Genomic DNA, 121,896 nt, shown 5'->3' with positions numbered 1-121,896 from the left:
TAAAATGGGGATAATTATGATAAATGACTCTGAAAATAAAGGGATGTGGTGGTGAGTTTGTAGAGGTGTATGGGAGGAGATGGAGTTTGTCTGCTGTGCAAGGGTGCAGAGTCCAGGGTTGTGGAGGGAGGTGGGTTAAGGGAGTCCTTTGCCCTGTTCCTGGAGAGTTTTGAACCAAATTACTCTCCTTCGAACCAAATTATTCTCCTTGTCTTTGGTCTGATTTTTGGTGAAAATCTGCAATTTCCTGTTTTTCATTTGTTTGTTTATTTTTCCACCCAGACCTACACAGCTACATTTGGCACAGACCTACACAGCTACATTTGGCACAGCGCGAGAGGGATCAGTGAAGCCTTAGCAGTGTGAGTTTTTTCTCCCTAGGTATGCTGGTGGGCATACCCAGCCCTGTAAAAAAGTCTGAATTTCCAGGATCAAAAATGTGGAGTAAGTGCAAGTGACTGTTCTTATGAGCAGAGATAGGCATGTACTGAAAAGAGGACTAGAAAAGGGGTTCATGAGGGAGAGGGGGGAGATGACATGGACAAGACTAAGGGCCTGAAGGCAGACCTTCTTGCTGCTATTGAGTCATTTCAGCTCCTTATCTAAACCCCTTTGTTGGTGAAGGGGAGCCTTTTTTGGGAGCTGACTCAAAAGTATGTGAACTTAGATGCCCGGACAGCATCTGTTTCTGCTTGCCGGGGAGGAGGGAGCTCAAGGTTTCCCTCCTCCCCTCTCTTCTTAGTTTCCCAACTTTCTGCCCCCTTCTTGCACTTCAGTAGCTCCAGCCTGCACCTTTGTAGGGGAAGGCAAATCCTGAAGTCACAGAGTCGTGTTTGAGGGGAGGAAGCCGCCTTGTGACTAAGAACAAGATGAACAGAGGCAGAGATTTACTGGACAGGCTCCTGTACTCTTTCCTCCTCTCTGGACCCTCCTCGGGCCTTTGCAGAGCTGAGCGTTGGTAGAGCAGGAAGCGTCTGACCGCTCCACAGGCTGCGTCCCGGCTCACAGTGATTTCCTCTCAGGCAGTCCGTTATCTGCCGACTGTCAGGACGAATTTTCCCCTCTTCCTCCTGCTATCCTCATCCCTGTCCCCCAACTCCTTTCCCTGCTTTCCCTCAGCCTCTCACGCACGCACACACACACACACACACACACACACATTTTACTGCCAAAAATCGTCCTCCGCCCCCCTCCTCAGCTAACTTCCTTTCAGCATTTTTTTGAGCTGGATAATCCTAGGATTTGTAAAACGGGGGAAAGGAGAGAGAGAGAGTGAGCGGGAGTCAGGACAGGAAGCTGGTTTCTCATTCCTCTAACTGTCCAAAGGCAGGAGGAGGGGAAGGGGGGGGAGCCAAAGAGGAGCCTTGTGCAGACTCTTCCCCAGTCCCTTTTCATTAGTCGGTTTGAACTTCCAGTCTCCTCCGAAAGCCAAGAGGAGGACGACCAGACTGAGACGCTTTCTGCTGGAAGTGGCGACAGCGCAACTGACGAAACCCAGAAGGTGGCCGTGGATGGTCCCGGGACTGCGCTGAGGGCAAGACATCCCCCCTCCATCTCCTGCCCCCAACTTGCCAGCTCTGATGCGGGCACCCATCCACCACCCACTTCCCTCTGATGAGAACCCTTCCGGGCTCAGGCTATGATCGCTGCTGCTGCTGGCTGTGGAGCCTCTTCTCACCCTGACCTTCCTCTGCCACAGGAGCAGCCCAACATCTGGTGGGGATTAATGTTTACTTCTCTGGCTGGACGCTGTACAGGACCCCCGATGTTGCTCCCCGGGAGCGGGACACGGGCGGTGGTCTGAGGAGAAGAGCAAGATTTTTGTCACTCAGCGTGAGGTTGGGGGGAGGGGGGCAAGGCAGGAGGGGAGGCGAACCTCTTTTGGGACTAACCTCATGAAGAACAAGGGAGCCAAACAGAAACTCAAGAGGAAGGGAGCTGCGAGCGCATTCGGCTGTGACCTGACGGAGTATCTCGAGAGCTCTGGGCAGGATGGTAAATGCTTCTTTATTCTCACTATGGTTGCAGAGAAGCAGAGCGCATGTCCCCCTTTTTTAACTGGTAGGACTGCAAACCAGACCTTTCCCAAAGCTAAGGGTTAGACAACCTGGAGCTGGTTTATCTCTGGAAGTGGAGTCACTGTCCCATTACTCACAATGAATGAATGATCGCAAGATTGCTTTGGTGACGCGTCTGCATGACCCTTGCATGAGTAGCACTGTGTGTGGGGAAAGGACTGGGCTAGGGCTCTTGAGCTGTCTAAGTGTGTACAGAGGTAGCCAGACATATGTTGTGATGCCCTCTCCCATCTGCCTGGCTGTGGAAAGGAGTAGCAGGCTTTTAGAGAGTCAGGTTTGAGAATCTGAGCTGTGCTTAGTGTTGTCTCCTCCATGACTTCAAAATCCTGCCGAAGTCCATGAGACTAGAATTTTGTAGGATTGTAGGGGGTTCCCATGTTGTCCTTTCACTGCTGGATGAAGACAGGACAGAGATTGGGGTATGGGGTGGAGTAGGGTGTTTGTAGGGGGCAGCTGAGCTAACATGTTCACTACCCTGCCTGTTATCTTTCCTCCTCCTCTTGACCTCAATGCCTCCAGGTATCTGATAAGAACACAGTAGCTCAGACAAAAGGTAACTCCAATAAAATCAGAGGGTCCTGAGTTTGAAATGGTTGGTCATGAGGGAAGGAGCAGAACGATTTTTAAAGTGGGTTGGATGATGAGAGAAGCCGTTGTGAGTTTGGAAGGCAGAAAGACCTGCAGTTCAGCAAGAGGAAAAAATAAATACGTACCTGTTACCATCCCTGATATTAGCATTATGATCCAGGTTTAGCATTATGTTCCAGTTTGAGTTAATTAACTTTTACCAATGTCAGGTTACTCTGAGCAAAAGAAAAAAAAAGACTTCTATCGGGAATGTCAGCTTTGTACAGGCAGGGCTGTACAATCAGGTCTTTCATTTGCTGATGAACATGGCTGATGAAGTGCAGTGTGGAACCACATTGGCAGAGGGATGGACTACATAACAGTAGTCCTTTCCATTGCACAGTGAAGAGGGCAGTAAATGTAACACTAAGATAAAATGTTATATTGTGCATTTACTTATAAATGGGGGAAAATCAGTCATTCTATTTCACTGTGGATTGTCCATAACAGGTACTGTATCTTCTAAGTTATATGGCCCCTAATGATTATTTAATTGAGATAGGAAAAAATAACACATCTAGTGAACTGCTGTCCCTTTGCCAATGTGAGGTGCAGATAGGTGAATTCCATCCACTGCTAACATGAACTGCCGTGGTGGAGGAACTATTCACAGCTGTTTACAGGACCATTGGAAAACAACTCAAGGAAAGCAGGCAGAGGCAGTATATTCACTTGAAGCAGCAAGGGGAATTTTAAAGGGAGAAACATAGTTACTGCAGTAGAAATTAGGCTAGAAGAGCAAAATCTATGTTTGTGGGGAGGAGGGATCTCAATGACTCACTCCTCCTCCCTCTCCTTAGTTTCCCAAGTTTCTACCCCCTTCTTGCATTTCAGTGGCTCTCATAGTTTTTTTTAAATAGTTGTTTTGAGCACAAGAAAGAAGGACTTTGTCTCAAATCTCATTTGTGGGATGGTTCACAGTTCCAACCTACTTATGTCTCTGTGATGAGGAGCAGTGCGGGAGAATATGGAGTTCCTTTCCCTTTATGCAGTACTGCAATTTGTTAAATAGCACATCCCATTGCCCAGTGTGGTGGGACCCAGAAATGAAGGACTCACTTGTTATTGGTTTACTGGGAAAGGTGTAAGTTAGACTGGTACTATTCATCAGGACAGGGAGAGAAGAAATGAAAGTATTAGAGATATTAATTTCGTTGCTAGTAGGGCTCTCAGGATCAATAGGAATGTGTCCAAGTATGCCAAAATGATGTCTTGGGAAAAAATGAAGGTTCAGATATCATAAGACATCACAAACATGTAATCTGTAACTATACAAAATTAGAGGAGCACTTAGGGTATGAGATATGGTTGATTTGGGGACAGCTGAATTTTCCTGCTAAGAATTATTTCCAGTGACAAGTAAGTGCTCCTGCAAACAGGGGACTTTGGCAGAGACATAAAGCAATAGTTTTCTGTCTGCTTTACTTAGTACTATGTGTTTAACTGGTGGGATACAGGCTGAAGTTGTTCCCTGCTGGGAAGCAACGAAGTTATAAGACTGTTCACGGTATCTGGAAGTGATGAGGAGCAGAAGGGCACTTTGGCTGCTGTCCAGAAAACAATTTTTGTGGAGTTTTCTGAAAGCAGGTTTTAAAATGCACCCAGAAGGGTTAACTGGAAAAGAAGATGCTGTAGGGTAGGCAGGACACGAGTCATGTTAGTTGTGGTTTCGTGCATGCTTTATGGCATCCGGCAGTGCTATTTTGTGTGACTTGTCCTGCACAGGCAAAGGGATGCATAGACCTGCTTTGCTGGTGCTGGCAAAGGGAGCACAGGGGATGGCCAAAGCTAGCGTAGACAATTCAGTCTGACTTTTTTCCCTCTGGATGAGCACATGGCCTTTACAGTTAGGGGGTGCTGCACTACTTGCGTGTTGCTTTGTGCAGAAGAGGCACAACTTGAGTCTCTACATGCTTGTGGTTGTTGAAGAGCAGCTTGTGCTTTCTGCAAGGACCTTAGTCCCTGTGTTGTTGCCAAATTCCAGTGGAGCGAATTATGTTCTACTTAAGGTATCAGCATTTCCTCTCCTCTCATTTAACTGTTTAATAACTTGCTATGGTCCACTTCAGAGACGGCTGAAGATCCTGCTGTCTCCCCTACCAGACACATGTACCTAAGCCTCTATTAGAAAGAACTTTATGATAATGTAATAAAAGCTGCTGCAGAACTACAAAGTATTTAAAAGCAGCCAAATGGAAAGACTTTAGCAGGTACAGTGGGGTAGTTCAGGAGACACAAAGCCTTTAGCTAGAAGTCGATTCTTCAGATCTGACACAGGTCAGTGGTGATGGACAGATGTTGCTGTCTGGTGGTTGGTTAGAATCTCAGATGTGTTAAATTTATTGTGTTTCAAGCCAGTTCCTGTCACTACCGCGTTTGACCCTACTTGGCCTTTTCCTGATGACGGTCTCTACACAGACACTGGTCATGCTCCTTATGGGGACAGCCTGCTATCAGTGCTCACAAGCATTTGAAATCATGACTAAGGCCACAAACGCTATGACATTAAATAAAAATCAGTGCTGGGTTCTTTGTCTGCTTTCTGTTTTCTGAAACTTCAGTGTGCATCTGAGTTATTTTTTCAAATCTTTCTCCTGGTAAGAGGGCTAGAAACTTGGGGAAAAATCAACTTTATTTCCTCCCCACTACAATTATCAAACAATGACTTGAATAGGAGTGTGTTTGAGGCCAAGCTCACATAGGACATAAAGATATGATGGCTGGCAATACCAGTGAGTAAAAGTTGTCTGATTTCACATAGTCCCTCTTGTGTTGCTGTCAGCACTGAATCCACACACAAAGTCAAGTGATTTTTTGGAATATCAGCTTCACTAGAAAGCAGTGTCTACACCCAGGCTTTGGACATGGATAGGCACCAATGCAGGATGAAGTTAATACCCTCTTCTAAAACATTTTCCGGTGTCAAACTTTATTGAATTGTACAGGTGCAATGGGGCTGACAGATATAAGCCTCAAAGGATTAACATTAGAATCATGTTTTGGCCTCTTGATAACCAGCTTGATTTCCAGAGGAGAAAAATGCATTGTGCCTCTACTGAAGTCAATGGGAGCTGCACGTCACACCTTCAGGTCCTGTAATAACAACAGTATAATTTTCTAGTGATGGATGGGCTAGCAGAGAAGACAAGACACATAGTTGTGCACCATCTTTAGTTGGAGCAGGACAGTCTGAACTGCTTAAGAAAACAGTCACAGAGAGCAGTCTTGCTTCTGGTTGTATAGAGAAGTGTTGTAAGAGGAGGCTGTTGTAAGAGTCAAAGCTGTTAAAGTGAGAGGGACTAAGTCAAAATGAAGTTTAATATTCCCAGACATTCAGATTGGAATTTCAGATACACAAGCAGGTACAACTTCCCTTTTTAGAATGGAAATATACACAGCATCTACAAAAATTGGATTGTGCTGGTAAAAGATAACCCAGTCTTTCGCACAGGAACTTCTTCAAATCCGCACCTACTTTTGCTTCATTTGCTTAGAGCCAGCTAGAAAAAGGCTAAATTGTTTCCTTCATTTTTTAGTATGGTGGTGTCCCAATGCTGTGCTAGCAGATGCTGCCAGGACTGCAGAAAGTCTCAGATTCAATGCCTTGTTTAGATTGGTGCAGATCAGCTCTATATGTCTGAGATTCCCCTATTTGCTGGAGAGTTAGTTCTGCTGTTGCTGTACCCCTCTGTGGTTTCTTCCACATCTGTTTCCTGCCTGATGTTGTCTGGTTGGGATGCAATGAGCTCAGCTTTTCCTCTCAACCCCCTCCCACACTCCCCACAGCTCCCTCAATGACTCTCATCCTGAGCCTGTAGCACCCAAAGCACTTTCTAGCCCTTTGTCTAATGCTGCTTATTGCCTTTGTTTGTTTTTTTGCTTTAGAAAAAGGGGCGCTTCATTTGAGAAGCTTTGAAGCTACCAACTCCCTTGTGCTCCCCACTTGAGGGTCCTTCTTGCCATGGCAGAGAGCAAGGCCAGGCAGCAGCAGTCCCTGAGGCTGGGGAGGGAAAGGGAGTTGTTGTCTGCAAGTGTGAGAAAACCCTTGCAAGTCCCTGGATTGTAGTATGGGAAAGGAGATAGCAATATGGCTAGCCCATGTGATACTCTTCTATGCTGTGCAATGACTGCTTCTGCCTTGTCACAACTGCATTTGAATCAAAGAATAAGGAAAGTTTTGATTTAGTGGTAGTGATCTCAGAAACATGGTAGCACTGGCTCCACAAGTAGGATCTTAAATGTTGTTGAGAGCTGCAGTAGGTACTTTTCTGTGGGATAGGCAGGTAGTTCCAAGAGAAAATTGTAACAATAATTTCAGCAATAATGCGCTATGTACGAAGGAAAGATGGTATTGGATACTCTTTGGCTGTGTTGGTGCAGCTCCTTAAGCACGCTATCTTCTGCCTGGTTTTGACATTTTGTATTGCATAGAGAAGCTGCCTTGTCCATACTTGAATGGATGAAAAGACCTGTCACTCAGGAAAAAAGTAGTTTGCTTTGAGAACAGAGTCCCTTTGGAGCCAATCATTAAACCTGCTACCCAGATGTGAAGCAGCTTTTCTGGGTCGTGTGGCTTTCCTTCCTCACACTTGCATGTGCAGCTGCGTGTGTTTGTGGGATAAGAGCATGCAGATACGAACAGGAGGGTGCTTGCAAGTCCATAGCACAAGTAAGTGTGTACCACACAAAGGTGCATTTCTATTCACTTAGTACATTCTTTTAAGCTGCCTGTCTTGTGGTGATATTTCAAAGTAAATGCCCATACTTTTGGATAGGTGCTTTTGGTTAGTGATGCATGCAGAAAATCCCGGGAAAACTGCTGAAGGACCATTAATGGCAAAGTGGAGGAAAAAGATGGTTTTTTTTTTTTTTTTAAAGTCCCCTTGGAAAAATGAAAATGCCATACGCTCATTTAATCTGCTGCAGAAGAATGAAGGGCTACATTCATCCTGCTCTCAAAATTAGAAACTGTGGCACTGGGGATTTCTGTCTCAAAAACTGATCAAGCTGAAAAGAAACCTTTTTCTGTAGCCAAATTGCTTTCAACCTAGATCTCTTCCCTGACCTACCTTACGCTGTGGCTATGCAAACACTTGTCTCCATTCAAGGAAGGAAGTGGCAGGGGCTGGGATGAGAACAGGACAAGAATGGCCTCTTGGGCTGGCTTGGAAATGCATTAGTCCTTTTTTATTGTGTGCTGTTCTGCTGTGGTCTGTTCTACATTTTCACAGTGCTGATACGCTGAGAAGCCCCATGACCTGCCCTCTGTGGGGTCTATTCCTGGCTATAGTCATGCAGGCTGTGTGGATATTTAAGGATGCATCCCTCGTCTTTGTGATAGGAGTAAAAGGGACAGCTCTGAAGTTTGGGGGCAAAAGAAGTGGGATTGTACTATTATACAGTATAGGAGAGCTGTGGCAGAGGGCCACTGAGAGGTGAGTACATGTGGTGAGTACATGTATTGGCAGTGAATAAGCTGGGCTGGGCTTGGAGGGAAGACAGCTCCTTGCTCTTTCAGAGACTGCCAAGGCATGTCCAGCAGACAGGAGAGTGAGAAACTCTGCTGCCAAAATGGACAGTGTGGGGGAAATTATTAATAATGTAAATCTTGCTTTTTCTCTACCCGCTCCCACAAGCAGAACGTCACATTTTGAGTCCCAGATACCAGCCTCTATGGCAACAAGTGAGAGCAAAAAGACACTGGGAACAACGGGAGCAGAAGCCATCTGTTTGCCTCTGTTGCTTTGTTGTTCCTCCTTGTTTTGGATGATGTTTTTGTTACTTGCTCAATCTGTTTCTGGTTCCTGGGAGCTGGATTTTTTGTGTCTCTGTAGCACAGTGTTACTGCCATTTAACATTCATGTTGTGAGCTCAGCTCCTTGTTCTGTATTGACTTTGCATTGCTAGCACTGTGTGATTAGCAGAGAGCTCTTCCATGTTGCCTCCTGCTTTACGTTTCCCTCACTGAGAACCACAGGAGGCAGACGTGTCGTTTGCATGCACTGAGCCCCACTTTGATCCTGCCTTCTCCCCCACCCCCTGTGAACAGCATGAATCACACGTCTTGCCTGCACATATGAGATTAGAAAATATATTTTGATTTAGCAAATGTTTTCTCTTTGTTGGTAACGGCTGATTTCATCTGAACATGGAAACCAAGGAGTGAACCAAACTTCACTGCTTGTGGTATCACAGCTCTCAAAGGTGGATGAAATGCTGGCACTGCACAGGGTGGATGTACAACACAGGCTGATTTAGATGTGATGAAAAGGTCTGGGAGATCCCCATTGGCGTGGGTGCTTGGATCTAAAGTTTTGGTTTTGGAGTGCTCATGACACACAAAAAAATACTCGAAAGCTCACATCTGTAACTTGGGCTTTGCATACATGACGCAGTGCTACAGCAGCAACATTTGCTGTCAGTCAGGGTTGTGCCAAAAATTTATGTTCCAGTGTTTCTCCTTTAACGGTAATGAGGGAAATGAAAACAGCCTGTCAGTAATGGCGTACCCAGCCCTGCTTTGAAGGGCCTGGGTTGGGGCGGCTGGCAGATGGACTGCCCACATCATGGCTTGGACTGGATCTCTCATCTGGAGAGTGATTAAAGGATGGAGAGCTACCAGCATCTGCCTCCAGTCCTGAACCACCACCAAGGCACCAGGCACACTTAAAACTTTGACATGGAAACCTGCAGATACCTTATTAAAATGCAAAGGCTGCTAAATGGCTGCAGTGCTGGTTGCTTTAAGGGCAAGCAGTGTTGCTAGCTGCCTACTTGTGGCTCCTCTCCATACATTCCCAGAGCCTCAAGACCCAGCTGTCTTTTGTTCGTATGCCAGAGCCTTCAGCTTCTCTGCTGATAACTTCAGTTAATGTGTTTTGCATTGTCAACAAAAAAAAAAAAAGAAGAAGAATCTGCAGCATGTTTACAATGGCCACAGACAGAGAACAGTGTAGCATAAATTGAATTTAATGTTAAATGAAATAACGTTGTGCAACCGTGCTGACTGTATTATTAACTTTCATACTTAATTCAATAATGTAGTCCTCTGTTTTCTATATTTATCTGAAACCACATCAGTCTGTCTAATCTTCTGCACCACTGTGATTGCAGATATGAAAGTACTTACCATGGGCTTAAAATGTAGCTTATTGTCAGATGTTGTGGCCTGTGCATATAATGAAGTTAAAGACACTAATACTAAAGTTCACCCTCACTCAAGTACCAGATCAATGCTATCCTTGTGTGTGAGGGCGAGGAGTTCAGCCCCTAATGCTACAAGTCTTTTGGCACATAAGAAGACAGGAAAGTCCCAGTCCTCTTCTGTTTCATCCTCCTGCCTCAAACATGATGTTGCCAGCTAGATTAGATTCCCCATTTTCACCCCAGCGGAGGCCCTTTTGATTTTAACAATGCACCAAAAGGCGTAGAACAAAATTCATGCTTTTTGCATTTGCCTTCAGTTCCTCTACCTCAGCTGCTGTGTTTTCATTTGGGAGCAGCAGCCTGGCCTAGACTCAAACCAGCCTTCCTCCATTCTGCTGTCAGCAGCTGATAATGTGCGTGACAGAGCGAGTTCCAAGTCATGTTGAGTTGGCTGGGTGGCTGCCTTGACTTAGGTTAGTTAATGTCCATGTAGGAAGAGTTACCTTAACAGCAGCAAAAAGTGTTACAGAATCACATGACTACTGAGGTGAGCAGGGACTTCTTGAGTCTATGTACACCAAAACCTCTGCTCAAGTAGAGTCATCTTGAGCCAGTTGCCCAGGACTGTGTCCAGCTGCATTTTGAATATCTCCACAGATGAAGACTCCACAACCTCTGTGATTACTGTAACAGTAAAAAAGTATTGTGTTCAGATGGAGTCTCATGGTTTTTAATTTGTGTGTTTTGTACTGTCAGTAGGCACCACTGAGAAGAGATAGGCTTCCTTTTCTTCATTCCCTCCCATCAGGTATTCATTCACATTGACAGATCCTTCCTGATCCATCTCGTACCCAGGCTGAACAATTCCAGCCTCTCCTCATATGAGAGATGCTCCAGCCCCTTAGTCATCTCTGTGGCCCTCATCTGAGCTTGCTCCAGTAATTCCTTGTACTATGGGGCCCAGAGCTGGACACAGGACTCCAGGTGTGGGCTCAGTGGTGCAGAGGGGAAGGATCTTCCCCCCTCAACCCCCCTCCTCCTAATTCTTCTGATGTTCTTAAGTAATTGATACAGTTACTTATCAGAAATTTGCCTTGCTATCCCAGCTTAGGCTGTAAAATTCAGTCAATAGCTAATGTGCAATTGGGACAATGTAAAGGATCCTTTCTGCCCTGGTTAATGCTTGAAATGAATTGTCTTTTCATAAAGAGCCCCTGTTCTTTAATGGTTTCTGCAGTTTTGCTGTGGGCCAGCTTAAATGAATTAATGTATGCTTTATATAATACATTGATATGCTGCATCTTCTGAAAGCTGAGTAGAGCCTTGGTTTAATAGAAAGTCTACAAATAATGCTTTGAAGCAGCACACTTTTCTCAAGTGGTGATTGTAACAACTTCATTCTCCCTCCCCAAAAAGCCACTGTGCACTGAACCAGGACATTGTGGCCAGGCTTCTTTCTTTTGTGGTGGCTGTGTTACAAGCCCTTCTCCAGCACAGGGATTGAGCAAGGGGAGGGGAAACGTGCATCACTCTGCAGGATTCTCAGCTGTGGCTGCTGCTCTTAGAAATATGCCCTGAGCAGCTGAGTTGGTTTCATAGCCATTTATCTCTAGCTCCTCTCACTGCCCTCTTCTACACTCAAGGCTCAGCTAACTAAATGCCTTTGGAAATGCTATTATCTCCTGTGCTCTCTGGGGCCAGGAGCAGCGTGAAGATTTATCATCTGAAACAGGAGGCTTTGTTTAGTTCTATAAAGCACAGAACAGTTAAAGAAAGAACAAAACATAAATGCCAACCCAAATGCAAAGGTCTCTTTAAATCTCATGTCCTCTCTTTGCTCTCTGCAATCTGGGAACGTACACGTATTTGGTTTTATAATGTCATTAAATACTGGCACACGAGGAAATGGTTAGCGGAGATATACCTCCATCTCTAAAATAGTGATGGAACATTCAAATGGCCAGAAGACGTTCCTGATGTAACTAAGTCGTTTAACTTATTTCCTAAAGAGCATTAGACAGGAGACCAGGTCAGATTCTCCAGTACAACCTTCATTTAAAGGATACCACTGCTGGTTTTCACTAAATACAGCAGCATTGGTACTGCCTTTTTATCTGAAAGGTGCTGAACATGCTCACAAATTTTCTCTACATGTGGGATCCAGGGCTGAGAAGCTAGGCTAGATCTGTACCTGAGCTCATCATCTATAGTCACTGGCTCATAGAAAAATGCTGATTTAGCAGACACAGAACATTGGTAGAGAAGGGTGTGTGTGGGGGTGTGTGTGTGTGTGTGTGTGTATGTGTCTGTGTGTGTATCTGGTTGGGAATATTTAAGATGGGATATTTTTCATACTATTGTTATTCTGCATTTTACCATCTCAGCAGCAAATGTGACTGTCAGTACTATTGCAGACAGTAATCTTGGCAGCACAACAGGGCCATCCAGCATGTGGAAAACCCTTTGCTCCATGTGCAACTAGTGCTTGTATTTCTATTCATCTCTCATTATGGTGCCACTGCTAGTGGTGGCAGTCACACTTCAGGAGGTTCAGAGGTGTGATCAGGCAGGGTAAGACTCCTTCTGGAGCCCTTGCATCTGTGCTGCAATTTGTGTGAAATAAATAAGCTGTCGGTGGGACTGAATTGTTTTCTTTCCTTGTGCAAAATCAGAGAGGGAAACAGTTTCAATACTTTGCTCTTTCTATCTTCTCAGTGTGCTCCACTTGGTACTGCATTTTCCTTACCCTTGCCCTGGTCTAGTAGTTTCAGATACACAAGAGGCTAAATGAGAACAAACTCTCTTGTGAGATTTATTGCATCTTCTGCTTCTAATCAAGCCAGAAAAATAGAGCAACAGACTTCCTTCTATAATCCTGTTCTCTCCATTCCAATCCCAACTGGAAACCAGAAGTACAACAAGGAGGAATGCAGGGAAAAAAAAAAGAAGTTAAAACAAATGTCCTGGAATCTCTAAAAAGAGCGTGGAGGCCTGAGGCGATGGCTCAGGGTTACAGTGGGACTGTGGAGGATTCTCCCTTCTCTCAAGTGTTTTCAGTTCCCCCTGTTTAGTTGAAGATTTTTTTTTATCCCCTCCTGTCCCCCTCCATTTCAATAACTTTACTGCCAGGATGGCAGTATGCACATGTTGCCAAAGTCAATACATCAAGCGTCTGTGCCTAAGGCAGGCTTAGGAGGAGAAATGAGAAGAGCTGGTTTTGATCCATTGAGTCCATCATTCTTCCCTCCTGGCTCAATAGTGGGTTACATACTGCTGCCCAAGGTTTGCTGTGTAAAGCCACAAATGGGGTCCGAGTCAGGAAATTCAATTCTGTATCCCAATAACTTTAGTTTGGGCTCACCCTCCAGACTTGCCAGAACATAGATGAGGAATGAGATACTCCTGCAGCCTAGATCAGGTGGGTGCAGGTGACCCAGTGCCTGCTGTCCTCGGGGTGGCAGACAGAGCACAGTGATAGAGGCAGCCTGCCATCACTGCTCACAAACCTGCTTGAGGCAGGGAAGAACTGATGAGATAAATACAAAGAAGGGCTAGGAGTCCTAATTAGGCCTCATTTCTAGCCTGCTAAAATACCCATCTGTCACTCTGCTGCAATAATGAGATTTGAGAAGATTAACTGGATGCTGCTTAGGCTCCTCAGCACGGCAGCTCAGTAAGTGTGCTGCTGTTCAGCTTTAAGCCACACTTGCAGCAATTACACCCTAAGCAGGTTTATGTCTGGTTAGTGCTTGTATGGGAGTGGCCAAAAAAAATCTGCTACAGGAATGGAGTGAGTGATTCAGAAGATGGCAAGTGTAGTATCGATTCAGTCAACTTGCTGCTTTGGCATCATTTGGAGAGATGTTGCCATTTGAGCACAGGGTAAAACAAGGACCTCAATGCTTTTAAAAAATCCCTGGCTTATCTTTTTTTTTTTTCCTAGGGGATAGGGCTTTTTTATACATGTACATGCTGTACTGTGTCTTTTCCTTCACAGAAGCAGTTTCTTCTGGAGGTAGGATATGTTTTTTCATCCAGTGTCCTAAACTGTCACGTAGCATTGCTCTGCCTGGCTCAAGAGCTGCCACCTCCCAGCCTAGAGTTGGGTGGAGTGAGTCTTGTTTTTGCCGTTTGTGAAATATTTCAGGATGTAAGGCACTCATTAAATTATTGATGTTAGCTCTTGGGCATTAAAGGCAGACGTGAACTGCGGCTCTGCATCCTAAGTGCTTTGGAGGCTTATCCCTGCCCTAATAATGGTTCCCTACAAGGCTTTTTCATGCATATCTTACTATAGATTTGAACTGATTGCAGGGTGGTGGCAGGATTTAACAGGTGGACAAAGGGTGACAGCAAGTCTTTTATTTCCAACATTATATACCTATGAAGCCAATCTAACTGAGCATTGGTAGAAAAAGGGGAGAGACACATGCATGTTTTCTTTAGGAGAATGAGAAAAAACAGAAAAATCCATTCCTGCCTCTTGACAGAAAATGTTTGCAGGATATGAAAAGATTTTGTATAGTTTTGATTAAGAAATAGTGCAGGTGCACTTGACATCAGTCTTGTGCTCAAGGAAAGATCTTTTATCTTGTAAAGTGCCTCGTTTCTATCCTCTCCCCGACTCCTGCCTCCTTGAAAAGAGGCTGACAGCAGTAAGGCTACTTGCTTTACCTCATGGCGATGCCAGTGTGGAGATTGGGACATTCAATGCAGTCCTGTCTCTGCAGTGTTTTCAGCTCTTTGGTTGGACTGTGGTGGGGAAAAGCAGGACCTTGGCTGATGTGAGACAAGGAAGAGAAGGCAGCAAGCACGGCACTGTGTGCTGCTGAGATCTCTAGGTGGCTTTGTGGGCTGTTGTGTCAGGAAAATCCTTTCCCATGTTTGACATGGGTTCCTGTATTTGTGTTTGAATGGGATGCGTTCAAGAGGCTTCTCCCTTCACCTCCCCATCCCCACCCATTCTCCCCTCTCTACTTCGGGGTGTTGTGGTGGCACCAAATCCTCCTGTTTATATGGGAGAGAAGAAGGGGTGGGGGCCATCTCTGACCCTCTCCTTCCCCTGGCAGTTTGCATGTTAATTAGCTCGCCCCTACAAGACAAGCCCGCAGCCCAACAGAGCAGCGATTCAGTGTCTGAACAATGTCCAATTATCCCAGCCTGGGGAGCAAGAGGCCACTCCCTGACACGTGGGCTCCATGTCCCTGGCCAGATGGCTCCTCATACTCACTTGGCCAGGCCAGTAATGCTGCCTGGGGAATTTGACACGTGTCAGCAGTTTTGGCTGAGTGCTTTTGCGAGCTACCAGCAACACAGTTGTCTGAAATATTGGGAAGAGCTCCACGTGTGCCCTGAGCAGTGCTGTCCTCTCCACGCCCTGTGCTGAGGCAGTACTGGAACAGGGATGTTCACATGTGAAATGAGGTTTTGCACCCTCAGATTGGCTTCCCGTCTCCCGCATACAAGTTGGTGACCTGATGGATATGTAAGCAGCTTAAAAGCACACATTTTGCTTTTCTCTTTGGATTCCAGTGCTTGTACACAAATGAAGGCCAAGTTTCTCAAATTGGAGTTTGAATTGCATAAAGGAGGTGGTAGGAGTCACATAGATAGCATGCCACAGGCTATGGCAAGCCCTGCTGCTGACACTGCCTGACTCAGTGAGAGACCTTAGGGCACTCCTTTATTTTCCACATCCTATCCCTCTCAGTGATTAAATGATGCTGGTATCGTCTTCTTTTCAGTTCAAAGTTCTCAGTACTATTGTTGCTTATTATTATTAAATGTGAAGAGTCATAGATGTTTTCATCACTCAGTACTGAAAAGTGGGCTCTTGCAGCTGTGGAGCGCCACACTGGATGCCAGTGAGAGGAGAAAAGCATAGTACTTGCCCAGCTTGCCTGTCTCAGGCAGGCCTCATACCACAAACCTCAGAGGGAGGTGTGAGTATCACCAGAGTGGCATTAACTACCCAGAGTGGAAGGTTGCTAGTGCTTCCTTCTGAGCTGGTAAAGCCTCTGTCCCAATATGCGACATTTTAGATTTTAAGAGAACATGACAGCCATTTACCACCTAACCTCTGGGGCTAGGAAATGGAAAAAAACAATGTAGCATGTATCTGAAATAGCAGAAGAGATTACCCTAAATAGAAATTTGGCCAGGATGCTGTCCTTAGTTCTGCTAATCTTGCAAAAAAAAAAAAAAAAGAAAGAAACCAAGCAGAAAAAAAAGTGCTACAAAGAATTTCTGCAAGACTGCAGTCTTCATTTTATAGTCTCTGATTTAGAAAGAAGCGTATGCAATAACACAGCTTTCTCTTTGCATGCTACGGGACATGGTTTATTACTGGCTTGTGGATAGGACTGCCCCTTACAACTCCAATTGATTCTGGTTTTGGGACCAGGCCCAACCTTAATTTATGGATAGAAGCTAATGATAACGCATTCAAAGAAACAGCTAGGTGGGAAAAAGTGTGTCATAGAAATGGAAAAGGACACCGGAGGGAATGGATGGAGAATAAGGGCAAAGGTGGAGTGGAGAAAAGTATGTAAGAAAATTCCAATATGCTTGAAATGGAAGAGGGGGAGGTTGGAAAAACTAATCTGAGAGCAAAACTCGCTGTATTGGAACAAACAGAGACTGCCAATGAATGGTAGGAGAGAGAGGGCTGTAAGTGGGAACAAAATACAAAATCCTGGCAGCTTTAGTAGTAGGGGTAGAGCAGATGAAGAGATACTTTTCTGGGTACAGTCAGCTGGAGGATAGGCAGGAGTAAAGGAATGTGCTCACAGAGCCAACAACTCTTGTTATCCAAAACTCATCTTCCAGATTCTTACCTAAAACTGAGACAAGGCAAGAGGTAAAATAATAGTTTCTGACTCCTTTCAGCCCTTGAAGCAAGCTTGGCTTTGTGAAGGGCATGGAGAGGCCATTGAGTTACTACATTGTGAGCAATGCATTTTTTCATAACCTAACTACATGTTTTCATTCCCCTTTTGGTACCTAACTGATGTTATAATGAGCTTCAATCTCAGATCAGTTCCAAAGTCTATGGATGTGAGCAAGAGCAGCTTTGTCTCATTTGGTTAAGTTTTCAATATTTATGTTAGAATATGCTCAGCCACATCACCTGCTGAAGGATGTAGTGTCTCATCTTCCTTTGCTTTGGAAGCCTATGTTATGAATCAAAACTTCTCTGATTTTAGTCTCCAGCAAGGTCCTGCTTTTAGATCATTTAGTTAATCCCCCTTTGAGATAGACCTGTGCAAGGGAATGAACTTAGCCTGGCACTTTTTTCCTTCTGAAACACATCAGCCATGTACTAAAATCATGATACAGGTCATGGACTGAAGTGCGTGGCTCCACTGTGTTGGCTGTAGAGAACTGCAAAGGCAAAGAGATGATTGACTTGTATAGCAGTACTGTAGCTATCAAAATGTAAGGAAGTTTGATTAAGTCTGATCTCAACGCCCTTTTCCTGCAACACCCCTTCTTGTGTTTGCAATGTGTTTGTTAGTGTCTCAAAGCCCTTAGTACAGCAAGATCCAGGAGTAAGAAAGACAAAAGAAACACAGTTGAGAAACACAACTCCTGGGCATATGCCTTTGAAGGAATGTAATGCGTTAAAGGATTTTTTCTTTTGTTACTTCCTCTTTCCTTGCTTCCTCCAATCTTTGTTATTCCCAGCAATGACTGTATTTACTTATTTGCTTCTTCCCAAACCACTGGACAGACAGGGGCTTCATCAGGGAGTGGTTTAGCCAGAGTGGGCAAAACAATGGGGCTTTAATCAGGGTGCCTCCAGCAGCCACTACTGGCCAGAGGTTTCTCTGAATTCCCAACATGGAACAGTTGTCTCTTTCATGAAGTGCCTGTGGGATGAGCACAGGATTGCTACACCCAAAGCATTTTTATGCAGCAACAGCTCTCTGAAAGGAAACGCTACTGAGGACATTGCCTGCAACGCCCCAAGCTACTGGGGTGACCAGTATGAGAGAGTATTTCTTCCAGGCCTGGGCTGTGTTTGCCTTCCACATGCAATCTGTGAATAGCTCAAGTCTGGAAAGTGTTTAGGAAAGCATTTAGCTTTTCCCTTGAAGGGGAAAAAAAAAGGAGGAAAAAAAGAGAAGATGTCAGGGATAATGAAATAGTTTCCAGTGACTTGATGCAGTGTGGCCAAACTATTTGTAATTATTTCCTTTAAATTTCTTTTATATAGAAATAATTAAATATGAAATCATGAATCAGGAAGCAGTCATCCTGCCAGCCAGTGACATGTACAGAGAGATCAGAGCAAAGTGAGAAAGACACAGAACAGCATGAGGCTTGCAAAACCCTTTTTTAGCTCTCTCTTTTTCTTCCTTTTTTTGTTAAGTGTACACATCCATGTAGAACTAACATTTCGTACCCAAAAGAAGGTGTGGGAATCTCCTGCTGTTCCTTGTCTCACCAGTGGCAGCCCTGAACCTTCCTGTCTCGATGTACCTCATCTGTCTGTGTTTCCTGATAGATTTTGCAGTCCCCAGATGTTTGCATACCTGATTCATCTCAAAGGGGCCTGTAAAACATTAGGTATTTTTAAATGCCTAGCCTTATAATTGCTTTGTTTAACTTTGCAACATTCTGAACTCATATAAGGCAATAATTAAAATCGCTGCTGTTTTCCTTCAAAGTTTTTTGCTGTTGCTGCTTCTAAATTTGTGTGTGCACAATTGGTTTTGCCTTTGTGTTAGCAAGGTTATAACATTCCTGTTTCCTGAATTCATATTCTTCCAATGCTTTTTTTTCAAACCCTCTGTAAAGATTCCAATGAGGAGTGCTCAGGCAGTTGTGTAAAAGAAGACTGAGGTTACCCAAGGGCTACCAAATTGATGTTAAGAAATTTCCCCAACAAAACCTGAAATCAGAAGAAACAGACCTTACTTGTGTTGTCTATAAAGGTCTACAGGCCTACAAAGCTGACTTGATTTGCACTTGAGTTTTGCGTATCTCAAAAGCCCACTTGAATTACACTCTGAAGCTCTCGCACTGGCCTCTGCTCTCTTGTCCAAAGTGGGAGTTGAAGGTGCCTGTCTGGAGCCCAGTTCATTTTGAACTGATTTCTCTCAGACTGCTCTGATCAGGGTTGAATATGAAGTACATATGCCTGAGTTCAATTTCCCTGAAATACAGGGTGTTCAGCTGCAGGATTTTTATCTCAATCTGCCTCTAGCTTGGCTCCAAGGGAAAGGAGAAAAAATACTACAGGCCAGGAAACTACAGATGCAAAAAATTATAGGCTTTAAAATGTCATTAGCTGAGCGCATAATAGATATTCTTCACATTTTATGATTAGCTGTTGTGTTCTTTTGGCCAGTGCTGTCTTCCTGATGCAATTTATAAAGGAGTCTCGGGTCATGGTCAGACAAGCCAAACTCAAATGTGGGTTCCCTGGGAACATCATTATCTTTCACTGCTTTTCCTTTGTTTCTCTAAGCTTGCCTATGTACACCTGACTGTGACTCCCAGCCTCTTTGCCATCTCCCCTTACAGCCCTAGTCCAACAAGACATCATCCACCCGAATATCTGCTTACATACTGCAAAACCAAGGGGTTTATGTTCCAGGCTATGCAGCTGAATCTGCCCTCATGCCCAGCATTTCAGATCAAGGGACAGGCATTATGTATAGGATTCATACAACTGACTTCAATCTCTGCCCAGAGCTGTCCTAGAAACTGGGATGGCCTGAATGCTGCATGTGAAACCAGTCTCTAAGTTTACAAGGGACCATCTATGCCCAGGAGACCAGGGCATTGGTCTGTAGACCTTGACAGCTGTGTCTGCACTTCATGCATTTTTATTGATGTGTCTCCCTGTAGACCCTTCCCTACTCTGCTCAGATAGGTCAGAGGCAGAGTTGGCCTCACTGAATGTCTCCTGCCCAGCTATATTTTGCCATATGAAGCTATGGAGTAGAGGATAATGCTCAGAGCAGTGTGGCAAAGCTGGATGGGGCAGGGCTGTACAAGCCAAGGGATCCAGTTAGGAACACACTTCTTGGCTGTACATTGTACCACAAGTCTTCCGTAGCATGTGGCTCTTGTCACCCCATGTGTCCTTTCAAGTGCTCCAACACACAGGTCTCTCACAGTGGGACATAAGAAGTATAAGAGGTTTGCATGCTGCCAGAGAAAGAGTGTCTTCATTTTGTTGCTGGGGATCTGAAGGGGTTTTCTAGCACCTTGCAGCACTCTGATGCCTTGCCTCCATTTCAGCACACTGCCTTTTACCACTGAGCTCCTCCGGAAGCACAGCATGCGTGGCATCGGGCCAGCTTCTGACCTCAGTGATACTAGTATAAATCTGGGATGCTGCAGCCAACTGGTATGGAAGTACTTCAACTCTGCATATACAGAAAGTATTCCCAGCCATAAGGGGGCTTAAGATTTAGGTTAGTGAAACAGCAGATCAAAAGCAACTTCTATGTGATGTGAGTACTTGCAAATCTCCCCTGTGACAAAGTGCTTCCACAACATCCACGCTTTCCCTGTTACCACCAGAGTGAGCCATGAATTAGTCCCAGGAAAGCCCAAGGAATTAACCAGAACAAAACTGGTGTCAAGAGGGAAAAAAATAACCAAATTTTAGGTGGATTTGTCAACAGTAGGTAGCACTGTTGTTATTTTCTGCAGTTGACACTCAGAGGCTGGTACCATCAATTCCAAGGGAAGTAGGTTGTGTTGGCCTAAAACTGTTCTCAGACTGCTGAGAAATTATTGGTGAGGCTGGATATGGATCAGAGGAGCACTCAAGTTGAAAGCTTCGATGACAGTGTCTGGATGGGAGGTTCTGGAGATCTGGAGACAAGGCATTGTCTGTTTTGAGAGCTCTTGACCAAGGAATGATCTTCCTTAAATGAAACCAAGCTGCAGACAAATATGATCTTTTGTGAGACTTGCTGCAAAATTCCTCTTTGGACAGGGCCCTTTTTTTCCTGCAGTTGAAGAAAATTGGGAAAGATCATTGCGATAGGAAAAGACCTACTGAACCTGAGAGATGCAGAGCAGAGAGCAAGAAATACCTCTGCTCATTCCTAAATAGGATCACATCCTTACCATAGTGGCTCCCAGGGAAGTGCAGTAGAGCAGTGCTGCTCGGGCTCTTCAGGCTGAAGCCAAACATGTAATTTCAGAACAGCTGAGAGGCCATGACTTAAATTTTGCAGCATATTTGTAGGCAAAGCAGAGAGAGATAGAGCAGGATAAATGTCCTGGAATATCCCCCTTGGTACAAACATTTGGGGTGGGCTGAGGAGTAACGTTAAGGCAATCCTTACTGGGCAGTGCACGCTAAAGTGTTTCCTGTGATGGGATGGAGAAATATGGCCTGTTGTTGGTAGTTGACTCAGCTGATTTTCCCATTCCTCCCATGAACTGCCCTGGGATGCTGTGACAGCAAGCAGATATGTTTTGCGGGTAGTTCCCAGAGCTCAGGTAGAGTCTGCTGGGCTCTACACGGACTCTCCTGCAACCTTACAGGGAGCAACGTGGGTCAGGATGGTCAGCAGTGCTGTCTGCCCCTACCCACAGGGCATCCAGTGCTCACCAAGAAACAACCAGTAGCCAGGAAGGTCTCAGGTCATCACAGAGCGGTCCAGGGGCATCTGAGGAGGTAACAGGAGGTGTTTGGTGCAGGACATGCCTGTCCATCCCATCCCTACCCTGCTACACACACACACACATGCAGGCACACACACTTGGATGTGAGAGAAACCATTTCCACATGGAAGTCAGCAGAGAGCTAGAACAGACGTGAGGTTTGGGCGCTCTGACAGCCCTGCAGTCTGTTGGCTCAGGAGGCAGCAGTAATGCACGTATTTGGAGACTTACTCCAGACAAAGCAGGGAATGTCTGAAGGGGTGTATATCCATCCCAATATTCAGGGAGAGCCCCGAGTTCCCAGCATGGTTTCCTGTCCTCCTGGCAGCATCAGCAGCTGCTAGTTTGGAACAAACAGTCTGCATGTCCCTGTGTGAGCCAGGGCAGCTGGAGGCGGGTTTGTTTTCTGTTGATTTCATGGCAGTGTTGCTGCTTCAGGCCACTGCCTTGGTGTGAGGAACAACAACATCCTAGAGGAGACACCCAGTGAATTGCTGAGTGCTCCACGGCTACCCAGTCCGCATGCCCAGCGTGGGAAGCGGTCAGACCACCCTCACGGCATCAACAAAGCCATCATGTTTGCTGACATTTCAAGGGAACAGAGAAGGGAACAAAAGCTGGGAACAAAAGCTAGGAACAAAAGTCTTTGATGCAGTTTAGAGCTGCAGTTGGAAGATATGGGCCTGAATCATAAATGCCCGATCCAAGTGTCTTTTTGCTGAGGAGGGATTTCAAACCTCTATCCACGTCCCAATGGTGGGGTTTGTGTGATTTCCATGGAAAGAAAATTCTGCTGAAAACTGAGTGCCCTGTGAAATTAAAATGAAAGGTAAAGAAAGGAAACCAATGGATGTTGAGGAGATGGAGGAAGTCAGTAGACAAGGAATGTAAGAAGTTTTGTATAACTGATCTGTGATCAGACAGGACATCTTTTTCAGGGAATTTGGACCACTCTTGCCACCCCCCACCAACCTCCCTTCCCTGAAATGGTCAGAAGTATTGCACTTTTCCCCCAGATGACCTCTTGGTAGCTTCTTGCTATTATTGTGGTATTTAGTTACGAGACGACCATTCAAGAGGAAAGAAAAAGAAAAGAATTACAGAAGTGACACCAAGCCACAAAGTGTGGGTCCAGTTCCAAACATTCCCAGGCACGGGGCTACTGAAGTCTGGTCTTTTGGCAAACTAAGGACACACAGCCCAAAAGGTTACTCCGCAATCTGATCAGTGGTCTCTGACTCAAATCTCCTGAGGTTTTAGCCTGTGTGTCTAGGTTTTGGCTAGAAGTTTGTGTAGAGAGGCTCTTTATGGCTTGGTAGAAGCTTGGGGGAAATTGAGTCTCTCCCAGAAAAACACATTTATGTGAGATTTTCAACTCAGCTCTCTGGGTCAGTGATTCTGACAAATCAGTTGCAATCTCTGCATGCTTTACCAACTTCTGAATTTTTGAAGGTAAGTTTCTATTTACCTGGAGTTCAGATACAAGAAAACTAGCCATTTTGATTAGTTACAGACTGGAAATCAAAGCCATGGGCTCTAACCTTAGGTCTTCCACTATCTCAGTGCATGACCTCAGGCTGCCAAATAATTTCTGTTTCTCATTGTTTGTACCTATGGAATGAGAATGATACTTATCCTCTCTTAATTCATGACTCCTTGCCAAGGGCTTAGATTTTTGCTAACAGAAGCAAAGCACATTCTGTGAGACTGTTCTGGGGTTTCATCCTCACAATGGGGGACGTGAGATACAAGCAGGATTTCAAATGAGGGTCAAAAGCAAACCATAGGGCACTAGCATCCTTTTTCTCTGATTCATTGACAAGAAATACAGACAATATTCTGGGCTTCAGCTTGCAAGGGAGAGTGCTGCTGTCCTCAGAAGTGTATAGAGAGCAGCAAACATTAGCCAGTCATTGATGGTATCACTCGATATCCATTAGAGCTGGTTCCTGTTTTGCACTGTACTCCACTTCCCCTACCACAAGACTTGCTTTCACCCAGAATTGGAATAAAAAAGTAGAAACTCCCCTGAAACAAAAATTCTCCAGAAGGTTATATTACACTGAAAATAATGATATGGGAGTGAACACATTTTGCCTTCTAGAAACAATAGATTTGAGTGTTTCTTTGGTTGAAAAATTGAACAGAATCCCTGTGTCCTGGTGAAACAGTTTGATTCTGTGAAATGTGAAACTTTCCCACTGGAAAATTATTCTGTTGGATAATTTTCAAGTAGCCCTTCTTCCCGCATGCTATAGTACCCAATTTAAACTCCAGCTGCTGGTTGTGGTTGTCCCTTGCTGTAGTGAGTGCTGGCACTATATGCTTTCCTTTATAATTAACTCAGCAAGCTCTTCCAAGGGATCTTGCTGCGGCTTAAAAGGCATCACCTGATAACAGCATGGGAAAGCTGGCAAGATTGTTTTGTCTTTGTCTCCAGCCTGAGCAGGACTGTTCCCTTCAGAGTAATCTTCTGACTGAATTTAAATATCCAGACAGTATGCCTCCCTCCTCCTCCCTTAAGAAGGCAATTCTACATGATACTATGCCTCAATCTTAAGAGGTTTTTCCTACCTTTTTACCTAAATATCCCCTCATAATTTCATTCACTCACTCGTAGTTACAACCCCTTGATCACCTAGAACAAGCCATTTCCCTTGGCGGTATTCATACCCTTTGCAGACCACTATTGTGTGCCTTCATTTCTTTCCTGGTCATTCAGGCCATCTGTGCCTATTTACCACCACCACATGTTCTTCCTTGCTAGTTAGTCTCTGTAGATCATTAGAGTTTCTACTCCTTTTCTCTTCCTCCTCCCCACATGCAGCATAGTATCCTGTTTTTCTTGTAACTGTAGCCATGCTGCAGGGCTGAAAGACTCAAGGATTTTTCCGTTAATAATCCCCACGCCCTTTTCCTGGTCAGTACACTGCTTAACAGGGACTGAGGTAATTCATTCACAAATAACAAGGCGTACTAAAAGAGAGGGAGAGGGCAATGGGAAAATTTGGGCTCAGTGGAGCCTATTTCTCTTGCACAATCCTTCATCAAAGTGCGGCTTTGCTCCCAGAGCAGCTTTGAAAATGGGGTCCCATCCTGCAAAGTACTCACAGGTTTTAGCTAGCACTGCCAGCTGCTCAGCACCTTCCAGAACTGCTGGCATTGTGTAGGCTGGAGCTCCCTAAAAAGCACAGGGAGGTCTCCTCTCCCAGTCCTCCATCCCACTGCCATGCGAGAACAGTGGCGCAGCTCCAGCTGAGTTTGGCTGTGCTTGTCACACCTTCCATGTCCGGGAATGCTTGCTTCAATGTCAGCAATGTAAACTTCAGCAGCCCTGGCCAACTCTGCTGTGAGAATGTAGGTGGGCTTTTCTCCTTTGCTTCTTATACCCACACCAGCCATTAAGACTTTGCAGTTGCACCTTGAAGAGGAATTTCTTCTTAGGAGGAAAAATAAGTCCCAGTTCACTCTCTTGCATCTCTGCTGTCTCTGCCAGACTTGGGGCCACATCTGCTGCTGGCTACAGTTGCACACAGCTGGAATAATTTTGTCAGCCTCTGTGGCAATTTACTGCCAGAAATTGGAAGTGTAACCCTTTGCTTAGTTCCTACAGTGACACGGGAAGGTAACCAGGCCACACATAGGAAAAGAAGGAAAAAATCGTATTATAACAGTAAATTTTATTGAAATATACCTGAAACTCAACCCAGACGACCATTCGAAGCAGTGGTTGGCAGGTCTGCTAAGGGACAGGTCCTGTTCTGTTATCGATAGGGGTCTCTTAGTAAACCCCCTTCCCACCCCACCTTTTTTTGGCCATGGTGGTACAGATGTGGCATAGAAAATGCTGGGGGTCTCTGTTTCCTCAGTCATGGGAAACCTCTGCTTGCAGGGGAAGATGTCCTAAGGCAACCTGACTCCTTGCCCTATGCAGGAGGCCATGGGACCCTCGTGGCTGAAACACTGTAAAGAGCAGGCAGCACTGCTGTGCTTCTCATCCTCTGCCCTGTTTTGTGTCCCCACCAAGATGATGGAGCCTGTAGTCACACGTTCCATGACTGTTTCTTACACTGTGCAGCAAACTGTCAACCTCTGTTTTCCTCTAACAGGAAAAGTGCAAACCTTAAATGCCATGGAGTGAGGGAAATGGTGAATATGTGAAATGGTGTCTGGTTAGGTTTTCCCTTCTCTGCTGTGGCAGTGGCTAACACAATGGCAGTCTGTAGGGCTCAGGTGATTCAGCTTGGTGTGAGTTGTGTTCTGCAATTGTCGCCCAGCTTCTCCGCTGTTGATGAAACAGTGCTGGCAGTGGTAGTGATCTCTCCATTTGAGAGAATAAAAACGAAGGCAATAGTCTGGTGTAAAGGTCTTGGCATTTCCCACAGCTTATGACAGCGCTGCTGGAACGAGGGGCTGTGGCTGTAGCTTTTCTTTTGTGAGCTTACATTCCTTAGCAGTGGGAAATTGGCAGCTGTAATTAGTCTCTGATGTTCTCTGCTAATAAGTGATTTTCTAGTACTCGCAAATACCAGCATCCCTGAGACATAGCTGGATTGTTTCGACCTCTTATCTCTTCTCTCTCCTCCTCATTGTGAGGGGTCCCAGATGGTCTCCAAAACTGCTAGGAAAAAAACAAATCCACCCTGGCTCCTCCCTATTACATCCCTTTCTCCACTACCATTTTTTTTTTTTTAATTGCCCGGCCACTGTGTATGAAAATGGCTCCTGTTAATCCTCATGGAAAAGGACACAGATGCCATCAGGAAGCCCATTTGCTTTAGGAGGAAGAGGGGCCTGACATCAACAGGAAGCGCTGTGCAGCAGAGCTGCTTCTGCCTCCAAGAGAGGGGGGCCTTGAAAACAATGTCAGCTCATGGTTTAGGACTCATTGGCAGGAAACGCATGCACGCTGGTGTTTGCTGTGCAGAGGAAATGATAAGCACTACCTGGCCTGACTTAGAGCAGAGATAGCATGGTGAAAAAAAAAGTCGGGGGGGGGGGGGGGGGGGGGCAGTGGGAAGGTTGTTTTTCTTCATACTGGTTCAGAGCCTGTCCTTTGCCAAATGGAAAACAAAATAAAGAGTGAAATATGGAATATATCAGGAATCTGTTGGGGGGCTTGGAAACTGAGGAGCACGATTGTGAAGTGATTAGATTTACTACTTTAGTAACAGCTTGGTATTGCTTTTTTTTCCACTGTTAGCACTGAGAATGACCCTCAGCTTGATAACCCCTGAGATTCACCCTTATTGAAAGGTGAAGGGAAGCTTGTATCCCATGTGGAACTGAAGGGATTTTCTGTGGAGGAGGAAAGACATGGGGACAACTGCTACCACTGGGGGGTAGGAGGGTCTTGGGAATATAAAGAAGAGTATTGTGTAGATGGATATCTCTCGTGACTTTTCCCTGCTGGGTGAGGGGATAGAAGCCTTTTGGGGAATAAGAAGACACCACCATGCTGAATATTTTGTTCAGCTTTGTTTCTTTTCCTCTTTTACTAGGGTCTGTAAAAGCCATATTGTGCCTCCTTTTGTCACTGACCTCACAGAACTAGTTTCTGTTTCTAATACTCTTACCACTTTGGCAAGCAGTTGCAGAGGTACAGTCTCTACAGCTCAGCCTTGAGAGAAACCATTCCATATGCTCTGGGTGCATCTCAGTAGTTGTGTGCTGACATCCTGAGGTGGAGGTAGACACAAACATGGCAGGAAATATTTTCTTCTAAACAATCCCAGCCCAGGATCAGCCTCTAGAAAGTTGGGAGGCGTTGTGACACAATCTGCAAATGTTATTCTGCCTCCTCTGCTGTCCTTGATGATTCTCTTGGGCTCTGGAGAGCGAGCAAATTGCCCTCTTGCAACATATGTGAAGCACTGATGTGCCACAAGGCTGGCAGATGGAGCAGTGCTGTGCTCCCTGCTGTTCCTGAAAGAAGCCCTGAAGGAGCAGCACCACATCCAGATGCTGGAGCCAGGCTGCTCAGCAGCTTCTTTTAGAGCTCTTTACCCTCCCTGATGTATGGAAATGAAAAATATGATCCCTCTGATCAAGACTGTAAAAGTACACTTTAGAGTATTGCAGCCTCTGGAGATGAAAAGATGTAGCCAAAATGACCCATATCCCATGGGCTGCCCTTCTGAACTAAGCTACTGTGTTAAACCAATCCACTGAGACTGGTTCTGGACTTGCTGATGTAGAAATCCATGCATGCTTGAGGAACACACCCCCAAACCAACGGCTTTCTTTGGCTGAGAGCAAGTACTTCACCCAGAAAGACCTTCAGCACAGTAGAAGGGAAATGCAGTAGCTTAATGCCCTTTGCCTGGGCCAAGAAAGCATTGAAAATGTCTGGCAATGCCTTATTCTCTGGTTGGCTGAGCAAGATTCAACAAGCAGGAGATAACAGCATGTGGTGATGTATCCCCAAGACCTGTGACATCAGCCAGGTTACACTTCTGCATCTTTTGACTCTGTTAGGCTTTGATTGACACCTTATTAAAAATCAGCTATTTATCTAAGAAGAATTTCCTGGTAATGCACATGAAACCTCTCTCACACACATATATACGTCCATAAATGAATATAGTTGTATATGTAAAAATACTTGCACATATATATATATGCACACATATATATGCTGATATATACATAGATATACATTTATACATTATACATGTCTGACCAGGTGCTGCTTCTGGCAGAATTTTCTTCGTGCTTCACAGACACAGAAACTGAGCCCACAGGCTGTGTTGATCATATACCCTGGGCACTACTTAGGGTGGGTAGAACAGCAACTTGTTTCAGCAGGAAAACTTCAGCAGTCCGAGTCACCCACAGCTTAATCCTCTTCAAATAAAGACTGACCTGTTTTCAGCCTCCTCTGAGCAGAGTTGGAAGGAGAATTTCTAGGTGACTTTCCACTGCCAGCAGAACTTTTAATTCTCCATTCTGTGTCAAAACTCACACCAACATTTTATGCTGTTGTAAAGCTGGTGAAAATTCTTCTATTGTTCTTATGCCTCCTTTGCTAGTATTTGCATGACACAGTAAAAGGTAAGAGGGTGTGGAACAAATCAGTTTTTTCCTCTCTTCTGGAAAATACTGCTGAATTCAATGGGACTTTTTGTATGAGTGTGGTTCTTTGGGTCAGGCCCAGGCAACCTGGAAATGAAAACTCTCAGTCTAAATATATGCTCAGGAACTGAGCAAAGATGGAATGGATTTGGTGCTGCTTGGCTTCAAATTATAATGACTGATTATTGCTAATGCCTTCACATGTTTGTTTTCAATCAGATTGACATCATAAAGCCTTATTTACTTTTACTCAAAAGTCTGTTTTCATTTGCCTTTCACTTCTCATTTGCAGCTGTTATGGGTTTGTATTTAAGCTCCTCATCTGTCTGTCTGTGATATGTAATGATCCCCAGTGATTTTTACTGCTTTCTGCCCTAAATTGTTGACTATCTGTAAAACAGCCCATTTGGAATAACCTCTGGAAATTGCTATATTGCTCTTCACTGGGAGAGCCCTAGAGGCAAGATCAGTGAGAGGCCTGAGTGAAAGTACATTGCTGCACAGTCTAGTGTCAGTCTACATCACTCCATCAGTGTGACAGAGGGCAAAATAAAAAAGGAGAGAGAAGATATAAATATGTGCTATGAGATTCAACCATGCAGTTTTTCATCAATATGAGAGCTTGGTCCAGGACCAGTTTCTCTGTTACTTTGTACCTTGCTACCAAAGAATAACCTGGCCTCTCAGTGAGGTGATGGGCCTCTGTTCTCCCTTTCACACCCCTGAGCTCATTGGCACTGCCATTCTGCATTAGCTGGCACAGTTGGATGCGTGCTTTAAAGCTTGGGAGTGGCTGTCATATATGCTTGTAAATGACTTGCTGTGTGGCAAGCATGGTAGGACAGCCATGCGTGCTGATGGACCTCCATCTTATCCTTGCACGTTTGAAGGGACAACAGAAATGTCCTGGGAAAGAACAGCAGAGAGAACTGCAGAGCAGCCCACTTTTCTGGAGGTCGAACATGTTCATGAGATAACAACCCAGTTCCTTGCTTCACCCTGTCTCTTCACCTACTTCCTAAAGCCTTCCAAGAGCATTTATTTGGGAGTTAGTTTCTTTGTCACCACCATGTCATCACTGCAAAAGTGTAGTAAGGATCTGTCAAACAGGGAAGTATCACGACAGAGCAGCACAGAAACCACAGACAAATATTGTATCCTCTAGAGATTGCTATAGATTTCAGTGTATGGAAGTGGTGCTTGTGAAAGGCACAGTACAAAGGACTTAAAAACTGTTTAACTAATAACTGGTGTTTTTCACGTGCACATGAAGATCTAAGTACCCAGAATTTCTTTGTAACAGCCCCAGAAGTCTTCCTTATAAAGAGAAGCTTGGAATCCCTATTACCTGGCACACTAGAGTCTAAGTTGAAAAGAACTAAGAGACAAACTAACACTGACAGCCAGGTAGGGAGTATACGTTGATCCCCTTGTATTGCCTTTCTCCAGATTCTGGGATCCTAAGAATTCCATGTAAGGACCCACATGTGTCAAGGGAGGTGTTGGTTTCTACACCTCTGTCAGTTAAGAAATGGGTATAATGGCTTACAAGTTGCCTCCAGAGTAATTTTGGGACTGCAAGAAACTGAGCAAGTCTGTGTCAGCTAGCAGGCTCAGGTAAAAGATGGAGACTTTCCTTCTTTTCTGACTTGCTTTGGAAGTCCGTGTAAATGAAAACATGTAGATTAAAATCTGTTGAGAGGAGGAAAAAGCTTATGAAGTCTGTATATTTTCATCGCTTTGTTGCCAGCAGTTAAGTAGGTTAGCATGGCTTTCATAAGTATCCATGCTTCAGAAGAGAGCAGAGGAAGAAGGGAAAACATGATACAGAAAACATGACACCTGCAGTCCGTAAGCTTGTTTATTGGTCTGGATGAAAGACAGCAGACACCCAGGAGACTTCATATGAAGCCTACATCACTTGTTGTCCACCCCAGCACCAACACTTACCTGCACTGCACTCTTGCCTTGCAGGCTGCTTCTCCCAGCATTCTTGAGCTGCAGCATCGGCGTTGCCCCCTACTCACTCCTGCACCCCATCAGCTGATGCAGCCTTTGGATTTGTTAGTGTGTTTAGTATGTGTCATCAGAATTGAGGCTAATGACAGAATCCCTGTCTTACGGTCTGCTTATCCTCACAGTATCTAGGCATTTATGGAGATGGAGGTCAATTCAAAACTATTCTGATATTTTCTAGACTTACACCTGAGTCTGTTTCCTGAGACAGCATAAATTGTCCTGTTACTTCTACCTCCAGAATTACTTACCCCAGTTGTTTGTGCTGTGGTGAACAAAATGCTGTACAATATCCACCCTAATCTGCTGTGGATTAGAGTTGTTAGGATTTAAATTATTAGATGAGGACGTGCACAGCTCATTGACCTGCCATTCAGAACTTAAGCTTCTATTTTCCGAGGTGGTTGTACCACAGAGTCATAAAAGTTAGGAGTGGAGATATCCTGTTCGGTTATCTGGTCTTTTTTTGCAGGAAATTCACAGCAGGATGTTTTCCTAACAAAACTATTCTCGTATTTAGTACAACCTCTTTCAAAAGTGCCTGCGTGACAGAATTTGCCAGCTATGTCAAGGTAAAGTCAGGTTTCAGAGGGGCTCAGTGACCACTGGGGCTGAGAGTCAGCATTCAATGTCTGCTTTGGCAGTACTTTCTCTTAGGCTTTCTTTGATGTCTGTTGCCTATGAAATGGCCAGGTCTGCCCTGGGCTCTTTCATTTCTGTCTGGAACACCACAGTTGTCAGATCTGCTCTGGAAAATCAGGTGTTCTGACACGTATTATTTAGGTATGTCAGATGTAAGCAGGCTATAATATCAATGGGAAAAAAACCCTTGATAGTGGTGTGGTTGACTTCATTCAAACTCACACTTGGCCTGCAGGCTGTGTTAAAATGCATTTACTTGAAATCGGAATGTCACATCTCGAACAGCACTCAGCATTTTCATTTCTCAAGCAGGGCATGGAAGGTGATGGTTCACAGCATCCGACAGATTCGACATCCGTTTTTCCTACATTTCTGCCCACCAGAATCACGACTGTGTACAGGACAGTGCTTTCATTGCAGGGAATGGCACTGTTGCGTTAACCTTTGTGACATTGCAGGAACATTTCCCACAAAAGCAGAGGGGAAAACAAATATGAAACGTGTGACATACAGTGACTCAGTTGTGCTGTCCTTGGCACCAGTTATTCATCTTTTTAAACTATGTTTATGGCAGCTAAGGGGGAAAAGACAGGGTGAACTGAAACAAGTTGGTTTGTTTTTAGGTCTGCTTGGTGTTGTTTAGCTATCTCATGCTATTTAAATACAGGTGTGTGTACGCATGGAGGGGTTGTGGCGGCTCAGCACTAACAGCCAGACTCAACACTGGAATTTGAGGGTGAGACAGTTTATTTTTTTTTTAATTCTATAAAATTAATCTAGTGCTGGTGAAAAGTATGCATAGGCATCCTGGAGACTGAAGCCCTCTCTTTGTCCTTGTAGCAGTTATGTCCAGACAGAGCAAGCCATCCCTTTCCCCAGCTCTGCCAACTTCATCTCTGAGCAGGAGAGACCCTTTGTAGGGATTTTAGATGCTATGTTCCCTTTCATCCCCATCTGCCACTGAAAAGGGGACAGTGGAAGGCAAAGGAAGTAATACCTGGGGGCAAGGCAGGATTTTTTCTTAGCTGCCACTGGTGAGGACTATGCATTGGGAGCCAATCTGGAATTGTGACTGATGAGCTGGACCAGGGGTTGGGCAAGCTGCAGGGAGGAAAGCACAATTTGATCTGCTCTGGAATCTGTTTCTCAGCCAACCTTACGCCTAGTGAAAATCAGGCAAAGTCAGCAAAAAATAAAAATAAAAATATCTAGTGAATCAGCTTTAAAACTCGTGATTTACAGTAGAAAGTCAGGAAATGCAGAAAAATGTCGTATCAGAGATACTGGCTCTCAAGTATGTTGCCATTTGTACAACCCTGTTCCTTTCCTGTGATTAGGAGACCAAGTTAATACATTGGTTTGTTCTGTTTTGTTATTTTTTGCTTGTGCAAAATAACAACTCCTGCTTAGTAGACTGAAACACTTACTTTTGAGAAGCAAATATTTCCTACTTTAGTCATTTTAGTCATTGAAACAAGAGACTATTTTGACCTTTATTGTCATGCTATTGACATAGCATGATAGGAAGCATATACTGCTATTGAGGGCAATTGAAGACAATTTAAAAAAAATTCTAATGTATAAAACCCCCAAAATGATGAAATAAAAATGCCCACAACATATTTTTTTTTTTTTATAATTCAGTATTCATTTTGGGGGGAAATAAAAAAAAAATAAATCCAAACTATTTCTTTCAAGTCAAACATCAAAAAGGTGATGTTCCAGGTGAAATGAAAGGTCTGCATTTATCCTACCACTACTTGAACTAAAATTAAAATAAAATTAGAGAGGACATGAACCTCCTCAGTGTGACAGAAACCAACTAGTAAGGAGGTCTTGAATATCTCTGTCACTAATGTTTATCCTTACAAGGAGCTCTCTGAGGAAATCACAGAAGGATAAGTGAAAAATGAAGCCTGCTGCTATTCAGTCCAGTTCAGTGCAGTGTACCCCGAATACATGATCCAGTAAGGCAGTAAGATACTGTCTTACTGGGCAGTATTCACACTGACTGGTTGGGGTGTCTGACTTAGCAGCCACCTCCCTGGGGTCCTTCTGGAGCCCATGGAGACTCAGTTTCTTCTAGAAGGTGGCACTGAAGGCCACAGGATATTGCCTGCATCTCCTGCTGGATCAGGGTCTTTCTTGCTCTTTGCTGGCTTTGGTGAGAGGCCAGGAAGCCATCCTCCCAGCAGTCATTAGATGAGATCACTCCCTCCTTCCCTAGCGTCCTCTCCTACTTGGGCTCCTTGGTGATTCAGACAGGTTCATGCTTAAAGCTCTCCCCAGCTTAGCCAAAATGCTCAGTCTAGTGCCAGGTGAAGCCTTTGTCAGACAGGCAAAGAATGAGCACCTTCCTTGCTGGTGGGGAGGTTTGGTGGGTGGCACCACTATGGCTGGGAAGGGACAGAAGGGAGAGCCCCCCTCCATACCAGCAATGCTGAGAGATGAGAAGTTCCATGCCCACTGCTGGCACGGAAAGCCAGAGGGATCAGAAGGAGGAAGACATGGTACCTGACCTAGCAGGAGCAGCAGACATATAAAGGAGGTGGCATGAGCTGTGGTCTTGAAAAAGACTCTGGTGAAGGTGAATGTCTGCATACACTGGGCTTGGAGGTGATATCCAGTGAGTGGAACGAGTTACTGTGACTGCCTTTATGTTTTATTTTTGTCTAGGGGAAGAGAAGTATTGTCTTTTGTGTGCCGTATGTTTATAACTCAATTTCCCTTCTCACTGATGCCTTGCTCCATGCTCTCTTCTCCTCCTCCATCTGGTTTCTATTGTAGTTTTAAATGAGGACAGTTTGGCTGTCTGGCAGAACAAGCGGGGTCTGTGTGACACCAGCTGCCTCTTCCAAATTCTAAGACTTCAGAGCAGTTTTAATTATAGAAGTGTCAAGATTGGACACCCCCCACCCACTCCTTTCTGTGTTTGCACGTACAGACCTTGCTACAAATTCCCATCCACATCTGATCTTGCTTCGAGAGAAACCCAGGTCTGTGATTTACATATGCCCTGTAATGCCAGTAGAGTCCTGTTGTAAAGCACATGCCAGAGTCTGTACCTCCCTCCATTCAGGATTGATCACAGCCTTGGTTCATCAGAAGTTTTATCCGAAATAATCAAACTACCTCAGAAATGGCTGGAAATGGTAGAGAGCTGCACACTGCTGCCCTAACCTCACCTCCCCCAAGTGCCCAAAAGACTCAGCCTTGCAGGAGATCAGAGCTGCTCAGGAATGTCAGAGCTACAGGTTCTGCTCAAAGAAAACATTTATTGTGCTCCAGTTTCATACAAGAGCTGCATTTAGGGCTTGATTTGCAGGAAGCTGATGCAGTCCCTTCACCTCCAGGGACTTGAGGTCAAAGTCTGTAATTTTCAGTTGGAAGTGAAAAGTGTCCTATGTGGGATTTTTTTCGACATCATAAAACCGCCACAAATTTTGGCGTAACTGGCTGTTTCTCTTCGTACGAGCCAAAGACCTGATATGGCAGGAAATCTTGTACATGATGAGTGAAGGGCACCAGCAAAGATATGTGAGAAGTCCAGGGCTGGAAAAGGAAGAGTTCAGGGCTGCAGTAAGAGATGCTGGCAGAGGTTGCTGCATATTGGCTATCTGCAATCTATAGGTTGTCTCTACTGTGGAGTCTTCACTCACTTTAAAAAATGGGTTGAATTTTATACATTTGCTACAGATTGTTCCCCTCAGACCCCTGTTTTTGCTTACCAGTCCTCAACAGACGGATCTAGCCTTCTCTGGTTTGTGTATGGGGGGTTTGCTTACCTGCCTGAGGCCTCTTGACCTAATTTATTACACGGAAACTTAAAACTCAGCCAAAAAACCAGTGTGATTTAATAGGTCTTACTTTCAAGAGGTTCAATTAGTCACAACAAATATGAGTATATGCATTTTTTGTTGGTGTTCTTATTCTTAACACTGAGGTTTAAAAAAGTATCTAAATAAAGTATGTAATAAAGGACTCCATTCTTGTGGCAGCTAGTCACCATCATATGAAGCTTGTCTATATGAAAGACTGTTAAACTTTTAAACAAACCTTGTCTCATGGCTATCCTGATCAAATATGTTTTCTGTTCAATTAATTATTCTCTTTTCAGGTCGCATGGTTTCCATTTTCCCACCCAAATAGATCTGAGGTGAAAGTGGATCTGCCTAACTTTCATTTTTGCTGATTGCATTACATTTATTTCTAGAGACCCCTACCAAGAAGAAAATCTCAATATGCTGTGTATGCATAGCTCCTTCCATAAAGAGGTTACAGCCTGACTATCCAGAAATGGAGTGAGGCCTGAAGTAATTTGTCTTTCCCCTTTTTTATTTTTAGCATGCTCATCATCATATGATCTGAGTCCCCTACTGCAGTTCCAGATAATCAGAACTTACTCAGAGATAGGAAGGTCCTCTTTCTTGATGTGTCACTTGGACTTTTCTTGTCAAGATATTAAGGAGATTTTGTACTTATTTTTTTACTCTGACTCCTTCCACACCATTAAGTCCTCCTAGGAAGCAGGTATTGTAGGCACTGAAAGGAACGTTTCCCATGTTTGTTCTGGAAGGCACTGATGTGATGCCTCCTCAGAAGTCCTTGAGGAGAAACTACTATAACTCTGTGACTATCGTGGACAAAGCTTTCATTCTGTAGACTTCACCTGTTCTCTTGGTGACCTCATGGTTACCCTTGAACATTGCTGTAGTAGGCTGGGGCCTCTGATGTGAGCTCAACAGTTAGTCTTAGTCCAGCAACCTGAAGTTCTTAAAAATCAGTGCAAGGGCTTTGAGTGTAGCATAGCATGACTAATGTACCTGCATTACGAGTCCTTGCTCATAAAGTCAAATTTTCCCTGTTGTTCTGGAGAGGCTTCTTTGACTGAGAAGCATTAGTCTGTTTGGATTGTTTGGGCTTCCAAGTAATCACTGGCACTTTGCGTATTCCTACATTTGGGTTTGCCAAAAGGGAAGAGAAGGGTCACAGAAAAGGACCTCTTCACTTCCTTAGGTAAGGGTCAGGAGGCAGAAGGGTAGCACTTCCCTGAGTGATTGGGCTTGGTAGTAGTGTGTCACTGAGGTAGGAACCAGCTTGGTTCCTCACCAGATTCTGTGGCCTGGATTGCTTGGTAGGGGCAGGTCTGCCCGTGAGCTGGCTCTGGCCTCAGTGGCTCCCAGGAGAAATACAGTAATGTACCAGCTGGTTTTTTTCAGGCTATCATTGGATGCCATCTGATGAAGCACATGTTAATATGTCATTATGGTCCTGACCTTTGAGCAGAACTCAGGGAAGGTCCAGCCAGAGGCATTGTCTCTGTGGTGCCACAACGCTGAAGGAATTCCTATGCCTGGCTTTCCAGTCAAGTCTATGACTTTGTTTTCTTCCATACAGCTTTCCAAATGTGCAGTGCAGCAGAGTCAGCGTTACAATGAGGAACTTTTAACTTCTGCATTTACTGACTTTTGTGCCTATGGCTGTATGAAGCATTGCATTAAATACACAGTAGTTTCTAGCACCTAATAAGGAAGGGCTTTCTTACTGTTATTGTTATAGCTAGGGTTGTTATAGTACTGTGGACGGGGAGGCTTGGTCTGACCAAGAAAATGGGAGGTTCTTATACCTATATAATGGGGAAAAAATAAACATATACTTTGGATCCAGGTCTGGATGTAAATGTTGTGCCTCAGGCTCCTCTCAGCTTTAAGACTGGTTAAGTCTTTGTCTAGTTATGTTGCTGGAGTTCTTTTGAAGCAGATGTCAGGTTTAGTCAGTGTGCAGATCTAGTCAATATTTGAACTTTATAACCCCTCTGTGGGAGTTTATGAGCACTAAACTGTGGGTATGTAGGCTTATATGGAAGTGTGAATGCTTCTCTGATTTTTATCCAAGCCAATCAGACCTTTTGGCACAATTCAGCAAGGCTACAGGCCTAGACTGGGGAGGGGGGAGGTTCCCAGGACCTCATGCTTTACCGCATGCTTTCAATTAGAATGAAATAGCTTCTTTTATTTTTTTTTTTAAGGAAAAGAAAAAGGAAGAGAGAGAAACCCTACCTTACTTTCTACAATGTTTCTGTGACTTCAGGGTTAGTCATTGCAAATGAGCATGGCATGGCACAACCATAGCATACCCTCATGGTCACTTTTCAGGGTCTACTTTTGGTCTGTATTTCTCCCATTGCTGTACCCTTGCCTGCATCTGCAGAGAGCCTCTGCTGTTTTTTCGTGTAACCGTCTCCTCTGTGGTGACTTGTGGAAGTTGTCAGTGTGTATTCATTGGGCATCTTGCCTTGCTTTCTTCTCCTAGTCCCCTATGTGCTGAAGAGCTGTGCGGAGTTCATTGAGACTCATGGCATTGTGGATGGGATCTACCGCCTCTCAGGAGTGACATCCAACATACAAAAGTTGAGGTAAGGGCGGCGTATTTGAGTGTCAGAGGAATTCAGTGACACTGCTCAGTACCTTTTCGGTGTTAATCCCTCAGACATAGACTGTGGCCAACAGAGCTCTATACTGATGCAGAAGATAAATTGTCTCTGAAATTGGTAACAGGGAAATACAACATTTCAAGGACAAGCCCATGACAAAGTAAAAAACTCTCTCTCTCTGCATCTATTAATGGGAAAGGCATGGAGGGGCTCAGCACAAATACTGAGTTGTTCTCTCTCACTTTAAGAGAAAGCAATCTCTTTATATCAGTTTGGAGTCCCCTCATGGGACTGTGTTAGGGATAATGGAGACTAGTGGAAACCTCAAGGCCAGAACATGGCAGACAATCTGGGCCAGCCTGCAGAGACATTTCTGCTTTCCAGTTTGTTTTTTCTGTAGCTGTAAAGGAGTACTGAGGGTGGAGTACTGCCCTGCTGTGGCTCTTATTCACCCATATTGTTATGTTTCCATATTGTTTCAGACAGGAGTTTGTTTCTGACCAATGCCCGGATCTAACAAGGGAAGTGTACCTTCAGGACATCCACTGCGTGGGGTCACTCTGCAAGCTGTATTTCAGGGAACTGCCCAACCCTCTCCTCACTTATGAGCTCTACAAGAAATTCACGGTGAGACCCTTGGCTGTTCTTGTTCCTCTGCAGCCATGTGGATGTGCTGCAGATTCCTCCATGACAGCTGCTTGGGATTCACTCCAATGTCCTGGCTTCTGGTGCATCTATCCATATAAACACTTCTCAGTGTTCTTCCCTTCTCATCTTGTGTTGGCTCTCTTTCCCTGTCCTTGTTTCTTTTCACCATTTAATGTTTATTTCTCTCAGTTTGTCTGCTGTTTCCTCCCCTTCATCTTCTCATTTTTTAACTGCATTGCTTCCCTGCTGCCTCTCTCCCCACTGTGCACCTCCTCTCAGAATTACAAATGCTCTTTCTTTTCCTCATTACTGTCCATCACTGAGAGTCTTCTGTGTCACCTGGGGCTTGTGATCATAATCACAAGGGTGTGGTTTCCTCATTCCTGTCCCTCCAACTGTCACTGACATTTGCACAAACTGATTTCTCAGCCCATGTGTAAAAGCATCAGCTTTTCTGCATCTGTAGCATTTTTTATAGTTTGTAGGAGTGCAAATGATGATGCAGGTTATGCCAGCTATGGCATATCAGGTCAGTCAGGATCACATCATAAATACAAATGGCAGAGGAAAGTGGCAACTGGCCAAGCAGAAATCTTTAACTTTGTTTAAAGAGATTACAATTCAGGGAGTAGTTACTTGATTCTGTAAAACTGCCATAGATTATACATGGATGGAGTTGGAGCCCAGGAGCAGATAGCAGGGGAGCAGAAAAATAACACCACAATGCCTGAATTTTTTAAGAGTTGGCTAATTTTGATGGCAGATAATATTTTATTAAAAACTGGCATAGCAAGCTATGCTTGTTGTTAAAGTTATCTGCTTCTTACCACTCTAAATTCACTTTCAGTTTTTTATGACATCAACAATTTTAAATCCCATCACTGGGGTTGAAATCTTATGTGTCAAAGGTATGCATTTGCAGCTAAAAGAATTCACCAACTTCTATGGATAACTGGGGTGGAGGGATGGGAATTATTGTATTCTGAGTGTCAGAAACATCCATCCTTTGTTAAGAATTTCTGTTGTCCTACTCCTTCCCATTTGCTGGGAGGAGGAGGGGACAGTCATTGCCAAAAACGTTACAGAGAAGACATTCTGCAAAATCAGGTGTTTCTGTCTGCGTTGCCTCTATCCTGAATTAAACACTTTCAAGCGATGCTGCTATGGCACAGGAGGCACTGAGGGAGATCCACTGGCTCCACGCAAGAAGACACTCTCCAAAGAGAATTGCCTGTTGCCTGCTATAGGAAGAGGCAGGCATATCTGTGGATGGGGGAGCTTGTTGTGGGGCAAAGCCAGATGGAACCAGCCAAGCAGCAACCTGCTATAAAAAGTCAGGTAGCTGTTAGGACACAACTGTACTGGGGAACAAGGGGTGGAAAGTGGCTCGCTGTGCTGCCTGACAGATATGCAATAGTCTTAGGTGTCTTGCTGTTTTGATGCCAAATTTTAAGTAAAACTGGTCTATGTTTCAAGGTGATGTATACCCAAATTTTCAGGAAAAATTCTGAGCAGATTTGAAAAATTGACCTGTATCCTCAGGAGATAAGCATTCTGAGGATATAGGGTAGGATCTCTGGAGATAGTCAGGATGAATAGGATCTTGAAAATACAGGACATTATTCAACCATGCACTGTAACTGATGAGTTTCATTCTTGTTGAAGCTATTTGGCTGGTGTCTTTCTGGCCATCACTACTGATTTACGAAAGAAAAATGCTGTAAAGGAAACATGACGATTTAGATGGAAACTTTTTTAGGAAAGAATGTTTGCTGAAAGGTGCAGTTTTGGAATGATGACTTGCAGATTTTCAGTAGATACATTTGGTAAATAGCTTTATTCAAAAACAAAAGGAAAAACATTTCTGTAACAAAGTGTTTCTTCTACAAATACTTTCTAAAGGAAATGTTTCAACATTATATCAACACATCTAACTTATATAAAATATCTTTCAGAAAAGGGTTAAACAGCCCAAAATTTATAATATAATTTCTTTAATGTGTGGTTGAGTGTGATGCTTTTGTCAGCCTTGAACAATTGTTTTCAAAAATCTTATGCCAACTCTCAAAATGTTATCACTTTGGGCTGACCTAAAGGGTTGTTTTTTTTTCGTCTCTGGCCTTTCAATTTGTCCGCTCAGCCACAAAATCCATTATTCATGTAATCTACTCAGTACGGATTTATAATTGGCAATCCAGCTGACAGGAAGCACAGTCATATACCAGGAGGAAAGAAAGAAAAAAGACCAATTCCCCAAGGACCAACCACTAGGAGTGTGTGTATGCGTGGGGTGTCTGAATAGGGAACAGGGGCAGCTGTACCTCAGCAAGTGAGTGCTGGTAGGAATAAAGAACACTTGTTAAGCCCAGCCTGACTCAGTCAGAGCTGTCTCTGAGTTGGGGTAGGCTGCACTTTGAGTCATCAGAGTGATTCAGAGATTTTTGTCTAAGGAAAGTCAAATTCTTAATGACTAGGGAGGGAGTGGCTATTTGGTCATCACTATGTCACGTTCACAGGTGTGACTTCCCAGTCATGACCTCACTGGCTATCAACATTTGCTAAATGATTGCCATCTTGTATTCTAGTGATGGATGGTTGTTTCTCAGGATAGATAAACTGACTCTTCTTGGCTTGTTCTAGCCTGGACATAGAGGGATCAAGTACTCCCTCAGAGCAAATCAGCTCTAGGAGGCCAAGCCTACTTTCTCTCTGGACTCTATTCCACTTGTTAACCAGGGCTTATGAATCATGCACTCCCAGAGTCACTAGTGGAGTATAAAAAATCCTGAATTACATAAATTCATACCACAATCAACTAGTGTGTAATAAATGGAATTTTTGGTTCTTCCTTGAATTCTGTATTCTGCTACTGTGATCCACAGTTTTGGAGGGGGACTCAGATTTCAAAGGCACAATTTATATGAGTCAAAAATGTTCCTCAGAGGTTTGAACAGGTCATGACCTCAGAGAAGTTGGTGTTCACTTGCTGTCAAATCATTGGGTCTTTGAGACTAGGAAGTTAAATATGGGAATGAAAATCAGCTCTGGGGGAGAAAATATCATGAACAATCTACTTGAAATCTAATGCTTTAGGTGGGCCAGTTAAATGTTTTATTTCTCTCCGTCTCCATCTTTGGACAAGGCTATTGAACTGGAAACCTTATACCAAGATCATAAGAGCTCTTCTATATAGGATTTCTAGGCTGATGGTAATAGGCTTTAAAAAAAAAAAAAGAAAAGGAAAAAGACCTGTAGTTATGTGTAAAAAACATTAGAAGGAGTTATTTGGCAAAACAAGTACCTCTGCATCTCATATACACCAACCTAGTGAGTGAGCTTGTTTTTCTTTGCTATCACATCTCTGTCCTTGAAACTGGCGATGTTTATTTTGCTGGTCCTTGTACGTGAGAAGTGATCTGCTGGGAAAAGGACAGTGACAAAAACAGAGAGGGTAGCATCATCAGTGTGGATGTTACAAGAAGATGCTTCTTTGGTTGTGGCTGGCAAATTCAGGTTCCCAATGTTTAAGCAACGAATGGTTGGGGAAGGGTTGTTTCCTTCCTTTCCATTGCTGACGTCTGTCTGTAGGCACAGATTCTGCTGGCAATGTGGGTCGCAGCATCTTTCCTTGAACTTGCTCCAAACTCCAGTGGCAGTAGGATAGGCAGGAGTTTCCCAGACAGTCATGCATTGTTTGAACTTTCTGGTGGTTTGTCCTCCCCCAGCACACATACTGAAAGGGAATGGCTGAGCAGATGAATACCAGCGCAGTGAACTCCTAAGAATGCAGACAAAAGTCTATCGTGGCTCTCTAAGCTCTTGGTCTGTAGAGATTTGCTCAAGACCAAGACGTATAGCCTTGATTCTGTCTAACCCTGAGTATAAGAATTTATTAATCTACCTAGACAGTGATTTTGCTAAGGCTTCTCCCATCATAAAACTCCCATCATAAAACTCACACAAACAATCCCTGTAGCTATCTTCATGTGACAGTCAAAATATTGCTTATTTGGAAAATATGAAACATGTATATTAAAGGTGTTCTCATAACACAGGACTTCAAAAACCTGATTGATTTTTAACACAGTTTGTGGAGTGGGGGAATGTATCACTGTTTTTTACTTTTTCCATTATTTTCACTTGTCTTGTTTCCTCTTTTTTTATTTCACCCATCACTGCCCAAGTTAAAAAAAGGGAAAAGAATCATTAAAAAAACTCCAAACAAACAAACAAACAAACTCCAATTCCCCATAGTTCATAATTGAAAGTCTAAGTCCTTAAATGCCCCTCTCCCCTAAACACTGACCACCTTGTCTGAATGTCTGTGGATGATGTACTGAGACGTGAAGTAACAGTGCAGGAAATCTCTGCTGTGTTGGGGGCACAAAGCAACCTCTTCTACCAGTAGCTCTGTAAGGTAACAAGAGAGCATTCCCTCCGAGATAGGCTGTCTCGTGTGACCCTTTTTAATCCCTTTTCCTTTTCCCCTAAGTCCACTGCCAGGTTGTATTGTTTCCTTGTATCTCTGCAGGAAGCAGTATCACGCTTCCCCGAGGACGAGCAGTTGGCAAGAATTCAAAATGTCATCCAGGAGCTCCCACCATCACATTACAGGTAAGAACGTGTCCCCTGAGGTGCTGAGGATCACTGTGCTGATCCTCACCATCAGGGAATATTGCCTGAAACAGCACTGGTATTCATTTCCAGAAATCAATTCCCCAAAGCTGACTCACCATTTCCAAATCTGACAACAACTTATCTGGCATTTAAATGTCATTGAACAAAGTGTTGTTAGAGACAGAACAAGATCTCCCTGCTGCAGTCTGTCATCCTCCTTCCCCAGCTCTGACTGCTAGGGCACCCTTGGCCAGTGTCCTAGGTGTGGTAAGGAGAAGATGATCTTCTGGAGGTGCTTGAGCAACAGCTCAGTCTTTGCATAATCCCGCTTCCTCTTCCATCCAGCTCCCATCTTCTTTGCTCCCATCTTGCTAAGGACACTTAGGTTCATGCCCCATCCTTGGCAACCCCAGAGCACAGTTGTAGGTGTTCATTGCCATCCCATGGAAATGCTGATGCTGTGTATCCTCTACCCTGTGGGGTCTGTTGTGCCATTGCAGGCACTGACTTCCTTGAGAAGGGGACAGAGCTGGGTTTGAGCCTTGCTGTCCCAGTGGGCAGGCACTGATAAGCTGACACATTTTTCTTTCTTTATGTGAAACCACTGCAGAACGCTGGAATACCTGATCAAGCATCTGACTCACCTGGCCTCCTTCAGCAACATGACCAACATGCACACCAGAAACCTGGCCTTGGTGTGGGCTCCAAATCTCCTCAGGTACAGTAGAAAGTCCTCTTGTCCAGAGCACCATACTGAGCTCCAAGGTGAATGCCAGCACCTGAGCCTGAAGACCCAATCACCTGAGGAAAATGCAAAGACAGGGAAAAGCTGAACAACTAAAGGGAAGAGCAGAGCAGAGCAAACAGCTCTTCCAGGTTGAATAATCTAAGGTTTTACTGCCAGCATCCAAGGAAACTTGTGGTTTTGTGTGTTTCTTATTAAAAAGAAGTTGCTATTTGCAAGTTGAGCATAGATTTAAAAATGAGGAGTTACTCATCACTGGGGAACGTTAATGACATTTTTCATGGTGCGAGTGCTTCTGCAGTGGAGTGGTGAGAGACAGCAAGGCTTGGAAGGGAGAGCAACAGGGCAATAATACTGCAGACCTGTGCCCAGATCTGCTTGCCCAAAAGTGAGATGAGCTTGGTGGGCTTAAAATGGCGGCCAGTGTCAGATCTGAGATCACCACCTAGTTTATCATGTTTCAATGCCTGGCACTCTGCTGGGAAGAAGCCTGGATAAGATTCAGGCAGAGGTCTGGCTGATATGTTGTAGAGCTAAGAAGAACAAGAAAAAATAGAGTCTGGGGAAAAAAAAGAAATGTTTTATATGCTGCTGAAATTGTCTTCGCTGTCCATCCAGTACGCCTGTATTTAGAGGAATGAACTATGCAGGGAGAGTCCAGGACAGCAGCTGGGCAGGAAAGGTGTGATGGCAGAGCAGGTACTGGAAACCCTGGGCTGGCAAAGGACATTGGCTAGAGAGGTACAGGCCTGAAAAGCATTCTCTAAAGAGTTATCTCACCCTTCTAAATCACAAAACTAGCAGAGCAGGTTCTGAAAAAGAATCAAATGTTGACTCTATTGAATATAATAAAGTGGGCCTTTACTACCGAAACAATTTCATTCTAGCATCTATCCTTGTCAAAAAAAACCATAATCTGTTTCTCTTTGCAGTCTTTCATAAGTACAAGTCCCAGGGAGGAAAAGGAAGGACCAGGCAATGCAACTGCAGTCTCCTTACAGGGTTATCCTCTTGGCAATGCCCCAAGCTATTATCTAACACACCAGTCACTAACTTTACAAAGGATCCATTGCCCAGAGATAATTTCTTCAGCAACACTTCGGCATGTCAAGATAAGGAATGTTTCTTTGCTGAGAGCAAGAGTGAGAATGTGGGAGTACAGGGGGGCAGAGAAGAGACTACTGGGGCACACGGCAAAGCGTTGAAAAAATTGACGTGGGGAAGACCTGAGCAGGGTTCTAAGGGATTTCACTAAGAGATATTGAAGCATTGAGTAGGGATCTAGAAGCAGCATTTGAAAGCTCCTGTGTTGTCTTTCAGGCCCAATTTTGAAATAGCTAAAAGAGGAGAAAGGAGAGACAAGGATGGAGTTTGAGAGTCACAATCTTATCTGTGTTGAAGACTGTAAAAGCCAAGTAGGGAAAATAACACAGTCAGGAAAGAAAATAACAGAGGTTGCAAAGAAAACAAGGAAAATAATTTTTAAAAAAGTGAAAAGGCAAAGAGAGGATGAGGGCCTGGGAGGAAAGGAGAACAAGAAGTGCAGCAAGAGTGGGGAAATCATTCCTGTTCCAAAGCTTGCAGGAAGAAATTTGGTCTTTCCTTCCCAGGGGCTGTGTGTGGCAATTCTCAGAACTGATACACTTCTTTCCTCATGCAGGTCAAAGGAGATTGAGGCAGTTGGCTGCAATGGGGATGCAGCTTTCCTGGAGGTGCGAGTGCAGCAACTGGTGATTGAGTTCATCCTGAATCACGTCGATCAGATCTTCAACAACAACAGAAAAGCCAGCTCTGCGGAGAACATCGGTAACAACCTCCCTGAGCCACTTCACGCTGTCACTTGTCATGTACTCCAGCTCTCCTTTCAACTAATATTTCAAGCACATTAACCCTTACCAGCATGACAGAGTCCCCCAAAGACACCCTGAGCCCAATACCTTATTATTCTTGTTGTCTTCAACATTTTTTTTCTGAATATTAGCCTCCTTCAGTGTTTTCTCAGGTTGTCCTATGTCATCTTTTGCCTGATCTCATCTGGCTTAATGCTTTCCATAAAAGGAAGACTACCTGACAGATTCTCAATCCTGGTCTAAGCTCTCTCTCCAAGTCCATCAGCCACAGTCTCAATTCTTCTCTCAGGCTCCCCCAGTTACAATTCCTCATACCAACAATACCTGCCCTCCAGCCACCATATCCACCCAAGTCAGAGGTCACACTCCCAGGACAAAAGTTAATTTTTTTGTTCCAAAAACTTATGTCTTGTTCCTGATGATGTTTTATGTAAGAGGTTTTTTTTTCCTGGGACATCAACAGTTTTCTGAGATGCTGGTTTTGTTGTTTAGAGATGGTTTTGTTGGCAAAGGCTGTGAAGTGAGAAGGTTTAGATCCACATTGACCTCAAATAATTTCAGAAATATGCACCTTTCTGTTTTACACACTGTAAAGACTTGTAATACCTTCAGAACTCGGGGAGTATCCACCTTTCTGCTTTCCAGCCCTGTGTCAGCTTGTCCTGCCCATCTTTACCTTAACATGTGCTAGTCTGTCCCTATATCCCACGATTCTGGTGTGGTGCCCTTTTCAACTTGTAACACCCCTGCACTGTGGTGAAGTTGTCATTCCTATGCCTTTATTATGCCCTGGCAGAAGGCACAGAGTGAGCAACTGCTCCTGTACTGCTTTAAGCATTGTAGTGAAACACTGGCTAGTAAATTCTAAGATTTCTGGTTGTACTGCAGGTCACAGACCCAAAACTGGCCCAGCTTTGAGAAGTGCTGGTATTTTAATAGCCATATGGAGTCAAGAGAGGAACATGCTGATGAACTCGGTTGATTCTTAGTGGGAAAGTGCCCCTTCAGCCAGCCCCTCTGCAGAGGCAGGAACTTGCACCCTGCTTCAGCAGCAGGGCTAAGTGCCAGGTGGACTCCAGAGCCTGCGCTTCCTTCACACACCTCGGGGCAGTCTGTTCAGGACAGGACTGTTGCTGGGGTGGCATATGGGAGGTTGGCTCTTCCACTGCCCCTGTAAACAGGCGCTTTCAGTTTCCCGGACTGTCAGCCCCACTGTTTCTGTGGCCCTGAAATGGATTAGAAAGTTAAAGTATTGCTGGCTTTTAGAACAATTCCCCTTCCTGGAGCAAGACAAGGAGAAAGATGTGGAAGTGAGAGAAAGAACTAGGCACCAGATTTGGATCAGGGACTGAACCACTCCAATATCGGGTTAGGGTGAGAGTGGGTGGAGGAGGGAGGAGAAAAGGGACTGTGTGAATCCTGGTGGTTTTCAGAGACACCTCTTTCACACAGAAGTGCCTTTGGCTGGCAAGCATGGTCCCTGATGGGAATACACTCGGATAGCGTTGCTGGGGAGTTGAAAGACTTATCTGAAAAAAAGCCTTTCTCCCTGCACGTGCCACTCCTTTCCCCCCTCCACAGGAGATGTTCTAGTCAAATAAAGACATGAAATTCTTTCTCTCGTCTCTCCTCACCCCAGGCTGGAATGTATTTTCTTGCTTTTCAGAGAGTGCATCAGTTGTGAAAAGTCTGACCCTCCCCTCAGCCTCCCTGCCAATGAAACTGGTGAGCCTGGAAGAAGCACAGGCACGGAGTCTGTCTGCATCCCACCCTGCTCGGAAGGAGAGGAGAGAGAACAGCTTGCCTGAAATTGTGCCTGTAACTGGGTCCTTCTTCCACACAGTTGTTGACCTCCCCGACAGCAAGTGAGTGTCAAGAGGAGTTGAAGTGCAAATAAACAAGTGCAGGCTCCCTAGTGTGATTGGGAATAATCCTTTTGTTAGCACGGTACCCCCACACCTGCACACATGAATCTACAACCACCATCAGGAGAAAATTCTGTGCCTTTCTCAAAAGAGGCACAGCTGCTACTGAGAAGTATTGCAGTTACTGGGTTCATAGCTCCACTACTCCTCATCCCTCCATCAGGGTAGAACTTCATAGGCGTCCTGTGGGAGGAATTAGCTGCCTTTGCATCGTTATGCCAGCTCAGAATTTGACTAAACACAGGATGAACGTGGAGCAGGTTGGGGCACAGCTCGCCTACAAGTTCCACCTGCTGGTGGCTGATCCACGGCACGCCTGGTGCCACTGACCTGCTCAGCTTCATCATTTGCCAGGTTCCTCTGCAATTATGGCCAAGTAGTAAGGCTAATTTTCACTCCCAGCACGGAGAGATACTTAGATAGTAGTACCTATGCCAGCTATGTCTGTGCCAGGAGAAGAGTCCTATTTCAGCTGAGATTGCTGCAGTTGTTGGCACAGTGGCCCAGCCTAAGTATTTATCTATTGGTCTATCTAACTGTTAATATATGGCCACTCTACTGCCAGGTTCTGATAGATTACAGCCTCTGCAGCAGAAGGCTCATTAATCTACTGACCCATAAAGCACCAGAGAAAAGATATTTATTGTCACTCAATATATTAAAGCAAAAAGGAGCCGTCTAACAGAATACTGGCAAGAAGATAACCAGCTTAAGACAAAAGGATGTATTGTCCCTCTAGAGTGCCTTTTCCTTTCTCACTGAAGAGAACAGTCCTATCCCCAAGATATCAATCCTGTTTGTAGGACTGATTTGTACTCTTCTGAGTACTGATCTGAAAGAAAAGTAGAACTATGGGGGTAGAAAGCCCATTATGGAGAGCAAGACATGGAGATAAGAAAGTTCTTCCTCTGGAAGAGGGGAGATTGAAGGAGGAATCAGAATGGATATGTGAAGGAACTAAAACAGAGCTTCATGCAGAAATATGCATAGGAAAAAAAATGGCTACAGGACTGGCAGTTTCTTTCTGCATAAAACTGTGATTTCCAAAGAGACCCAGGGAAACAATGTTCCACTTCCTCTGACAATAATGAGAAAATTATTTAATTCCCTTAAGCCTCCTGTTATTTGGTTAGTACATTATACTTGCATAAGAATATATAACACCTATGATTAAATTAATGTTGGCTTGAGAAGCATTAATAGCTAGTTTTATTAAGGGATCCTTTTATTTTCATCATAAAATGTGGTCTTTACAGGATAGTTTTTGCACTGAGCACTTATACCGGTTCCATCCATTCTCTGAAATTTATCATGCATTGTATCATTAAAACCTGTTAAAAAGGCAATTTTTCTTTGGTGTATTGCATGATAGTCCAAGCCTTGGAAACCTCTTCTTTCTGGACAAAAGCATGGGTGATTGCTCAGTCAATCACAGTTGCTGTAGCATGATGCCAGACCCAACTATCTAAAGGTTTAGGTGACTTTCCATCCATGAAATGGTTAAATCAGTAATACAGATAAATCATTTGCAGAGTAATTGCTAGCTATATAACCAAGAGTTGGTTGTATAGCAGCTATGCCTTGCATGCTTTAGAATTAAATGAGATGTGGGAAGAAAAGAGGGACAGTGTTGAGGGGAGACAGCTCAGAGGTCTTTGTGGGATATTAAAAAGGTAAAAGTCTCTAGGGTTCAGTAACCTCCTGAGCCTTTTTTCCTTCCAGGAGAAAATTATCCACAAAGTCCAAGAAATGGAAGTCGATATTTAACTTGGGCCGCTCTGGATCAGAATCAAAGTCTAAACTGAGTCGAAATGGGAGTGTCTTTGTAAGGGCACAGAAGCTCTCTGGTAAGAACACACCTTTCAGTTAAGTGTTTCTCTCGGAAACTTTTTCCTGTGATGTTGATAGCATGGGGCAACCTGTATCCACATGCCACTTATGCCATTAGACTTGGGATAGTCTAATGGGGTCATGCTTGTTGTGTGGTTTCACGCACGTCTCGTTTTCATGTGATGGCAAGAAGCGGCCTTTCAGGAGGATATGCCAGACAGCTACAGTAAATATTTCATTTTGGTACCTAAACAGGCTCCTCTTGTCCAGCTGTCAAGTTTGGGAACTGGGAAATTCTATGTAGGTTTGGATTAGTCCATTCCAGCACAGCCAGCCTCTGCCTCCTAATGTTCCTTACATGGCACTGGGTGAATGGCTGTTCTTTTAGCCTGTCCTTCTGGGTTGTCCTTCCACTAAAGGGCAGTAAGAACCAACTGTGTTCAATGTGTTTGTGAAAAACAAGGCACCAAGAGTTCCTGTGGCTCCTGGCTTTCAGGACTTTGAGGGAAGCCATTGCTTTTGTAGAATTTCTAAGAGAGAAGTTGTCTTTTCTTCTGGCTGTAATCCCAAGTTCTAGCCTCTTTTGAGCTGCAATCTCTTAAACACTGCTTCCTAGAAAATCAAATGACAGTGCCAATTCCCAGTGTTCAGAAATTATGACTCAAGTTCTAAAAATCAGGAACTTGACTTAAAAGTAATCACAGTTTTTAAAAGAAAGCATACCCTTTTTTTCTGAGTTCATAAATGTTTTAGGTTTATATGTCCTAGACTTTTTGGTATCTCCAAGTCAAGGAATTTAGTTTTTAAAAGAAGATGAAGATGGAATTTTTATTTATATAATCTCATGACTCCAGGAGCTGGTGTCTGGAGGACCACTACCAAATATTGCAAGACTTAAAATAAAATAGTTAATGTTGGCAACATTACCTGCCACCACATATATGACAGTCTCTGTTTGTATGAGAAATTAGTGTGACGCCAAATGCTGGATCCAGCTTCTTTTGAACCCCTGCCTTCCGCAACTTTTGCATGTACAGATGGCTTTACATAGGGTGCCTATGGTAGACCTCAAAATAGCTCTCTATCCTATTTTAAACATGGGATCACCTTCTCACTTTGATAAGGAATACTCTGTCTCAAAATAGTGCTAACCCAAGGATGCCCAGGAATGACTGGAGCCCAGTGATCGTGAAGGCTGAGCCTTGTTCCAGGAACAGTACTGAGCAACAGAGGGCTGTACATTTCCGTGAGCAGGACACACAAATGCAAAACCGTGCACTGAGTTCTAAGTACTGAAGTAGTGCCTTTCAGAAGCAGTACTTTTGCACTGCCATGTTATATTTTTGTGTGCTCTCTGCTTACAGCCTAATGTGAGGAAACACATGAACTTGCTGTTGAAACTAAGCACATGTAACACAGCTTGTGTCCATGCACACAAGTCTGTAAGTCACACAAAACTCGAGCTCCACAGCTTGAATTCTGTTCCTCCTGGAAAGCTGAGCCAGTACTCAAGACATCATGCCATATAAATGTAAAACGTAGCCAGGACTCCGTGTAAATGCAAAAAGTAGCCAGGACTCCATATAAATGCAAAAAGTAGCTGCAGTTTCTCCTATGCTCATGCAAAAGTTCGAGCCAGAAGCCTTAATTATATAAACAAATGAAGTCCAACAAGCCTGCTCACTTTCTGCTTTACCTACTTTGTGCAACTCTGTAAACAGCAAACTTTGCTCCCAGACATTTTCCAGATCTCCACAGACCCTTTTTGGGCTGTCAGAGACTAACTTGTCTTCCTTGCCAGCTACATTTCCTCATCTCCCTTTTTCAGAGCAGTAACAGCTACAAGCTTCCAAAACCTGTCAGGAACAGACCTGTAGAGTGTCGAGTAACAAATGGCAGCTTGTTTCTGGACAAGCAAGTCCAGCTAGAATGACCAGGAAAATAGGTTTCTTACTGCCCTCATAAATTTCCCCGAGTGCTTGCCTGAGGCAGGGCATGCTCACATCAGCAAAAGAGCCAGGGAGAGCAACATAAAAATAACCCAACATTTGCTATCGGGAATGAGAGGTGAAAGGCATTTATGTCAGTTTAGTTAAAAAGTGCCCCACATCCAATAGCCTGACTCGATCAGGGAGGGCAGTGGAACATAACAGCTTTTGGGATGCTTAACTGCTTCACAGTGGAGATGGTGTTGACTGGCTGGGTTAAGTATAGCTCTCCACATGTCCAGCAGGTGCAAAGCTGTTGTTAGCACTAGCAGATCCCCAGCTGTGCGGACAAGTGTTGTGGGTAATAAGCCACGTGGTACAGATACATGGGGGGAATGCTTGAAAATGGAAAATTTGATGTCTGCCTGGCACGCCTGTCTATATGTGTGTAGTCTTTGATCTTTATGGGCTGAAGCCTGCAAAGCCACAGGATCTGATACCTGCTTCTAAAACTCTTTTTGCACAGAAAAAGCAACTATTCGGCCTGCGAAGAGCATGGACTCGTTGTGTTCTCTCCCAGTGGAAGGTGAGATATCAATAGTGTAATAGTGAAGGATTGCAGCTCTGCATTCTCAGCATCATGGATCATAGAATCATACAATGGTTTGGGTTCAAAGGGACCTTAAAGATCTAGTTTCAATCCCCCTACTATGGGCAGGGACACCTATCACTAGATCAGATTTCTCAATGCTCCATCCAACCTGGCCTTGAACACTTCCAGGGAAAGGGCATCCACAACTTCACTGAACAGCCTGTTCCATTGTCTCACTGTCGTCAATGGATGCAGCAGTCTGTATCTTTGTCTATCTCACCATGTTGTGTATTTTTGTACGGTGATGTGTGCCCCCAACTTTGTGTGCATGCATTTTTGACCCTTTTCTGTGTCATTTATCTCAGTGCACGCCCCTGAGAGTTACCACTGTGTCTAGCTGCATCTTTCTTAGCAGTTGCATTGCTTTGATTTCTTTTGTGGTTATTCTGGGCATGAAATTCCAATTCATAAGTGAAAAGTGCTTGCAATAAGCCAACAAAGCCTGGCATGTGTATAGCCCTAGATTTGGTTGCATCTGGTTAAGAAGGGTATCTAATAAAAGTCTTGGGTGACTTCCACTGGAGGGCATTCTATCCAGCCCTGCCTGCCCAGTTTGAAGGAGGCCCCAGGGCTAGAGTCTGGAAGATCTTCAGTACCTACTGTCTCTATCTATCTGGGGAAATGTGTTAACCAGGGCAGGACTCTTTCCTGGGGGGATTGATGAGGGCTCCTTACAGAGTAAGTTTGTTTGCTAGTGCTTTGTTTCCTGTTGACTTCCTCCTGTGTTCCCATCTCTAGGGGAGGATGAAAAAGGCAGGTTCAAACGGTCAGTGACTACTGGAGGGTTTTTCATTCCAACGAAGATACGGACAGGAGGAACAGGCAGCACATATGACCTCAGCAAGGAGAATGAGTGGGAGCGGGAAGGATCTGCCATGGGGGCCAAAGGAAGCTCAGAGCTGAGTGGGGAGAAAGGTCCTCCCCGGACACTACAGGTGAAGTCACCCCCTGAGCAGCTGAAGGTTTTCCGGGTAGCAGAGGATGCTGAAAATGAGCAGACTTCTGCCAAAGGAGCGCTCATGTTCTACACCTCTGAAACAGCCACCAAGTCAGGCTTCCCAAGCAGCCTCTTTCCCTTGGAGGCCTCTCCTCGTCACCAGAGGAAAGCCCTGAACATCTCAGAGCCCTTTGCGGTCTCTGTCCCCCTGCGGGTATCCGCAGTCATCAGCACCAACAGCACGCCCTGCCGCCTGCCCACCAAAGAGAAGCTTTCCCTTTCCAGCCTAGAGGAGCTCTCTTCCCTAATGGTGGAGAGCACAAGCCCCTCTGCTCTGGAAGCAGGGACCCACACAAGGACAGACCTGGCAACGGAGCGGAAGGAGAAACAGCTGGAGCCCACTCTGCCGGTGGCAGCGTCCAGAGGTACATTGTGTTAAGGGGGGGGGTGGATCCTCAGTTATGCTACTGGAGGTGCCCCACAGCTTGGTGTCATGGAGGTTTCTCCAGCCTGCTCTTGTGGCGGAAAAGAGACCAAGCTGTAGCAGGGTGGGTCAGGTTGGTGTGTTTATTGCAGCAAAGAGACCGGGGAAGTGCCCATGGCCTCCCAGAAACATCCTGTTGTGCCTAGAGGGAGCTCTTCATCTTTTTTAGTTGGTATTGGCTTTTAGCAGCACCACTTTTTTTCGGGACTCAAGTTTTCAGTCACAGTTACATCTTTCATTTGCATTTCTGATCCAGGCTCTCACCCCGAGGAACTGGTGGCAGCCAGGAAACCTGTGTCCTTAGAAACCCCACAGCCAGCTGCAGAAAATCAGAAGACATATGGGCAAAGCAGCTGCACAAGCAGCACCAAGAGCCCCCAGGAGTCCTTAGAGCAGAGAGCCACCTTGGAAGAAACACCAGTGTTGGAGTTTCATAAGGGGCCACTCCCAGAAGACAGAGCAGAGCAAGGACAGCTCAATATGAAGGATGTCTCTTCAGAAGGAAGCTGTCATCAACAGGAGATAGAGACAGCTAAGACAGAAGAAGGATCATGCCTAAGAGATGTGGTAAGCAAGAAGACATGAGAATGAAGGTGGGGGACCATGTCATGGTAGTGACTGAGACGTTGTTTAAAGTTTCATTGTGTGTCTGTAGTTGGGAAAACTCAGTCCACAGCCTAGGCAAAGCAGGATCAAGAACAGACCATGAATTGATTTCACTTCTATCTACAGCACCATGTGGTGATTTACCTTTACATAACTACCTACTGTCCCCTTTTGGTCTTCTTTTCCTGTAACTATACAATTTCAGCCCTTACAATCTGTCTGCTCTGAGACTCTCCAGATGTGAGACTGCCCGGATGTCTGAGCATTTTGACCCACGGTCTCTGAATTTCCCTTCTATTTTTGCTGTCCCATTTGTCCTGGACAGCCTGAACAGTCCTTTATTCTTCTATTTGCTGCACACAAATTTTTTTAAATTCTTACTATTTTTGCCTCCTCTGTATCTCTAGCAGAGCCTTTTCACCAAGTTTCTTACAGTGATACTCATCTCTGGACAGCTATTTAAAGATCTGTTGGCATAGCTCCTTGAATAGATTATTCATTCGCGTTTGTGTGCATTTTGGGAATGCGTATTCTCTGGCAAGGCCAAGCGAGCCTGAATGGGAAGAGCTGAGAAATGGGCTGAAATATTCCAGCTACTCATTCAGCTCACTGTTTCAGTACATCTGTCCAGACCTCCTTTTGGCTGCACCTCGGATCTTCTCCTCCATAACCCCACTTGTTTATAGATGTATTTCCTTCCTTGAACTGGTAGCAGTATGTGTGTCTGTATTTCTGTACCCATGAATGTGCTCATCTGGGACCCTGTCTGTTCTGAGAGGGCTGTTTGGGGAAAATTGAGGAGTATTTACTGGTAGGGTTGTGAGCTCCCAGGTCATGGCATTTCTTTTGTTTTTCAGACTGAGGAGGATGCGGCAAATGCCCTTCTAGAACCTCTATGGCCAGAGATACAGCAGGAACTGAAAATTATTGAACCTGAAGAGGAGCTCTTGCTCTTGCCAGCAGCTGCCCCCAAGACAAGCCAAACTTCTGAATCTTCTTCTTCAGTACAAACAGACCATCTTTCCTCTGGTCCAGGGCAGAGTCCAACACTAGCTGAGCAGACATCTTCAAGCAGAGCATCACAAATAACTCAGGTGCCCTTATTTGGTGCCAGCAGCATGGAGCGACAAGACAGCCCTCATGACTGCCAGTCTGATGCAGTTGCACAGCAGAGCTGTGGCTCAGCCCTACCTGAACTGAGTACTCTTGCAACTGGCACAGCCACTCCAAAGAACCACCACCCAATGGTGGACAGCAGGAGTGAATGTCTTGCTCCTAGCCTGGACCAGAAGATTCATAGTCAATCGGAATTTAATAAGATTGCCCCAAATGATGGATTTTCTTGTTCCAAAGGAGCATGTCCAGAGTCAGGGAGAGAAAAAGATAGCACGTGCCAGCAGCAGAGAGAAAAGGATGGTCTTACCAGAGTCCAGACCCAGAGGGAGAAGCAAGAGATAATGACTACTGATGAAAGGGACACATTCTCCTCCAAGGCACTGAGTGGAGCTGGAATCCCAGAGGTGAAGGAGGGCCACGCTGTTAGCAGAACCCAGGATGCTGGTGACCAGGATGATGAGGATGCCTGGACAGATAATGTGCAGAGCTTAGAACTTGTGGAGCCATGGGAGGATCATCAGTGGGTTACAAGCCCTCTCCATTCCCCCACCTCTAAGGACATTCAGGAGAGGATGATACAGGAGTTTCATCCACAGAGCCAGAGAGCAGAGACAGGCCTTTCTCTTAGACCACGATTCAGTCGCAGCCTCTCCCTGGACAGTAAAGACACAGTGATGAGTTTATGGAGTATCCCATTCTCTTTCATAGATGCCACTGATCAGCAGCAACCACACAGTGACATTCTATCAGTGACTTGTGAGCTGTCCAAAACAAAACCCATCTCTCCTTCTAGTTTGGGCAAAGTTATGCAAGATGAGAATGGCTCAAGTCCTCCAGAAGAATCTCCAAAACCTGAGAAGCTGAAGTATGCCCTCAGCAGGGAGGAAGTACCAGCTGAGGAAGCAGGACCCTACAGAATACCTTTTTCAGAGCCAGAGGAAAAGAAAGTGGATGTGAGCAAAGAAAACCCTTGGACCTCAAAGCCTCAGCTGTTTTTGCACTACCAAAAGAGCCCAGACAGTTCTTCACAGACAAAGAACACAAAGGAGGAGTTATCCATCTCTCAGGACACTGCCCTGGGAGGAGAGACTGTCACCAAAGCATTGTGCTCTGCCCCTGAGTCACAGCTGAGTAATAAAGGTGAAGAAACACCTCGCAAAGTAAAGACTAGGCCTTCATCCCTCAACTTGGATTCGCTCCTCCCAGCCCCAGATTTCTTCACATTCGAGAACCTGTCCATGCCATCTGCCCCTGGGAATCTCCTATACGGGCAGAAGGAAGTAAAAAGCAGTGATTCTGTCCCATCCCTGCCAACACACTGCCCTGCTGCCAGTAAAGGTGTTCCTTGGGGGTCTAGTTTCAATCCCCCTGTGGATCTAGACTTGGATTACCTGGCAGTGGCCCATGCCAGCACTGGCCGTCGTAACTCTGCCCCCGTCAGTGTGTCGGCAGTCAGGACCTCCTTCATGATTAAGATGTGCCAGGCTAGAGCTGTGCCTGTGATACCACCCAAGATTCAGTACACCCAGATCCCCCAGCCCCTGCAGGCTCAGAATGCTGCTCCACCTGCTGAAAAGAAGGAGGCAGAAGCCAAGCAGACCATCAGGCAAACGCCACGGGTGGCATGGAGTCACTTGGAGGCCCCCAAGAGCCCGCTGACAGAGAAGAAAGCCAAAGCAGAGAAAGAAAACAGTGACCCAGCTCAGAAGGACTCAACCTGTCCCTGGCATGGCAGCCTTGGCCCTCCACTGGAGCCATCTCAGTCCAGTCATAACCCATCTCTGGATGCCCCCGTTCTGCGCCGAAAGCGCACCTCTGGAGGGGAGACAGCTGGAGATAACCCACAGTCTTCAAAGATAGAGAGGCCATCAGGGTTCTCCAAGCCTTCCTATAGATCTAGGCCCGGGAGGCCCCAAAGTCTGATTCTCTTCAGTCCCCCTTTCCCCATTATGGACCACCCCACCACTTCAGCAGACTCCAGGGTATTATTATCACCCATAAGGAGCCCCACTCAGACCACCTCTTTGAGCCCCATTTGTGGTGATCTGTCTGAGACTTCGCGGACGACACCTGAGGGGGTGACACTGCGGAACAAAATGACCATCCCCAAGAATGGCCAGAGACTGGAGACCTCTACCAGCTGCTTTTACCAGCCCCAGAGGCGCTCCGTGATTCTGGATGGACGAAGTGGGAGGCAGATTGAATAGCAGCTGCTTCTCCTATTCCTTTATTGTGATGGTTGGGATGGGAGTGTCCAAGACCAATTCTGTTGCCATTTTGCTGTTGTTATTTTGTGCAAGATGGACTTGAATCCTCTATGGTTTCCTGCAAAGCTTTTTGCTATGGAAGGTCATAGTCTCTTTGTCTTGCTTTTCTTTCCCTATCTCACCTCTGCTTAGTCCCTCACTGCCTGCTTTTTTTTTCTTTGTAAGCCAGTCCCAAGGAACTTGCATTTTCTTGTGCTTATTGTCTAACAAGCCCTGTGAAAGTCTCATCCTCCCTATAGAAGAAAAGGAAAAATAAATCTCTGTATAATTAGAAAACAGGGCTTGAAGGAAACCCTGTTACAAAACACTGCAGCCCTGGGTGCAGGGGCACAACATCTGCTGAGGAGGTAGATCCAGATGTTTAGGAACTCTTCCCATTGTTTCCCAGACACTAGTGAAGGACTGTTTGATTTAGACAGTGTAAATAAACAGTGCAAGAGACTGGGGATAGCTGAAGGGGAAGGTAAAGCTGGCATGAGCAGGTCACAGTCACACAGGGTGTGAGACACTCAAGGATGTTCCAATGACAAACATACAACCTGAACACTGCCCCCAGCTCTATCCTTGCACCAAAGATGTGCTCTTTTCAGCATGTGCAAGGGCTGGAATGAAAGCAGCTGTACAGGAAACGCCTAGTTGTTCTTTTAATCTTCCAAGTCTTGCTCATGAGTTTTGTGTGCTCAACGACACCTTCCTCGGGTAGACAAGATCCATGTGGCTGAGGAATGAGTGTGCAGCTGGCTGCCTAGTGTAGGGACTTCTCAGGCTAGTATCAATGAAAGCCAAGATATGGTCATAACAAAGTCCAGTATCAACTATTTTCATCATTGCTTAAAGCCAGGTGACACCTCTGCAGCTATCTCTGGCTGAGCTCCACACTGCCAACAGGAGAGAAAAGAAAGAGGATCTCCTGATCTGCATGTCCTTGGGCTATTGCCCTCTTATACCCTGACTGACATATCTTTGACCCTTGGTCTTTCATTGCCACTGTGTGGCATGTCCCCAGGTGCTTCTTATTCCTTTAAACTTCCACTCCTTGTGATTTTACACTGTTCCTTTGAGAGTATGGCTGGTTGTCACCTCCCTGGACCTCAACGCTTTCAGATTGATTAAAAATGTGGTAAAGAGGATGATTTGCGGGACTGCAGAACAGACCATGAACAAGTCCTGAGAGGGAGATTTGAAGTGAATTAAAGTCTCTCCTGAAGGGAACATTAATGTTACAGGAAAATACAGGCTCAGATATGCAACAGCTGCTGTGGGAATAGAATTAAACCTTCCTTTATAAAGCTTCTAACTCTACATTCTCCACAGGTTCATCTATTGACTGCTTTGTCACCGTGGGTGATTGCAAAGTCAGGCACAGCCTAGGCTGTCTCTGCAATTTAAGTGTCACTAGTGACTACGGAGGAGACAGGTACACAGGTGTTGCTGCCAGCACTGAGATTGTCCCTGTAATGGCACTTACAGGGGCCATCATTCCTGGAGATGTCTGAGTCTGTAGGCCCTCTGTTGGGTATCATGGGCTATAGTTTAAGCATCTGTTATGAAGTGCTATAGCCACCAAAATGAGGGTCAGCCAGAATTTCCGAAAGGATGTATGTTTAAGGCTTTTTTTTCTGAAGTACTAGCAGTTTCAAATGGTTAGTAAACTCAACCCATGAGCTCCTAGTCTGACTGTCACTTTATTAGTGTTATTGTGGCTGGAGGGCCCTGAGTCTGTATGATGCTTTCTCTCCACTCTTTGATTGCTAACGGGAAGAGGTGCCAGAGTAGTTTTTAGAAGTTTTGGGTCCACAAATGCAAGTAATATATCTTCAGCAGAATTTTCTCCTGCCATATGCAAAGGGAGTGTGAAAAAAAAAGAGGGCTTTTCCCTATCACCAGTTGCAGTCTTTGATCCTCCCCACTGTACTCCTCATGTGTGCATAATGCCATATAAGAGGCAACAGAGCAGAGAACTAAATCCATGCTGTCAGTTTTGTTAAGGGAGAATAGTAAACCAGATGAGAGCCTGGAGTTTTTGTTTGGGTCCATTTTCTCTCACAGATGTCAGCCTATGCTTTAGCTGGGCAAGCTGTGGACAGCAGGCCCAGAATATGCAGCTTCATGACAATTGTATAATTCTACTCCCAGACCATAAGATGCCTGTGCAGCCTCCTATAAAATCTAGGGAGTTGCCAGTCCTCCATGCTCCCTATAGTTAGCACAGCTCTAGGCTGCATTAACATGGCACCCAAATGCCTTTTTTATTGCCTCATGAGAAAGCTTTTAATCACCATGGCTGGGTTAATGGCAAATGATTTGGGAAAGTGAGATATGAGGTATTGTAAGAGTTTAGAGGAAGGCAAAGTTGTGGAAATGATGCCCAGGGTTTTTTTTGCATCAACAAAATAGTTTACGTTGGTCAAGGATTTATTCTCTGAGTTCCTAGAAGTTTTGACAGCCAAGGCACCTGGAAGAGAGCTAAAGAAGCTCACAAAATAATGTACCAGAAGAAAAAAGAAAATGTGATGAAACTTTGGCATGCTGAAACCACTTTCCCCCCCCCTCCTTATTCTCATATAAGTTGATGTATGAACAAGAAATGAGGTCTGGCAATTTGTATATAATACACTGTCTCAGCTCTTAACAGCATTCCGGTAAGTAATAGCGCTTTTGGCATAAGTGGTGAAACTCCTGCAAGAGAAAATTATTAGAAATCTTTACTTAATATTAAAGATCAACCTCAACTAAAATCTGTATCCAGACCATACTTTTTAAGGATGTTTCAGAATTTGAACTCAGATCTGGGCCCTGGATTTTAATAAGCAGAGATGCTGTAATGATATGTCTATTTTGTAGCTTGATCCTGTTTCTTATCTACAATTTCATCTCCAACCTTCAGCTGATGTTCCAAGAGCACTCAGATAAAGCCTCAGGTCCTGCAGAGCTGAAAGTACATGCTTAGTTGCAAGGTGCACTGTTGGACAGTGATGATTCTCAACTTCAGACTCAGCCTTCTGCGGAGTCTGTAATGCTTGATGATGGATCTATGTTGATACTGGTAGTTGCAGTCAGCTTGCAGGACCAGAGTTTGATAGTTGGCCAGAACCAGAAGATAGATGCCATCTCCCACTGAATGGTGCTGACTGTGTGGCAGGATCCAACTTCATTAAGCTATCCCTGATGTCAGTTTTAGGGTCAGTCCTGATCTCTCTAAAAAAGGATTTATGGGGTTTTCTTCTTGTTTTGGGATTTGTGTTTATTTGTTTGTTTGTTTGGAGTTCTGTTTGTTTTTTAATTGTTTATCTGTGAAGCATTATGAAGAGGGATAGATTAGATTTATGGGAGAAGAGTCTGGCCCAGAATTTGAAGTTTTGTGTACCAGAGAGCTACATTGGTTGTTCTTGGTATTGAAAAGACTAAATAGATTGGCTCATCCTCTGCAGCTCCACAAAGATCATTTTAGGGACCCAGCAGTTCATTTCAATTCTCCTGAGACTGTGAACAGTGTAAAGGCTATTCCCAAGTTTGCAGATGGCCCCAGTATCAGACATGACATATCACCAGCATATGTTGCTTGTGGACTTTTACCAATGGAAGACAAGTGAGTAAATTGCACTTATTCTTCCCATGTAGTCGGGGGTTTGTGCAGCTTCTGTTAAATGTAGCTCAGAGTGAAATGGCTGAGCTGGCAAAGATGAGAATCCCCTGACAGAAAGGAGGGACATGGTTAATGTTAGCTCATGTGGGAGCTGCCTTATTTGCAGGAGAGTAAACAGAAAGGAGGACTGTGTTTTACCTTATAAATCTCAGTCCTCTGGGATGTCCTTCTCATGGTATCACTGCAGAAAGACCGAAGTACTTATTTTTTCACCTTTAGAGCTTCAGAGGAACTTAGATCTGTATTAGAGAGCATCCATAAAGCCTGCACATTTTCCCTCATCCAGAGTCCAAATGGTGCAATAAAAATCTTTTTTCTTTCTTTATTGATTCTGAAATGCCTGTCGTGGTGAACACTTTTAAAATTTTTATATATATATAAGATCATTCTATATAAATATATTAAAAACAAAATGTAATTAAAATGAAGGAATTGCGTAAATAGTATTTTACACATCTGTGAAACTTGGGCTGATGCATGGAACTGTTTTCTGCTGCAACTTTTGCAGCACTGAGAGTGTGAGATCAAATGTGGGCTTTTTGCCCATGAAGTAGCTAATTAGTTCTGGCTAATCTGTGGTGGGCAGAAGGCCTGAATACACCTTCCTGAGCAGGATCTTGTCCAGGGAGAGGAGGAATAAGATCAGGGGAGACCAGACTGCAAGGACTGATTTAACTTTCCACCATAATCTTCTCCCAAGTCTTTGAAAATGCAAGCAGTCTACTGAAGCATATATTATCTTTCAAGCATGCCCAGGTTTTGCAGTTGTCCCTTTTGCTTGTCTCCACCTCTAGAAAAAATAAATAAAAATCTCTAAGGGTGGGGGGAGAAGCTGTAGCTGATCCCTATTTGTTTTAGTTTTGCTTGCTCTCAATTGATGAAAAGGCTTGGTGATAACTAGTTCTGCTCCAAGCAAGGAATGGAAAGCTTGCTACTGAGTTCAACTGGAGATGGAGTAGGACTGTAACAGCCCCAGAAAGGAAGGATGGCAAGAAGCAAGAGCTTTCTGAGGGCTCTGTGCAGCAGTCCAGACCTTAGATCTTGTGCTTGTGGGCACTGGTCCCCTCTGAAATATTATTTACTGCCAGGTCAAAGGAAGGACTGAAAGTCAGACACTGCGAAAGGGACTGCCCCAATCCCACTAACTCTGGTTTGTGATTATTTTTCCTGCTAGCTCTGATGAATTGCATTTTTGTTAAGCTTTTTTCCTCTGTGTAAAAAGGAAAGAAAAACAAAAGCCACAAAAGAAAGATGTTTTGCCAGGTCTCAGCCATTAGATTAAACTAGAGTTTTCATAAGAAACAGACCTGTGCCCTAGTGATGTTTTGGAACATTTTCTTTTTTCCGGATTTGGTTTATGAATGCAGTGCAAACATTTTTGTCTTCCTCTGACATGGAGTTTGAGCCCCTCTTTTGTTGTGTGAGTGGCCAGGACACTGAATTGTGTTTGTGTGGGTTTGGATGGTGGGGATTAGAGGTTAGGGCCTGACCACACACTTCTCTGATTGGAGGTTATGAGGACTGCAGCTGCTTTGCAGCTCTGAAGATGAAGTGAGGGCTTGGAGACTTCTGTAGAATTACTGTTACCTGACATACTTTAAAATTTTCAAGGGGAAAATTATCTTTTTTTTTTACCATTTCTAGTTCTACCATGCTGAAGTTTCTGTGACGTACAACCGTGTCATCCCATTTAGCACGTCTCCTGCAGAATTCTGCCTTGCCTGTAATAATGCAGAGCAATGCAGAGTGCAGTATGGAAAAACTGTGGGATCCCAGTGTTTGTATAGCGGAAGCCAAGCTGGAATAGAAGTTACTATGAAGCCTCTGGTGCATCATATATGCACTTGTGTTGCTTTGTAAAGGACAAGCAAGAACTTAAGCAAATTATGAATTTAGTTCCCTGACTCTCATTAATCCAATCTTTGAGCTGTAGCATGGAAGTGAATATTATTAGTATGTGCCCCTTCTATCCTGGGAACAAAACAAAAAACAAAACATGGAAGGGGGGGTGTTCTTGTGGCTGTAGCCTCGGTGGATGTATTTGCAGTGCAGCTTGCTCACTGTTCTCCCTAAAAACCAGATGAATCATTAGGTTAAATGAAATACTTTTTTTTTTCCTACTCGGCAGCTGAACTCAGGGCTTGTCTCCCTTTCCTACCTCCTTCATGACTTCAGTTTCCCTTTAGGGAAATGCCTGGGTTGTGCTTCCTGCTTACCATGGCAACTGGCACACAAAGTGAGAAGGAAAATCATGTTTGTTGAACTCTAAAATTGTTGTTAGCCAGAGCCAATTACTAGTTCTGTACAAGAAACAGTATTTTTCTATTCTTTGTGCCACAGAATCTAGCAATGACTTGGCCATAGGGCAAGAGGAGAATCCTAAACTGCCCCACAGCATTCCCATGGTTTGAAAGTTAAGTAAAAGGCACACTGTAAACCTGCTCATGCTCCAATCAGCACTGCTCCCTAAATCACGGTGCTTAAACACATGGAAGTCTTTGAACACAATTTCACCCAGTTTCTTTTGCCTGCCTGGCTTAGGACAATTGTCTGTGTAGGTTGTATTGGAAGCCCCAGCTACAACATCTTGGATACTTTCAGCTAAGCCAAAACCAAGATTAAGCAAGTTCCCAAACTGGCTGTTAATCAGGAAGCAACCTAACCCAGTGCCAAAGAGCATTTGATACTGGTGTCTCACGTATCCTCATTGCGCCCCAGAGTTCAGAGAACAGAACATCTAGCTGCTATTCCACTGGATAGGGCTAAAGGTCACCTAACAGCAAAGGAAAAGGCAGGCAGTGTAGAGAAGGAGATTTAGCCCAGTGAAGGAGATTGGCACAAGGCATCAACAACAGCAAAAAGAACAGAATCATAAAGGTCAAGACAGAGAAAGACAGTGAGATTTCTGAGTTAATTTTCCATCTGAGCAGGATAAACTTTTGAAAGAACATGCCTCATCACATGCATTTAGTGTTTCAGTGTTAAGGACTAGAAATGAATGGGACCTGCAAAGCTCAGACCTGCCCAAGTCGCGATGCCCTCAAAAGTTAGATACAGTATGAGTGTTAAAACTTGAATATTTGCTTCACTCCATAATTAAAGAGAATAGGTATTTTCTCATGTCTTATTAGCAAACTCCAGTGTGAGATGAACATTCTGCAAACCTAGAAAACTCATAGGAATTATGTCATCCATCTTAAAATGGGACCTGTTTTCTTCCATAGCACATCTGCTGCAGGGACTACATACTTGTATAATTTAAATCCCTTATCTGAAAAGACCAGGAAATATTTGAATTCAGTGAGAGGAAATGATTTAAAAAAAAACTTTGTAGCTGCTTAAGAAAGAACCATGAAGCACACAAACATGGGAACAACCAGTTCTGGAGAAAGGAGAATAACACATGATAATTATTAAACAGAGAAAGTTTCTAGGTAAGTAAAACCCGAAATGGAAAAAAATCCAACACCCAGACATAAGATAGAGTTGAACCAGTATGAAAAATATCAGGTAAAATTTTCTTTCCCTCCTCCTTCATAAGAATCAGGAAGACTAAATCAGAAGAAACAGGCGCTCTCAAACTGCTGCACTAGTTGAGGGGGCTTTTTGGTTTTTTTTGCATTGTGAGATAATTTACTTAAAGACTAAGGATCAGATAGTGGAGGGAGAAGAGAGGTGTAAAAGGACTAGGCTGCTCATTTGCAGAGAGTTTTTTGAAGTCACTTGGCTTTACAGGCTCCAGACTCTGTGCCAGCCACAGTAGCGTGCTAAAGGTGAGCGTTGCTTCAAGAAAAATAGAGAAGTCTTGCATTCTCTCACAGTTAGCAACAGCCCTGGGTAGCCGGAGCAGCTCACTGCTCATAATTTAGCTCTCTTACAGGGTTTATCTCAACTAGCGAATGTGCAAGAAGTGCAGATGACATTGCCTATACTGGAATTTCACCTTGGTGCAAGTTAACACAGTCAGAAACACCCTTACCTTTTTTTCCAGTTGAGGATTAACCCTCAGCAGTCATCCTCAACTCTTCTGCAGCAGAGTCTCCTAAAGATAGACGGCCGAGATTACAGGGAGAGTTCTTGCAGGAGGTTCCCAGCATACCACATGTTGCAGGGGCTTTCCCCAGTTGTCAAGAAGGGCGGGGCTGCCAAGCGTTGGGAGTAGGAGGCTTCATTTATAGCTAGTTTTAGGTCATTCCTGGTCCCAGGAAACATTTGCTTGGCACAAGTCCCTGTTGCAAGGAATGTGAAAAACTAAGATGCCAGGTCAGTGAGCAGGATGAGGAATAAATCATCTGAGTCAGAGGATACCGAGCACTACCGGCAGCCTGGTTCCTGGTTTTCACAATGAGATCGCAGCCAGATGCAAGCATGGTACATAATGGTCATTGTACATCATCCATGAACCAGCAAGGTAAATTAAAATAAGGTCTGAGAGAGTCTGTGCAAAGAGATCTCATGCAGAAGAAGTGAAAGGAAAGGTGGAAAGGGTAGGAAAGCCTACTGGAAAAAGGGAGTCAAGGCACAAAATATGCAAAGGCAGCTCTCTCATTGCTTCATTGCCTGAAGCAACAGAGGCCTTCAGTACTGTCAGCCACAAACGTTTGGCAGTGTGAAAAACATCAGGTTACATTTCTGACTACATGGGAGAGGAGCAGATGAGGATGTGGGATTCTTGTTGGCTTGGAGGCCACATTACTTCATCATGTCTGAACAGAGGATGCTTCTCAGCAAGACTGATTTCTCAGAGCTGGGAATATTACAATAAATTAATAATCCAAAAATATGTTTGGTCACTCCATGGGAGGATTGAAATGCATTTTTATTGCCAAGAGAAAACTGTGAATAATCACTCCTACAGAGAACAAATACACAGAGCAAATCTGCAAACAAACCATACAGTTCCACCTGGAGATTTTTTCTTCATCCTATCTTATCAGGATGTCTTTGTTCAGTAGTTTTCATGCACATATGCATATTGCCTGCTCTGAAGGCCACATACATCCATACCTTCAGGACACGATCCAAACAGCCGAGAATGACCAAGATTTCTTTACAAGTCTCAGCCGACACATAAACCTGTTCGCCACCATTCCTGTCATGGACTCCATCCCTTCCTCACCCTCCCTCTGGCATCCCAATGAACTTGCAGAGATTGGAATCAACCTTCAGAAGCTGAAAAACCAGAAAAAGCTGTGCAGGATTTTTCATTACCCTGCTCAACATCATTCTGCCATCAGTCCAGTCTTCTCCTTCCTCCTTAGTTCAGGATGGATAAAGCTGGCATTTTCTGGTTGTATTGAGGCATGTTTGGCATGTCTGCATAGATCCACCATTGCCTGATCACTTATTTACTGCTTTTATTTTTTGAGAACATGAATCATGAAGTGCAATGGGAGGGAAAGGCTTAGGAAGCAGAAAACAAATGTGAAGAACCCAAACTTAATTGACTTGAGCTGCCATTTATGTAATAGGTCAATGGTATCATTTGCAACTGGTTGGAGCAGTTAATACTGAAATAGTCTCTTTTCTCCTGCAAAATCTTGCAGCATTTTCCCCTATACTGAGTGCAGTGCTATAATCACACCACATTTAGATGCACCAGAAAGGAAGAGACCCCTTGGTCTGAAGCCAAAGACCAGAGAAGGAAAATAATATTTGAACTTACCTGCTTCTGCAGTCCTAAAAGTTTTTTCGCGGCTGTATCTACAGAGACATCCGTGTGCAGAAGGCACTACTAGTCTCTAGAAAGTCCCATAGCCAGTTGTTTCACTCATTTGCAGAGCTACTTGAGTTTCAGAAATAACTCAAGCAAGAGGCCCTTACACAGGAGTGCTTCAATCCACAATGGCTGCCATGGCTGAGGAGTTATTGAAGGGGTTTGGCCAAGCAAGGACAGAGGCTGTGTGCCTGCATTGTCCTTCCTCCCCCATTTCTCTCCTCTCTGCTGGCTGCAGTTGACAGGCATTTGAAATTCATGTCAAGTAGCAGAGAACTCAGTCTTTGCTATTGCTCCTTAATTTGGGCAGATGCTGATTCTCTTAAGATTTCTTTACATTTAGGTGTTACTGTAGCTCTCAGCAGCAGAGACACAAAAAACTCCCAATCCTACCACCAAACTCCCCCCTCCTCCCCTTCAAAAACAAACTCTAACCACTGACATACATGGCTTACATGGTCTATTCATGACTCACGTCTCACAAAAAAAGGGAAGACTAATTTCTTTATGGAATTTCTGAGGGTTCAGGGTCTCCAAGACAGTCACCACCCCACTGAACCAGGGGAGTGGCTGAACCATGAGGACTTTCAGTTCTGAAGGCACACTCACACAGAAAACTTCTATGTTGCAGTTCCGCATTTCTTCCTCAAGCTATTCGTCCTCATATGTGCCTCTTGCTCTTCCCCAGCACTCTAGCAAAGGATTATTCAGAGTTTCTGTAGCATCATGCATCAGAATGGCATTACAGGACATTAAAGCCTGCCTTTGTCCTGCCCCAGACGTCCCAGATACAGACCTTTATTATTTCCCCTTCCCAAACACACCATCTTGAACAAGAGAAAAAATTCACCTCCACTTCTTTTTAATTAGTATTTTGGTGAATATACAAAAACAAAGAATCAAGGCAGATGGCAAGTGTCAGGACATGAACCAGTAGAACTTCCAAAGGATTCATCTTAAAATCATCTACAGGAGCATATTTCTCATGATACGTTTAACTGCTGAAGTGTTCACTAGGAAAGACAGCAGATAAGTCTGGGCCAAAATAAGCAACCTCTATTGAACTAACTGAGAACTGTAAGTGCTGATGCAAGGACTGGATTTGGTTCAGTTAGCACCTTGCTTGCATTTTTCACAAGAGATACTCATTGCCATTATTTGCCTTATGTCCTACCTGATCCAGGGATATGGAAGGGGAATTACATAGGAGATGTAACCATATACATACAGGTAGCCAAAGCAAGAAGCACAGTAAACTAGGGGCATGGGACAGCCACTTTTGCAAAGCCAACAACAGCACAAGACCCTTTGTATTCTGCACGAATTCTATCCTGTAGATGTGTGAAATCTTGTGTGGAGTACAGAATAGCTTTTTGAAGGAGTTGCTTTTCAGGAAGTGAAGATTTTCCTGGACTGGCACTTCTGAAGGTAGGAGTACATGCAGTAGTTTCATCAGCAACAGGAGGTAGGCTTGCTTATAGGCAGCATATTGCTGAGGAATGAGCTAGCCTTTTATTGGGCTTGACTAGCAACACTTTTTCTCTGTGACATGTCTCTACTGCTGACACACTAAAACTCTCAGGAAATCTGCCTTGTTCTAAGGCAAGGGGTGACAGAGACCAGGAAGAGAAGTTGAACAATAAAATACATTAGAGAGGTCTGTAGTCTTCTCCCTTGCAGCATCCATCTTTATTGGTCATGGGAGGTTACAGTTTTGGTCACAAGAGGTTACAGCTTTGCTCACATAGCCCTTGCTGGAGCTTTTAGCATTACAATTTAAATTCAACCTTACTTTAGAGAGCCATGTTTTGCAGCAAGTGTATATGGAGATTTTCTTTACTGATATCATCAGAGAACAAGTCAGATAACTTCTTATCTTATGCTCCAAGGATTTCCTGCACCGTGAAAGAAGGATTGTGCCTCAGCCAGGAGACATAAAGGCTGCAGAACAAGGGGCAAGGAGGGACAAGAAGATTCTTTCCTGCAGTCAGTTCTGTGTGTCAGGTTTTGGAGGGGCAAAAGTATATATGGGAGAGGTAGTGGGAAAACTTCAAATCCTCCATGGCACAAGGAGAATGGAGCAGAAGACAAACGCAGTTTCACACGGCATTTCAGGACAGCACTGAGTACACCGGGCCTTCAGTATTCGATTCCACTCCAGTAGAACATGGTACCAAGGAGGACGCAGAACTGAAAAGACAAGACTACTAAAGTTTCTCTGCTCCCATTTCCTTCTCTCCACCTTTCCCCCATCCTCACTTAGTCCCGTTGCTAGGAGGGACAACAGAAATTCTTGAAAAGCAAAGCTTGTTCAGGCAGAGGAAGCTTAAATTTTTTTATCTGCACAGAAACTACACAGTGAAGAAAGAAGATATGCGCAGCCATAACTATCTGACTGTATCACTCATCTTACTAGGGATTATCTCTCATGAAGCTGCTGAACCCTGAGAGTTTACGTTTAAGAGTACTTAAAACATTCATACAAAGTCTTTAAACTACAAACTGAATTATCTATCATGATTGCTGTTTAGATGATCCAATACCCTTCACAAACAAGTATCTGCAAGCTGTATTTGCTGAGTTGTGTTGTTGAGATGGCGTCAGGACTCATCAGACTAGAAAGCCATCTAGTTCCTCACCTCTGGAAGCCAGAATGGAGGAGAATTTGTAAATGTAGCAGTTAGTGGAGCAGGCTACAGGCAGATAGATGAGGAAAGAATACGATAATCTATGGACATTTTAAATGCGTCAGTCCTGTCATCCACCTCCACCCAGCTGGGTGTGGAATACCAAGAAAAGAGAAGAGGAAATAAAGGCAAATATAAAGTACTTACAGTCCAGCAGAGGATGGCAAAACCAAACCAGGCAACACCCCAGGCATGTGTGTTCACTGGCCCAGAAATAGCGTCATAACAACCCTGTAAGACAACCAGGGATGACTCAATACCAGCTTTGAGTTTTTACTGCAAGGCAAGAAGCTCATCCACTTCTGAGAGAGACTGAGGTGACATCTTCCTCTCCTACTGCAATTTGGGCACCTCGTAGGGTCTGAAAAAACCATGCCAGAGCTACACTGCTTATTGACAACTTCTAGATAACCTACCTGTTTCTAGCTTCAAATGCAGAAATCTATCTCAGACACTTCAAGGACAACTTCCTATGCCATCCACTTGCCAAGTACACTTAGATAACCAAACACAGTTGACACAGAATTGACCTCTAGAATTAAGAAGCTACAGGCAAAATTGGAAGATTGAATGCCTTCTAGAAATGGATGCTAATGCAGAAACTGATGCTCATGACCCAGCAACCTATTTGAATAGATCAGTTGCTGGTCTACTGAAAAGTTCTACCTTGAGGAGAAGAACTGCTGATTTGCTCATATTATATGCACTCATCTTTGGGCTAAGTTTGATTTAGCTGCTGTCCATCTACATATTACAGATGTCACTTCCTTCTGGTGGCATTGGGAGAGTTTTCTTAATAATTCTCTATCCATCAGGAAAGTCTTTATCCTAAAAAAACCCCTTATCCTGTGTTCAGCAACGTGGCCAGGACTCCACTCCAGGCTCTTCTGCTCCAGAAGAAAGGAGAAACCCAGAGATTACAGCAGAGGAGAAAGGCTATTCACAGTTTCTTTCCCTTCCAGAAAGGCATTGTTGACTGACATATATTAACTGGAAAAAGCAGGGATGATCTTACATTGCTGTTATAATAGCCAGGGACTCCAAGTTTGCAGCCATCAAGGTTGACGGGAAGCCCTTGGGCATCCATGGCACAGCATTTTCGTGGCCAGGGGAAGTCAGCATCGTTGTGTGTGGAGCGGAATGCAGACGTGTACTGCTGCCAGTCGGAGGGGCCTAGCACCCCACAGCAATGGTTCTGCAGGGTGAGAGAAGAGAATAGTCTTTATGGGCCCAGGCCACAGCCCCACACATGTCTGGACACTGCACATGGCTGGTTAGGCATTAACTACAGATTTATGGGAGAGATTTTTGAAGTGCCTGCCTATGACAGTCAATCTGATAAACAAGCAAAAGGGGGAGTATGTCAGAACTTTCTTTAAGGTTCAAGGCAGATGCCATCCTCTTTATTACTGAGTGGCCCCAAGAAAGACTTGAAATTCCAGACCTGCAGAGCATTTACTAATTAGTGACTTTTATTATTGTTATTATTACCTGAAGCATGAGTTTATCCCACGTCTTTGTGACCCCTTCAGTCATCCATTTGTCATTGTTATTAGCTGGCTCTGCCTTCTGATACCTCTCCAGCATTTGCTTCAGGAAGAGATTTGGAGTGAGCTACCGAAAAAAACCAAGAGTTGGTTGATGCAAAAACAATGTAAATAAGTAGCCATGTAAAGCAAATATAGGGTTATTTGGGGAGGGTTTGTTTGCTTGTTTCAGTGTCTTGATGAAGAACAGGAATGCTGCCTCTACCCTGGTTTTACACAAAAGAGAATAAAGAACAGGATTTGAGGACCAGGAGCAAGAAAGATATAGATCTTAAGCAGGCACTACCAGATGTCAGACCACAGGAGATGTGCAGAAGCTATGGGTTGCATTTGATATGTTGCTTGGAACCACAAATCATTTTGCTCTCCACCAATATCTTCAATAACCCATGTAATCTTTCTCTCACTAGTAACATTGCCTGGGGCAATACTGAAGATTTCTCTTTGACGTGTATAATAGATTAATCAGTCTGTAGCTGAAAGACTAAACACTGTATTGATGATTCAGCTAACCCACGCTATTATTTCCTTAACTGTAAGGTCGTAAACATTTTAAAATGTTAAAAATAACAAAACTACGTTAGAAAAAACAAAGTTATTTCCTTGATTAGAATAATGATGTTGGAGTCTTTCCCTGTAGGGCTGTCTTCTGCTTAGCAGTAGTCCTATGAGTTTACACTGTACTATCACATAGGCCATTTACTACACGGAACAGGACAACTGTGTGCCCTAGAACTGCACTTCCCAGTGCAGTTAAAAGAATACATCAGGAAAGAAATACTCACGAAGTCTCGGTGAGTCGCTGCCGTGATACAAGAAGCCATTTCAAATGCAAAAGTAATCAGCATCAGAATGATGTACTGTGGGAGACAGAGAGCAGAGTTAGTTCTTAGAGAAACAGTTACGCATTTTTTTCAAGATTAAGCCTGAAACCCTACTCAAGGTAAAGGTGGCCAGGCTATCATAGTTTCTTCAGTCCTCTCTGTGCCCCTGAATGTTCATATAGCCTTTCCCTGTGCTTGTTTCAATTTGCAATCTGCTTTCTTGAAGGTAAATGGCTGGAATTGTTCCCCATCTCACAGATAAGATTTCATCAGGACCTCATGGCATTAAGACTACACTGCCTTTATGGAAAACATTTTGCCTGATATGTCCTAGAATAACATTTGCCCTTTTCTTTGTTGCAACTCATTGGTAACCTATGTTTGTGTCATGTCTTCTCCTTCCATTTGACAGCTACAGGCTTTTCAGCAAGAAGCTGTTCACTCCTAGCAGGAGAACTTGTGCTTTGGGGAAACAGAAGGTGCAGTTTAGGGTATCATTCAGATCCTCCTGATTTTTCATCATCGGATTTCCTTAACACTCCTACACTGTGAGCAAAGATCCTTCACGAAAACAGATTCCAAGGGTCACCTCTCATTGTCTATTTCACTCCTTCTTTTCCCTTTTCTGCACAATCCCTTTAACATTTTCCATATTCCCTTTGGAGTTCTCATGTCTGTTTCTACTCTCATATTTTATAATGTTCATCTCTGATTCAAGTTTCCTTCTTATCCCAGCTTCTGTCCCTTGTACCCTCTCATATGTCTCAAATCAGAGCTTTGGGATTTAGCCAAGACACCAAAATTCAGAGTTAAGGGAATTCTATTTCCTCAGCTGTTTGCTGGCAAATTCCCTGGTACAAGAATTCAGATCTCTGAGTGCCTCTTGTCTAAAACAGATACCCTGCCACTCCACAACAATCCAAGAGAGAGCCGATTCCAGAGTTTTCAGCTCCACCTTTTGTTCATACAAGCATCAGCTAAGTTTTGCCACTAATGTTTGGCCAGACCAAAGGACTAAGTAAGACACTGTACAAAGATTTGTTCACATCTTAACGTTGTCCTCGGCTTATCCAAATCTCTGTCCCCACCCCTGTAATTTCTGCCTGCCTGCTGATGTCTAATGTTCTCAACTGCATCCATATTTGGTATACTGACACTTACTAATGCCTTGTACAGAAATAATTACTTATCAGCTCCTAAACTGAATGATGCATGACAGCTGAAAAGCAGTAAGGGGTGGGGAGAAACAAGGATCTAAACCACATCCCAGATATATGTGATTGCACAAGTGCTTCTGCATTGCTTAAGGGCAAGGTCAGGGTCAAGCCAGTCAGCTTAAACCTCCACTGTGGCCACCTCCATCCATTCCCTCAGCCTGGTCTGGGATCTTCTCATGCATGCATCTTCGCAGGAGTCATTTTCTGGGACACCACAGCCATGACCAAGAAGAACCTTTGGCTCCTCATCGCTATAAAAGCTGTCTTTGCTCATTGGTTGATTACTGAGGTGATCAGGGAAACTAAGCAGCATTTGTTGTTTGATAACAATAGGTAGGCAAACTTTCTTATACTTACCACCAGCAGCAAGGTCCTGTTGGACTTGATGATTCCAATGATACCAAGGATAGATAGAGCAAACAGTGCAAAGCCAACAAAGATGCCAATCCAGGCAGCAGCATAGATGCCATCATTTTCTGTGGCTTCCAGCAGAGAGTAGAGACCATGTGGATCAGACACAAAGTAGATACATTCTGCTGTCAGGGCAATGCCACACATCTGAGAAGCACAAGTGTAGGAAATGCATTAGATCAAGCTTCCCTAAAGAAATAGGAGAGACAGAAGCAGGCATAGACTGTTTTCCTTTCATTTGATTGCCTGACAAATGGGAGCTACTCAACTCCTCCTCTGCCCAGCTCTACAATTTCTTGTATTGTGTCTTCACAGAAGAACTGCAGGCAAATCTCACCCTACCTAGACCTGAGAGGTCTGGCCTAGGATCTGAGGATGTTGTTATGAAAGAATGAACAAAACCATTCCATCATTATATGGAGAGAGATGGCTGGAAAGATGTTAGCCATCTCCTGATGACAGTTCTACGACTCTTCCCCTAGAACTTACCTTGGTCTTCTGGATCAGCCCCTGCTGTCCCTTTCCCACCAAACTGATCATCTAGAACAGCTCTCCTTTTCCTCTTCTCTCACACTTTATTGGATTATTTATGTGTGGACTTCACACTTGAAGAAGGATTTCACATCTGAAAACTGCTGTTTTTAAGAAGTGTCATACTGGAAGGAAGCCTCCACCGTACTTGTTCCACTTCACTTACCCCAATGACCGCATTTCCAAAGACTAATAGACCCTGCAAAATGTGTATGCAGTCCTCACTTTTTGCCATCTTTAGTTCTTCATGCAACCTAGGAAAAGCCAAATACAGTCTTCAATTAGTCCACCAGTACAATATGGTTCACAAAGAAATAGAAATTATCCTTGAGGAGAAGGATACATAGAACTTGCCAGCCTGTCTGTACACCTCTCACCCTTTGCTTTGTAGTAGTTTCAGAGGAGAAACTTCCCCAGGTATTAATCTGATAACTCAAACTCTCCATGATACTTGAGCTACAGAAGACTGGGACCACTTTGAGGGCATCATGTCTTCATCTTTGTTTTGGGTAGGGTTTTCATCATCACAACAGCACCCATGCCAACCTCAGCTCACGGTGTTGCATTTCCACCTAGCCAGAAACACCAGCTACATCGAGATGGACAGCGGACAAGTTCAGTGCCCTCACCTCACTCCTCTTCCAAAGGAGCCAGTGTTACTCCAGAGCATGCTGTCCACCCAGCTGGCTGTTTCACTACCATGGGACTGAACTGATAGGCACCGTGCCTTAGCTGTATCCCACACATGTACCTTTGGTGCAGGGCTTGGCTGCACTTTGCTAAGGGTAGCCCATATCCCACCCGTGTTGGAAGCTGGGGCTGAACCCCGCAAGCCAGGTGGGAGGGAGGGAGGGAGTAGCTCAAGCTGCAGCTGGTTCATGGGAGCCAGGAGAAGTAGCGTTCCCACCAAATTCCTGAGAGTGCTATATCCTGCAGTCTGGAGTCAGGTGCCCCGTGTCAAATTCATCCCCTTTCAGAGAGAGCAGCATAAAGGCACTAGTCAGTGGTATGAGAAATCTTGGAGAAAGAAACTCAAATGCCAGCTCCTACGAAGTCCTTCTTTCAAAGGGATGGAACATGTGTCTGCATGGAGAGGGGGAGGGAAAAAACCCAAACCCAGAGACAGCTGCATTTGCCAGGTGGTTAAGAAAATATAAACCCACAAAGAAAGGCTGAAGTTGGCCCAACTTAAGCAGACAACAGGAAAAGCAGCTTTAACATCCTACTTCTGCCAGAGTACCTGCGCTTGTGTGTCTCTTGCTGAGATCACTGACTCTATGATTCTTCAAAGAAGCTGTGGGAATATATAAGCAGACACAGGTGTCAATGAAGGGGACTTTCCTGAGGAACAGATAATTGTGAGACCTCTCTAACAATGCCGCCTAAGCAGCTGCCCTATTTGGGGTATGCAAGACTTCCAACAGTGACAGATGGAAAACAGGTATTTCCTACTACTCTTTCTGCAGTGGTTTGAGGGTTAGGCATAGAGACATCTCCAGTGCTCTCACCATTATACCAGCAGAGCACATAAATATTTTCTCTTTTCCTATGATAGCATGTGTAGGCATGGCCATTATTTCTAGGGTGAGAAGCCATTTTTAGTCACAAACAGGTGTTTGGAGGCCAGACCAATATATATGAAGCTGTATGGCTCTGTATTTGCAAATGGCAGGCTCATGAGGTCAACCTGAAGCTCTGTCACTGCCAAACTTCCTGACCAGTGAGTATGTCCAGGGGGTCACACAAAACTGTTTTGCAGGTCAAATCTGGATCTGGGCAATGTTTGGCCACATGTTCAGCAATACAGCGCTGCAAATTCTGGCAAACCTGAGATGGATCCTGGTCCTCTACTCATCTGAAAGCTGGAGAGATTGCTGTCTGGCTCATGGACCTGTGTGCTTCAAACTCCAGAGATTTTAGAAAAGCTTTTAGTTATTGCAATATAAAAAACATGACAAGCCAGGGAGCAGTCCAAAAAGCAAGAAAATCTTTCCTGCTCAAATGCAGGCACTTGAACTCTGACTACCACATTGAAAAGCAGGTCTGCTCCAGCTGCCATGTAAATACCATGGTTGAGCGTGAGATGCTTCTTCAGTGTAACAACAGTGCTCACACCTTGTATGTGGGCCGTCCATCTGGCCCATGCTCTTGCCTCCCCAGAAGCTGGCTTTCTTCTCCTCCTTGGCGGGCAGAGCCCAGTTTACTCCTGCCTCCCCTTGGGCAGCTATTACTACAGTCACATGAGTTGGAGAAAGCAATCCTCTTCTCCTGGGCTTAGCCCATCTCTTAGGCTACTGTAGTTGTGAAGAAAACTGGACACAGTCACCACCACACAGGTATCAGCTGGAGAGTGGCAAGTTTCTGTTTCTCCTTAACTAAGTCCAATAAGATTGCAGCATGGAGGGAAGCAGAGAGACCAGGAGGAGGAAAAGGGAAGGAAAAGCCTTTACTGTAGATCTAAAAATAAACACTGTAATGATGTTGCCGTATTTCTGTGAATTCTCCCTCTACCTTAAGTCATTGGCATTGAAAGAGTCCATTACTTGGTATTCACTTTATTCCCCTGTGCCACATATGGCAACCCTTTGTCTGACTCCTTCTGCATTTCAGGTGGTCCAGTATCATCATCACCAATCAGAGACCATGCAGGTACTCCAAGGCCATAACAATAGCTGGGCAGCTGGAGAGCCAATCCTTCAACAGGCCCCAGAGGAGAAGCTGTGGAAGATCTGGAGCTTTCCACCTACTATCTGCTCCTCATGCCTCAGAGGAAAGCTGCATTAAGCAAGAGCAGATAGCACAGCACTTGGTGCTGGTACATGAGTACACAGGCATGAGGCAAACCTTAGCCAACTTGCCCAAGGCAAGCTGCACAGAGATGTGACTCACAACAACTGTGATGTGACCTGACAACAACTCGGGTGTGACACTGGTAGGCAGCCCTTCTCCCAACCCCCAGAGACACAGGTGCATCAGCCTCTGCCTGTGGACACAAATGCATTTAGAGGTAGAGGAGCTTTCTTCCTGGGCTGGTTAGGATTAGTTTTATGACCCAAATACAGTTTTCTGGGGCTTCTGTGAACTCCCAGAGGAAACTGGAGCTTCAGCTACAACCAGTATCCAAAAGCTCCACATAAGAAAGCAGCCAGGTCCTGAGATTTCAGCCTTGACCCAGTGTTTCTCAGCACATCCCAAAAACCTTGCAATTTAGCTGAGGTATTCAATTATTACTACCAGAGACTTTGCTTCATTCTCCAAGCAGCTTTGGAAAGGTGTCTGTTTTTCTCATTGTATGGAAAAACCCTATATCCCTTCTGAAGCACATATCTCTTCCTCTTTCTGATGTACTGGTCTCAACCCAGACTGCAACTTCTCCCCACTCCTCTCCACTCAGACTCCTCAAATACTCCTGACACTCCCTGGTTCCAGCTGAGCCTGTTTGAGTTCAGAAGCAGTGGTAGCTCTGCCTCCCCCTCCCCCTGCTCCTCCAAAAGTTGCAGACAGATCTGCTTTTTCCATGCCCTTTGAGCTTTCTTGACCTCTCCTCACTTCTTCTGCTCACAAGTGCTGTGTTAGACCTGCAGCACAACTGTGGGAGATGAAAAGGAAGCTTCTTTCTGCAGAGGATGGCTTCTGCCCTTGTGTTTGAGGTGATAATCTCATACAGGGTTTGAAAGGAAGCCCTTCTGCCAGCAGTTCCTGGATTCAAGTGGAATTTGGGCTCTGTTGTGTGCCCTTCACACACATTGGGCTGGTTGATCTTTTGAAGCCTCCATACCCTATTTCTATAGAACAGGACAGGATTTCAGTGGCTTTACAGACGAATTCCCCTTTTTAGCCTAGCTCTATTCCACCTCTTGACAAAAAAGCCACGGGTTAAGAATTGATTTGGCATTGTCACATGCAGAAGCCAGTGGCATTTTGATTGTCTTGTGTTTTGTGGTACTTGTCAAGCATTGTGACAAAGGGATGTCAAAAACCACCTCTGTGAGTTATTATTTGCTTCTAAACCCTGCTCATGGAGGTTTCTCAGCATGGTGGTGGGGCTTACAGGGGCCTCACATCACCCCTTGCTGCCTCAGTGTCCCCGTGCAGGGCGTTGCATTCCCATCCCCAGGTGCAAGGAGGCGGAGACAAAGGACGTGTTTGCCTAATTACTCATGGGCTCCGCACGCCTCGACTGAAGGGCTCTGTACCACTCGAGCGCAACTAAGCAAACCCAGCTGTTCAACGGCAGAAACCTGGTCCTTGCCTGTACACCCCTCCAGCACAGAGGCCCAGGCACCACACCTCCCATCCCTTGTGCTCACCCCACCCTGTGGGAGAGCCTGTCTCCACAGGCAGAAGGGAGATGCCTGGGCTAGTCCTGTGGTGCTGATGGACAGAAGTCACTGAGGTGGAACTGCTGCCGGAGGTGCTGTGCCAATGCCAGCACCAGTGCCGTGGGAAGCCTCTGTGAGCCACAGACCTGCCCACACCCGGACCTGCTGTGGAGTCTGATGCATTAAGTGATAAAACTACTATTTTTTTTTTTTTAATTAGTTACAGTGGAAAATTTAGCCCCTAAGGGACTTAAAAAGGAGGTATTTTCCAAGCGCTTGGGTCATCATCAGAGTTACGCAGGTTTTAAGAGGATGTAATTTAATATGTTAATGATGAGCTTGTACTTGATGCGCTGTAAGAAATCAAATGCTTTGCAAATATCAATTCATCATATGTTTACTTATTTTAAAGCAAACACCTCCTGTGCACACAAACTCGTGTACTCCTCCTGCCCCTCCGGACTTTTCCCAATGCTCCACCTACCCCAAAGTGCAGCCATCTCTGACAGAGAACTGCTTGTATGTTAGGAGTCAACCACACTCCGAAAAGGAAGAGCCAGACAGTTATTTTGTGCTACCAGGGAGAAAAATAAAGCAAAACCAAAGCTTGGCATCAAGAAGGGGTCAGAGACTAATTAAGTTTCCTTTGGAGAGAGATTGCTATGAAATGAAGCCTATGTGAACAGTGGAGTGGATGGTAAATCATCATCAAGCATAATTACCTCGGAAATAGCGCTGGGAGGTAGGTTTTTCCTCTCTCCCTTATTAGTTCAGCACAGCAAAAACAAGAGGGTTTTTTTTCCTTTCCTATATTCACAAGTGAGAGGGAATTACAAGATTCATCTTCCTCTGCAACATTTTTTCTTTTTTTCTTTTACACTCAGATTTACAACAGGTTTAATTTTTCCATTCCCTCCTACCCAGTCTTTAGGAGAAAAAATATGAAACAAATTAAAAGAGCCATAGAGAAGCCAGAGGAAGAAAAATTAAATACTTGATAATTTACTGCAGTTAATCTTATCCAGGTACCAGATTCCCATATACTATACACAGTCCAGGAACTAAAATAAAAGACATTAAACATAAGACCTGCCTTTTCTCCTAACAGACGCTTATGGCTCACATGCCTCATTAAGAGGAAGATGATGACCAAAGCAAGGCACTCACCTCTCTCTTCTTGTGATGCTTCCCAGCAGAAATCCCAATGCACCTGCAAAGCCAACAAAGCCCCTTTCTCCCACCTCCACTGGGCTTTAAAGAGCCCAGGTCGCTTGAGGAACGTGCTGTGTGATTGGTAGGGTGCCCATCACATGAGTAAAACTTTTTTTCTAGCCAAACCTGTTCCCCAGTCCTCCTGGGACCAGAGGGTGTCTCTGTGATTCTTAGATCGTATTGGAATGCTGTTGTGCTGAAAACACAAAGCTTTAAAGAATTTCTATTATTATACTCTTGAAAGGGTGGATGAATGAGTCACTCATATGAGTTACTTGAACTTTAAACATGATGGGTAAATTGGAAGGACGTAAGTATTGCTAGACTAAAAGATTACTGGACTGCTATTTGAACGTGGGTATAAGAAGAATGCACTGAATAGAAACAGAGATTAAATTAATTTTAATTTTCCATTTAATTATGTTGCATGGGAAAAAATCCAGTGGTTTGGGTTGGGTCCATTTTCATCTTATTTAGTTTGGGATTTTTTTTGGAAACAGAAGTGTAAGCACTGGTTACTCTGCAAGACACTGTGGATAACACAAAAAGGGGGAAGACCATCCCATTTCCTTGGACCCTCTGGATTTTTAACATATTCAGTCTTATTAAGACTGAGCAAAGTCAAGCACAGACATATATATTAGTTGGCCTGTGATGAACTGAGAAGGACTAAGGCTGAGGAACACGGCAAAAAAAGGAATGTCTCTCACCTTCCTCTCCCTAACTTATTCCAGTCCAAATCTTCCAAAAGGCCATGACTCATGTTACTGGAGCCTTGAGCATGTCTCTGGGAAAAGCACAGGTGGTTGTGCTCAGTGTTCCTCATCTACTGCCGCAAAACCCAGCCAAATAAATAATGGGCTTGGGAAGGGTGAGAGGAGTTCCATGTTGTTAGAGCCTTCACAAGTCAAAAACAAACATGAAAATTACATACATATATCCCATTGGTAGCCATCCTGGAAAATATTTTGTGTGAAATTAGTGAGAACTGAAATAGTTCTAACATCGTATGGATCCTTTGGTACCTGGAGAAAACTGAAGAGAGGTTCAACTCTTGCATGAGATCCCTGTGAGATTTCTCCCTGAGGAAAGGACAGTGCTTTCGGCATTTCCAGCACCATGAGGTAAACATGAGCTATAAACAAAAGAAGACCCAGCCATTGTAGTCTGATCTGGCAGACAGGTACAAGAAAGTGGTCATTTGGCTCCTCAAGCATACAGATGCTTATTTGTCTAGACTTAAATAACTCAGATCTCCTTGCTCACTATTTGTGCTCCTTACATGTGAAGTCTATTTTGGTGCAGCCGCCATCCCATATTTTGGCAGTGTTGGCAGGACCAGGTGTTTCACACCAGCTGGTTTGCTCAGCTCCAGGAGGGCAGGCTCCCATTGTTGTTGTTGGACACTGGAGCAGCTGGTGGGGGAAAAGGCAGTGTACCTCCTGAGCATATCAGTCTGGGCAGTGATTAGACACAAGCCTGCTGTGGTAAGACACTCCTCACCTCTCATCTGGAAATATTGTTTTCGGAAAAGCAGATGAGGAAAGAGGAGAGAGGGAAGTGGAAGCTGGCAGTGAAGTTCGTAGTTCTGCCAATCACCAGCACTGGTGCAGCAGAGCTCTTGCAGCTCTGCAGCCCTGTCCAGGATACTGCAAAAGGCTGTTAGAGTGAATCCTTCTTTGGGCCCGAAGAGAGGGTAAGGCTGGGGTGGGTGGTGGTCACTCCTCAGCTGCCATCACCATTTGTCTGCTCACAATTTGTTAATCTGGCTTCGAATCTGGGTAAGAATATTTTTGGAGCGAAATTTGATATGGAGAAGGAGAGAGCGGGTGAGAAGTTTTGTTTGTTTCTTTGCACTTCTCTTGGTGTGTGCTGACAAGGTTAGTCTGTAAGTTTGCCTGAATGCCCATGCAGAGGAGGGTCAGAGACCTTGTCCGAGCAAGGGAGTGGAGTGGGGCTGAAAAGCCATGCAGTGGGAAGTGCCCCCATGGGTACCTCCACTGGGTTGCCTGCAGCTCTTTTAGCCTGCCTGTGTCTGTGTTTTTGTCTGTATCTGTGCTGGCATACTGCAGGTGGACCAACACTTCTATATTGCCAGACACATACATTTATGAAAGCTCTTGCATTTGTGAAAGCTACAGACTGACAAGTGTGCACACCCTCTCACAGAGCCACATGAACACACACATGTATCTGCACATGTAGAAATCCATATATGCACGTGCTTTCCTTGCATATCCAGACATAGGTCCACATATGCACACACCTCTGTTGCATGTGAGTTAAAGGCAAAGCGCAGGATTGGGAGTGAAGACACACAGTCATTTGGGATTTCATCTGGAGGGACAGTCAGATGCTGAGGCCACAGCCTGACCTGTTTTCAGATGGAGGTGGAAAATGAAATTTTTCAGATCTATCACTTGGCTACTGCAACGTGCTCTGTGGGTGACAGGGCAATGTGAGAACATGCCTGTCATGAAGTATGCTGTGTTTATTCAAAATTGGCATGGAAGGCATGCTGGAGGATGCCCGAAGTTGCTGAAAAGGGCTGATTAGATGTTGTGGGCCCCATTCCTCACCTCAGAATACTTTTTCACCTTCCTGAATCCTTTGAATTCCTTTTCTTCATACCGTGGAAATAATGGTTTAAGACTGAAAGAATATGACGGGGTGGATTTAGGAAGGGAGAGAGTACACAGAGAGGAAAAGGAGCTTATGGTCAAGGTAGTAGATTGCCAGGAGTCATTTCTGTGACTGTCTCATGTCAGCATCATGGTGGAGCCACTCCCATCCATGAACAGGAGGCTCCTGACCGGATTTGCAATGTTGCATGGGAAGATCAGATCTCATGGTTGAGGGAGAGGACTTAAGAAATCCTGCACCCCCAGCAGTGCAGCTTCAGCGTTGGTCAAGCCCATGCACCGATATGCAGGTTCAGTTTGACCGGCACTGTCTGTTTGTCCCAGGGAGAGGGGCCTTTTTGATGATCGCCCCTCCAGCACACGGTGGCAGTGCATGGCAGCCCTGCTGGGAGTGAAGCCGAGCATCCCTGCTGCAGCAAGCTGCAAAGGTGCTGCCCATGAGTGGAGGGGCTGCTGCCTTTCCTGGCAGAGTCCCAACCTCACCGGCAACCTCCTCCTGAGGGCACCGCTCCCCGTGGCTGCAGCCCCAGTTCCTGCCACCCAGCTCTGCTCCTGCATTCCTGCGAGGGCTGCAAACAGCTGCTTCCCAGTCCGCAGTTTGACCTTCCTTCCCTGGGCCAGATTTGGGTTTGAGGCTCGTGCCTACCACCCAAGCCCTCCACGTGCCATGGCCAGGAGCCAGCTCCTCCCCAGAGAAGAAGGGAATTCCTCATGGCTGCCTCCTCTCCCATATCAATGTATCCGCACAGGGGGTGAGGATGTGGGCTGTGGGGGACAGATGTCCGTTGTGCCCCTCGGGTTTGCAGCTGGCCTGGCCTCCTGCCAGGCTTGCCTCCTGCCTCCCCAGTTGAGTTGTGTCTTTTGCTACATCTACTTCCCTCTTCTGGCAAATTTTTGCCCTTTTTTGCCACTTTTATAACTCTCAATCTCAAGAGAGAGGAATAACTGTGGGGTGCAGAGAATAAATAAGTGAACACCACCTAGTGAGATCACGGGAGAGCAACTCTGTCTCTGAAATTGTTTACCAAACAGTGCTGAGTGTGGGGAGACAAATGGCATATGGTTAGCAACAACCATGGGCTAATTATAGTGGGTTAGGATAAACCACCGGGTCACTGGGCTGGCCACCCCAGCTAAAACTGCAAACATATAGGCTGAAAAGCCCAACTGTATGTATATATTTAGTATAATGTGGAATGCGGTAAGTAACTTCTCTCTAAAACTTAGATACCTTGGTGAAGAGTGTTACAGAGAACAAGCATCGTTGTGACGCTGGTAATCCTGGTGTTTTGCATTTAGCAATGAATATGGCATTGCACTCTTCATTCCTAAAGAGAGAGCTATAAGGCACACTCTCAAGAATTGGTTTTTTTTAATATTTTGGGGAAGGAAAGGGACACACCATATTTTTCTAATTTTGTGGGGTAGCTTTATTAATGAGCTTATAACCATGCTTGTATTTTGGTGTCATTAAGACTCGCAATTTTGTGTGGTTGCATAAAACCTGAGCTACTGGAGTCATGAGATTGCATGGAAATCTGTACTTTCAGCCTTTCAGAAGAGACTTTTTCTCCTGACACGTGAGGAAGCAGAAAAAACAATTTGGAGGAAGCTACTCTGTGTGGTAAAGAACTGAGTTCAGGCAGGGAACTGCTTCCCCAGGGACTTTTGGGCTAGTGCATATAGTGATATTTGCATGCGTAGATAAAGCCAGTAACAAATTAAATCTTGGTACCCCACTGCTAACAATTAGACCAGCTGCTTAGGTTCCCTACCTCAGTGGTCTCAACCCAAAAGCTTAGAGAAGTAGTGGATGTATATAAAGGTTAATCTCTATTGGCTGCTACTACTGTTAATAAAGAAGACCCTTAGGGTGCCTTCTTGCACATACTGAGAGAGATTTAGGCTTTAAATCTCACCGTAAGGATGCCTCTTTTACTCTGCTGACTATGAAAGAAACTCAGAGGAGAGCCTCAACACAGGCCTGAGGCTAATTTCTGCAAAGGAAAACGCAGACCAAAATATCTGCATCTTAGAGTAGCTGATCTCACCTATGTTTTTCAGCAACCTACAGGTCACATTTTTGTACACGCAGAGAGCAGATGATAAAACACGCATGAAGGAGTCTGATGTCAAGCCCTGCCCTGACTCCCCTCCCACTGGCAGGAGTTTCTCCTGGCAGGGAAAGGGAGCCAAGCCCTTCAAGAGTGACGCTCCTTAGCCAACACCCTTGATGGCATAAAAGTGCCAGTAAAGGAGATGTGGCTTTCTTTCCAATCTCATCTTCCGATGAGATTGATGAGGGCAGGCAGCTCACTCTGAACAGGAGCCTGACCAGAGGGAATCATAGAATGGTTTGGATTGGAAGGAACCTTAAAGATCATGTAGTTCTGACCCCTCTGCCATGGGCAGGGATGCCACTCACCAGATCAGGTTGTTCAGGACCCCATCCAGCCTGGCCTTGAACACTTTCAGGGATGGGGCATCCACAACTTTTCTGGGCAATCTGTGCCAGTGCTTCACCACCCTCTGAGTAAAGAATTTTTTCCTGACATCTAATATAAACCTGTCCTCTTTCAGTTTAATACTATTGCCTCTTGTCCTATCGCTATCTGTCTGTATAAAAAATCCCTCTCCCTTCTTTTTATAAGCACCCTTTAGGTACTGGAAGGCCACAATGAGGTCTCCCCTAAGCCTTCCCTTCTCCAGTTTGACCAATCTCAGCTCTCTCAGCCTGTCTTCATAGGTGAAGTGCTCACAGGGAAGGCTCACAGGAGGAGAGAAATCTCATTGTGTCTTGGCAAAGGATTGTCTGGGATTTGCAAAGAAATCTCTAACAGAAGGACTTTTGAGAAGATAGAAATTTTCTGCTTGTGTTTTAAAAAGCTGACAATGTCCAGGGAAGGTCTGCTAGACAGTGTCTCTGTATTGCTCTTGGTTAGGAATTTGAGGGCTTCCTGGCCTCTAAAAGACTGCATATGTCAGTGTCAATATATCCATTAGGATGTGGTCCCAGCTACCAAATGGCCTTGGCACTGTGATGGTCCTTTGCTACTGCTGGTTCAGTCGAGTTTCATCTAACAGGCTGGGAACAAGCTGTTCTGTCTGGACCTAGTGACTGCATTTTTCTTGCTTATGGTTAAAAACCTCTTCTCCAAAATTCTGTGTGTCAGTCATGAGCCACAACATGCTCAAAAGAAGCGGTCTTTACTGCTTGTTTGCAAGGGGCCAAAGAAATCCATTCACATTAATTGATTCCATCTTATTATTGAAGGGTGTTTTGGGATCTCTCATTCCTCCCAAATCCATCCTAATGGAGCTAATGCCTCCTCTGCATTAGCTGCCTCTGATGTGGGAGGCTGTAAGGGGCTGGCTGTGGAGCACTGCCATCTACATATGGTTGGCTGTCACTATCCAGTTTCCAACACACTTGCTACAAGCCTATGTCTCATTTATCTCAGCATCTCCACCATCCACCTTGTCAAAGGGCTGGAGCACCCAAGGGAAAGAGGGAGGACAGTCAACTGAAAGCTGCATCACAAGAGTCTTGGCAGCATGAGGAAAGAGGAATAGCAGACGAGTGTTGGCTGGTGCAACACTGGGATGGAAATAAATAGTATGTACGCCTTGGGCGAGTTTATGGTGCTCCTGAGGTGACAGCCTCTGCCTTGGCAAGGGTGTGGTTGATGTCTAACACCAACTCATTGCTTTGACAGGACTATAGTCACTGTCCAATATTCTTCCTCTGAAACTCTCTTAAGGTTTCAGTAACTAACTGGAAACTTTCCTGAGACCCTTCCATGCACCTGGGGTTTGACTCAGTCAACCCAGTACTCAGCTGCATCTGAGTTTTAGTTTCAGGTGGGGGATGGATGCAGTTGTGCTTTGGGCAATTCAGACCTTTTACACGGACCGTTTCTTCTCTACTTGTATCTGCTCCATGGCTGGACATAAACTCTTAGTGTTAGTTCCCCTGCCTCTTAATAGCCTTTAGAGAAGGCTCAGTCGGTCTGTGCTGCCCTCTCATGGGCACACATAGGAAAGGTTACGTTTCACTCTTTTTTGTTTCAAGATGCTTTTTAACCTGCTACTCAAGAGCCGGTTTTTCACATGTGACTTCTGAAAAGCCACTAAGGCTTAGAACGACTTCTAAGAGGTGTATGAAATGTAGCTACAAAACGCGATTCTATTAGAGTTATGCTGGACCCTGCTTAGCTCTTACATTTCTAAAGTGCTTTTCTCTTTATTTGGAAACATTTAGACACCTAACAATGCAAAATGTAGGGAGCTGTTGCTCCCACCAATAGGCTGAGTTTCTACTATATGCACTCCCATCTGCCATGCCAAACACATGTCGGCATCATGGCACCATACTACAGTCAAGGAGTCTCTCGAGATATCTCTCTTATCCTACCAAGGATTCAAACCACACAGCCAAAAGCTGGGTTATCCAGTGGGCAATACTTGCTTTCAATACTGTGGGGTTTCAGCAAACTGGCAATGCTGCCCTCCCCTGAATCTCCTTGCAAGGAGGCAGGATATTATGCTTGACCCAAGGGGATACTTAAACAATAGCGGGATAGGGCCAGCATCGTTCTGCTCCTCAAAGGGGCTGTGATGTTTGTTCATGGTGTTTATGTAACTTTGAGCCACTGTTAAAAATCTTTGGGTCTCTGACCATTTGTCTGAATGTAACATACCCTTCTCCCTAACATCAACTCATCTGTCCGAACACCAAAAGCTCCTCAGGGTGGAAACTGTTTTTCTTCAAGGGCTGGTATGACATGCATTTTTCTCATTAACAAACTATTGTGCTCTTACACATGCCTGTATACACCTCTGTTTCCTGTTTTATGCTAGAAGGAAAGCTGGGGGACAGGAAGAAGGAAGGATAGAGGTCATCTCTTTTTCCTACAAACTCCCTAACCCTAATATAGATCCTTCCTCCTAGTTAATAATAAGGATTTTTAAGGTTGGACCAGGTGATTCCAAATAAGGCATTTGCCTCAAAGGCTTGCAAGTTTATAGTGAAGTTTTTATGGCCAGTGTAAACGGAAAGTTGCACTCCCTTAGCTACAGTGCCTTCCTTTTTTGATAGCCGTGCACCTTTGTAAGTTCAGCTTTATGTAGTTCCAAGTTCCTCCATCTCTTGCCGCTTTAATGAGTGACAACAAAAAAGATGCTTATTTTTGGTCTCAAAGTAACAATGTAAAAAAGCAAATGAGTCCATCTCATAATTCATTTCTTCCATGGTATTATTTCACTGCAGTTTATGAAAGTACACCAGCAGTTTCTCCTATTTTCTGCACTGGAAGATAGAAAGTTTACCCCAGACTCCTGGATGAATAAGCTAATGAGATGTCCTTCCTAGTGCCTGAAAGCAGCAAGGTCTGACAAAGGAGGGTGAGCTCTTCCCACTTGTGAGAGGAGTTGCATTGGGAATTGAGATGATAGCCTTAAGGGGGAAAGGAAGAGCCATTCTCCTAATTCATACCAGCTGTTTCCAAAACAGACCAACTACTGCAGTGTCTGCAGTTAGTTTCCAGTGTTGAATTATGTATATAGATATCTCTTGGATCTGCTTTGCCTAAATTCATCTGTTCTGCAGTGACACTCCAACCCGCCACCTTTCCCTAGGAGAAGATGAGTGTTCATCCAATCCATGTCACCCCAACAACTCAAAGTTCTCCTTTTCATTTCTGTATGTTGAGCTATGGCCATGAACTTTTGGTGGTGCGGCTACTATATCAGTTCTGTCCATGAGGACAGTCCCAAAAAAAGGAATGCAGCCATGGATATTAATGCCTGACCTTCAGGGAATGTTTCTTCATTTTCTTCTCCATTTCCTCTGGCTGAAAGAATGGTCAAGAGCAGATTTCCCTTGAATACAACACAAAGGCATGTCAGATAGGGTTTGATCAATTTGCCCTGGTGTATTCCTTTCCAAGCTCTTCCACGTTCTCCAGTCTTCAGCTGGAGCTTTCTCTTGAGCTCTTTGTCAGACTTTACCCAGAGGTTAATTTCTTCCATTTCAGACATGAAAGCCCTCAACAGTTGTTGCTGCCTAAAAGTTTCACATGATTGTGAAACTTTGAAATCAGTGGCATTAAACTAGCTTGAAGTTGGTGTTATATAGCAATGATTCATATCCAATGAGTCACAATGAAATGTCTCATGCTATAAGCAGCTGGCCATTGAAAAATATGCTCTCCACCTAACTAAGAAGCAGAGCACAGTCTGTGTGAACTTTTCAAAAGGATCTTTAATCAGCTGTTGCAACATTGGGGGTTTTTTTGCATTGGTTAGAAGCAATACGTAGGCAACTTTAGTATTGCTTGGTGCATCTGAGTAATTTTAACTTCCATACAGAGATGGCAGAAAAAGAAACTGATGTTTTCATCCAAGAGACCTATTTCACAGTGATTACACTTTCCTTCTGATTGCTCCTCTGCATCCTGCTTCTGGAGAACAAGGTTCACAACAGAAACATTCTATGGGCCATAAGGTCACGCCATTTGGTAGATGAATTGGATGTCACGCTCCATGGATCGCCAAAAAAAAAATCTGTTCCTTCAAAATAATGTACTTTCTCGGTGTCCAGCTCATACTGAGGAGTAATCATCCTTGGGAACTACAAATTACCTCCAACTTCCACGCTTTTCACTCTATGATCTATCCTTATCCATTAGAAGCACACAGCAACACACAGGTGTGGGTAAAAAAACCCACAAACCACCCTTTTCAAAAGAATGTACTTCAGTGCACAGACATCTCCCTTGTGGAGAGGAAAAAGAGCAAACAACAGATGTTAGTCACGTTGCTTAGCACACTCTGGAGAGCATTCAAATATACTGTGACTAGTGTGCTATAAGGACTTATATGGAATAGTTTCAGTTACACACAATGAACTGCTAATTCCTTCAGAGCACTCAAGGCAAGAAATTTAATGACAGTTTAGTGTCATGTTGATAAACGTCCACTTATGAAGAAGAAATAAGGATCCAATGGTTTGAGAAAGAAATTATGGAAAAGGAGCAGTCACTCTGGAATTAAGACTACAGTAAAAGTTTCCATTTGAAATCTAACTCGCCTCCTTGCCACAGGAAAGCCTTCTTATACACAAACAGCAGTGCTTTACTATAAAGTAGGATTTTTCTAAAACCAAAGTGTATTTTTCAGAAGAACTCTGAAGCAAATAAAAAAGCACAGCTGGGTGACACTAGCTTAAACACAATAATCTGCAACATTCTGGAGAATGCTTTTTTGTTTTCATAAAATTAAGTTCCTGATCTTCTTTTTGCTTGAAAAACTGCAATTCAAAATACAATTCAATCATCTGAGAGGCTCAAGGTGAAGGAAGTGACATTTCTCCTCAGCTCATGGTCTGTTCCCCAAGATTTCTGGTCAAAGCCCTTGCTCAGAGCTGATCAACTCCCTCTAAGTCAGTGAAAGCTGAAGGATTGTCCTCAGCCTACTGTCTTCCTCAGTCTCTTGCCATTTACACATGACAAATGTAGGCCCAAAGAGCTGTCCTGAGTACAGCCTCGTTCATTTCTATACAACTGCTGCTCCCCAAAGGAGAGTGACCTCTTCTCTGAGGAGAGAAATGAACAGAAAACATTGTTTCTGTTTCACTTTTCTGAGAAGCAGAAAAGACAGATGCTCTATCTTATGTGCAATGGGAAGACTTCTTGCTACCACACAGCAGCTTTGCTGGCATGAGATAAGGTAGCCAGGCCACCAAAGGAAAATTTTGGCCCTGAGTTTGCTGAGGAACACTGGGTAGGGCCTCTCTTTCAAAATTTCTGTCACCTGTAAGAAGACTGCTTTCCAGTTCACTTCAACCTACATGAAAGAGGGATTAAGGATCTTTCCTTGCATAACTCCCTTAATCATGACATGAAGCTGAAGGCATACACTTATAGTCTGAGAACATATTACAAGTCAAAAGCTTTTCATTAGTAAAACAGAACAACAAAATACAATACACAGATGACAGAAGCAGGAAACACACAGTTAAGGCTGTACCCAAAAGCACCCTAATCCTGTTCTACAACATAATTCAAAGACATGCCAACTTCTCCATCTTCTAGGACAACAAATGACCATAGAGATGAGAAGGCTTCAGCCACTATCTTCATCTTCCACGTTTCCTGTTTCACAGAGATACGTTAGGACAGGGCATATATACACAGGGCTGCTTACAAACTCTTGATCAAAAATATATCAGGCTGAAAAACAATCTCAGTGTCTAATTCTTCCAGTTGCCAAGGATAAGGAGGGATTTCAAAAGCATCTCACCACTTCAGTGGGACCTAGACGCCTAAGTCTACACCTAGCCTCTTATAAAACCAACGAAGATTGAATCTGAATCTTGAGCCACCCCTAGGCTCAAAATAACCTTAAAAACCTCCCTGCTCTAAGAATGACAGGGGTGCTCACCTACCTTTAACCTGGAAACACGAGTCACTGATTTTTTTTTTTTTTTGAGAACATTAGATAAAAAGGAAACTCTTCTCAGACATGGAATTTGTATGTTAAATACTTGCCTCTGTTATTCTCAGACTTTTTGGGCCCAAGCTGTGCTGCAGAGAATCACACAACCTAATCATCAGACTTTTAGCTAAAAATAGATAGATGAAGTTTCTATGGCGTTCTCTTCATAGTCATAGAGACAGTCATTTGGGAATACACTGCCATCCATCACAAAATTAGAGCACTTGCCTAAAAAAGAGAAAAGTCTAGTGACAAAAAAACCACTATCTGGCATCTACTGCACATACACAATACATGAAGCCAAAATAATAGTATGCTCTGTTGCACATTTTCAATAATCTTCGGGCAAGATACAAAAAAAAGAAAGACAAATTTTCTTATCAGGGTGGAAACAGACACTTGGATAGTATGAAAATGAGAATTGTGTTTTAAGAATCAAAAGCAGCTCAAATGACGTGTTTGCAAAATATACCTTGACTCTGATGAATTTCCTGAGCTACCAGTGCTTGGTTTTGGTTTGTTTAGTTTTATTCACCTCCCACATTCCTGAGGGACAATGTTTTCTGAAGCCATTAAGGGTGTGTGCAACTGTTGCTTTACTGTTTTTGTTATCAAGATATACACTGTACTTGCAATGATACGAGTAGGGCAACCCCAAGAAGCAGAGTGGTTGGTACCCAACAGGGATGATTAAGGGTGTGACACCTGCACCCAGTGTGTGGAAGAGGCAGAAGACAGCTTCTTGCATCAGAGGAGCTCTGGGGCCAGCGGGAAAGCCCAGACCCAGCCCATCAAAGTATTAGATGGGCACTGGCGCTGCTGCATAGCTGCACAGCTGTGGTGCCACCAATGCAGCAGGAAAAAAAGAAAGGGTTGTGGGTTTTCCAGGGCTGCTCTTAAATTCTACTTGCTTTTATGCTTGTGTTGTCTGAGCTGTGGGATTTCTCTGCATGGAAAAGCAGAGTCTATGAGTGGCCTAAATATGGGACTTATGCATTTGTATGCACAGACCACATAGGAGTTCAGCAGACCTGCCTCTTCCAGGTATGCCATATGTGCATGCAGGTCCATGCACACTTAGATCTGAGTTTGTGATTCCATACCAATATTTGGTTGCAGGATTTAAACCCAAGGGGAAGCAGAAGCATACAGAACAGGGAAAACATGAAAGACAGAGACATGCAGACCTTTTCCAAGTTATTGCCAATGACTACAAAAGCATGATGCAATATCACAATAGCAAGGTCAGTAGGGGCCAAAAGGAGTGCGCAGGCCTCTTCTAGAAACACCTACACATCTTTGTTCTCCTCTGATATTCTCTCCATTTCTGCCTGCCTGGCTTCTATCATAGACTGCACCTGGACAAAGGAAAAGGAAAAGGGTCATTTGGGAGCTTATTTCCTCACACACTGATGCCCAGAACTGCCTCGCCATTCCTCTGCAGGTTTTGCGTTCAGTACACCATGAACCCAGCAGCAAACCACAAAGATGGTGCTTTTCCTGACTGACTAGAGGGTAACAAAGGAAAAGACTCACTCTCTTTCTCTGTCTACTTTCTTTTCTCTAACCTCCTCCTTTTCCCAAGAAGCAACCCATACTTCTACTCACTCCTAAACTATTGTCTAATTTGACTGACTTTGAATTAGCTGTGTTTTAATACCTTGCAGGATCAGCAGAGACAGCTCTCCTGAATAGAGATGTGTGGGCAAAAAAGTGTTCCCTCCCAGTCTAGGATAGAGGTAGCTGGGGAAGGGTCACAGAGGGGCCCTATATCTGTCCTTAAGCTTCCCTCATTTCTCAGGTAACTCCAGGGCACATTTACCCCATCCTTCCCCCAAACCGAACTCTTCACCCACTCTCGTACCTTCTCTCCCTCTCCTTTTGGAGCATACACGGCCCTTTGCATCCCAAGCACTCTGCTCCTGCCCTGTGCTTTTCCTCCTCCCAAGAAGACACACAGTGACACAGCAGTCCTGGCTTGACCCTGACTTCAGTGTGCTCAGCAAAGCTGGCTTTCTGTTGTGGCCCTAACAGGCAGTCCCCACTGAGCCTCAGCAAGACCATACCTCCATCAGTATGAACTGCAAGGGGTCATCGGGTTTAGAGTACACCAATTTTTCTGTGATCTCCTGAGACAGACAGAAGGAAAGAATTATTGATCCTTGGGTAGGTGGGTGGCTGCACTTTCTGCTCCAACACTATCCGCATTTTAAACAGCAAGCATCTCTTTCAAACCCCAAAGATGATCAAGGGTCCTTTTTTACTGCTTTTCCTAAGTTTACACTTAGGAAAGCACAGGACAAGGAGGGATCTGGGGAAGGGATAATTTGGCTCAAGCTAAATTTAGGCCAAGCTTCTCATCTAAGCTTCTGGAAGGAGAAGGAAATATATATTTCACCTGAAATATCTGCATAATGTTATGTTTCTCCACATAATCAATGGACATTTGATAGGCATTTTCAAATATCGTTGGCTCTGGTGTTTCATACGCAGTCTCTGCTGCCGATGATGCAGCCTCAGATGTGTTACCATCCTGTGTGGAGTTAGACATGTACATCTTGACTTCAAAACTTGACAGTTCACCCACAGATGATCTGATCTCAGGTGAGCTTTCCCTGGATGTGGACTATTCAATGAACAGTAACTGATCCTCAGAACCTGGTAGTTTCTCAGTAATCAGCTCATCTGCAGACACTGGCAATTCCACTACAGACAGCTGGTGTTTTACACCCAGGTAAGTCATCCAGTGATGGTGGGGATTCAACTACAGGTGTCTGGTCCTCAGATGATTCAGCAGCTGACAGTATGCTAGATTCTTCCGCTTTGGATTCTGAATGATTGTTGTGCTCTTGCTAAAATATTTAACAAATAAAGAACAAAGAATATTTTAAGCATTTAACAAATAAAGAACAAAGAATATTTTAAGCATCCACAGATCAGATAGATCACATTACTGTAACCTTCTGCCAATATGCTGCAACTCCTCTTAAAACATGCACTGATAGGCTTTAATTTCTGTGACTGGCCCCACCTGCACCTTCTGCATGATCCGAGGAGCTCCATTTAAGCTCAGGTTCAGAACTGGTCTGTGCCTGATCCTCACTTACTGACTAGTTGTCCTAGGGGGACTCTATAAGTATGTATTGTAGGTAGTTCTGTTTCTATGGAAGTCTCTTGGATGGATCCCAGACTCAATTCATGACCTTTCCTTGCCTGGGGCCGTCGGTGATCCCTCTTACCAGCAACCTGCCTGTGCTGGGGTTGCCCTCAGCTCCCGGCTCCTCTCCCTGCTTGGCACAGCCCCAGACTTGCTCCCTGGCAGCAAGCCACCGAAATTTGTGTAGGCTTCACCCATTCCCTCCTTGAGCAGCCGGCTGTGGGCTGTGCTGTATCCATGCCCTGCTCTCCCATTCCCAGATCTGTGACTGAGCGCAGGCAGAGTCCTGCCCGGTTTCTCCCTCCCGTTCCAAACCCGTCCGGGGCAGGAGGCAGCAGCCACGGCTGCTCCAAGGTTTTGGGGGTCTCGGTGACAGCAGCGTTGCCTGAAGCCATCCCTGTAATTGAGAAGGGGGTGTTGAGCCTGCGGACAAAAGATACCGGGCACTCGGCGAGGAAGCTGCTCGGTGTAGCCCGGGAATCACAGAATCATAGAATCAGCCGGGTTGGAAAGGACCTCTGAGATCGTCAAGTCCAACCCTTGATCCACTACCGCCGTGGTTACTAGACCATGGCGCTAAGTGCCACATCCAGCCTCATCTTAAAAACCTCCAGGGACGGAGAATCCACCACTTCCCTGGGCAGCCCACTCCAATGCCTGATTATCCTCTCTGCAAAGAATTTCTTCCTAATATCCAATCCAAAACTCCCCTGGCAGAGCTTAAGACCGTGCCCTTTTGTCTTACTGATAGCTGCCTGGGAGAAGGCGATTCCCGGGGCCGGGGCCCTCCCTCAGCTGCCCCCGTGTCCGCAGGGCAAGGCAAGGGGCACTTCGCCCCCGCCCGCCCTTTTGCTGCTCGTCGCTGGCTTGGGGGGGGTGGCGGTGCGGGACGCCGGGGCGGTTGCCGGGGAAACCGACGTCACGTGTGTGGGCGGGCGGTGCCGCTGGGTCACGTGGGCGGCGGGTGCCGCGCGGCCATGTTGGGTCAGGGCGGAAGCGCCGGGGGGAAGAGGGGAGGGCGGGTGGCGGGTGAGGAAATTCCAGAATCCCAGGATCAGTCAAGTTGGAAGAGACCTCTGAGAGCATCGAGTCCAACCTGTGGCGGAACACCACCATGTCAACTGCGCCATGGCACTAAATGCCCGTCTAGTCTTTCCTTAAGCAGCTCCAGGGATGGTGACCCCACCACCTCCCTGGGTAAGCCCATTGCAATGTCTAATCACCCTTTATGTGAAGAACTTCGATCTAATATCCAAACTGAACCTCCCCTGGTGCAGCTGGCATCCTCTCATCCTGTCACTAGCTTCCTGTAAGAAGAGACTGATGCCCACGTGGCTACAACCTCCTTTCAGGCAGTTGTAGAGAGTGATGAGGTTCCCCCCTGAGCATCCATTTCTCCAGACTAAACAACCCCAGTTCCCTCAGACACTCCTCATAGGACTTGTGCTCCAGACTCTTTCAGCTTTGTTGCCCCTCTCTGGATTTGCTCCAGCACCAAAATGTCCTTCCTGTAGTGAGGGGCCCAGAACTGGACACAGGACTCGAGGTGAAGCCTCACCAGTGCCCAATACAGGGGGACAATCAGTGCCCTAGCCCTGCTGGCCACACTGTTGCTGATCCAGGCCAGGATGCCATTGTTGGCAGTGCCTAGCCCTGGCCCTAGTCCTGGCACTAACTCTGGTCCTGGTCTTGATTCTGCTTCTGATCCTGGCGGCCACCTCCTTGCCTGTGTTATTATTCCCCTCGAAGCAGCCAGAGATGTTTCTCGGTTTGTGCCAGAGCCAGAGAACCGTCTGTGGGGCCTCCCTTGGCACAGGGAAGGGCAGGGAGGTTGCCCATAGCCCAGCCTGCCACTGGCCTTCTGTTTCGCAAGGAGCTGAGATACTTCACTGTGAGTTCCAGTGTCCTTTTGACATTCCCATGCTCCTATGAGGGATTCAGGAAAGCCCAGGGAAGCCATTTGCTGCTGTTGGCCCTGTTAATAATTGCCATGGTAGTGAGGAAGCCTGGAGGAGAAGGGCAGAGAAAAGCTGTGCATGGAGGGACAGATGGAAAAGGACATGTCAATTAGCTCATAAAGGGAAGCAGGGAAGGAAGAGGTGGGGTAGTAGAGTGCCAAGAGAAATGTTTACATGTGCATTCATGTGAGAGGTACTTTCTTCTCAGTTTTACACGGACAGAGACAGTTGGTGTGCTGCCTGACGAACTTCATCAGAAAAAGCAAATAAACAGATTGCCAGTTTCCCCCAAAGAGGAGATGAAAGGAATAGAGATAAAAGCTGTGCTAGCTTACTACAGTAACCAGCTTTTGACATATTCTGGTTCTTGCAAGAGCTGAGATTGAAACGAATGGCTGAAACTGCCATGGGGGTTTATATGGGGTGAGAGGGAGGGAAATATAGGACTTCAAAAGCTGTTCTAAACATACAGATGTCACTTCCATTCAGAGCAGCTCAGTTTGTGTGTGTTTTTCAGGGTATGCTGTTGAGCTTTTAAGATGAACAGTTGCCCCACTGCTCCAGTACAGGTTTATGACAGTGCTGTCCATCTCCTCAACCATGCTGACCACTCAGTTCATCTTGCACTGGAGCACAGCTGTTTGCACTCATGGGATGCCAGGTCATTACTTGAGTCCCCTGAGCACATCTGGCCTCTCCCACTTTGCCATGTGACTGTGATGGTTCCGGAGAGCATGGGACTTCTGGCTCTTTGAGTGTGAAGGTTTTTTTGGTCTGTGTTCACTTGGGAAGATCTTGAAAGATTCTGGGTAAAATTGGTAAAATCATTGAAGGGTCTTAGGCTGTTGGGTGGGTGGACTTTCAGGGAGATTTCAGGATTTAACTCCTTCAATCTCCACTGATTATCCAATCCTCACACGATGGGAGAGGGTACAGCGTGCTCTCTGGTGTTCGCGGTTGTCAGTCTTTGATTAGTGGACCCTGCCATATTTCCTCCAGGAGTTGTGGACCAATGGATCAGGCTTGTGTTTGCAGGTAGAATATTCACTGGTTAGTCTTCTATGCCCCTTAAAAATACTCTGATTGTTCTGCAATGACCTGTGCAGTTATAAACCCGCATTTGCAACACTTATAGCTTTGAAGACTCTTGTAACTGTCAAGAAGTTTTTACTTGATGAGGTTTTGCAGCCAGTCAGTCTAGAAACTTAAAACAGCAACATCCAGAAAGACTTGAGGTGTGACTTGAGATCTTCCCTGCCCTCTAGCTGGATGTTTCTGCAGTTGTAATGCTCACAGAGCTCGTTTATCAAGGGTTTAAAAGGAAAGCTCTGAACAGTTACATCCCTGTCATACTCTATGGTGGTGGTGTTTGCTCTGGTAACTACAGTTACAGTTTTATCTGAAGGACTCATCTTGATATTAAACTTGTGTATGTTGTGTTCTGAGCCATCCGAGTGCTGTGTTCTCCACAGCATGACTCCCTACAGAAGTTTTCCCATGGGTTTCTCCTCTCTGTCCTTTACTGGATGGGACTAAGTGGTTCTCAGCTGCCTGCTGGCTTCAAATGGTGTTGTGCTGTGGGTAAATCTAGAGCCCGTGTGTTCCTTTCATCTGTGCCTCATTGGTAAACAGCAGATCTCTCAATTTCCAACCCCACTGCCTACTGCAGGGATCTGGCTGCTGGGACTGGAAAGCTTGGATTTTGCACAAGGAACTAAGATGAATGACTCTATTAAATAAACATCACTGCTCTGTTTATTCTTTCAAAAGAACAGATTACAAAAAGCAGAAGCTGCATTTTAAATGCATTAAAAATTCTGAGCAAAATAATGCCTTAAATACAATGCTCATGTAAGATAAATCACATGGCTTTTTTCTACCCAGGCACATGGAAAGCAAAAACGTATTATTATATCATTATTTATATGGCACCATATGCTAAGTCTGGAACTTAAAGACCTTGAAATAAATAAGAAAACACCAGCTGCAGATCAGCAATATGCTCCTTTATTGGGAGTCACTGTGTAACTGTGGCTATCATTCCTGCTGTTAAGTTAAAACTTAAATAAATTGTCAGAGAAATAAGATAGCCATTAGAGATTCAGTGTCTGTCTCCTGAGGATGCTTCTTCTAACAGCTGTAACAAAGACCTGCTGCTGGTTTTGTCCTATCTCTGTAGTAACTCATTGCATTTGTCCCTGCAATATCACACAATTGTTCAGTAGAGATGTTTGAGACATTAACACTATAACACTATAAATAATGTTGGTTAACAATGCGGCCCCTTTTGGGTCAATAAATTACGCTTAAACCACTCCTGAGCCTCTTTGATTGGTTTCTTTCAAGTCTGCAGTGGAGAGTTGGAAGAAATCACTTTCCACAGTCTGTTTACTTTGAATATTTCTTCTTATTTTATTGAGCTATAAATATAAATATATGATAGCCAAATCCTGAAAATGCCTATCTAAAAGTCCTGTAGCTTCATCTGCTACTTTAAAATCATAACGAGATGCATGAGATGAAACATATTAGAAAATTAAACGCCATTGCTTAAGGGAGCAGAGGGCCTCAGTCAGCACCAGGCTGGGAAATTTGTTCCCCTCTGTTGTGCAGGAGCTACTGTCCGGGCCCAGGCTGAGGGTGCTGGCTGGAGCAGTGAGCTCACCTGCTGCACAATCCACGAGGCTGCGGCAGCCCAGTCAATACCTGTGGCCGTGGCCTCGAGGTTCCTGGCGTGCTGTGATCCCGAGACTCTCTGACCTGTGGTTTTGCACCGTTGCAGACAGATGTAGTTAAAGCCTTCCTGAGGTCTGGTAAGCAAAGAGTAGCTTTGTGGCATGGAGCGATGATTAAAAAAAAAAACAAAACAGGCTGTGAGGAAGAGGCCTGGGGTCCTTGGTGAGACATCTCTGTGCATCCATGTGCTGACTGGTGACTCTCCATGGGTCATGTGGTTGCCCTGCACATTGGTTCCTTACCTGTGTGGTGGGGTAGTTGCTCTACCCTCTGTCCAGAGGGTTTTTGAGAAAGTACAGCCTGGGAGGAAAGCAGGCGTAAGTGCAACAGAGTGGAGAAAGCCAGCTCCCGCATGAGGTAGAGAGGGCTGGGATGCAAGGGGAAGAGAGGTGGCTGAGGCTGCTGGCTTACACCCGGACTGCTCCTGCACCAGCAGCCTTTGATATGGGTCCGTTTTGGACAGCGACGTTGAGGAGAAGACTGCACTCAGGTGTCTGCATTTGTACAGGTGGCTCTGAGTGTTTGCGTGCAGACACCGCGCCAGAGCATACTGGCAAATCCAGCTCTTCCCTCGTTACAGCCTCCTACGCGGGCTCTGCCCGCATTTCCCAGCAGAGAGCAGCAGAGCCTCGTAGCTGCTCGCAAGGGCTCCCGGTGCCTCATTCTCCAAAGACCTTCTGGCAGTGCTTGCCTCCACAAAGCACAGCAGTAAACCTTCGCTGAGCTCGCAGGCACATGTCAAACTTGTCAAGAGAATTGGTGTGGGCAAACAGAAAATACATGCTCTCAATCCCAAAGATTCAGTGCTTTCCTGAAAACCAAGGTGTTCGTGAAATCAGAGAGACCTTTCTGGGGGAGATGTTCTCTGGATTGTCTTTGTGCTCAGTGCCAGAAGGGAGTGCCTCAAGTATGGCTTCAGAAGGTGGGGAGATACCTGTAGCAGATTAAGCAAACGTCTTTCACAGATGACTGGCACAGATTAGGTAACCCCTTGAGGTCTTCTTCAGCTCAATCTTAGGCAGCGCAGGAAAGAAACATGTTACTAGCTTCTGTGTTTGTAAATATTTGCTTTGTGAACCTGCTAAGCCTACCTTAGTTTTAACCCTTTCTGGTAAAAATAAATTTTCAGCTGACTCTTTCTTGTTCCCTCACTTTATAGTGTTACCATGAATATTAGTGGTGATAAGGATGAATGAAAAAAATGTAAGATACTGTTTCTTTGCCAAGGTGTCAAAACTAATTAATCTGTGTCTAATTTAGACAACATTCTCAAGAAAAACAAGACTTCGTTCCCAGTTTGGAAATTTACCTGTTGTTCCCATGGCATTTAAATAAGTCAAATTTGGGATTATACTGGAAGCTCCTCAGCAGTATTAATCGGGTCAGGAATTCTGTCTTTCCTTAATTGTCCCATTCTAATACCTGAAACTATTATGATTTTATACTTTCTCTTGAGAAATAATCATAGACCTTCTGGGAGGCCCAGTCCTTGTAAGGGAGAAGGTTTCAGTTAGATCCCACCTTCACATGGCACCAGAGGGAGAGGATGCTGTGTTCTGACTGAAGGCCACAGTGAATGTTCATCCTTCATCCAATCCTCTCCCCATCAGCTTTGAAACCCCTAAAGGAAGGAAGAGTCCAGGTGTGATGTTCACCTGAGCAAGTGGTGCCTGTGAAGGATGCTGGGGATAAGGACAGTAGCTGAGTAGTGGGAAGACTCAAGTTTACCATTTTGCTCTACCTTGTGAATGCTGCCTTATTGCTGTACTCCCCTCTGCTGTGAACCCATCTCTTCCATTGGAACAGGGAGGCAGGGATGGTGCGGAACAGGATTTTGGAAGGCAAATGTGTCATGCAGTGACAGGAAGACCCTGGATAACCCTGTCAGTAGGTCCCTCTTGAAGAAGCTGTAATCTGCAGATGGCTGTGGGTGGCTTTCTGCATTCCTCAAAGCCTTTTGTGGCCAGAGTATCCCCTCCATCCTCACCCACACCTTCTCGTTTGGCCCATATACCAAGCTGATTTAAAATGTGATGCAGACCACCGAAGCCCTGGGGTCACTCAGCTGGCCTCCACAGTCTCCTGCCATTCTCCCTTGGTAGGATCTGTCCTTCTTTGTTGATGCAAATGATGCTTTGTCTTCTGAATCATAGCTGTACATGGGAAAGGTGCAATTAGCTGCTGCAAGGAGCTGGGCCCGTCTGCCTTCCCTTGTTTAACAGAGGCTTTAATTAAAGACCCCCTGATGCTAGAAAGGCACATTAATTATTCATCTGAAAACATTTACATAGAGTCCCCCGTTTCCCTTCTTCAATAAATTATCAACTTCATGTCTCCATAATTCATCGAAATGACTAAAAATACATTGTCTCAGCCTCCATCACCTCCCTTTTCACTTTGGCTTTGTCTGTTCCAACTGTGATGGGTTCAGTATTTTAATGTGAAGGTCTCCTACTGCTCTTAAGTAAAAAGGGAGGATGGCAGAAAAGGAGAGAGGGAGAGTGAAAGATTTGTCCCTGGATAGGAGTCATGCATGTGGCAGTAATTTTTATTTTTTTCTTTCCCACACAACTGGCATGATCCTGAGGTTTGAAGAAGCTCTTTGACTATTTCTAATGAGGCAAAATCCACTGAGAGCAGGAGAAAAGATGTTTCCAGGGGCCGAGGAGGCCTGGGTTTGGATGATTTCTGTGCTCAGATGTATACAGCCTGTGTAATCCTTAGCCCAGCAGTTAATCTCCCTGGGTTGCCTCTGTACCTCACCTGTAGACCAGGCCAGCAGTTCCCTATCTGCCTGGTAGAGAAATGCTGCTTTACTAATTATAAGCTGATCCAGTATAGGTGTTTGAAAGAGGAAAAGAACAGAGAAGCTTAGGCAGAGAGAGAAGTTCTGCAACAATTCACTACAAAGATGTCACTGTGGGCACAACTGAGGGAAAGTTCACTGCAAATAGTTTTTTCCAACACATTTCACTTAGTGACAAAGTGAACCATCACATAAGAGAGGAAAAAATCAGTCCTCTGAGGGCTTTTTTACATGGAGAGTTAAGACAAATTAATGTGAGGTGTGAATTAAAGTGCAGAAGTCTAAGTGCATTAAACCTCTGTGTGAGGGCTCTGATATAGAAGGAAAATGGCCTTGGTTCACTATGGTGACAATTAGACAAAAGCAAAGCAAGGTCACTTTATCCCAAAATATCCACGCAGGGCTTAACATACTGTAATTCATGTGTGCTCATTTCATATCTTTGGTAATTACCCTTAACTTTCCTAATGTCCTAATCTGCAGGGCTTGGACAAATGTGCACTCCACCTGACTGAATAACTACTGCTCTCTGCAAAACCAGGAGCAGTCTTGATGCCTACAGAAGTCAGATCTGATGTGCTCTCCTGGGGGAGAGGAAGCCAGATGCTATAAAGGTGTGGTCTTCTAAGATGGTGTGTGGAAGGGAGCAGTATGGATACTGGCAACCTTCTTGGGATGTGGTCAAAGAGGGTATTAGAGAACTAACTAGGAAAAGAGAGCACTGACTCCAGAGAAGTTGGCCCACTTACCTTTAAAGATACGGGTTCAGTGTTTTTGGAAGGAAATATAAAGGTTTCTATTTTTGGACCTATGCACACACAGGATATGTGTGTCTCCGAATCTGAGACTAAAAATGGGGTGGAACTGATTACAAAGAGAGTGATACACTTGACTGAAGATTAACTCTGTTGAGTTCTGTGGTTTTTTCCTTTCCCTTGCCCTTGTTGCTGTTTTAGATGGGCTGTCTTAGCTCAGCAGTGAATAGCATGGTGACAAAACCCCTGTCCGGGATGTGTCTAAACCTTGGGCGCTGAAGTCTTGGAGCTGAGAGACTAGAAAAAGCCCCTCTCACATCCAATACTTTGATTAAATTTACTAAGATATAAATATCATCTATTGCTTATCAATTAAATTATAGTTCAGACTACATTACTAAGGGATCTGAATTAACACTCTTCTGGATATAAGAGAAACTCATCTTTGCAGGCATTAGTTAAAAGCTCCCATCCTTCTCTTCCATCTAAGCAAATTGGATTAAAATTTTCTGTGTTGAAGTTTTTTAGCACTTACACTGTCTATGGAGACCCCTTAAATATTGTCCAGGCTATGGCTCCCCTCCAAACATTTGCAAGTATCAGGCTTTGGATACCTCACTCACAATCCAGCATTTGCTGTTAAATTTGAATCTGCCTTAACATTCTTTGAAGTAATAATCAGTGCTGTGTCTCCTGAGGGATAGGACAATATGTAATTGGCTTAAACAGAAGGAAGATCTCGTTAGACATTAAGAAGCCTTTACTAATGGTACAGTAATTAAGCACAGGAATAAATGGCTAGGGGCCTTCTGCCTGTAGAGAAGTTTGGATCTTGTCTTCTCCCACAAGGAAAGCAGAAATCATTCTTTGCAGTTCCTTTCAACTTTGTTTTCTATGATTCTGCATATGTCCTCAAAGTTTTCTTGTCAAAAGAGGCAATAGCAGCATTTTCATTGCCACTGCATTGTCATTGAAAATGCTACCCCATCAGTGCCCCAATGGAAGAACAGGCTGAAATAACACAATGCCAAAGACAGCATCCTTTCTTTCCAAGCTGGCAGGAGCAAGCCATTTTGGAAGGTGATGTACATCTCCCATAACTCATGCTCCAGCTTCCTTGGTTGAGCCAAATTGTCTTCCCAGCTTGTCAAATGGGAGAAGTGTTAACACTGTAATTAGAAACATTAAAGCAATCAAAATGAGCATACAGGCATAATTAAGGCACTATTGGTTTATGTCCCCTGCAGGCATTCTTTTAGAATAAATGACTTTTTGGTTTAATTTAAGCCTCTTCCAAAACATCACTAAAGCAAAGGGGGAAAGGAATTTGTATCCATATATTCACCAGTAAAACTACCAAGTTTTCAATCTCATAACCTAGTTTACACTGGTAAAATTTCCCTGCAATGACAAAATCTAGGGGGTATTACTGAATAAAGAGCTTAGCTTTAAAAGAATAAGTTGGATCTGGACAACAAGAATCAAAGAGGAGAAGGAGAGACTTCCCTGGCTCTGGATCAAGCCCTTCATAAAAGAGGAATTAGCTCTGCTGTGACAGTGTCTGACATGATGTTATGGAAGTGCCATTTTTCCATGTGAAGAAAAGGTACACAGAATGAATAGCAAGGCTGGAAGAGTGTTTTCCAACTTGGGTGAAAAAAGAAGAGATGAAGATCAGGAGCATCTAGTGAGTATGGAGGAGTTGCAACTCTTCTGCCCCTCTGTAAGACTTGGAGTAGTGTTGCACTATGAAAGAGGTTGAGCCCTACTCATAGTGCTCACTGGGTTAAGCCTTGCAGAAGTTGATGCTCAGCTCCGACTTTCTGAGGCTGAACTGTCTGCCGAAATTAGCCACAGCATGTCTGATTGAGAAATATGGGCTCAGCACCATGTGTGCATGTATACATGGGGTGGTTTGAGTGGTGACAAAGAAGCACACTTGCCACCCATTAAAAAAGTGCTGCCTCTTGGTTCCTCATTCTGCCAGAGGAATGCTTTGCCTTGTGAGCTTGGTAGTTGTAATGGCCAATTAAGCCTAAGGAAAGGCGCTCAGGGTTACCCACGGGTCCAGGCAGAGTTGTCATACAGTGGCTTAGCAAAGAGTGAGTATATGCACATCCAGATGTGTGCATATCTTTTGATCTGACTGCCTTCAGATCAGGAAGGATGAAATGCTGGAGAACTGGCAGATGGACTTTATTTCAGGTTGACGTTAACATTCCCACTGGTGGGAGGTCACAGTGTCTACTGTGTATTCCTGATGGTCTGGGAAGAATCTTCAAACTTGACCATCTCTACAGGTATTTGACCCTACAATATTTTCTCAGAAATGTCTTCCTCGTGTCCAGTCTTCCCTACTTTACTAAACTTAGGGTCTTTGGTTTCCTATCTGATGAGATCCCACACAAACCCTCAATCTGGCTGATATAGATGATAAACATAACAGAGCCAGCTAACGGGAGGACATGGGCAGTTACTTTGAGGACCTACCTTCCCAACAGGGTTAACAAGGCCTCTGTTAGCACCACAGAGTCACTGTCCCACTCATGGCTATTCCAGACTCCACAGACAGCTCCACAGTTGTCATCTCCAACCACTGGCACCTGGACTTAGCTGTTCTGAACTGCAGGCTGAACTCATCACATGTGTTCCTTCACTCAGGTAACATGAGAAGCAGCAGGTACTGTGGGGTGCTGCTGCAGCTTCCTGATCCTAACACTGCCCTCACAGGTGCAAAGTGCCATCCATCAGGATCTGAGTATCCCTGTGCTGAACAGATGAGATGAGCAGCATAAGCCACAGATGTAAATAAAAGATGCTGACTCCAAGTTTTCATTATAGTTCTTCAGTACTAAAAATGAGTCACGTTAAGAGTCAACGGGTGTACCCTCCCTCCCCAAAACTGACTCAGAAAGAGGTTTGAGGATGCAAGGGTAATTTTTGGCTCATATTCGAGTGTGCTCATGAAGATGAGAACTGTGGAAAACACATCTGTTTTTGCTACCTGTAGCTCTGGCTAGGACCTGCAGCCATAGAGTGACTGGAGTGAGCAGCTATCTTATCCTAAGTCCTTGTCCTGTTAGTGAGGCTGCTGCTTCCCGCAGTTACTTGGCTTAGGTTGACAGGCTTGGGACTGCTGCAGTTTCTAAACAGGGAAGGAAGAACAGAAACTGGAGGATCTCCTGCAGCTCCTCTGCAGAGAGGCACAAACACCACTCCTCTACCTCACTTTTTCCCCCCTGTCCCCACTGGGTGTTGCCACAGCTTCGTGCCATCTGTACAGAACAGACTGACGGCCCTTTCCCTTGCTGTACCGCAGAGGCAAGGGGCTGGCAACTGGCTGTGACAGACGTGCAAAAGGACAAGGTGAACGTCACAGGCAGCACCAAGAAAATCCATCCGAAACCCTGCTCCATATGGAGAAGCACAGTTCCAGCTGTTCAGCCTTCAGCCAGAGTAAGCTGGCTCTGAAGCTGCTGCTACCCTGGCTGTAATGCTAGGCAAGCACAACCCCATCAGAGCTGGTGAATAGGGGAAAAGCAGCGGGGGTATCAATATCACACTGGTACAAGGAATCTCGTGATGCTATTGCTCCCCATGATTATACTGTTAACAGCTATGCAGGGTGGAGTTTAATGAGCAAAGGTAGATGAGAAAAGGAAAACAACTGAGACAAATGATGTTTAAATGTGATGGCTCATTAAACAAAAGCTCTCTGCCATGTTTCTTTCCTTCGTAGCAACAAAAGGGACAATGGCCGTAAGTAAGAGGCAACCCACTGACAACAGGAAGGATTTATAGAAAGTAACACACTTAATTTAGCAGCTCCAGCACGAATGAGCAGAGATATTTTGCATCAAGTAACTCAAGTGAAGGGTTTTGCAATGTCTTTGCTTGAGGCAGAGAGCTCTTTTCTGCGCAAACCTTAGAGCATCTCACTCTTTGAATATCAAGGACCAGTCCTGCTTTTCTGCCTATCTGGACTCCTGTTGTCTGCAGTAGATGTTTTAGAATGCAGAAGTTGGTGCAGCGTGGGCTGAGGGTCTCATACTAATGCATCCACCATCTTGTCTGGCCTGGCCTAATGATACCTGCCTGTGGGGCTTTGATCCTGATGAGATACTGTAGTTTTTCCTGAACTGTAGGCCTTAACAGATTTGGAGAAGTTATCCTAATCAATCCCCCTCCAAAAGGCAGGAACAGCTTCACAATGTCCTTCCTGCCAGCTGTATAACCTCTTCCCAAAGCATCTGAGTAGTAGAGGCAAAACTACTGAGCAACTATTCCAATGTTTCATTGTTGTTATACCCCTTGTCAGTATATTGCCCTATTCAATCAGGATATGGAGGACAGATTATTTCCTCCCTCTTTGCCAAAGCCTTAGTGTGGATTTTGTAGTAGACTGCCTTTCAGTTTTCCAACAACACGCAAGAAGAGATCATAATGTTCATCTGTCTTACAAGCCAAATGACTACTCTGCATTCATATAAATCATGGAATTTTGTGCGATTTTCTGTCTGAGAAAAGGATGCAATCTATCATACAGAAGTTTCTATTGTGTTATTTATGAGATTCATGAAGGCAATAGTCTTCAGATGTGAAATACGTGATCTCCTATGAGCTCCAACCAGTAAGCTCTTGAGCTGAGAAGTTGTCCCTGCAATCCAGCAAGACTGGAGGATGAGGCCCTGAACTTCTTTGCCAGTTCAGAATATGTCAGGAATGAGAAAGACTGAGTACACACTTACTTCTGATGTTAGGACATCTCTGATATTAGGACATCTTGGATAGCAAGAAAATGATATCTTTACAGCTCTTTTCTTATTTTCTGTATGGGCAATTTAGCCTTATCAGAGATTACATTGTCCAGTACTGGAAAATTTAGTCATTTGGATGCTGTAGAAAGTATGCTGCTAGCTCTCTCCATAATTAAAAAAAAACAACTTAGAAGCAGATGCAGAGAGATGAGATTTAAACACCTTATATATTGGTCTTTTTGAAGGTCACGTGCCAAGGAACTAACACAGATTCTAATATTCTTGTTGAGATGGTGGTGCACAACAGCAGTGGTTTTGTTGGTTGTGTTCTGCACGTGACTGTGCTGACATCGAAAACCACAGTAAAACAGATAACTTTGTTCTGACTGATCTAACAGAAGGTCTTCTGTCTCCCAAATATCATTTGATCCAAGAGGGATTGAACTGATTTGAAAGCAGCTTTCATCAACACCCTCACTGTTCCAAGTGAGAAGCTTGCACCGCTGGAACTGCCTATTCACAAATCTCACAGGAGGACAGCCAGCAAAATACAGTGTCCATACGGAAAGCGCTTATTGGTTAAGAGATGGCACCTTTGTGGACAAGAGGAATGCTTCTGAGGCAATTTATCTACAGTGAGGGGTTTAAATACTCAGTTCTCACTTCTGTACCACTGCATCTCCTGTTTCGTGGATGTCAAAATGTTGCAGATGAGCAACATCTCATTTTGTACATAGAAATCAATGGTCTGATTGATTGCCCTCAGACTGATTTTTGCTCAAAATTGCTGAAACCTCATTACCTGGATGACATGAGTCAGAGAAATTAAAGTCTCACTGATTATGATGTTATAAAGCAACCTGAGTCTGCAAAAGAATAACCTACATTTTGACATCAGGGCATGTTGTGTTTGCAGTTGACACTTTGAAGGCAGATACTTAATGTTAGTCAGAGCAATCTACAAGAAAAACAGAACACAATGATAAGGGAAGGCCAATTGGGCATGCAGTGACTGTAGCATGTTTCACCTTAGAATCTGGCAGTGAGTGAATTTCCAAAATTTATTACTGACAGCAAGATTTACATCCACCTGCATTGCTTATACGTGGGTGTGTGGAAAGGTATGATATTGCAGTCAGCAGAGATCCAGTCAATGCATGCAGTGTAGTTTGGAGAATTGTGCTGCTCTTGCTGAAGCAGACACAGCTGATCACCTGAATGGCTCTCCAGAGCCTGCAGCCTGCACTGACTTGTTTTCTGTTGACTGTGAGTAGATGTTTGGACCCAAGTTCACGGGTAGGTACCCACACTGCAGACAGCCTCATCTCACACTGGCTATAAGTACATACAGTTTGTCTCGGTCCTGAGCTGCAAATCTCACCTTGGTGTGCACCATGTCAGTCAATAACAATATCAAGATGGTTGCCAAAACATAATCTTCAACTCCCTGGGAATATCAGCTTAGTATTTAAGACTGGTCCTTCCACTTAATTTCACACTGTAGGGATGTAGAAAGTTTTTGGAAACTAAGTCTTGAATGGAAATGTCTTCTGAAGGGTATGTTCACAACACATTCAGTCTCAGAAGTCAAGAGTATATAAATGTGTATATATGTATATGTATATATTCATAAAAGTATTACGTATGTGTATATATAAATGTCTTTCTCTTAAACCTTTCACCCATTGTGTCTATCTCATAAATGACTTCTTCTCATGACTTTGCTCTGATGGATTTCCTAGAGCTTTCTTTGTTCTTTCCAGGTGGCCTCTCTCCAGTTTCACATCTACTGATGTCCACATTTTCTTCCTATATCTATTGAGGCAGTAACCACTATATCTGTTCCAAAACAACTCCCCATGGACAGACCCAGGAGACTTCTGATGACAAACAACAATTTGATGTTCATACACATTATGCTGACATGTAAACCCATTGAGGATGGCCAGAACAAATGGGACCTGACTGTCTTCATAAATTTCCTTAAGTGCCTGGTGGGAGGCAGAACATGCTCTTGCCAATGACCTCTGAGACTGCAGGATAAAATTAACCTAAAGCATTTAAAAAGCAACAAGAGAGGAAGGATGTATTTTATGTCAATTCAGTCAAAAAGTCCTCAGAATTAGTTGCCTGAAGTGTTTGGGAAAGCTGGCAGAGAGTATAATAGCACAGAGACTATTTTCTTGCTTCTCAGCAAAGACAGTATTAATCGTCTGGGCTTAATATAGCCTTCCACATGCCAACTGGGTGCAAAATTATGGCTGGTATTAGAAAACCACTTACCATGTGGACAGGCTTAAAGTGCAATAAGCTGTGGGGCGTGGTGCAGATGGAGTATGCCTAAGGACAAACAGTGACCTTGAGAATTGTATGCCGTGTCTCTGGAGATATAGTGCCTCTTTGTTATGAACCCTGACAGAGATGGAGCTCTTCATCAGTTGTGGGGCAAGGAAGGACGTAGATTTGAAGTCAGGCTTGAATTTCTCAATCCTGGTGTATGTAGAGATGTCTGAACACAAGAGATTTAGTGGAATTGGTTGTATACACTGTTATAATAACTGTATTCGTAATACATAGGCCACTATGCATCAGGAGTGTGTCAGAGAGAAAATTCGCAGCTCTGGATGTTTGCAAGAACACCATATATAGAAAAAAACCACTGACCACCAAGCTTTATCCATCCTCTTCTATACCCAGCCTGGCTTGACTGGAATATTTTCTGCCAAATAGCTATGCTTATTTTGATAAAAAGGGAACAGAAATATGGCTGAATATCTCATCTGAGAGTTTGTCTTAGCACTTGAAGAATACAGATTATATCAAACAAGGTCAAACCCTTTAACACCCTGTATTGTAACATCTGTACAACACAGCTTAGAGATTGTTGTTCTGGTATTACCACCTAGTGATGTGGGCTCAATGGCATAGTGCTTATATAATACTCTCTTTTTTTTTTTTCTGAATTTGTCTCAATCCTGTTTTTATCCCAGTAGATTTTCTCAAAAGTTATTAATAAACAATTTTAACTAATAAATTACAGGTTTTGCTGTGCATTCTTTGTCATTCTGTCTGTAGTTGGCCTCCTTTGTTATGCAGCAATCTCTCTTGGTGGTCTGTGATGAGAGGATTAATTTTGAGAGCATAATAATAAATACACTATCGTTGAAGTCTTTTGGACAAATGTAAATCTTTGCTAAAATTAGAAGACATTCAGCCAATCATTTCTGTGACTATCCAGACCCTGACATACAACAACATCACACAGAATGAGTTGAGCAGAAAGCTGATTCATGGATCCAGATTTTTGGTAATCAACCAACACTAGTATTTAGGTAATTATGTCTGTACATGTTGTTATGACATCTCTGTCTTACATGTAGTGCTACTTACCGAGACAGTTTCTTTTTATACTAAAATATACCTTTCCTGGCTTAAAAAATTATGATGATTGTGGGAATTTCTCTTATTACTGAGCCACCTGCTGCTTGGTGAAAGTGACAGAGCTCAGCTTGTGTGAATTAATGCTGAACTGAAAACACACTATCTACTGCTCCTCATCCGACTGCTGGAAGTGTGGAAGGCATGGCAGCAGGGATGGAATTTAAAGAGGAAACGAAAAAGAAGAAAGGGAGGTGAGAACATTCCAGCATTTCCAACTGTCATCTTCTGGTGTCAGTGACCATGATGACTGCCACTCAGATCCACTAAGCTGAGGGGCTGATCCATGTCTTGCTTTCCAGCTGGAAAAGGGACCCCTGGGAAATGGCTGGATACTGTGCCACTGCTTGACTATTGCAGCCATCTGGAGGTGTGAGCATCCTTTACCACTGCACACACTGGTGCAAACCCCTCTCCTGGCCACAGTCAGGAATGGAGAGCTGACTTCACAGGAAGCAGCTACTGTGCCCTTGTGTTGTCATTACCAGGTGTGTTGGTTGTTAATTATATTGGGGATCCGCTTTCCTTCCCAGCCTGAAGGTGGGAAGCATAGCTGTGCTCCTCACTGGTAGGCCACCATTTGGGCTGTGAATGGAGGGTCAGCCTTGTCTCCAGACCACGGACACACATTGATCTCTGACCCTCTCATAAGCAGTCTTCCAATAAACTCTGTCCCGTGTTCAGATCTGGGGAGAAGTAGCCTTAATTGCCTGCCAGACCTCCAATGTACACCTTGCAAAATCTACTGGGGTCTATCTGAAGGGCTAAATATCAAGGTGCAAAGTGCTTGCTCTGAGGCCAGAGTGCTGTAGCTGTACTAGTGTTCCTCTGACAGTTCAAGGCTGCTCACTGTGTTCCTTCTGCTGGAAGATGCCTGAGCATTCCTGCTTCCTTTTCCCTTTTCCCTTCCACCCCCACGGCAGAAAAGAGTCCTTGGCTTTTAGGTGGGGGCAGGTCACGGCAGATGTGTGTTCTCCTTTGAGACTTGCCCACTGCTTGGCTTAATTAATCCTGACACATTGCAGTTGCTGTTACAGAAGAAACGTCAAGAGAAATTAGACCAGCTGGTAGCATGAAAACTGGGGAAGTGCGGTGCCTCACTTTCCTGGACAAATTTGATTTGCTTTCCTGGCAGAGGCTATGGGGGACTGGATGGCTGAGTAGAAGAGGCTGAGCTGTGTCACCCACTTTTTCCACAATCCTCTTGCACTGAGATCCACCAAGGGGACAGCAAGGAACTCTTCCCCAAACAAACCAAGCAGGAGCTCAAACCAGCAGCAACTGGCATGGCTGGGCTTTCGTGAGAGCTGGGACAGCCTTGGGATTTGGCTGTGGGGAGCTCTGGGGCTTTGTTGAGCTCTTCAGGGAGCAGAGAAGCACTACTGCTTCTTTATCTTCTTTTATTCTATCTATGAGCACCTTTAGCAGCTGTTTCTCACCATTTCCTTCACCTTTATATCTATTCACTTGAATGTTTTCATATACTGATCAATTTTGTGGGATTTATCAGCAGCTGTCATGCTTTTTTTTCCTTCAAGCAAGCAACCTTCATATTTTGATGTTCCATTAGACCATCACATCTGAGCTCTTTCTGCAGTGATCTGATTTAATAAAAAGAGAAGCTAGTCTAATAATACACAGTGCAGCTGCACAATGTGGATGCATTGTAAATGTGTATTTCTCCCTATATGAACATCCCCTCTGTGCTCTCCTGTGGCACATCAGCTTGTAAATCTCTAGATGCCACAGGCCTGGAATAGAATTGCACTTGCAGAGAACTGACTTTGACACTTAAATATCACCCAAAGTTCAGGAGCATTTTTTGTGTTGTCTTGGGATGCAAGCAACTACAATTTCACTTTTGCTTGATGATTGGCAAAATAATCTCTTTGTTCTACCAGAGTGCCAGACTGGCACTTACTTACCGAAGGGATGTTACTCATCTTTAAATATTAAGAACAAGACCTTGCCATGGCATGGTGCCTCTAGCTTGAGAAGCTCAGAAGTAAGTTTGGCTTCTAGTAGTGTAAAAGGAATATATTTCTCCTGTTTTGGTCCCACAGATTGCGTATCCTGTTGCAGGTGTTGGAACTCTCAATCCTAATTTCTGAGCTGGATTTCTACACTGATTTCAGTGTAGGAATGCTTCTCTGGGACTCCTTCAGGGAGCAGATCATGAGCTGCACTGCACCAAGAAGCAAAGAGACCAGGGATTCAGAGAGGAGAAAGGAGGAAAAAGAAGGATGGTTTTGTGAGGGCCATGCCACTCCACAAGGTACAAAGGCGCATCTGCAGCAGAGGTTTTCATAGCTGTGATGAAAGTAGTTGCTCTGCACTGCCAGGCTCTTTGCACTGCACCAGCAAGCTCCAGGATCAGGGTTGGTCTAAGCACAGGGCTATCAAAGGTTATAGGAGGCAGCAAGACAATCATGGTCTCTTGCCCACTATACCTATTTGTGCAAAAGAAAGCTGGGCTGTTGTTGGCCAGTGGCAGCCCTTCTAATCTGCAGCAATTGCACACAAGTGCACACAGGGCCCCTTGGTGCTCCCATAGTGAGCTCCATCTTGTGTGTTAAGAGTATTTACCACGCAAGCAGGTGAGATGCAGAAATCATGGAATTCAGAGCTGTCTCAGGGCTTCTCAGTCATGTCAGAAAGATTGCTTCAGGGTTGAAGGACTGAGACTAGACCAGGACTTTCAGGAAGATCTGCCATTGCTGTACTGTTGGAAGCATTCATCTTCTCTTGCCTTACATGTGAACAAGTCCATATCCTTAAGGATGTGGACTTAAGCACAGCAGTAGCCAGCCTGGGTCAGTGACTTGGCTTAGCTGAAGCAGGCAGTGGGGTCACTGTCCTGTACTTTGCACCCCCTGGTCCAGCTTATTTGGCTCAGGAGCCAGGCACTGCACCTGATGGAAGCCCTCCTCCTTCCTGTCCCTGTTGTTAGGTTGGGCACAGCAGGTGACAGGGCTGCAAGTGGTGTGGGCTGTCATGGCATCTAAACAGGTTTTAGTTGGAGTGTGATGACAGGTAAGGAAAGGCATCTGTACTGATGGAAAGAATGGCTGTCCCAGCTCACTGGCACTGCTGCCCTGTTGGGAGTTGCCAGCCCTGCACAATCTTCCTGGGAAACTGTGCAAGTTTCCCTCCTTCTTCTGAGTTGTACAGAATCCTCAAGCTTAGATCACATCAACCATTTTGATGGCTTCAGCCAATCTGTTTTTTTGTTCCATGGCTCAGATCTGGAAGATTCCTGGGAACTGGTCTCCCAGCAGTGCTGTGTAGGTTCTATCCTTGCAGAGGGAGGGAGAGGAAGCTGAGGTACATCTGCTCTTCCACTGGCATGGCTGAACCTGAGGGAAGGCATCTCTCGATCGCCTGAGGCCTTTCTCACTCACAGCCTTACCTTGGGTTAGTTAAAGCAGCACAGTCCTCTCCTTGAGCTCTCTCATGTCAGTATAAAAGTGTTTTACATCTGCTTTTTAATTCATAATTTCCTTACAGACTTAACTTGGATCAGCATAAGCTTTTCTCAATCCTATAGAGTGCGAGAGAAGCTGGGGAGGGGGGACACCTTCAACTAAATGCATGTTATACCAGCACAATTTTATGGGTGGGCAAGCTCTGAGCAATGTGACTAAGGCATGTGAATGTTCACAGCCATTAAAGTCAAAATGAATACAGTGGCTGTCCTAATAGTTTCAAACAGTGAACATAGCAGGAACTGCTGTCAGTGTCCATGAAAAAAGAAAGACAAAGTTCATTCAAAGAAATAAAAAAGTATAGTCACTCTGCATTATTCACCAACCACAGCTTCTCCTCAGGGAAACCAAACTGTTAATGGCTGGAATAGGGGAAAGCAAAGCAAAAAGTGGAAAAGAAATAGAAACCAAGCATTTTTTTGTATTTTACGTTTTGGGGCTATACTATTAAATGCATTTGCTCAGGGTGGAAGGATATGATGTCTGTGAGATGTGGAACCCTTAGGCAGGAACAGTGGCACACAGAGACACCCCTGAGACTTTTCACTTTGACTCTGAAAGGTGCTCTAAGGATGGCTTTTCACTGGACCTCCTCGAAGGAAGGAGAGAGCCCCCCACCCTTCACTGTACATCTGAAAGGTAGTATAGGAATGGAAGGATTGGCACCTGGCTGGGTCTGGAGGGAAGACCTGCTGTTGGTTCTCCTGTCCTTTTACTTATGCACTTGAATAAACCACTGGAAGTTAGCTATCATTAGTGTCTCAAAAAATAACAAAAATGTTTGGGGACCAGCTCCTTTGGGCACTTTAGTAAACCTGGACCTTTTAGACATCTTCCAGAAAGTCAGCAAAGTCCATGCTTATTTGCTTCAATGTTATTAATTTACAAGGGCTACTCGATTAGACAAGTCCACTAACTTGTAAAACTTTACTTATTTACACTGTTTCTTGGAGACGGATTTTCTCAAAGCGTGATGATGATAAGCTTAGGCATTACAAATCCTCTTGCTGCTTTTGTCAACAGGCAGCCTGAGAGCATTAATCAGAGAGAAGCACGCTACCCAGCAGTGGCTTCGCTCCAGCTCCCCTCCGCTTCCCTGCTGCTGCGTACGGCCCTGTGAGGCACCAGCTTCACTCCAAGTGTGGAGGAGCTCTGCACACTGGCATTATTTTTCAGTAGGGCTCGATATGCCATTTGAAAGGCAGCAGCAAATCAGGATGTTTCTTATGACCTCTTTTTGGGTAGCAGGCAGGACAAGGCTCTCTTTGCCTCAAAAGCAAAGCACTCTCCCTAAAGTGTGTATTTCAGCTCAAGGCAATTTTCTCACACCATACACATCTCCACTCCGTGAAGCTTCATCAGAGCAAGATGCAGGGTACACTTGGGCTTCAAAGCGTGCTCTGAATCACTGTCCAGACAAGTGAAAATTGCAGTTCAACTTACTCCTGTAGAGAAGGGAAATGGGAGCACAGGACGAGGAGGACTGGGAGTGTTGTAACCTGCAAGCCCTCCAGATCGCCTTTAGAAGTGTTCCAAATGCTCCTTGTTTGTCTAAGAACCTCCGAGTGATTTCAGTCCAAGCCAATTATGCAGCTCTCTGTTATTCACAGATGTGGTAGGTAAATGCTGTTGCTCCTCCTGGGAGTTGCTGGTATATGTTATTGGTATGAGGCAATCGGCACAATTTCTGCCCTACCCGAGCCCAGGGTGTTATTTTTCCATGTGTCGCTGCTGCAAGTGAGATTTATCAAAGATGAGTTCCTGATAGTTAGTGAGATTTTGCTCTGGGCGCTTGGTGAATCCTCATCTGCATGGTGTGCAGACACTGTTTGTGCATGAAGTGTGAAGTTTCAACTGACCTGGGACAAGTCATTCCTCCTTGATAGATTCACTGAGATGGTGCTGGGGAAAGTGAACCAATGGACTAGCTGGTGTTGGCAAGAAAACCACTGTCTTGGGCAGTGAAGAAAAAAAAGGGTAACATCCATCTGCCCGAATAGGCAGACATTAGATACATAGATAGTTTGACACAGGTTGTGTAGAAGAGAATTATTGCATGTGTTGACCCTTTACCCAGTGTCTGCCTGTCTGGCTACTCGGACTTCTTTATGTGTTATTCAGAGCATTATGCTGTGTATTGACATTTGCTTTCTTTGAAAGCTGCAGGGAAAGGATAACCCGCTGCTTTCTTACATGGAAAATGCCAATAATGAAATTGGATACAGTGGGTTCTTCCTTCACTAAGAGCTCCATGGTTTCACAAGCATGTCATAAGCATGTTGGTAGCCTTTGCTGCTGTGAATGGGTTTGCTTCTTGAAGTAAATTGATTTCCCCTCCAAGTCAACATAAAAGCAAAGTTTTTCAGCTCTGACTATTCCTCAGGTGCTTGTGCAAAATCTAATATATGTGCTAATGTGCATGCAAGGATGTTGCTAGGAAACTTGTGAGAGCTAAATGAGGAAATGCTGTTAATAGAGACAAGCGACAGGACCTCAAAAGTCTTCCCTTGCAGTCCTGCTGATGGTCATTATTTAAACAGGGCCAGCTGTGACATTGGGTTGGGTCACACACTGGTGTCAGTGGGTCTGCTTAAACAGCAGGGGAAAAAAAAATGGAAAAGAAAGGCTTGACTCTTGTGGTGGGGTTTTGATGTGCTTCCATCCTAGATAAGTTTTACTACACTATCTGCTTCTGGAAAGGGTGGGTAAGTGCCTTCTCCCTTGATATGCTGGTGAGGTCTCTCCTCTGCCTTGTTTCACTGTGCCTATTTGACACTCACTGGTGACCAATCTGAATCAGCCTGTTGCAGACCTGTCTAGGCCCCAGATTGGGGCAGTGCTTTCTCGGTCAGCCTGGAAAGTTCTGTAGTATCTAAAACACTGAGGGATGTGACTTTTTGCCATTACTTTTGTCTGTCTCCAGTGGCCTCTTTGAGTTTAATTTGGCTCAAAGGTGATCTTGAATGAGAGGTTCCCCCCCCGCCTTTGTGGTGTTAAGATGCCTATACAGCCCAAGGGATGCAAAGTTAGCAGGGACTGCTAATATCTTACATTTGGAAGAGACCAAAGAACTTTCAGCTCAGGTTGCCTGTGGGTAAACGTATTGCATGATCTTCCCAAGTTAACTCCTCTTGCCTTCTCCTCCTAAAGGCATGTTATTTCTGTAACAGGTGTTGTTCTTTCTGCCATTAGTGACATTAGGAAGCAACATATTTTTCTTCTTCCAAAGGTTAAGGGCTGCTGAGCTTGTTCTCTTTTGGAGAAACATTAAATTGTATATGTTATGTACTTTCCAACCGCAGTGGAAGTTAGGGCTGGCCAGCAATCCTGGCTTGCTCCAAGCTGAAGCTGTGACATTCTGCTACTTTAGCTTCTCTCTCAGCTTCTTCAGTACATAATACTTCTCTTCATGTCATCACTTTTTACATTATTTTTTTTTTTAAATGACTAGGAAAAAAACAAACAAAACAACTAAAGAAAACAACAAAACTCTGTCAGCAAAGGTTTTCTTTGGACATAACCATTTGTCTCTCAGCTAAGAGTGACCTGAAGGTGCCTGCTGTCAGCTGGAAAGCCTTTGCTGTGGTGTGATGTGTGGATGAGAGCAAGTTGCATGCCAGGTAAGCTTTTTTTGGAATGAGTTGACAAGGGAGTTGTTCCTAATGTGTCCTGAAGTACAACTTGTTTATGTGGCTCATCCTGAAGAAGCCATGATAACTTTTTAGCCTACTGCATGCCAACTGCTGGGGAAAAAAACCACCACTGAAATAATGTAGTGAGCTTAAAATGTTTTTTGGAAGAATTCTCTCCTCCTTGGCTCCCTAGTGTTCAGATCCAGAGACTTATTTTTTTTTTAAATCTTGGAGGCTTTGAGTGCCTAAAAGATTGTCTGATATATTTTTTTCATCTCTTAGCTTATCTAATAAAAATTAATTCCTTTCCTTGTAAACTTTTTCTAAGCTACAGCCTAAAGCATTCACAACTACAACAATACTACTACTGTGAGCAAAGTTGCCTCCATTTCAGTGAATCCAACTGCATAGAATTCAAGGGGAATTAACTGTGCAACCATTTAAAAATTACTCAAATGCATTTCTATGCAGAAAAAGTCATAACATTAAAATCTCAAGTCTTTTCAGGACATGTGTCCCCTTTGTGCAGCTGGGAATTACCCTTCCCTAATAGCATGAAGCTCCTATTTCTATTCCTTCATGACCATCAGGCATTAAAGATGAGAGGGGTTTTGTTGTACAGGGATTTAATGCCTAGAAAAGCATCACTCACCCAAGGCTGAATCTGAATCTTGTCTGTCCTGAGTGGGGATAGTTTGGGGAGAAATACCTTTGAAACTGATGAGTTATTTGTAACACTGGAATACATCTCGGTGAGGAAGAATTAATGGGTAGAGTACAGCTCAGCTTGTGAAAGGTACATGATTAATTCAATTTTGACAGGACTGTTTAATTTATAGCCTGGATCACACCTTCAGTTAGGCATATCACATTCTTTATTTCTACAACTGTAGAGCCTAGGAATACCATAACTGAATGTCAGCGTGCTTTGTGCTGTACAAACAGAAATAAAGGTACAATGTGAAAGAGGAAGAGCACACCTGAATATTGTTGAGACTATTTTGGAGGCCAGTGCTGCTCACTAGTGAAATACTGGATGATTAAGCTTTCATGCTTAGTGACTTCCTCGCTATTTCCATAAATGTCCCAGTTTCTGTCTTTGCAGCCATTCCTCCACGGAGGCCAAGTTTGATTCAAAGGAGAAGTAAGTTGAGAAGGCAGGAGAAGCATTGTAAAGGTGGGTGCCCAGTGATGCTACAGATGATAGGTTTTGGGTGCCAGGGTCACTGGAGTTTTGCTCATGAGGAATGTGTGGGTTCCTGCCTTCTGGTGAGCTGAAACTATAACACAGGGCTTTAGAAGAGAAAGGACATTTGCCTGTAAAGGAAGAGGTCTTTCCCAGGCAGGAACAGGTTACTGTGCCTTGTCATAGACATGACCAAGATGATGAGGAAATCTATCTGGCTTATGGTTCCTGTAAGCTGCCCTTGTGGTGGGCCAAACTCTCAACATCAAATAGCCTAGGGAAAGCAGGCTTAAACTGGACTGCTGCCCCTTTACACTGTGGGGAAGGACCCCCTGCCAATGATTGAGAAGTGGATGTCAGTCAAAACTCCATGCTGCTGTCGTGGCACTGAAGACCGTGCTGTCATATGTCTACCTGTAGGATTTGCAAGGCTGTTGTAGGAGCTCTGCTGTGCACCTCTGTGTCACACCTTGGGGCTGCTGTTCACTGCACAGCCTATGCTCACCTTGTTAGTGATTTAGGAAGTATCGCTGCATAAATCAATATGCAGGAAACTAACTTAACATCTCTGCCAGGTGTCTGTTTTCCTGTAGCCTTCCCCAGTATTTCAGACTGGATTGGTAATGAGCAGAGAGCTATATTTGTGCAGAAGTGAGATGCCAGCTCCTTAAGAATTCATTTATTGGGCTGCAGGCCAAGGCATATTTTGGCCCTTGATTGCACGTTATTTACTGCATTTGCTTAATCAAATGGGGAAGCTTTTAAACTTTCAATCCAACAACATGAATGCATTATTGCACAGTCCTCTGATTTTGTTACTAGCAATATGTTAGTAATGAGAATGGAGCCAATGAATAAGAATTAGCAATAGTTGATTCTATTGCTACTCAGTAGTTTGTCTGAGTAGGCTCTGGGCTCCAGGTATGGGTGAGATAAGGACTGTGTTCTTGTCTCTTTCATAACACCAAGATCCATTTTATGAGATGCCTCAGAAAAGAATGGTTTGGAGCTATTTGATTTCCTAGAGAAAGCCAGCTGCTTTTTACTCTTTAGTGAGAAGGATTCATCCTTGGAGATGACACCTCCTGGAAATCATTATAGAAAATAGTATCCGTGGTAACTGGAGCTGATATTTCTATACTCAGAAGAAATCTGTGCTGTCCTAAACTGGAAGTTGATTGGATGGGGGAGGATAACTTCAGAAAAAAACTGCTTTGAATGACTAGGGAGAGGATCAGGAGTCCATGTGAGGTGCCCAACACACAAGTGTAAACCCAGTCCCAAATGCAGTAGTACCTACGTCATCTTTCAAATGGTGATGTGCCCAGAGAAATTCTTTGGACCTTTTCTACCTTACATACTCTTGAAGTTGTTTAACTGGTTTACTGCAGATATTGCTTTTGTTAGCATGCCCTGTTATCAGAATGAGCTTGCTTTCATCCTCTACTGATCAGACTGGATTGAGGTCCAATAGTGTTGCAGTGATGTAGAGGCTTTGGTTCACTACCTCACATGAAAACAAGGAGAAGCTGAGGAAGCTGAGCTTCTTCAGCCTGGAGAAGAGAAGGGATAGGGGAACAGACACCCATTTTCCAGTATGTATTCGTGAAAGTCATCAGAGGAGGTAGACCCTTTTTATTGAGGATAATTAACCAGTGTAGAAGCTCAGAGAAGTTTTGGAGTTTGTGTTCTTGTAGGTTTTGAAGAATTGACTGGTCAAAGCTCCAAGCAACCTAGTCCAAATTGAATGTTGGCCCTCCTGAAATTGATAATTTGCTAATTATTTTTTGAAGTGAAGGGCGGTTTTTTTTTGTTTGGTTGGTTTTGGTTTTTTTTTAATTACTTCTTTTGCTAAACTTAGTTGCCTCATAGACAACATTTTTAATTCAAAACCTTAAGAAAAAACCCTTTCAAACTTTTTCTATATTTGAGAAGCTCAAATATAGAAGCTCAGCTGGAATCTCTTGACAAAAGACGCAATGTGAAGAAAAAACTGTCTTGGTAAAAATTCAGTTGAAAAACTTGGTCTATGCTCACTTTCAAATGTGTCTAGGCAAAGTGATTAACACTGGGGACAGTAACTAAAACTAGAATTATTTCATATTCATATTCCAGTTGCACCCAAGGGCCCACTGGTAATGAAGCCCCCCATAGGTTGGTCTACATGCCTTTGAAGAACATACAGATGAAGAAAAAAGTGAATTTTTTATTAAGGGCTTAAATTAGCTAAATTGAGTTGAATCTGTGCTACCACACTGAAAACTCTGAATACTTTCCTAAAAGTCTGATCCTCTGTAGTCCTCCAGCTGACTGGCTGACCAACACTCAACTGCTACTACTTTCTATCATTTTGGGAGACCCTGTTTTCAAAAAGACAAACTCAGAGGAGGTCACCTAGTCCCTGCTCCTCATAATGACAGAGGATAGGGAAATGTGGGCATGATGTGATAAGAGAGGCTTTGAAAGGAGGAACAGAGGATGCAGTGCAGAGAAGAGGCAGGGGGTGATGAGAAAAGAGGTGCAGGATACCAGTGTAGATCCCGGCTGTATAAACAGATCACTAGTGATCAGATGAAGAAATGTGGACATGAGAGCTGGACAAAACAGATATAAAAAAAAAAAAGTATATGTAAGAATTCTCCATACATCGTAAACCTGAATACAGTTCAGACTTGCAGACCAAGGAAAGACGAGTGAAATAAAAAACGTTGCTAAAAATAATGTATAAATTCAACTGCATACAGATCTTAGATGGAGTAGGAAGAATATATCAGTATTATGTTCCTCCCTGCAAAGAGAAAGATGGAATGTTTGCCAAGAAGCGTGGAAACCAATTTCAACAGTATTATTACTCAGACTTTTCCCAGATAATAGTCTTTATTTTTTTACCGCTAATAATTAAGTCTAGGCAAATAATATTTCCTTATTCAACTATTAGGATTTCAATTGCACTAACAGTAAAGTCCTGGGTTTGCATATAAGGCCTGTTTCTGTATTGTGTGTAAGCAACAATTTGAGTCCAACTCTGGCACTCAGCAGAATCACAGAATCATTTAGGTTGGAAAAGACCTCCAGGATCATCAAGTCCAACCTTTGACTGAACACCACCTTGTGAACTAAACCACAGCACAATGCGATGTCCAGTCTTTTCTAGAACACCTCCAGGGATGGTGACTCACCACTTCCCTGGGCAGCCCATTCCAATTCTTGATACGCCTTTCTGTAAAGAAATTCTTCCTAATGTTCAACCTTCCCTGGCACAGCTTGAGGCTATGCCCTTTCATCCTGTCTCTGGTTGCCTGGGAGAAAAGACTGACCCCCACCTGGCCACAGCCTCCTTTCAAGTAGTTGTAGAGAGTGATAAGGTCCCCCCGAGCCTCCTTTTCTCCAGGCTGAACACCCCCTGCTCCCTCAGTCGTTCCTCATATGATTTACTCTCTACCAGCTCCATTGCCCTTCTCTGGACACGTTCCAGTA

At 44.4% G+C, this 121,896-nt stretch overlaps 3 protein-coding genes across 5 annotated transcripts; 1 reads left to right on the top strand and 2 right to left on the bottom strand.

Moving 5' to 3' along the window:
- Positions 1 to 821: 821 nt before the first annotated feature.
- On the top strand, positions 822 to 61,229 carry ARHGAP31 (Rho GTPase activating protein 31). The gene is made up of 12 exons (XM_027653544.1): positions 822 to 1,995; positions 37,533 to 37,635; positions 38,136 to 38,280; positions 42,833 to 42,915; positions 43,529 to 43,636; positions 45,324 to 45,469; positions 47,180 to 47,378; positions 49,161 to 49,285; positions 51,723 to 51,782; positions 52,587 to 53,210; positions 53,526 to 53,836; positions 54,733 to 61,229. The coding sequence occupies exons 1-12, from the start codon at positions 1,896 to 1,898 to the stop codon at positions 57,196 to 57,198; spliced, it is 4,470 nt and encodes a 1,489-aa protein (XP_027509345.1). The 5' UTR covers positions 822 to 1,895; the 3' UTR covers positions 57,199 to 61,229.
- On the bottom strand, positions 43,619 to 79,392 carry UPK1B (uroplakin 1B). Of its 2 annotated transcripts, none has more exons than XM_027653546.1 (8): positions 79,327 to 79,392; positions 74,004 to 74,091; positions 73,253 to 73,453; positions 71,640 to 71,714; positions 70,799 to 70,921; positions 70,323 to 70,502; positions 69,455 to 69,538; positions 43,619 to 43,719 (listed from the first exon to the last, which is right to left on the bottom strand). In XM_027653546.1, exons 2-8 carry the CDS (start codon positions 74,070 to 74,072, stop codon positions 43,633 to 43,635), a joined length of 819 nt encoding a protein of 272 aa, XP_027509347.1. In that variant the 5' UTR covers positions 74,073 to 74,091; positions 79,327 to 79,392; the 3' UTR covers positions 43,619 to 43,632. The 2 variants fall into 2 exon arrangements, with proteins under 2 accessions (XP_027509347.1, XP_027509348.1); XM_027653547.1 differs by lacking the exon at positions 43,619 to 43,719 and adding an exon at positions 67,315 to 68,810.
- A 10,988-nt stretch (positions 79,393 to 90,380) lies between these two features.
- On the bottom strand, positions 90,381 to 94,561 carry TEX55 (testis expressed 55). 2 transcript variants are annotated; one of them, XM_027653720.1, is made up of 5 exons: positions 94,412 to 94,561; positions 92,908 to 93,361; positions 92,576 to 92,638; positions 91,803 to 91,867; positions 90,381 to 90,737 (listed from the first exon to the last, which is right to left on the bottom strand). In XM_027653720.1, exons 2-5 carry the CDS (start codon positions 93,064 to 93,066, stop codon positions 90,725 to 90,727), a joined length of 300 nt encoding a protein of 99 aa, XP_027509521.1. In that variant the 5' UTR covers positions 93,067 to 93,361; positions 94,412 to 94,561; the 3' UTR covers positions 90,381 to 90,724. The 2 variants fall into 2 exon arrangements, with proteins under 2 accessions (XP_027509521.1, XP_027509522.1); XM_027653721.1 differs by lacking the exon at positions 94,412 to 94,561 and adding an exon at positions 94,107 to 94,144.
- Positions 94,562 to 121,896: the final 27,335 nt, after the last annotated feature.

Source organism: Corapipo altera, unplaced genomic scaffold (genome assembly GCF_003945725.1).
Source record: "Corapipo altera isolate COAL_440 unplaced genomic scaffold, ASM394572v1 61, whole genome shotgun sequence".
In the NCBI taxonomy this organism is placed as follows: Eukaryota; Metazoa; Chordata; class Aves; order Passeriformes; family Pipridae; genus Corapipo; species Corapipo altera.
The sequence above is the reverse complement of the archived record's forward strand: the minus strand, read 5'-3'. Positions and strand labels throughout refer to the sequence as shown.

What these genes read in the sequence shown, in the direction of transcription:
- ARHGAP31 (XM_027653544.1), top strand. Translation starts at nt 1,896, where the DNA reads ATGAAGAACAAGGGAGCCAAACAGAAACTCAAGAGGAAGGGAGCTGCG. An exon ending in AAGGGCACAGAAGCTCTCTG is followed by an intron (nt 49,286 to 51,722) that starts GTAAGAACACAC and finishes CTTTTTGCACAG; the next exon opens with AAAAAGCAACTATTCGGCCT. An exon ending in GTGTTCTCTCCCAGTGGAAG is followed by an intron (nt 51,783 to 52,586) that starts GTGAGATATCAA and finishes TCCCATCTCTAG; the next exon opens with GGGAGGATGAAAAAGGCAGG.
- TEX55 (XM_027653720.1), bottom strand. Translation starts at nt 93,066, where the DNA reads ATGTACATGTCTAACTCCACACAGGATGGTAACACATCTGAGGCTGCA. An exon ending in ACATTATGCAGATATTTCAG is followed by an intron (nt 92,639 to 92,907) that starts GTGAAATATATA and finishes TGTCTGTCTCAG; the next exon opens with GAGATCACAGAAAAATTGGT. An exon ending in TGCAGTTCATACTGATGGAG is followed by an intron (nt 91,868 to 92,575) that starts GTATGGTCTTGC and finishes TCCTTTGTCCAG; the next exon opens with GTGCAGTCTATGATAGAAGC.
- UPK1B (XM_027653546.1), bottom strand. Translation starts at nt 74,072, where the DNA reads ATGGCAAAAAGTGAGGACTGCATACACATTTTGCAGGGTCTATTAGTC. An exon ending in TTGGAAATGCGGTCATTGGG is followed by an intron (nt 73,454 to 74,003) that starts GTAAGTGAAGTG and finishes TGTGCTTCTCAG; the next exon opens with ATGTGTGGCATTGCCCTGAC. An exon ending in CAGCGACTCACCGAGACTTC is followed by an intron (nt 70,922 to 71,639) that starts GTGAGTATTTCT and finishes TTTTTTCGGTAG; the next exon opens with CTCACTCCAAATCTCTTCCT.